General features: G+C 46.7%; 4 protein-coding genes across 5 annotated transcripts; 2 read left to right on the top strand and 2 right to left on the bottom strand.

The window, feature by feature from the left end:
- Window positions 1–8,209: 8,209 nt before the first annotated feature.
- Window positions 8,210–9,082, bottom strand: LOC127578523 (beta-1,3-galactosyltransferase 5-like). Its single transcript, XM_052030662.1, has one exon. The coding sequence runs from the start codon at window positions 9,080–9,082 to the stop codon at window positions 8,210–8,212; it is 873 nt and encodes a 290-aa protein (XP_051886622.1).
- A 21,590-nt stretch (window positions 9,083–30,672) lies between these two features.
- On the bottom strand, window positions 30,673–56,672 carry LOC127578522 (NACHT, LRR and PYD domains-containing protein 3-like). Its single transcript, XM_052030661.1, has 10 exons — window positions 56,381–56,672; window positions 53,154–53,246; window positions 45,715–45,981; window positions 41,427–41,566; window positions 38,988–39,159; window positions 38,818–38,883; window positions 33,647–35,384; window positions 32,168–32,254; window positions 31,510–31,677; window positions 30,673–31,362 (listed from the first exon to the last, which is right to left on the bottom strand). The coding sequence occupies exons 1-10, from the start codon at window positions 56,670–56,672 to the stop codon at window positions 31,275–31,277; spliced, it is 3,111 nt and encodes a 1,036-aa protein (XP_051886621.1). The 3' UTR covers window positions 30,673–31,274.
- A 3,153-nt stretch (window positions 56,673–59,825) lies between these two features.
- LOC127578520 (uncharacterized) lies at window positions 59,826–82,234 on the top strand. Its single transcript, XM_052030660.1, has 6 exons — window positions 59,826–60,094; window positions 74,574–74,792; window positions 78,515–78,838; window positions 79,637–79,803; window positions 80,207–80,378; window positions 82,197–82,234. Exons 2-6 carry the CDS (start codon window positions 74,591–74,593, stop codon window positions 82,232–82,234), a joined length of 903 nt encoding a protein of 300 aa, XP_051886620.1. The 5' UTR covers window positions 59,826–60,094; window positions 74,574–74,590.
- LOC127578352 (NACHT, LRR and PYD domains-containing protein 3-like) lies at window positions 80,211–92,494 on the top strand. 2 transcript variants are annotated; one of them, XM_052030286.1, is made up of 7 exons: window positions 80,211–80,378; window positions 80,478–80,543; window positions 85,308–87,043; window positions 89,969–90,055; window positions 90,208–90,378; window positions 90,538–90,705; window positions 90,819–92,494. In XM_052030286.1, the coding sequence occupies exons 3-7, from the start codon at window positions 85,659–85,661 to the stop codon at window positions 90,910–90,912; spliced, it is 1,905 nt and encodes a 634-aa protein (XP_051886246.1). In that variant the 5' UTR covers window positions 80,211–80,378; window positions 80,478–80,543; window positions 85,308–85,658; the 3' UTR covers window positions 90,913–92,494. The 2 variants fall into 2 exon arrangements, with proteins under 2 accessions (XP_051886246.1, XP_051886247.1); XM_052030287.1 differs by lacking the exon at window positions 90,538–90,705.
- The last annotated feature ends 51,685 nt before the right edge of the window (window positions 92,495–144,179 follow it).

Genomic DNA, 144,179 nt, shown 5'->3' with positions numbered 1-144,179 from the left:
GGAGCTGGCTGAGTCCAATTTACTGACATTCCAGTTGCGCAGTCGCTTAGCGGAAGAAGGTGTACACCAAACGCAACGTAGGAACGTTTTAACAAGTGCGCTTGGATTGTATTTTATTGTTTGTAACCATGTCAATGTTAGTTCACTTTTCCCAGGTAACCTGGTGGCAATCGTCATAATCTGCCGAGGAAACTGCAGACTCTCTAAATATATCACTGGATATCCGGCGGTGATGGCTGCGGCAGATCTGATGGTGGTGATTATCGAAGTCCTGTTCTACCAAACAGGTGAAACTTTCGTACCGTACAGACTCCTGAGCAACTTTCCGTTCTGCCTTGTCCACTATGTCGTGTGCCACGCAGCTTTAGGTTGTTCTGTGTGGCTTACGGTCGCATTCACGTTCGATCGCTCTGTGGCGGTTTGTTGGGCTAAGTTTAAAACAAAATACTGCCCCCGAAAACTGGCGTGTTTAGTTATTGGCACTATATGTGTCGGATTCTGTTCAAAGAACATCCCTCATTATTTCCTGTAGACGGAGGCAACAGCTCATGTATTGTACAGCCATTGGATGTGTACCGCGAGACCCGCTCTTCTATGTCCGGAAGGTTTGAGGGTTTTACTGGGTGGACCGTCTGTTGAACCCGCTGCTTCCTTCCTTCTTCATTTTGACTCAGTGCTCTGACGCTCCGATCCCGGCGGCGAGCAGAGTCCGCAGGGGTCTAAGGGGACAGAGAACATGCGGGAAACAGGGAGATACGGAGATGGAGAGCTGGAGACAATCCATCCTTCCGCTTTTCTCCCTGTCGGCGTGTTTCTATCTTGGTTTACAGAGTGACCCAGACCAAATTCCGACAGCAGATGAAGATTGCGGTGTTCCCTCCCGTTCATCTGCTTGTGAAAATGTGCAACGCAGGTAAAAGGTCCCAATAATTTTCCAGGTTTTGAAAAGAGAGGAAATGCCCTGCTCCTTCACTGAACACCACCGCGATCCACCTTTCATTCCAATCTCAGATTAAACCACTTCGAGATAACAGTCTGCGTCATCCCTGTTGCTTCATTGTCTTCATCTGAATGTAAAGATTAATTTCAGGTTGGGGGTAATTTTCAAGTAAATGTCTTTTTGCATGAATAATATATTATCGAGCAACATTATGGGTCTTGTGCATAGTTATCGATATCGTCACACACCCACTGATTCTAATCTGCTCGATGCCTGTGAAACACTGACAATTATTAATGACCTATTCATTGACACGTTTCATGAAATAGCAAGGCAGCGCTTGAAGTCTGTTGAGTATGAAATATAGATACTAATGATTACAATATAATCACTCTCAATATTCTACCCCAGAAATTCTCAAGCGTGCCTTGACTGCCTGAGCAAAAAAAGTTTAACGCCCAATCAATTGTACGAATTTACACGTGAAGCACGTTCAGAACTGATTCGGCGCCTGCCCTGCAGACATAATGATAAATTCTGCTCCTTAACATCTTTGTTGTCTCAGTGAACTCCGTATTCATCACCAACATTTTACGCTTCCTTCTTTAAGCGAAGGAGTCTCCTTTCCCTGATACAGATTAAATGCGCATTTACACTTCTTGTGTCACGTTGAATTGTCTGGCAATCCCGGCATTCTCTGCCCACTCCGCATTTCCCGAACAGAAGAGGCAATTACAGGTCACTACATCGGTGGGGGTGGGTGTAGGTAGGATAAAGGCAACACCGATAAAGGATGACAGTGATCCTCTAGTAAAGGACATGTGGAATCCAGATATGATCCAATAATATGTGACTCCAATGACTGACACCTTTACAAATAAATCAGGATTATTTAAATACTTGCACGTAAATTCCTAGCTGCGCCAGCGGGATTCCAACTCGTAGCTCTGCATCAAAATCCCGGAACTCTTGCTGTTTATCCAGTAAAATGGACCTGCACTCCCGTATCGAGTAATTGCATTTTTGACATGAGCGAACACGGTGCACATTATCGTCATGTATGGCAAGTACAGGGCACACAATTCTCAACATGCATGCGTGGCCATTCCTGAATTTGTTTTCATTTTTTTTCATCATGAATTTATGTGAACGAAATGACGATGCATGATAGGTATGGGTATATTGTTTGGAAGCACGATAGGGATATCCGGGTATTTAAATCAGTTGCATGGATGAAAAGCGTACCACAGACGATAGCTGTAATTTTTCCATCCAAACCACGGAAGCTCCACCCAATCATCTGGTGGCTGTGACGCGAGCCAACGACCCCGCCCCCCCCCCTCCGCTGTATTCTGTTAACTACAAGTTTTCTTCCGATCACTCTCCCTCTCTCTCTGTGTCTCACGCTCACTTTCTCTCTGCGCCACTCCTCCTCTCTCTCCCACCATTTGTGCTTGACATCCGTCCACCTTCACCCCCACTCTCTCTTTCTCCTGGTGTAGATCAAAAGGAACTTACGTGTTCCCAAACCTCGCGCGCCTTTCAGAATTCACAAGTATTCACATTCAGTAAGTTTGTTTCGAGAAACAAATTATGAGTCGTTCTCAAGGGTTGAAAAGTCAGGACAGTGGCAAACAGAATCACATACAATTCAAGGAGACTTTCGATCTTTAACCCTTTAGAATAACGGAACGCTGGCAGTTATTAAAGCAAGCACAGATCCTGAAACAGGCCCTCTTCACCTCAGACGCCAGCATCCTCCGGGCTTTCTTCCTCTCTTATCTCTACTTCCTGGTTCTCCTACAACCCGCGCATTGTGTGCAGTTGTACCAGAATTAAAACCTATAGCAGACAACCCCATCGTGATTTTCAGTTTTAGTACCAAAACTCTCAAGCGATCATTGGCGCCGGGTGTGACATGGGTAAAAGCATGGCGTAAGGGCAGTCCGCAGTGAAGGCTGTGTATTCTTAAGTAACTCGTTTTGAAAGGCAAGTTACTTTCCCGCTTTACAGAAAAGTCACTGGGGTATCCTGCATCATCTCATAAATTCAGTATAATCTGTTTCCGAACTCCCGAGGAACATCGGGGAACATTTGTTAGTTTGATGCCACTTTTCTCCGTCTACACCACCTGTCCCCAACAATCTTCTCCAATCATCCAATCGTCTTTTACATTGAATGTAATCAAAGACGATGCCTCTCGATCCTGGGAATACTGAGGACAAAACAATAGTGAAAGGCCTACGGACCTTGGAGGGCACATTAACCAAAAGAAAGGCGGCGAGGTTAAGTGGAGCGGCCATTAGGAGAGTGGGCCAGTGTAAGAGTGGGCAGTTGAGGCTTTGGCACAAGATGCTTCGCCGAGGAGGCACAGGTAAGATTTTTATGTTGCTGTTCTTCCTTAGAACTCGGTAGTACAGGCGGGATGGCAGTTAGACCAATGGAATATTCCTCCTACAAGATGGGGAAGTCAAGGAACCTCACGGTCTCCCTGATTACATCTGTGGTAAGTGCATCCAGCTGCAGCTCCTGAGAAACCGGGTTCAGGAACGGGACGTGGAGTTGGATGTACTCATCGGGGATGCTGACAATGGAGATTGAACTTTTATTGAGGTGGTCACACCCAAGATGCAGGCTTCGGATAAATGTGTGACCACCAGAAAATGTAAGGCGAGTAGGCAGACACTGCAGGGTTCTCCTGTGGCCATTCCCCTCACAAACAGGGACACATCTTTAGTTGCTGTTGACGTGGATGATCCTTCAGGGGGCTAACAGCAGTTGTCAGATCTCTGGCACTGTGACTGGCTCTGAGGACCAGAGGGATAGGGTTCATTCAAATAGGATGATAGTGAAAGGAGAATCGACTGTGAGGTGGCCAGACAAGAGATTCTATGGCCACATAAGAGACGCCAGGATAGTGTGTTGCCTCCCGAGTACCTGGGTCAAGAGTGTCTCTGAGCGGTTGCAGAACATTCTCGAGGTGGAGGGCGAACAGCCAGAGATTGTTGTACATGTTGGTACAGACGACATATGTAGAACAGGGGATGAGATCCTGCTGAGTGAGTATAGGAAGTTAGGTAAGAAATTGAGAAACAGGACCTCGAGTGTCGTGATCTCCGGGTCATTCACTGTGTCACATGCTAGTAAGGTCAGAAAAAGAAGGATCTGCCAGATGAATTCGTGGCTGAGGAGATGGTGCTGGGGGCAGGAATTCAGTTTGTTGGGTCATTGGGATCTTTTCTGGGGTAGGGGTGACCTGTTCAAGAGGGATGGTTTGTATTTGAACCGGAGAGGGACCGATACCCTTGCAGGGAAATGTGCTTATACTGCACGGATGGCTTTCAACTAGATTGCCGGAGCGGGGGAGGGGGGTGGGGTGGGGTGGTGCGGCGGGGTGGGTCGGGGGGGGGGGTACTCTGCAGGAGAAATCACGGGATAAAGCAGTAGCCAGAAACAGCAACTTTAGAATTCAGGATAGCTAGGGCAGGGAAAAGACTGGGAAAAGAATACTCAGTTACACTGCATTTATTACAATGCACGAGGTTTAAAAGGGAAGGCGAACGAACTCAGAGCGTGGATTGGCTCAGAGTATTGGAATGCTATCCCCATAACAGATACATGGCTGAGAAGAGGGCAGGACAAGCATCTCAATATTTCAGGAGACTGGTGCTACAGGCGTGACAGAGGTACCGGTAAGCGAGAAAGGGGAGATTTTTTTGATAGGGGAGGACTCAACGGCGGTACTCAGAGATGACATTCTTGGGGGATCGTCCAATGAAACCATATGGGTGTAACTTCGAAACAAGGGGAGGTCACTCTCGTAGGTCTGTATTATAGATTGTTCAGTAAGCTTGAGAATGACACGAAATTAGGAGGTGTTGTTGATAGTGAGAAAAGATTATTGTTGATTACAGGAGGGTCTCCGTCAGCCAGGAAAGTGGACGAGGAGTGGCAAATGGATTTCAAAACTGTTAAGTGTGAAGTGGTGTATTTTGGAAAGTCAAACCAGAGCAGGACTTGTACTATGAATGGTAGGGCACTGGGGAGTGCAATGGAACAGAGGGACCGAGCAGTACAAGTGCATAGTTCGTTGAAAGCGGTGTCACAGGCAGAGAGGGTGGTGAAAAAAGGCGTTCAGTTTGCTGGGCTTCATCAGTCAGGGCACTGAGTGTAGGAGTTGGGACATTTTGTTGCATTTGTACAAATCGTTGGTGAGGCCGCACTTGGAGGACTGTGTGCGCTTTTGGTCACCCTGTTATTGGAAGGGCGTGGTTAAGCTGAAGAGAGTGCAGAGAAGATTTACGAGAATGTTGCCAGGACCAGCGGGCCTGAGTTACAGGGCCGGCTAGGTTGGCCAGGCTAGGTCTTTATTTCCTGGGACGTAGGAGAATGGAGGACGAACTTATAGAAATGTTTAAAATTATAATACGCATGAATAAGGGGCACGGTAAGTTTTTTCTGCACGATAGGGGAGACCAAAACGAGGGGCATAGATTAGGGTAAGAGGGGAAATATCTAAAAGGAACCAGAGGCAATGTTTTTACACAGAGTGGTGAGTACATGGAACGGGCTGTCAGGAGAAGTGGTTGAGGCAGGTACAATAGTATAATGTAAGAAGCGCTTGAATAGGGCTTAGTGGGATTTGGGCCGAACGCAGGAAATTGCAACTAACTGGGTGGACGCCGTATTCGGCATGAACTAGTTGGGCCGAAGTTCTGCATTTCCTCGGCACTGTCCTTCCCTCTGACTGTCCGAGAAATTGGTGGCCTCTGCATGACACTCCCTAGTCACTGCCCGGCCAAGAGTCCATCCTTTCCTCAGCAGGGCTTCTCCCGCGTGGGCGCGGATGTTTCAGATCTCTACCTGTTTCAATGTGCTGCTCTTGTCCGATAAAACGTTGATTGATGTGGTCGGGACAATAGGGAATAAACCGACAGTGGGGGTATTCTTTGAATCTCTACGCAATGGCCATGTCTCAGTCGCCGCCAGGTACTGAAATGACCGGAATGAAGTGATGAACAAACAAGGGGGAGAGAGAGAGAGAGAGAGAGAGAGGAACGCATAAATTATCAAATTAATAATTTATTTAGTTATCTGACAACCCCCCCCCCCCCCCCCATGGTTTGAATCTCAACAAGACCCTTAAACGTATAAGACAGTAACAATCTCGGCTCTAAAGGTTCTGGATTCGCCTCCAAAAGTCCTTGGAGATGCTGAGGGTCAGATAAAGCCCATTAATCAGCACTTCACTAATCCAGAACTCTTTCAATCAAGGCACAATATTGTAACAACGTTCAGTTAGTTAACAGAATGACATTCCCTCGATATTAATAGGCTGATTAGCTCAGAAAATTAAGGCAAGAAAAGGAAATAAAACTCTTCAATCAAAGAAAGTGGAGCGTAGGGTTGGGTGAAATGGACCAATTTTCTAAATTTCCCGCTGAAACGTCACTCCGCTGTAATTCTCTGACATATTGAAATTGTGTGTTCGGTTATCTCAAGATGCCAGACAACAAAGGGAGTGATCGTTGAGACTAAATCTCTGCAAGCTTTGAGCAAGAGAAGGAGACAGGCAGTACATTCCTTAGTGATAAATCAATGAGACACTGAAAATGTTTAGTAGGAATGGGGGTGACTTCAAAGTAACGAGAGCACTGCAGTCGCGAAGGGTGACTTGGTCGGTCAGTCACCAGGATGATACCTCATTAGATTGTCAGTGTAATGACACCTTCGAAAAGGCCCCGAGTGCACGGGTTTCAGCCGGTAACACAGATGGTAGAGAGATTTGGGGATGGTTCCTAACGTCAACCGGAACATAAACATCACTGTAACCTTTCAACACACAACACAAGGAATTCTAGACTGTTGCCAGTTACTATTGTCCTATCGTACCGTATCCAACCGACGATAGTGTAATCCTGACCAAGCTTGTGGCGGTGTGGAACTCATATAAAACACCTCCCTTGCCCCATCCGTCTCTCTCTCCTCCATACCAACACACTTTCTCTCTCCCCTGTGTTTCCTCAAATTCTCTCCACCAATTTCTCCCTTTCTCCCGTTACTTCCTCTTCCCCTTCCGTTTTCTAGTCTCTCCCTCTCTGCGTCTGCAAACATACTGTGACCTACCTTTTTCCCAGCCTAGACCATTCTCTCACTGCTTTTTTCCTCGCTCAAAGCTTTCCCACATTTCTAACCATGTTCTCCACCTTCCCCTTCCTTATCTCTCCCTCCCACCTCTCCTTTTCTGCCGTCCCTCTCTCCTCTACTTCTATCTCCACAAACCACCTCTCTCCTCTCCACACTACAGACCCCCTCAATCTCGCTCTTCCTCCACTATAGATATCTCTCTTTATCCGTTTCTTCTCCCCGACCCATTCTCTTTGCCTCTCTGTCTTCTCTCCTGACAGCCTGTCCCCCATCCTGAAAGCCTTCTCCCACTTTCTGTTATCACTACCTTTCCTTTGTCCTCTGTTTTCACACACTCCCCCTCCTCCGTTCCGCCACCACTCATTCATCTCTTTCACTCTCACTAACTCTCTCTCCACTCTGCATCTCCACCACCAGCCCTCTCCTTGCTCTTTCTCTGCGCGCAACTTCACCCACAGTCTACCCCTTCCACTGCTTTCCTCTCCCCTTTCGGGCACTTGCTCCCTTCCGCCGCCGACTCCCCTTTACCTTCGCCCACTGCTGCCTTGTCTCCAGTCTCACTTCCTGTGCCTGTCACTCCGTCTCTCGCTGCCTCTTCTCTCTTGCCTAACCTCACTGTTTCGCCTCTCCTCCGCTCTCACTGTTACTCCACTCTCTCCCTAGCTTCCAACCCTTCCTCCACACTTTACTAATCTACTTCTCTCCCAAATTCTCTCTTCTCCCAACCTATGTTCCAGATCCCCCCATCACCATTCCTGACACGTTTCTCTCCTGTCCATTGTTTCCCCGTCCCTCTCCGTCCTTCTTTGTCTCGCTTCACCCATCTCTCTCTCTTTAACTCACTCTCTCGCTCTCTTTCCCTTCCCTCTCCATCTCTCCAATTTCCTCCCAGTGCAGTCCAGCCATCCGCTTATCCCCGCGCCCACACCCTGTTCTGTCTATCGGCCTTTCTCGTTTGCCTTTCCAGCATTGTCATCCCTGTCGCACCGCTGAACCACACCATGCACCTCCCCCTTTCTCATCGCCCTCTCCCCTCACCAGCTCCCTCCCGTCACCCGCTCTCCTGCGCTGAAGAAAGTTCGCCCTCCCTCTGGTGGGGTGAAATATGTAAATCAAACTCCGTCACGCGTCTTCCGGGCATGGGTCTTCGGCCGAGTCCTGCAGCCCTCTCCAGTAGAGCAGCTGCTCGGAGGGTCTGATGTGGTGCGAGGTGACGAGCTGCCGGTAGGAGCAGATGGAAAACGATACCCTGTGGCCGTAGAAGATGGGCCGGGAGTGGATTTTTGCCAGTTCGACCTTCAGCTCCGCCAGGCAAAGCCCGACGTAAACATCCTCGAATCTTAACATGGGCACCTTCGCGGAGATGTTCCACACACGGCAGGCCACGTCAGTGGAGAGAACGTACCCGATGCCGGAACAGTAATTTGGGTACATTGCCGCAGGGTACTCCTCCTTGCTGAAGTACCATTTGCTGGATTTATAGCGGTCGGGTCTAGGGTTTTTCACAATTAAGCCAGTGGCAAGGTTCTTGCGGGGGACCCGGGACAGTAGCTTTATCAGATAGTCGGTGTTGATGAACATGTCGGAGTCGGTCTTCATCACGAAGAAGGCGGAGGGACAGGAGAGGCAGAGCCACTTCAGACCCAGCAGCACCTTAAGGGTCAGGTTGTTGTACGTGTCCTCGAAATCTCCCTGAATAATGTCGCGGTGCAGAGCGCCCTCTTGCAGGATCCAGTCCTGCTGCTCCCGCCCGTGTCCCAACATGAAATAGGTGACCGACCTGGCTCCGCCGACCTGTCGTTCGCTCCCCCAGGTCTGGCGGATGGCCGAGCGAGCCTCGAACTGATCGGGGGAGCTGGTGACCAGCAGGACGAGGAATGGAGCGCTGCCGTCGCATCGGCAAGGGGGCCGTATCAGGAAGGAGGTGTCGTTTAAATGCCAGGGAGTGCGGGGCCCGACGGGGCTGCGCCTCCAATCTTTGCTCCGTGGAAACATCCGGATCAGGCAAAGAATGAAAAGCAGGAGGATCCCACCCTTGAGGAACCGGTTTCCACATTGTGGTCTGAGGAACATCCACTGGCAAAGGCTTTGAAATGCTGTAAAATAAAGAAAGTGAATAAAACAACACTAGCATTCCAAACAAGGAGAATGTTCTCCCCAACACTGCCTTGGGAGATATGTGATGTGGACTGAAGGTAGGCTGTGTTCATCCGGAGATGGAGCCTGGGAGAACAGGGAGAACCCACATCAAAGCACCTTCCACAGTGTGGCAATGCCCGTCGCACAGTGCGGTGCTCCCTCGCATATTTTGCACTCCTGCGTTTCCTCCGTACTGTCCCTCCCACTGGTTCCCTCAGAATTCGGCGGCCTCTCAGTACTACATTGGCCCTTCGCGGCACTCCCTTGGCATAACCCCTCCAAAAGTTCAGCGATTCCTCAGCACGCTAATTCTGCATTTACTCGGTACTTACCCGTCCCACAGTACGCTGCTATCTTGACACTGCGCTCATGAATCTAGTCATGAATGCTAGTGGACATTAACAGGGTTACCGGAAGGAGAGACTCCGAGAGCCTCCCAATCCTCAAAATGTTGGGCTCAGATTGCAAATATTAAACGCAGTTCAGAAATATGCCCCACACTTTTAGCCTGAAGTGTGGAGTGTCATGGATATAAGTGGGAAGGGACTGAACCAAGGGGGTCGAAGTGGAGTCGAGATTTATCAAAATTATTATTGTAAAATATTTTTTTAATATTATCAAAATGGATACGAGTTCAGTAGAGCAGGAGCAGGCAGAAACAATGGGTAGAAATGGGCAGTGCGGGGTTCAAGAACAATGAGCTTGGAGGCTGTGGAGGGGAGATCTCCGGAGGTGATGAGGTCGGTGATGGTGCGGGATGCTTTTCAGTAGGGTCCTGGTTCAGGGGTAATAAGAGGTGTCCGAGTGCTGCCGTCTGGCCCCAGCAAAGTAGAGGTAAGTCCGCCAGACTACAACAGCACCGCCCTTGCCTGCGGGTTTGATGGTGAGGTTGGGAATAATGCGGAGAGTGGAGAGCAGTCGGTTCAGAGGGGGTGAGTTTGGAGTAAGTGAGGGGAGTAGTGAAATCGAGATGGTTAATATCCCGTCGGAAATTAGAAGTGAAACGATCCAGAGCGGGCAGAAGGCCAGAGGGGGAGGTGAGTTCCCAAGAGGAGGAGGAAGACTTGCAGCGGGAGAAGGGGTCATCAGCGGGGAGCGGGAAATCCTTGCCGAAGAAGTAGGCGCGGAGGCGGAGACAACGGAAGGAAATTTCGGCATCATGGTGGGTGCAGAATTTGTTGAGGTGTAGGCGCAGGAGGACGAAGGTAAGGCCCCCGTGAGGACCGAACGCCTCAGAGCGGGGGAGGCCGGAGGGTATAGTGAAGACACGACAGAGCTTGGCACTGGAATCAGGGGAGTGTAGAGATTTGGAGAGATCAGATGAGGATAGATGGTTGGAGGGGTCAGGAGAGGGTCGAGGGTTGGAAGGATCATGGAAAGTGGGGTGGGAAAGAGGAGGGCTCAGAGGAGTGAAGGGGATGAGGAGGCATGAGAGACCAGGGATGGGAATTGTGGTGGAACATAGGACACAGCGGCGGCGTGAGAGGTCTCGGTCTGGAGGCGGCCCGGGCCGGAGTGGGAACCTGAGGCTGCGGGGGCGCCGGCCTGGATTTGTCCGGGGCCGGAGAGCTCGTTTCGCTGCCTCATTTTACACACAACTGCTCTTGAAGCTTGTCAGTGGGGCAACTGGTGAATATGTAACAAGGAAATCCTCAGGGTAAATGGACAGTTTTCGACTGAGTGTGATCGCACTCTCGGTGAACGTCGCCGGAGCCCTGAGGAGCGCTCAGACAATGAAGAGATTTTTCAGCAAGCAAGTTGGTTGGAATGAAAGGCCAAAAATAAATATTGCATTTTCTTTACCTTAATTTCGTTGACAAGCTGTCCGTGTGTATATTTTCAGGTTACTTCCTTCTTTGTCCTTTGCGAATAATCAGGTGCACGATTATTGGTTGATTTGGGAGGTGCGGTTAATGGCGGGGACCGAGAGCTCAGTGGCTCTGTGAGAGCAGCTGTTCCACAGCCACACCTGGCGATCAACTGTGACCAACGTTGACCTAAAATTACATGCAACCCCTTCTTCTACAAGGAAGTGCACGAACACTGATAGGAAGTTTGAAACAATATGTCACAATTCCGTCTGCTACACTCCTTGCTGAAAGCCCCACCGTCTTTCTCTACACTGTTTTACCGAGGTTTTTCTTTCTCTGTGCAGATGGGCGATAGGACCCTGTTCGTGGATAATTTCAGACGACTCCCTTGGTCTGAGATACGCTGTCAACAGGGATACAGTTTGAGCGATCCCGAATGGCGTCGCTTCCCGATTTTATCCGATTTGGCGACAGTAACCAGTCCCTTCTCTCACTAACATCCTGATTTTTACCAGAAGTTGATTGTTGCTGAAATCACCCTGCTTCCACCGTGACCAGGCACAGCCTGTCTCTCTGCAGTCCTCTGACCTCACCACAAATATATGTGAAAGTAACTGCTGGTAACAGCGGGAGGAGAGGGTAGGGGTCTGAGAGCAATGTCCGTGATGGAACACTCCCCGCAACTGGAAGTGTTCGGCAAAGGGGTTGGACCGAACTTGCTCACAGTCTCAGTGGGTGTAAATAGTCGGTTTTCGGTTTGATTCCAGCAGAAAGGCGGCTCCCTGTCGTGGGACAGGCGATGAATGTTTGAGTTGAAACAGGACCTGCGCGGGGCAGCACCGTTCACACACAGGGCGGAGCTCAGAACCTCCCAGAACCGGGGTGGGGATCAAATTCACAGCTTGGGGCTAGCTGAATTCAACAGAGAACATCCGCCCCATTGGTTGGGATGGAAAAACAAGGGGAGAACTAGTGAGATCTACACGGGAATCCTGATAGAAGCTACTTGCGGTCGTGATGTAAGGTTAACGCAAGGTTAACTCTTGGTTCAGTCCCTTCCCACCTACATCCGTGACACTTCCGTGCTCTCAACGCTTCAACAATTTACACTTCCCGGCCCTGATCACCTTATTTTCACCATGGACGTCCAGTCCCTGTACACTTCCATCCTCAATCAGGAAGATCTCGAGGTTCCCAGCTTCTTTCTCGACAACAGACCCCTCCACCACCACCCTCCTCCGTCGGGCAGAACTGGTACTCACCCTCAACAACTTGTCTTTCGGCTCCTCCTACTTTCACCAGACTAAATGTGTGGCCATGAGCACTCGCATGGGCCCCAGCTATGCCTGCCTTTTTGTCGGCTCCGTGGAACAGTCCATGTTCCAAGCCTACACCGGTAAAGCCCCAACTCTTTCTCCACCGCATAAACGACTGCATTGGGGCTGCTTCTTGCACGGGTGCTGAGCTCGTCAATTTCATCAACTTAGCCCCCAACTTCCACCCTGGTGTCAGATTCACTTGGTCTATCTCCAACACCTCTCTCCCCTTTCTGGATCTCTCCATCTCCTGAGACAGATTAACTACTAACATCTTTTACAAACCTACTGACTCTCACAGTTTACCTTGACTGCACCTCTTCCCACCCGGTAATTTGGAGAGAAGCCATTCCCTTCTCGCAGTTCATCCCCCACGGCTGGATCTGTTCTCATGATGAAGCATGGCATTCCTGGACATCCGAGATATACTTTCTTTTCAGGAAACGGGTGTTCCCTACCACTACAATCAATGCAGCCCTCACCCACAACCCCTCCATTTCCCGCACGTCCTTCCTCACTCCACCGTCCCCACGCGCCCTCCTCCCAACAACATTACAGGGACAGGGTTCCCCTTCCCCTAACCTATCATCAGACGAGCTTCGGCATCCAACACACCCCTTCCTTCAACTTTCACCATCTCCAACAGGATGCCACCACCAGGCACATCTTTCCTTCCCATCCATCCACTTTCCTCAGGGATCATGCTCTCTGCCACTCCCTTGTCCGCTCGTCCCTCCCCACTGATCACGGGCCAGGCAACCGTGCGAAGTGTCACACTTGCCCGAACACCTCCTTCCTCACCTCCATTCAGGGCCCTAAACAGTCCTTCCAGGTGAGGCAACGCTTCATATGTGGATCTATCAGGGTCATTTATTGCATCCGGTGCGGCCTCCTCTACATCGGTGAGACCCGACGCAGATTTGGCAACTGCTTCGTCGAGCACCTTTGCTCCGTCCGCCGCGACAGCCGGGATCTCCCGGTGACCAGCAATTCTACGTTCCACACCCATATTGACGTTAGTCCACGGCCTCCTTTACTGCCAGGTTGAGGTTAGACGCAGGCTGGAGGAGCAACACTTCACGTTCCGTCTTGGTAGTCTCTAACCTGACGGCATCAACATTGATTTCTTTAGCTGCCGGTAACCCCTCCCTCTGTTTTCCTTCCCACCCTCCCCTTTGCTTTCCTTCATTCCTGTGGCTCCCTCACCCCTTCTCTTTCTCCTCCCCCACCCTCACGACCTGCCCATCACCTCCCTCTGGCTCCCCACCTCCTTCCCTTTATTCCATGGTCCACTGTCCTCTCCTGTCAGATTCATTTTTCTTCAACCTTTGCCTCTCCCACCTATCACCTCCCAGCTTCCTGCATCATTCCCACTTCCCCTCTCCCCCACCACCTACCTGCCTCCCTCCGCCTCACCTGGACTCACCTATCACCCGCCAGCTTGTGTCCCTCCCACTCCGCCTCCCCCGACCTTTTTAATCTGGTTTTTGTCCTTTTCCTTTCCAGTCCTGATGAAGAGTCTCGGCCCGAAATGTCAACTGTTCATTTCCCTCCATAGATGCTGCCTGGCCTGCTGAGTTCCTCCAGCATTTTGTGCGTGCTGCCTTCCCCCAGTCGCACTGTGCTCTTTCCCCCGAGAACCTGTCCATTCCCCCTCTGAAGGCACTGATCGAGATTCTTCTCACATTCGCACAGACCCAGATCAAAGGCACTCCTCTCACCCTTGTAGGGTTTGCCCAGAACTTTAACCTGTGCCCCTGGCCCGTGAACTGTCCGTAAGTGAGAATTGTTTTCCCTATGCAAATATGTCACAATATCTGTGAAACCTTCCCCACCTTTCCCTACTCCAATACTTCCGGCTTCCTCAGTCCGGACCTATGGCTGAAACGTCATGTCCCCGCAAGATGTGTCCGCACTTTGTCTATGGCATCTTGTCCCTCCTTCAGCAGAGACCCGCACTGGGCACATCCCGCCTGGACTCTGTGTGACTGTGGACCTGCCGCAGGTTGCCGGGGTGTGAATGGGACGGTGCTAGAAACAAAATCTGGGGAGGAAGGGAGGGAGGGAAGGAGGCAGTTCCCGGACCTGGGACACCCAATGACGCCCTCCCGTTACTTCAGCACCCAGAACACGGTGGTGGGTGTGGATGTTCCTGCTGGGATGGGTGAGTGTGTGGAGCTGCCGATGTCATGAGTCGGACTGTTTCAGGGGCAGTGGAGAGTAGTCATCTGCAGAATGACACCGGTCCCAGCGCAGGGCGACAGTCAGGGACGGGGCAGGGAACGGTGAGCCGCCGAGAGTCCCGCTCCAGTCTGGGTACAGCCTGACCCCGGCACAGAGGTGGCTCAGCCCAGTATCCTGTCGTCAGTGGTGCCAACGGCACGACTCAATGTTACCGTGTGGGTGGTGGAGAGGAGAGGGAGAGAGAGCGATAGATGAAGAAAGAGTGTGTGAGGGAGGAGAGAAGTGGAGAGAGAGGGAACGGAGAGCGAGGAGAAGTGAGAGATACTGGTGATAGGCAGACAGATGGATGGAGGGAGAGAGAGAATGAGAGAAAGGAAGAGAAGTAGAGAGGTGTGCAGAGAAAGAGAGAGACAGAGACAGATTGAGAGGGAGGGAGGATGATAAGGAGATCGGGGGTGGGGGGGGGGGGGGAGGCCGAGGGACCCGGGTGCGGTGTCAGGAGACTGGAAAACTGGAGGGGGAGACGGAGAGAATTTCAGGAGTCCGCAGAGATCTGGTTCAATCGGCATAGGGTTAGTGCAGAAGTCCCCCCCCCCCCCCCCCGCTGTCCTTGGTCTCCCTCACTCCCTCCCTCCCTCCACCTTCCCCCGCCCTGCTCCCCCGGCCGCCCCCCACTCCCTCCGCCTCCGAATCCCGCCCCGGGTCTCCTCTGCCTTTCCTCCCCATCCGCCCTCCCTCAGTCTCTCTCCCTCCCTCCACCCCGGGTCTGTCTCCACCCCGTGTCTCCCTCCCTCCCTCCACTCGGGTCTCCCTCCTTCCCTCCATTCACCCCGTGTCTGTCTCCCTCCCTCCACCCCGGGTCTTGTCTCCACCCCGGATCTCGTTCCCTCCCTCCCTCCCTCCAGCCAGCCCCGTCAGACGCCCTCTCCACCCGCTCCCTCTTCCTTTGGCCTTAAATCCTCCTAGTCGGCGCCCCCGCCCGAGGAGGTCCCGGACCCACCGCCTTCCTTCGGAGAAAGGAGAGAATCCCCCTTCCCACCTCTCTCTCCAATCCATAGGGATCCAATGCGGGGATCCCTCCCCCGGGGGACGGCATGGAGCCGATGGGCCGAGCGGGCGCCTCCTACCTCTCATCAATAAATCAGTCAGCTCAGCGGCTCCGGCCGCAGGAAGCTGCTTCACTCATCGGTGGGGAAACCGGTTCACAAACGCCCCCAACTTCCCCCCGAGGGAAATGGGAATAAATAAAAAAGCGGCACATTTGCTCTGAGGTTTGTTCGGGTTTCACCGGGAGTTTGGGGAGCGAGCGGGAGGCGGGATGTGCGCGGGAGTGCGCCTGAGGGCGGCGAGGGGGCGCCCGCCTGATGATTCTTCCCGGTGCTGTGGCGGTGCAGCGTGTAGGCACACGGCGTGGGTTTAACATCTCAACGACAGGCTGGCTGCTTTCCTGCTCTTTTCAGCCACTTCCTGTTTCCCCATGTGACCCCTTGCATTGCCTGCTGGGAAATGTAGTTCTTTATTTTAACTACATAACAACACAACCTCGCCCTTTAATGAAAAAAAACAAAGACAATACTTTGTCATTATAAACCTGCCAAGAACCCTTGTCCAGCCAGCAGCTTTCAATCACTCTATGGTGGTTTTATGGTCCTGTTTGGTCTGGTACTTGTTTCCACAGGTGTGTTGGTTTCATTTGCTGGGTTGGTGTTTTTCCTGGGAACTCTGGTCCACATGTTCATTTTCTCCATATACTGGCCCCTTTGGTGTACTGACAGGAGACAGGTCACAGCCACGGGTTGGAGCTTGTGGTCGTAGATCCAGTGGTTCCTCCTCAGAGGTGTCCCTCGGTCCCTCTGGATCTGGTATGAATGTGGATTTACTTACTCTTGCACAACTCCTTGCATGGACCATGTGCCAGAATCATGATCTCGGATTTGCACTTGATTCCCCAGGTTTCAAGACTAGTAGACTTTTCGCTGTCTTGTCATGATTCCATTTCTGTTTTTCTTTCCCTTCATCTTTAGCCTGTTTGACCTTGTGTGCTCCTTCAAGTGTCAACAGGTTTTCACGTATTGAAAGGTTAGTGCATATCCATCAATCCATCAGCATTTGGGCTGGTGAAAGGCCATTCTGCAGTGGCGCACTTCTGTAGATTATTAGACATCTATGGAAATCCTCTCATCCATTTTGCGCTTTCTTCATGAGACCCTTCACCACCTTAACTGAACTCTCTACTGGGCCATTAGATTTTGGGTGATGTGGGCTTGAGGTTATATGTCAAAACCCCCAAACATTGGCAAAGGATTCAAATTCACTGCTCGAAAATTGTGGACCATTGTCTGATACGACATCTCATGGAACTCCATGCCTCACAAACACAGCTTTCAGGAACGTGATAACTGCTTTGCTGGACGTTGATTGCAGTGTTGCAAACTCTAGGTAATTGGAAAAGTAGTCTGTTACAACAATATGGCTCTTTCCATTACAGTCAAACAAATCCACTCCAACTTTGAAATACGGCCTGTCTGGTACAGGGTGTGGTCTAAGTGGTTCTGCTTGCTGCTTTGGCCTGTACCTAAGGCATATTTCACATGAAGCAGTAGTCGGGCTGATGTCTTGGTTCATTCTTGGCCAGTCCATTACTTCATGTGCTCTACGTTTACATTTTTCCTCCCCAAGATGCCCTTCGTGTATCTTCTGCAGCATCTCCTTGCGTAGTGACACTGGAATCACAAACCTGTTACCTTTGAACACCATATCTCTCACTACTGACAGTTCAGCTCTGTATGCCCAATAATCCCAAATACACATTGGACAGTGATCCTTTGCTGCTGGCCATCCTTTCCATATTGTATCTTTGAGTACTTTCATTGTTTCATCTACCTCTGCTGCTTTCCTAATCTGCTCTCTTCTACCTGGAGACACTGGATAGAGAGGTGATTATCATGTCAACATAGGCCTGTATATCTGCATTAACCTATTGGTCACTTCTTTCTGTTTTGTCGACTGCTTGAGCCAGAGCATCAGCAGCAAACATATTTTCCCGGTGTGTAGATCATCTTCACATCATATTTCTGCAGCCTCCTCAACATGCGCTGCATCCTCATGGCACAGTCATTCAGTGGTTTGGACATAATTGAAACCAATGGTTTATGGTCTGTCTCCAATTCAATAGCTTGCCCATAGATGTACTGATGGAACCTTTCACATGCATATGTAGTGGCGAGAAGCTCTTTCTCTATTTTTGCATAGTTGCTTCCGCACTTGTTGAAGCCCTTGATGCATAGGCCACAGGTTGCCATGTGCCATCATGTTGCTGCAGTAGTACTGATCCAAGGCCATGCCGGGACGCATCAGTTGATATCCTGATACACCTTTCCGGATCATAAAACTTCAGCATGGGCTCTTCAGTTAGGACCCTTTTCAACGTCTGGACACACTCTTCTTGCTCATGAGACCAAATCCATTCATTGCTGACACTGTTGACAGTCAAGGGATGAATTTAGCCAGGTAAGTCATCATCCCTAAGAAACGTCTCACCTCCTCTTTGTTTTGAGGCCTCTCCATGTCTTTAAATGGCTGACGTCTTTCTTGGGTCCCTCTTCAGATATGGCATCTCCTATGAAGGTCAGTGTCTTCACACCAAACTCACATCTTATTTTATTTCAAATTGACATTCCTTGTCACGTCAAGCACTTGTCTCAGTTGAGTATAGTGTTCCTCCTTGGTGGACCCCCAGACGATGATGTCATCCATCATGGTCTTGACACCAGGTATGCCCTTGAAAATCACGTGGATGGTTTTATGTTAGACTTCTGATGCGGACAGGATCCCATATGGCAGCCAAAGACAGCGATATCTTCCATATGGTGTGTTAAAAGTACACAGTCTCAAACTTGCCTCATCAAGCTTCATCTGCCAAAACCCAGATGATGCGTTGAGCTTGCTAAACCATTTGGCACCTGAAAACCGGGACATGATCTCCTCCCGTGTAGGCAACTTAATTACTCTCTCTTGATGGCTTTATTGAGATCTCTTGGGTCTAGACATATCAGCAATGCTCCATTTTTCTTTTGCACAATGACCAGTGAACTCACCCAATCTGTTGGTTTTTCAATTTTCTGTATGACATTCATTCGTTCCATGTGTGCTAGTTCTTGTCTGTTTATCTCTAAATTGAAACAGAACTTTCCTGCATGCATGGACAACAGGAGCCACTGCCTCATCTATGTCAATTTTGTGTACACCAGGTAAGCATCTGAGCCCCTCAAAGACATCTGCATACTCTTCCATGAGTGTTGTGTGGTCATCTGTGGTATGTGAAGCTACTATGGAAACTCTTTTCACTAGGTTGAGCTTTTCACATGCACTCAGACCTAATATTGGCTGTACTCTCTTTTCTACAATCAGTAGCTATAATTTTAAGTGCTGCCCCTTGTGCTCAAAGGTCACCATACAGCCCCCTTTTACTGGAACTTCCTCTCCAGCATAGCCTGTCACTTTTAACTTCACAGGGTAAATCTTGCTGTGAGAGTCTTATAATCATCCATGGATAACAGATTCACCTGAGTTCCAGTGTCAAGCTTGAATGGAATTACTGTCTCATTCACAGTTACTGGAACCATCCATTGTTTTACCAGCAGCCACAGTCTGTACAGAATCCACAAAGAATTCCTTCATTTTCTCATCAACTGTGTGCACCTTTCTCTTGTTAGCCCCAGCTTTGCTGCACCTTGCAAAGTGATTCTTCTTCCCAAAGCTATTGCAGGACTTCCCATAAGCTGGGCACATCTTTGGAATGTGTTTACCTCCACATCTGCTGCATTTGCTGTTTGAGCCTTCCTCTTTGATTTGCTGTTGCTTTTGGAAATGCCTTGGGAGCTGCTTCTCTGTTTTCACAGCATGTACTGTTGTGTCTGCTCTGTACAGCTCCTTAGCTTGTGCTCATGTGGTTTCTACTGACCTACACATATCCATTGTATTTTCCAGGGTCAAATCTTTTTCACATAACCGTCTTTCTCTGAGTCCATTATCTGGAATTCCACTAACTATTCTGTCTTTAACTAGTGAGTTTCTCAAATCTCCAAATTCACAAGACTTACTCAATGTGATAAGCTCAGCTAAATATTGTTCGAAGCTAACACCTTGTTTCTGGTCACAAGAAAAGAATGTATGTCTCTCAAATGTGATGTTTTTACTTGGGATAAAATACTCCTCAAATTTTTTCCATCAAGGTGCCCAACTCAAAAGCTGTCTCATCAATTTGAAAGCTGTTATAGATGTCCAAAACATCTTCGCCAATCACTTGCAGAAAAATAGGCGCTTTCAATTTTTCATCGTTCCTTCCCACTCCACTAACATCTAAATATATGTTGAATCGCTGTTTGAAGCGTTTCCAATTATTGGCTAGATTGCCAGGAAACTGCATTGGCTTGGGAGGACTTAGCTTATCCACAATGGGAAATCTCGGCCTCTCACCTGAACTTCAGGAACAATGTGCTCCCTCGCCATGCCGGCCGGATTTTTCTCCGTCTTTTCTCAATTGCACACAGTATTCATTTACTTTCCTTCTTCTGAGGAAGTGAAGGGTTAAGAATTGCAACCATACCTATAACTGGTAAACAAAATATATATCTATATCTATATATATATACATTTATATTTCTCTAGCAAGGAGTAGCAAGCTGCTGACCCACTAGTTAGGTTGTAACGTTAAGTATGTTAACTGCCTTTGTTTCAGGTAATGGACCATTCCGATATGTCAGACAGTGGCAATACTGGGTGTAACTAACATCGAGGTGAAGGCTTGGTCTGAACAATGAAGGGTGATACCTGCCTTTGAATGCCTTGATTATAACTCAATTATACTAAGACAAGAGGTGTGATAGCTGTCTCGAGATCTCTATAGCTTGACCGAAACTCGTGGTGCCATATGCATGGATTGTGCGTGACAATTCCTGTATAAATGTCTGTCTGCCCTTTGTATGGGGAGAACTCGGGAAGCGACTCTTAGTGAGTGCTGAAGAGAATTCTCCTAGCGGTGCACTGCTAATAAAGGTATTTGTTTGAATCGACCTCGTGGCACTGTGTTACTTACAGCAGACAGAAGGGGAAAATTAATTTCAAGATGACAATTTGGCGAGCCATCCAGGAGTCCAAGATAAGGTTTTGGAAGCGGCGTGAGTGACTGACAGGAATAATGGCCACCTGAGACGGAAGGGCCCACAAGGTACGATTCACCTTGATCCCTCTCAGGGAGTCGGACACCTGATCGATCCCTTCACTTATTGAAAATCCTCTGACGGACTCCTCGCGAACCTGTCCAAGTGCCACAGGTAAGGAGGGGTTCGAGTCCCCAGTTAAGTTAAGTTCTGTTCGGGGTTCAAGTCCCCAGTTAAGCTCTGTTCGGGGTTCGAGTCCCCAGTTAAGTTCTGTTCGGGGTTCGAGTCCGCAGTTTCGGGTTCGGGGTTTTAAGTTTGTGAATTTCAAGGTTTTGAGCTCTAAGTTCTGAGATCAGTTCTCTGGTACTACCACCCTGCCTTAGACCGTTTCCTAAGAGGGGAAATCCCCCACGGGAAGGTCAGGAACCTGAAGAGGGTGAAGGAAAGAGACAGATCTTATAGATAATTGCAGCAATTTGTATCGTCCGATCGGGAAGAATATAAAATAGGACAAACTCTCGATAAGTCTGGGTCCAATACCCCACTATATAAGTTATGTAAAGACAATCCGAAGAACGAGAGTAATTTCTGTAAATTATCAGCATGCCTCAATAAGAAATTGGGAAACGAAATATGGCCATTGGGGGGAACTTGGGATGTAGATAAATGCCTAAAGGCAGAAAAGGCAATTTGGGAGCGGAATACAGGGAAAAAATGGAAAATATTAATGTCCACGGAGAAAAACGGCCGAAGACCTAACAAATAAATCTAAGCAGGCTAGCTAGGAACATAATGCGCGCAGAAGGGGAATTAGTGTGTGTGATGAAAAGGGAAATCCTAAGAGTTGGGAAGTCCTGAAGTCTCAGTGCGGAGACCACAATGCTGAAAGGAGCAGAAGGGAGAGAGAAGAGGTAAATGATGTGTATAAGGAGAAACCCAGAAATAAAAATAAAAGAGGTAAGGATAAAGTGGAGGTACCTCCCGACATGTCTGGTGTGCCCCTGTTGTTCCAAAGTAATGATACAGACGAAGAGGAGGAGAATTGATTGGTCTGACCCACAGCCCCTACCTACCCCCCGCCCCCCGTTTCATTGCCGCCCCCATATAATGTGGCTAGCCTGCAAGCCGTCCCGCCCTTACCACCAGCGACTGCTAGCCAAGTCCCGCCCCCCGGGACAAGTCCATGGCCCTATTGCGTCCCGAACCAGGATGCAGCTTAGACAAAGGGAAAGCCCACAGATGGGTGGCTCTAAGGCCACAGACAAGTGATGAAACTTTTTGGCAGGGGAAAGTCCTTCAATAGATTCTCAGATGGACACTGACTCTGATTCTACCACTGATTATGGCGACCCTACAGATCCCAGCCCACCATCCATGTTGAACAGGGTTAAGGAGCCAAGGTTAAGAAACAATTCCCCAACGGGAGTGTTCCCAATCCCGATCCAGCCCAAGCCAGCCCTAATCCTATAATCCAAAGTTACACCCCTTGGAAGCCTCAGGAGATGTGCCTAATCATGAGTCAGGCATCCAACTGTAAAACCAACCCGGAGGATTTCATAGATTATGTGATCGGAACAATTCAGATGAACCAGGCCGCCCCCCAAGACCTTTTCAGTTTTTGTTGTGTGGCCCTTACAACTAATGAGGCAGAAAGGTGGAAAGAACACCTGGGGAACTATGCCGACTGGATAGCCTTTCAGGCGGCCGTCCGGCCTCAGGACCAGGTGGACATTACTAGAACTGCCCTTCGCAAAACCCTTCAACAGCCTATTGACATAACTAAGGTTTTAGAATACCGACCGAAACAGTGTGAGGACGGCCCAGACTTTTGAGACCGTTTCTGTTTACTTTATGGTACCTATGCAGGGGACAATGCCTACAACAGAGGCAATGCCTCCCCCCAGTTTAGCACCCTCCTATTACAATGTATTCCTGAGGGAGTGGCGTCAGCTAACCGCACTAACAACATGAACTGGCCTGACCACACACGAGAAGCCATGAAGAGGGCCCTAGTCCACTTCTGGTGTAATGGGCGCGATTCAAAAGCCACAAAGGTAAAACAGGAAATGGTCCAGAGACCCCCTCGGCCCCAACCTCCCTACTCTGACAATGCGGGCTATCAAATGGAGTGGCAATTTTGCGTTCCAGAAGGGGTTGACCGGTCCGGTAAAGGATACCCACTGTACCCCAACGACTTAAGAGCCCCAGTGTACTGGCCCCCTTGGGGGCCACCACCAGCACCCTCTCATAATTACCTAGGACCCAGGGGACCCCAACAACCCGCACCAGTGAGCGCCAGGCCGACAGGATGCTACCTTTGTGGGGCACCCGACCATTGATGGAGGGACTGCCCCCACTACCGTCATCGGCAGACGAGACCTCCCAGTAGACGACAACCTTTTTCAACCAACAACCCGTTTTCTGCCTGACTAGCCGTGGAGAGTAGCCTTTCAATGTACCCTGCCCTCACCGATAACCCAGACAATGAACCCATTGTCAATTTCTTAGTTGAAGGAAAGCCGATTCCCTTCATGATGGTCACGGGAGCAAATACTTCGACACTCGAAGCCCCTTGTATTGCCCAGCATGATTTTAAACTGTCCACTGCTTCAGTTCCATTGAGCGGGCTGGAGGGACAGGAAAGATCCTACCCCTTAATGGAACCCTTGCAAGTTAAATTTGAAGATCGGGAATGCCTGATCCAGTTTGCGGTAACCACAAACCTGGGGGTTACCCTAGCCGGGAGGGACCTGTTCTGCTCCCTCCGACTCAAAATGCAATGCCTGGATGAAGGTATTACCATTACTGGTCCTAAAACACATAGGATCCTCTGGATTCACCAGCCTCCTCAGTGGTGGACGGTGAACTTCACGAGCAGCGATTTTGACCCACCCTTGAAAACCACTGACCCGCACGTGACGCTAGCTTATGACCCCACCGGGGACTCAAGAGAGCTAGAAGGGTTGTATGCTCCTCTCCTGGGTGGCATGGTGACTGTCACTATTTTAGGGGAAGTAGTGGGAAAGGAGGGGGCAGCACTTCTGGTCCAAGTGCCTAATGAATTGTGGAATCAGTCAGGCTTGATGTCCCCTCACATAACCATGTCAGTTAATGAGGGACATAAACCGAAGGAACTGGCATTCCTAGCCCACCGGCTTGAGGTGCAGGCAGACAAAACCCTTTTCGGGGTTCCTCAGGCTCTGCCAGAGGGGACCCTGACTTATTACCTCGTCCCTTTCTCAGTGACGGGCTGTTTACACCATCAACAGCCCCATCGACTCCCTTCGGATGAGCCCACCCCCGATTCATGGGCTGCATAGAAGTCCGAGGTAGGGTACACCCCAGTGACCCCAGTCCAGATCCGTGTAAGACCGGGAACAGAACTGCCTTCCATCCCACAGTATCCCCTTCAGAGAGAGGCAGTCAACGGAATAACCCAGTTAACAGATTCGTTCTGCAAACAGGGCATCCTGGTTCCTTGCCAATCACCTTGTAACACCCCCATTTTACCCGTCCCCAAACCCGGATGGACAGAGTGGCGCCTTGTACAAGACCTCCGTAAGGTCAATGAGATAGTAGAGCTACTACATCCCGTGGTCCCGAATCCAGCTACGATTCTCAGCAGTATCCCTGCCGACTCTTGCGTTTTTACCATTGTGGATTTGCAGCATGCATTTTTCGCAATTCCTCTCTCTCCCAACTCGCAGTACCTGTTTGCTTTCACCTTCCAATGTCAGCAATATACTTGAGCGCACCTCCCGCAAGGTTTTATACACTCCCCGACTATTTTTTCCCAAGTTTTACATCAACAACTCCAAGGGTTGCACCTTTCTGATAAATCCACCGTTGTCCAGTATGTAGATGACCTTTTACTAGCAAGCCCCTCAGAGCCCGCCAACATCACAGACACGAATAGACTACTTAACGTGCTCCACTTTTGGGGATATGTAATACCTCCACAGAAAGTAAAATGAACCCAGCGTCAGGTGAAATTTCTGGGCACCCTCTTAAGTTCTACTGAGTGGCAGCTCACTCCCGAATGCATTGCACCCATCATTGCCACCCCACCGCTGCTACCCCAAAGGGTATGCGCGCCTTCTTAGGGTTAGTAAATTTCTGCAGACAGTGGCTACCTAACGTGGTGCTCCTTACTAAGCACCTCACACCCCTGGCCTCAAGCCAGTCTGTGGGACCCTTTGAACTTACCAAGGAACAAAGGGAGGCCTTTGATAGCCTCAAACAGGCCCTTGCCAGCTCCCCAGCTGTGGGACGCCCTTTGTATGATCGCCCATTTCAGATCTTCGCGAATGTCCTAGAGGACTGCGCTACAACCATCCTTACTCAAACCCATGGGGATAGGAAAAGACCGGTGGCATACTACTCCACTCGGCTGGAACCAGTTGCAAGGGGACTTCCACCATGCTCACAAATGCTTCCAGCCATTTATTCCCTAGTAACAGCAGCCTCCAATATAACCTTGCAACAGGCAGTGGTGGTTTATTCCACCCATACTGTAACGGCACTCCTAACCTCTCACCAGATGCAACACCTTACCCAGGCCCACTTAAACAGATACGAGGTAGCACTCCTGAATAACCTACTCCTCACTTTTGCTTACTGTACGACCATTAATCCTGCCACCTTCCTAGAGGCCCCACCTGAGGATCTTGCGGACCCACCTCATGACTGTCTAATGCGTAACCACTTTTTAACTGCACCCCGTCCGGACCTTTCAGATAAGGCCATCTAGTCAGCCGACTTAAACCTGTACGTCAACGGTAGTTCCTACATTTCTGAACAGGGCACCCGCCTTTGTGGCTATGCCGTGGTAAATGACTCCTAGAGTGTGGAATCTGCATCTCTGCAGCCCCCAGTCTCTGCCCAAAAAGCAGAACTCTTTGCCCTGACCCGAGCTTACATTTTAGCCACGGACAAAGTAGCTAACATCTTCACTGACTCCCGCTATGCTTTTGGAGCTGCCCATGATTTTGGCCAACTCTGGGCACATGGGGTATTTCTGACCTCTACAGGTAGCCCCATACAGAATGCGACTTATGTAAAGAACCTCCTCCAGGCCATCCTCCTCCCTAACAACTTGGCCATCACTAAATGCTCTGCTCACCTTTCAGATGCCTCCCCAGTAACAGGGCAGATACAGAAGCGAAATTGGCAGCACGCCAGGGGTCTAAAATCATTTCCACTGTGGAAAAACAAGCAGTTGTTTGCAAGCCAAAGATAGCAATGCCGGGCACCCCAGACATGGTCACTGTGTAGCACTTACAGGGGGACGCCCCTGACTCAGAAAAACAAATGTGGAAGGTGCAAGGGTGTATGCACTCTGCGTCACATGACCTCTGGGTTACTCCAGTTGGTCAAATACGTATACCTGATGCTTTGTTATCAATGCTTATTGACTGCCTACATTCTGACACCCACCTTGGCAAGGAGGGAATGCGTAACATCTTATTATGTACCTGGTGGCACCCCAGATTGGATGAAGCAGCACAAGGCAAAATACGGTCGTGTTTGATATGCCAACAAACCAACACTGGGAAAGGGGTGAAGTGCACCCCAGGCAAAACCCCCTCGCCAGGTGGTCCTTTTGAATGTATACAACTCGACTTTATTGAATTACCGCGTGTACATTGTTACAAGTACTGTCTCATTATTGTTGATGCATTTAGTAGATGGATTGAAGCTTTTTCAACCACCAACAATAAGGCCTCAACGGTGGTAAAGTTATTGCTTACAGAGGTTATACCAAGGTTTGGGGTACCCCGACGGATAAGTTCTGACAATGGCCCCCACTTCATAGGGAAAATAAATAAGGAATTGTGCGAGGCACTGCATATAGAACAGCAGTCAGTCAGCGGGTATAGTAGAACGACCTTACAGCACCCTGAAGAATAAACTAACCAAATTAGTGTCAGAGACAGGTCTAAACTGATTGAAGGTTCTCCCCTTAGCATTATACCATATGAGAATCACCCCCCACTCGGCCACCGGGGTATCGGCTGCCAAAATCGTCTATGGGCGTCCAGGAAGAACCCCATGGGACGCCGACACCCAACCCCCCACACAGGTTGACCTTAATATCATGGGGGATGAACTACAAAGGTATTTCAGACAACTTACATCCTCTTTAAAGTTTCTTCATTCACAGGTGGAGAGTGCCTTTAAACCACCTGAAGGGCAGAACACGGAATTGCCTGACCTGGAAATCGGAGACTCGGTACTGATACGAGATTGGGAGCACCCTAAACTGGGACCTTGGTGGAAAGGCCCCTTCCAGATGCTACTCCAAACACCGACAGCCATGAAGGTACAGGGCCAGGAATGCTGGATTCATCTGAGTGACTGTAAACAACGACCACCGGAGGAAAGATAATACTTCTTAAATTCGGACTCCTTACCATTACCAGTGCTCTTGTGTGGGCATTAGAGGATAATTTGTTTTACAAAATACATATGCAGCTACATGGGAATCGCACCGTTTGTTACCCCTTGGCAGAGTCAGTGGAAGACCTTTTTGTAGCCACACCAAGCTGGAGCCCCAGGGCCCTCTTAAAGTACGAATTTTCAAAAACAAAGTGTGTTGGGCAGACAAGAACTTACAGGAGGGGGCTGCCGGGTAAATGCTCGCAAGAAACAGGACCTGGTAGTACAACCCACCACCAGTCCTTCTCCCACTGCTTCACCGGCAACGGGTGGGGTTGTGGGCTAGCAATTGTACAGCATATGATAGCATGTGCCACCACTACCTGTACGGAGAGGAATTACAGGTTTAAGGGGGGATGGTTTAGCTGTGAGTGCGCTGCCACCAGGTGTGTTACGTTACTTGCAGGAGAGCAATGGGTTTGTGGGGAAGGGAACGGGACCCATGTGAGATTGTCTAATGTCTCTTTAGAATGGCTAACCAGGGAGAATTACCTGAGGGAGCATGGGAGAGATGTTGCTGGGATGTCTTGGTATTCTCAAATGCCCAGTCCATGGCAATCGGGTAATGTAACCTGCTACCAGGCTAAGGAAGGGCATGTTTTCCTCTTTAATGGCACTTACACCACAGCCACCCCCACTCTGCCATCCTGGTTTGCAATGGGAACGATCGGGCCGGTCACGGTCCCCTGTCCCCAGAAGGCTCATGTCCGATGAAGACTTGTGGTGCAGTCAGTTAGTGAGGAGTTCTGTGAGGATTGGAGGGATCCTATGTCATTGGGATCTCCCTTAGCATTGTTAGGCCATGGATTCCTGAGTACTCTCTCGCTGGGGGGTTCAGCAGGAACTATAGCCACAAAAAATCAGAACTACCTTTTTTGTGGACTGTCTGCACTGGGAAACAGTACTATGGAGGGCCTGAAGGCAGTGAACCGGGAACTGGCAGAGCTTCGACTTTATGCCCAGCAGACCCGGTATGCTGTGGACTACCAGTTGGCTCAGAAAGGAGGAGTATGTGCCATAGTTGGGGACAAATGTATCACCAATGTGAGAGACGAGTCCTACAACATCTCCCATGTCATTTAGGACATTCAGACGCAAGTAGATAGCTTTAGACAGGGATTTACAGGAGGGACAAGTTGGTTGGGGTGGCTACTAGGAGGGTCGTGGGCATCATACCTGCTGCATGGAGCTGTGGGACTAATCGTGATTATAATAGTACGCTGTGTGGTGCTGGCCTGTCTAAATACCTGTTGCAAGGTCCTTATCAATAAGCTCTCAGCCCCGTTCTCAACGCTGCTCTAGTTTATCATGAAATGATAAAAAGGAGGGAATGAGGAAATGAAGGGTTAAGAATTGCAACCATACCTATAACTGGTAAACAAAAAATATACATATAGGCATCTATATTTCTCTAGCAAGGACTAGCAAGCTGCTGACCCACTAGTTAAGATGTAATGTTAAGTATATCAGACGGTGGCAATACTGGGTGTAATTAACATCGAGGTGGAGGCTTGGTCTGAACAATGAAGGGTGATACCTGCCTTTGAATGCCTTGATTATAACTCAATTATACTAAGACAAGAGGTGTGATAGCTGTCTCGGGATCTCTATAGCTTGACCGAAACTCGTGGCGCCGTTTGCATGGGATGTGCGTGACAATTCCTGTATAAATGTCTGTCTGCTCTTTGTGCAGGGAGAACTCAGGAAGCAACTCTTAGTGAGTGCTGAAGAGAATTCTCCTAGCGGTGCACTGCTAATAAAGGTATTTGTTCGAATCGACCTCGTGGCACTGTGTTACCTACAGCGGACAGAAGGGGAAAATTAATTTCAAGACGACAGTTCAGAACTCACACCAACTTCTGACACCACGCTATGTTTGTTCTTCATCGCAAGACAAACTTGGCGTGGGTTTAACATCTGAACATTTATTAAAACAAAACAACAGGCTGCAACAGACAGGCTGGCTGCTTTTCCTGTTCTTTTCAGCCACTTCCTGTTAACCCCCATTTCACCCTTTGCATTGCCTGCTGGAAACTGTAGTTCTTTATTATAACTACATAATAACACATAACAACACAGATAGGATGTTTCCATCAGTGGGAAAGTCTCGGATCCGAGGGCACAGCCTCAGAATAAAGGGGCGTCCCTTTAAAACTGAGATGAGGAGGAACTTCTTCAGCCAGAGGGCGGTGAATCTGTGGAATTCATTGCCATAGAGGGCTGTGGAGGCCAAGTCATTGGTTGCATTGACAGCCAAGGTTGACAAGTTCTTGATTGGGGAGGGGGTTGGGGGTTACGGTGAGAAGGCAGGAGAATAGGGTCCAGACAGAAAATGAGCCATGATTGAATGGGGAAGCAGTCTTGATGGGCCAAATGGCCTAATTCAACTCTTCATTCCTCACTTCTGGTTCCAACTGTCACACATCAGCCTCATGTTGTAAACTGCCCCACACCTGATCCAACTGCCTTCCCCCCACCCCATGTTTCCTCCTACCAGCCGATTTCACCACTGCCCACTCCGATCCTGGCTCCATCTGCCCATCATCTCATTCCATCCCTCCATGGTCCACCCCACCCATCGCCCTCCACCACCCCCTCCATCTCGACATGCCAACCATCTTCCCTCCACACTCTCCGCCCTGATCAGGGGCTCGACCTCAAATGTCAACCCTCCCCTTCCTCTGCATGGATCCTGCTTGACCTGCTCAGTTCTTCCAGCAGTTGGTCTTGTGATTCAGACCCTTCATGTTACAGAGGGGCAGCAGGACATTCACTCCCAGACCACTCAGCTGTTCCTGCATGTCAGCCAATTCCATTTCCAACCCACGTCCACCATCCACACCCCACTGTCCCATTGCTACCTGTGGCCCCCAGCTCAGGGGTTGGAGCCCTGCCCTTGTGAATAAGCTCAAATGTCAATGGGGCTGCTCCCTGTGAGTTCCCTGGAACAAACCTCGATCACATTTCCCAACCGATGGAACTTTTGCTTCTTCTGACTGTTAAAATGCCTTGGAGGTCTGTGTACATTGATTCTGTAAAGGTCTTGGGCAGTTACAGAGGTCAAACGGCAAGGCTGAGGGACTACACTCCATGTCTCAGGGACTCTGCTTCAGCGATCCAAAGCCCTGGTCTGCCTATCCCAGAAGCACAGGGAGCAGTGCACAGCCCCACACCTGGGGAGGGAGAATCCAGCCTCAGTGACAGCAGTATGGATTGACCAGAATGATCCCGGGTTACATTATGTGCAGAGATTACCACCCTGGGATGTGGAAAGTTGAAAAGTGATCCAACGGAAGTTTCAGAATGTCAGAGGGATCAGGTGGAGGAGAGGGAGAGAAACTATTCCCCCAAGAAGTCTCGCACTCAGGGGCAGAGTCTGAGCATCAGAACTGGGAGCCACAGCCTAGATCTCCACAGCGTGAGGACAAGTCCATTGACGATGTTTGTCTCACTGTGTCCAGCATCCAGACCCAAACAAACTGCAGCAGTCAGTGCATTGTCACATCTTACCCTCAAATCATATGTCAAACAGCACATCCGGAACTGACAACCGTTTATTGGTTTCACCATGGTAATTGTAACCTAAATACAGAGCAAAATAACCTGTTCACAGTTCAGTTTCAATTTGTAAACAATGAGTGGCAGGTTAAATAATCCATTCATCACTGTCACTCTGCATCAGGGTCACCACTGACTACAAAATCACACCAGGGTAGTGTGCGAGATGACTGCAGACCAAGAACCAACTATTGAGATATCAGACAAATTAACACTATATCGACAGGCTGCAACAGGGACTGGAGTAAAAATCCCAGGTGCACCATCATGAGTAATGTGGCCAAAAGAGTTCTCACCCGGCATAACCCCACCCAGGTCACAGAATGCCATTACTGTTGTCCCAAACTGATCCCCACCTGGGCCCTTCCTGTCAGTGCAGCTCCCCAGGGCCAAGTGGACGGGGTCGCTGAGTCATGAGGCAGCAGAACCACCCCTGATACTACAGCCCTCTCAGCTCAAGCTCAGAACCAGTACAGCCGCTCGATGTTAAATCCACGGTGCAGCCGTTTAAAGGGGAGGGCAGGCTGTCGGCCAGAGGTGTTCCCATCCTGAGGGTGGTGATGTTCCTACAGTGAGATGTTTACAGGGACACACTCAGTCCTGGTCTGAGTCTCTGCAGTAACTTCAGTTGATTCTCTCCACTTGAACTGAACTGATTCTCCCACAGCCTGAAACAGGTTGAAGAATAAAGAGGAAATAAACAGATTGTACAACAGGGTCAGTAACAGGGGACTGGGGTTAACAGCAAAACTTGGGCACAAATATCACCAGAAAAGCCCGTGGGTCTGCTGATAATGGATTGCATTAATACTCACGTGATCAGCTCCAGATTCGGGAGGGTCAGTCCAAGGTGGCAGAGAGCAGGGACAGATCGGTCTGTGAAGGAGTTTTTCCCCAAGTCCAGCACTGTCAGTGAGCGGTTTGTACCGAGAGCGCAGGTGAGATCCTCAGTGCAAGAATCTGTGAGACCAAGATCCCTCAGCCTGGAGATCAAAGAGAGTGAGGGTGAAGGACAAAGAGACAGAAGTCAGTGCAAATCCCCAGTGTCCAGTGATACAATTACTGATCTCACAGGTTGAAACTCTCTAGTCTGGCACCCTTGGGACCTGACCGGTGCCGGACTACAGAAAATGTCAGACCACACAAACTGTGCCCTGGGCTTCCTGTGAGCAGGAGAGCTGCTTTATTTAAGTACAGGACACTGCACGGGTTAGTGAGGGTTGTTCCCAAGGACCGTCGGCAACCCAAAGTTTCAATAAATCAGAAACTGTCTGCTGAGACTGCAAAAGTAGGTTATTTAGGTACAGATGTCAGTTAAATTTAGATGGTAGTGGGAAAATCAGTTAGGCACAGATCTGTTCTGTATATCCAAAATGTGGCAGAATTCCTGTCCAATGTGTTTCAACATGTATAATGATCAGTGTCAGACACCCAGTGATTGTAAACACAATCTCTCACAGTCTGGTTACTTACCCCAGTTTCTGTATTTTACACTCCGGGTTTCTCAGAGCCACAGACACCAGTTTCACTCCTGAATCTCCCAGATCGTTTTTCTCCAGTCTAAACACAAACGGAACAAGAAACAAACTGATTCAAGCCCCTTGTCTGCGATACTTTCTCTCACTCAGGATTAAACCCTTCAGGAAATAAACGTCCAGATTTCTCCTCGCTGTCAAATACCCTCACTACCCAGCTCCCTGTTATTCATGGCATGTCAGGAGGCTATTTAGTGAGGAGCTGTTTGTGTGATGCCCAGAAACTCTGCTCACTCCCTGACAATTAGAAGTGAGGCCAAGAGCAGGGCAGAGCCACCCATGGGGAGGGGCGATGGGAACAGAACCACCCACTCTCAGAAAGGGGGGGGCCGCCAATAATACAAGTTGGGGGAGGGAGGGGGGCGATAGCCACACAGAGATGTTCCTGCTGCCTCTCCTGATGACATTGACAGTCCTGATCTGTTGCTTGCCCTACCTCCTCGGTAAGAGGGTGGGATGTGCTGAATGCTACTGTTAGTGTGTCTGGGTGCTGGAAACAGTGAGACAAAACGGTGCCAGTGGACAGCAGGAAATGTGACTAATTACAGTTAAATCAATGGCCATTTTTTACTGATCTGATAAAGTCTCCAACATCCCTTCCCAAGATGTGAATATCACCTGTCCTGGCCCAAACATGAAGACCCATGGTCAAGAAAGCTCACCAACGCCTCTACTTCCTTAGGAGGCTAAAGGAATTTCGCATGTCTCCGTCGACCCTACCTAATTTTTATTGATGCACCATAAAAAGCATCCTATCAGGATGCACCATGGCTTGGTATGGCAGCTGCTCTGCCCATGACCGCAACTACAGAGTTGTGAACACAGTTCAGTATATCACGGAAACCAGCCTCCCTTCCATGGACTCTTGTCTACACTTCTCACTGCCTCGGTAAAGCAACTAATATAACGAAAGACCCCACTCACCCCAGACATTCTCTCCTCTCTCAGCAGGCAGCAGATACAAAAGCACGTACCACCAGGCTCTAAGACCACTTCTATCCCACTGCTATGATACTGAATGGTTCACAAAGAAGATGGACTCTTGATCTCACAACCTACCTTTTTTAATCTTGCACCTTATTGTTTACCTGTACTTTCTCTGTTGCTGATACACTTTACTCTGCATCTGCTGTTTTTTTTTACCTTGCACTACTTCAATGCACTGTATAATGAATTAATCTGTATGAACAGTATGCAACACAAGCTTTTCATTGTACCTCAGTATATGTGACAGTAATAAACCAATTCCAATTCCTTCAGTCCATGGGGAATTGCTGACCAATCCTCTGGTTATTTGTCACAATTGGTCAGAATCTACTTCTCCAGAGTTTTATCCAAAATGCTTCTTTTCCTTCATAATGGAACAACAAAGTGGGGCAATTTTACAATTGAGAATAACAGACAAATGAACAGTTACCGCAAAACTTGGCACTTGTGCAGCCCAGGTCCCAGCTGCTGGAGTCCTTCACACTGAATGTGGCAGCCCCACAGATCAAGGTGTTTTATTGTATCACATAGCCCAATGACACGAGACAGGACTGCGCAGTCAATCGGGGTCAGTCGCAATCCAGTAAATGAAAGCATTTGCACAGATCCCAGTGTGGCCTCAGCCACTCCACAATTCTGAGACTCAAACAGGTAATGCAATGTGTTCAGGAGGCTCCTTTTACCCGTTTGACTCCATGCATTTCCAATCTGGCATTTAACCTCCTCTTTCACCCAATCAATCACTTGGCAGGTTGTTTGATGAGGAAATGGACCCAGAAACTCCTCCAGGTCCTGAGCTGACCCCGGGGATGAGAGACCAGCAACAAAACGGAGAAATACCTCAAATCGACCATCTGTTGTACTGTGGGCTTCACTGAGGAGTTTCAGGATATCCCTGGGATCTGGAGTCAGGAATTGTGCGAGTGCAGCTACAAACTCTTGGATGGTGAGGTGTGGGAATGTGTACACCACGCTCCGAGCAGAATCCTCTCTCTCCAAAAGTTCCATCAGGAACCCGGACAGGAACTGGGAAGGCTGCAGACTGTACTTGATCAAATCTCCATCTGTAAACACAATTTTCTTCTCGGACACTCCTGTAAAGGCCATCTGACCAATCCTCAGTAACACATCACAGGGGCTTTCAATCTCACAGCTGTGATTTTTCAGCATGTTGTAAATATAGTAGGAATACAATTGGGTGATGGTCTTGGGAACTCGCAGTGGGTCCCTGTCTCTTTGTGTGAAGAAGGGGCCCAGTGCCAGAGCAAGGATCCAACAGTAGGAGGGGTTGTAGCTCATGGTGTACAGGATCTCGTTCTCCTCCACGTGTTTGAAAACAGCTGCTGCCACCATCTGATCTTCAAAAAACCTACTGAAATATTCCTTCCGTTCCTCACCAACAAATCCCAGGATTTCAGCCCAGACACTGATCTCCGCCTTTTCCAATAAATGTAACGTAGTGGGGCGGGTGGTCACCAGCACTGAACACCCTGGGAGTAGTTTGCGCTGGATTAAACTGTACACAATGTCAGACACTTCGCACCACCACTCGGGATCTGGGCACACATGCTGCGGTTCTGCATCTCTGCAACTGTCAGCAAAATTGATTCTGTCCTTGAATTCATCCAAACCATCAAATATAAACAACAATCCCTCTGGGTTCTTCCAGACCTCTCCCAGGATATTCCCAAAGTAAGGATACTGACCCAGAATCAGTTCCCTCAGGTTTATTCTGTCTGTAATGGAGTTTAAATTTCGGAATTTGAAACTGAAGACAAACTGAAAGTGTCGGAATATTTTCCCCGTGGCCCAGTCATAAACAATCTTTTGCACCATTGTTGTCTTCCCGATCCCAGCCACTCCAGCCACTGCTGCCGAACTCCCAGCTGTGGATTTACTCTGAGAGAAGTTGCTCTGGAACAATTGATCAGTCTGGATATTTTCCAGCTCTCCCTGGAGTTGTTTCTGTCTGCACTGCTCATGGTTTTGTCCCCTTGCCAGCAGCTCGTGTTCCACAAGTCTCTGATGTCGAACAGTAGAAATGACTGTGAGCTCAGCGTATCGATCAACCAATGGGTAAACCTTAACCTTCTCCCTCATCAGGATTGTGTTCACTCTCAGTGTTTCAGTTTGTGCCCGGAGAGTTTCCTTGTGTTTCTTCTGAGCATCTTCCATGAAAATTGATAGGAAATGCCACATTAGAAGTCTCAACTCAATATACAGTATACGAGTTTACAGGAATAAATACAGTGCTTCATGAATATTCGTACAGAAAGCAAAAGTGACTTGACATTGAACAGTGGCCAAGGAAGTATCTGATCCTCACATTCTGACATTAATAGAGCTGTGAAGGTGAACATTCCCCAAAGATCCCCACCATCCAGGCCATGCCACCCTTCTTGCAGCTACAGGACATACAGAAGGCTGACGTCCCACACCTTCAGGTTCAAGAACAGCTACTTCCCTTCAACCAGTTGGTTCTTGAACCAACTGGCACAATCCTAATCACAACAGCTTAGCAACACCATGACCATTTTTGAACACTTTGCAGTAAAATGGACTCTTTTGTTCCAATTGTGTTCTTTCTTGTAAAATTTATGTTTAATTTATTTCCCTTGTGAATGCTGCTTTTATGATTCTATGTGCCTGTGATGCTGCTGCAAGTAAGTTTTCCATTGCACCTGTGCATATTACAAGACACTCAACTCTGCCTTTGACTTTAATGTCCTCTCACCCCTTTAGTAGAAACCTTCCACTACAACAACAGCTATCATTTTCCTTGTAGACCAATCTTTATGAAGCCTTGTGGACCTGGTGCGAAAAGATGGGGAGCAGAGCATTGGGTTTCCTGGTGAAGGGATGGATTCACCACTGTTACATCAAAGCAATGTGCAAGAAATACTCAGCAGGTCAGGCAGCAATGGTGGAGAGAGAAACAGGGTTGATGTTTCAGACTGATGACCTTTGATTAGAATCAGAAATAGGAAAAACATAATGTCCCCAGGGAGGGATGGAGAGAGGGACAGAAACATCTGCGATGGGGGTTGGGGAGTGACCAAGAGAGTCTCGATGATGCATTCTATGCTAGCGAAGGCCAGAAGAGGGTGCTGAAGGCTTGGTAATTCCTACTGATCTGTCTGGTTTGGGGCTGGGGGGTGGTGGGGAAGGGTTCTACAATAGGCGAGGCAAGAACAAACAACGTTGGAATGGTGAAGAAAGCCAATGGGTCAGGCAGCATCTGTGGATAAAGGGGAAAGTAACCAACCTCTCAGCAGACAGTCTGGAGAGGCTGTTATCTGGCAGTGGTGTGTTCAACATTGAGCCCCAGAGTGCTGTCACATGCCCTGTCAGGAGATGACATGTTGTTCCTTGAAGCTCACTCTGGACTTTGCTGGAACAACACAGGAGATCCAGTCAGAGAGGGGTATTTAAAGAGAACAACAGTCATAGTGTGGGGCATTGGTGCAAGATATTGAAGGAAAATGCCAATTTATATCAAGGGTAACAGGCATTCAGTGTGTCAGGACCCTGCCAGGTGTGTGTGGGGTTTCCATAGCGTGTCAGGACTCTGTCGGGGGTACGTAGGGTTTCCAGTGTGTCAGGGACCTGCCAGGAGTGTGTGGGGTTTCAAAGCGTGTCAGGGCCCTACCAGGCGCATGTGGGATTTTTCTGTGTAGAAGGACCTTGCTAGGGCTGGGGGCCTGGATCAAACTCACAGCTGGATTTGCCAAAACACTACATTGAGTTGTTTGCACAGTGTCAGAAATTGTATGAATTTTAACTTAAACTCAGACTGATCGTGAATTCCAAGTCCTCTAACATCTGAACTCCCAGATTCTGCCTGCCTGTGAACAGCTGCAGTTGAACATCAATAGCGTCAGAGAGCACAGAAACAGGCCCTTCAGTCCATGCCTGGTCCCATCTACCTGCACCCGTACCATATCACTCCAAACCCTTTCCATCCACGTACCTATCTGAACCTCTCAAATGTTACAATTGGACCCGTATCTACCACTTCCGCTGGCAGCTCGTTCCACACTTGCACCACACTCTAAGTGAAAAAGTTCCCCTCAGATTCCCCTTAAATATTTCACCTTTCACCCTAAACATATGCCCTCTAGTTCTAGTGTCACCCAACTTTAGGGGAAAAACTCTGCATGCATTCACCCTATCTATACCCCTCATAATTTTATATACCTCTGCAAGATCTCCCCTTAATTCTCCTGCACTCCAGGGAATAAGTCCTAACCTATTCAACCTTTCCCTGTACCTCAGGTCCTTAAGTGCTGGCAATATCCTTGTAAATTTTCTCTGCACTCTTTCAAGCTTATTGATATCTTTCCTGGAGATAGGTGACCAGAACTGCACACAATACTCTAAATTCAGCCTCAACAACATCTTGTACAACTTCAAAATGACATCCCAACTCCTGTACTCAATGCCCCAAATTATGAAGGCCAAAGTGCCAAAAGCTCTGTTTACGACCCTATCTACCTGTAACGCTACTTTCAAGGAACTACGGATCTGTATTCCCAAGTCCCTTTGTTCTACCACACACCTCAGAGCCCTACCATTCACTGTGCAAGTCTTACACTGGTTCGTCCTCCCAAAGTGCAACACCTCACACTTGTCTGCATTAAATTCCACCTGCCGTTTTTCAGCCCATTTTCCCAGCTGGTCCAGATCATGCCGCAAGCTTTGATGCCTTCCTCGCTGTCCACTATGCTCCCAATCCTGGCGTCATCCGCAAATTTGCCGATCCAGTATACTAGGTTATCATCTAAATCATTAATATAGATGATAAACAACAATGGACCTAGCACAGCACACCACTAGTCTCCAGTCAGAGACAACCACCTACTACCACCCTTTGGCTTCTCCCGCTAAGCCAATGTTGAATTCAATCGGCTACTTCATCCTAAATGCCAAGTGACTTAACCTTCTGGACCAGCCTCCGATGCAGGACTTTGTCAAAGCCTTGCTAATGTCCATGTAGCACGTAGACAACATCCACTACCTTTCATCGACCTTCTTGGTAACCTCCTCGAAGAACTATAAGATTGGTTGGACATGACCTACCACTCACAAAGCAATGTGGACTATCCCTAATCAGGCCCAGTCGACCCAAATACTTCTATACCCTGTCTATAGAATGCCTTCTAATAATTTACCCACAATGGACCTCTGGCTCACCAGCCTATACTTTCCTGGCTTATCCTTAGAGACTTTCTTGAGCAACATTAGCCATCCTCCAGTCCCTCACCCGTGGCCAAGGATGTTTTGGGTATCTCTCCCAGGGCCCCTGCAATTTCTGCACTAGCCTCCCACAAGGTCCGAGGGGACACCTTGTCTGGCCTTGGGGATTTATCCACCTTCATTCACCTCAAGACAGCCAGCACCTCCTTTTCCATAATCTGGATGCAGTTCCTGACCTCACTCCTCAATCAAGAGCAGTGAGGTCCTGGACTGTATCCAGATATGGTAAATTATTGGAATGTATTCCACATGACAGGATATATCAGTATTTGGACAAACAGGGCCTGATTCAGGAGAGGCAATCCTGTCAAGTAATTGGTTTGAACTGTATACTTCATCTCTCACCTTTCAGTTGTGGGGATAAATCACATAAACCTCGGCCAATGGTCATGTATTCGTGCGGATCAGGACCTGTTTGAAATTAACAAGGTTTCACAAAATCAGACCTCACTAACATTGTTAAGTCTGCAGTGTTTCAATGCATTTTTTATGTTCAGTGTGTTGTTTTACTGTACCGAGCTCCAGAACTTCTTTCAACACTTTGTCCAACTTTGCCAACTCATTCCGCATTTTCACAAAGGATTCCCACACCACTGTCTGGGACTGGGAGCCTTTCTCCATTGCCAGACAGAGGAAGAGTGGGGAACTCTCTATCCAGTTTTCCTTTTCTGTGATTTCTGTGACTTTCTGTGAAGAAAGACAATGAGTTTGAGTAGTGATGGAGAGACAGAGAATGGAGAAGAAAATATCTGCTTAGTGATGGGACATCCCAGTGGTTTTAAGAACAGGAACAGTCACTGGGCAGCCCCTTCACCCGCTCTCTAAATCTCTGGATTCAGTCACTAGCAGCAAAACACGAACTGTAGAAATTACAAATCAGAGTATTATTGTGGCAGAGTTTGGAATCACTGACACAGATTTAACACGATTATGTCCTTCCATCTCCAACATTCCATCAGATTAACTCACTTGGACAAAATGTAACTCACTTGTATAAAAGCACAAAATTGCAGGTGATGGAAATCCAAAATAAAAATGCTGGAAATACTCAGCAGGTCAACCGCCATCAGTGGACAGAGAATCGGGGTTTACCTTTCATCTGAAAGGGACCCAGTGTTCCCCATGTTAAGAATACAGTTTACTGGCATGTGATGATTCATTTCATACTGAGCAACAAGTGAAATCTTCACAAGCTTACAAGCGAAGTATTTTACTTGGTGGAGATAGCTGGAAAACAGCTCCAACCTCTGCTGGTTCAATCAGAGGCACCAACCAATAAAGAATGAAATATCCAATCACTTCAGTAGTCCTAGACTGTTTCCATTGACACATCCACTGCTGATACAAAGCCGTAGCAACCTGGACCATGCATCCAGCAAGTGGATTTCTGCAGGGAGGATTTCCATCAACATCAAATACAATCCAGATAAAAACACTTACAGAGCAGGAATGGACCCAAGAGAAACGGAGTAAATCCGCAGATGCCATTAAAGATGATGAGGAGGAGGGACGGTAAGTGAAGGGAGAGGTTCAGGGAATGAGTGTCACAGCATGTGGGGTAAAACAACCAAATAACCAGTGCTGTGTGTACACAGAACAGGCCAGGTTCAGAGCAACAAGCATTTCCAGCAGCCAGGTCAGTGGTGGCAGTGGGCATGGAGACGGATGGAAAATGCTCTGTTTACTCATTCTGGGATGTGGACGTCACTGCCAAGACCAACAGTTACTGGCCACCCTGAACCATCCCGGGAGAAGGTGGTGACTGACCACATTCGTGACTTGCTGCAAATCCTGGTGAAGAAGCACCCACAAACCTGTTGGAGGGGAGTTCCCAGATGAAGATCCAGCGCAGGAGAAGGAACGGTGGGAAGTTTCCTGGTGTGGATGGAGCGAGACTTGGAGGGGAACCTGCAGGTGGTAGTGACTCTCTATGCCCATGACCCTTGCCCTCCTAGGTGGGAGACGTTGCATGTTTGATAGGTGCTGTCAGAGGAGGCTGGGCGAGTAACTGCAGTGGGTTCTGTAGGTGGGACACACCACAGCCACTGTGCACCGATGGCAGAGAGAATGTTCCCAGCGATGAGTGAGGGGTTTGATCATGAATAGTGTTCTGTTCCTTGTAGTCTTTGCAGCAGTGCTCCAAAAAGCACAAGGAGAATATTCTGTCAGCTCCTGACATGCTGGAGGACAGCAGAGAATATTCCGTCAGCTCCTGACATGCCGGAGGCAGTGGGAAGGCTGTGTGGCATCGGCAGGTCATGTCACAGTGTACCTGGCAGTTGGAAGTAGATCAGATTATATTGGCTATCACTTGGCCAGTCTCTGGGACAGCTCTGCAGATTCTGGTTTATCACCTTCACTGTTTTAGGGGACCCTGCAGGGTGACCTGGGCCGATGTACCGACTTTATGTGGATCTGTTGAGTGAGTTAAGTTTCCCCTCATTATTACATTCTTTTGAAGCTATTTAGTATCAGTGAATGGATTCCAAGGCCATGAGGCATCAGTGGAAAGTCAGTCAGTTGACTCTGTGTGGGAGTCATGTGACCAGACAGGTGTGGGTGGCAGGGTTCCTTCCCCAGATGAGAGCAGTGATCCCAGTGGGTTCAGATGCCAATCTGACAGCTGCAAGTTCCTTGTGGTTTAGTGAACAGAACTGAATGTGACCAAGTGCTTTGAAGGTCCTGATGCTGGATCACGGTCCCCATCTCACTGCGTAAAGCACGGTGTGATTGGGAGCAGCAGGTGATCCTGAGTCTATAGTTCTCAGCTCCACACCTCACAGGTTTCACTTCCGGTGCCAGATCTGTCAGAGGCACATTATTCACAGATCCACGTCACCACTGCAGTGAACAGGAATGGGAGAAGGCGAGTGAGTGTGGCCCTCTTCTCCATCCCCTTCTGATGCTGGCAGTTCTGTGACAATAAACTGACCTGCCATTGGTCTCCCACTCACCTGATGTTCTTGTCCATGGAAGTGTCCCTCCCATTCTAACATGCAGCTGAGCCTTTGAACTCCCTCTTCAATCACCTGCGTCAGTCTCTCCTGATAACCATCCCACTGTGGCAGGAACTGGGAGATTGTAGACTTTGGATCTGTGAACAGAAATTGTAGTGTTTAACTTCAACATCACAACACAACCCCCACCCCACAATGCTCCCTTGCCACTAGCCCCACCCTCAACGGGACCTGGACAATGAAACTTTCTCCTTCAGTTCACCAATATTGTCACTGCCACCGAGGTCAGTAGGAAGTGGGTGAAAAATATTCTACCTTCTACACATCACTCAGTGAACCCCTCCCACATTTACAATATTCACTAGTAACAAATTCCAGTAGGAATTACATTATTCCCATCTTTCTTGTGGAGCTATGCACTCAGGTTCTTCATTAACAGCTTCCTGCAACATCTGTTCCTTTAATATGCTCATTCTCAGGATGTGAACATCCCCCAGAGGGCTGTCAGTTATTGTGCACCACATTCCAGAGGGAGGGAATCCCTCCACTTTACAGGGCAGCTGGGAATGGGCTGCATTAGGTCTGGGGTCACATGTACTCCAGGGGTAACAATGCCAGGTTCCCACCCCCGAATGGGATTCTGACTCAGTTTGGTTCTGAAGATAATTCAGCCATTGCATGCTCACCAAAACAGGCACTGGCCTTTCACCACAGATTTATTTTATCTCTTCACATTATTCCAGACACTGGTGGGATTCAAACCCACTTGTGCATAACCCAATAAATGCCACCATATCCACGATTTAAATGTCTCCACATCCCTCTTCTTTAAGTTGCCATTTTATCCCTATGACCAAGGTATCAGTCCCCATTCCTAACAAGCCCAGATATCACCATGTTTGGCAAAGTCCTGGCGAAACTTCTGCAGAATATTTTGTGTCTGCCTTCACAGACAACACATAAGCTTTCTTATTAATAGTGGATGAGAAGCTTGAAGGAAATAACATTAATCAAAAGACCAGCATCGATGACATAACTCCCTGGGACCTGACGGCCTGCATCCTGAGGTTCTGAAGGTGTTGGTGAAGGAGACAGTGGAGGAAGTGGTGGCCATCTTCCGAGATCCCAGAGATTCTACAACAGTTTCCACCGGTTCGGTTGGAGGACAGTGAATGTAATCCCACAGTTTATGAAAGGAAGCAGAGGGAAAATATCAGAACTCGGTAAAATGCTGGAATCTATGATTGAGGAAGTGGGACTTCAAAAACAACAAGGATTGGACAAAGTGAACATGGATTTATGAAACATAAATCATGAGCCACACAGCACAGAAACAGGCCTTTTGGCCCAACTCATCCACGTTGACTGTGTTGCCCAATGAGCTAGTCCCATCTGAGCACATTTGGCCCATAGCCCTCTAAACCTCTCCTATCCATGAACTTATTTAGATTGCTTTTAAATGTTGCTTATGTGCCTGTCCCAACCGATATTTCGGACAACTCATTCCAAATACGTACCACCTTTTGAGTGAAGCAGCTGCCCTGATGCCAGTTTTAAATCTCTCACCCTGCATCTTAAACCTATGCCCTCTTGTTTTTAGTGCCTCCTCCCTGGGAAGAAGACTACGTGCTTTCACCCTGTCTACGTCCCTCATGATTTTACATACCTCTATCACCCCTCAATCTCCTACATTACTAGCCTATCCAACCTCACCTTGTAACTCAGGCCCCCAACTACAGGTAACATCCTGGTAAATCTTTTCTGCACTATTTCTAGTTTAATAACATACTTGCTATAACCGGGGGACCAAAATTGTTCGCAATACTTCAAGTGCGGCATCACCAACATCTTATATAACTGCAACATCACTTTCCAACCCCAGCTGTACACAGTGTGTGTGACCAACGGGAAGAGGGGATCAAGTGTCTCATAGCCAAGCTCAATAATACTACAAAACAGTGTTGGCGCGAGGAGGAATCGGGGAGATACACATGTTAATTCAATGAGCAATGACAGTACAGATGGACCATTGTGTCAGGTCATCCTGCTGGTTCAAAACCGTTGAAAGTGGAGCGTTTGGTAAATCACTTTGTTGCATTCGCTCCCAAGGCCGCGGTCTCTCTGCTGAGGGGCAGTGAGAGTGATAAAAATGTGTAACACTCCTTGCAGCTGAAGGAATCAGTCCCTCAGGCAATGGAGGAAGTCATTCACCTAAAGTAACTGAACACAAAATAACAAACTGAACGTCACATCCTCCCAGCTTCATTATCAAAAGATGAACCCTGTACATTCAGACACATTTTTGAAGCATGAGGCAGCGATCCCAATAATTGCTTTTATACCACCTCTCAGATCTCTCTGTGCACTCAGTAAATCCACTGCCAGCTCCAACATTTCAGAACACTGAGCAGTGCCACATCCACAGAAGCAGGTCAATAAAACAGCTGCAAATATGCCGTGTCAAAAATACATTAGAACCCAATTAAAATTAAACAACACTGAATTCTGTGGGGAAACCCTCGAAGCTCGCTTCTTTGTCCAGCTGAATCATTGTTTTAAAAACTATTGGGATAAGGAGACCTTTGAAAAAACAAAATAGGCCAAAGTTGGCCCAGCCAAATCTACCCTGTAAAATCTTCCCCACAAACACTTGGGGACATGCTCACCAACTGGGATAAACCCCACACAGCCCATTCCAGGAGTCTGCACCATCAAGTCTGGACCAGGAGAACATTCAAGCTCGGTGTGAGTCACCATCCACCCTTAATATTCAGTGGCATTGCTGTTATATCGACCACTATCAACATCCTGGGCAGTCACGACTGACCAGAACCCAAACTGAACCAGACATGTCATGACTGTTGTTACACCAGAAGGCCACAGGATGGAACCCTGCAGTGAGTGACTCATCTTCTGACACCCTAAAGTTTCCCCACCATCTACAAGGCCCACGACAGGAATGGATGCAGCTCCCACACCACACAGGACAACGCAGGCTGCTCGACTAACAGCCAGTCAATCACTGGGGTAAATGGGCCACCTTTAGATTAACCATCAGTAACTGGTCTCCTGCTGGGCCTCGACTATCTACAACATTGGATGAGGGGACCAAGTGTAACGCAGCCAAATCTGGTGATGACACAAGTCTTGGTGAGTTCACAAACTGTGAGGGAATCACAGAGCATCTGTGGAGGGAGAGAGATGGGTTCATTGAGGGGGAAGTTGGCAGGTGGGAGTGTAATGTGGGAAAGGGCAAGGTTCTCCAATTTGGAAAGAGCAATGAGAAAGCAAACTTAGTAAAATGATGTTGGACCAAACTGTGTTTCAGCACAAAGGTACCTTGGAGGGTGACACAGTGAGACTCCGGAGCTGCCTGTATGGAGTTTGCACCTTCTCCTGGTGATCACCTAGGTTTGCTCTGGTTCCCTCCCACATCCCAAATATCTAGGTTGGCATGTTAATTGGCCATCGTAGATTGCCCCAAGTGCAGAGGTGAGTGATAGAATCCCCGGGGAGTTGATGAGGATGTGGGAGAATAAAATGGGTGTGGGTACAATTAATGTCAACATACTTCTGAGGGGAACTGACAATGCAGATCCTGAGAGAAGATTTCCCCCACTGGCTGTCTCCCACCCCAAGAGGCAGAGTTTCGGAATAAGCTGTCCCTGATTTAAAATGGGAAAGGAGGAAATTTTGTCTTTGAGGGCAGCAACTATTTGAAATTCTCTGCCCAGATAGTTGTGAAGGTGGATGCACAAAATATATTCTGGGAAGGTATTGCCAGATATTAGGACTAGAAAGGAGTCAAAGGGTTTGGGGGAGGAGCAGGAAAGTGGTGGTGAGGACGCAGCTGCAGCAAACAAGCCAGCAGGTTGAGGGTGCGATGTGCTATTCCTTCTTCTGCTGTCCACCTTTAACATGCGTTCGCTCCACCAGTGACACACTGTGGTGACACTGGCTACCAGCTGTAAAATGACCTGGAATTACCTGCCTCATCCATTCTGACACCTAAACCAACCAGAGCCTACACCAAGGGAAGCGGGTACAGGGGACACCACCATCTGCAGCTACACTTCCTCCAACACACACCTTGGAAATACACACAGCAGGTACCACGTTCCCATCTCCCACCAATCCCCCATATACACACCCACCCACCACCCCTCCTCTCCTGCCCCACAACACACCCCTTTGCTCCCACCCACCCTATTTTCTCCCTCACCTGCTGCTCATCCCACAAGACCTCCTGTTTCCCCCCCACCTCTGCTGCCCCCGCCCACCTCACCTGTTCCTGGGTCGACACTTGACGTTCCCTTGCTTAATGAGCCTGTGACGAGAGGAGTTGCCTCACTTGGGCCAGTTCCAGTGTCTCTCATGTCACTCTCTTCAGTCTGACTTTGTTCCCTTTCCCTTGTGGCTGGATCCTCAGCGACACTGCCCTCAGTCCGACCATGCTTTGGTGTTGAGGTTCCCAAGTCCCGATCATCATCCCTTGATGAATCAACTGGCAAAGATCGCTTGGAAACTCTCTGTATCAGAGTTAATTTCCCACCTGAAACATCATGAATTGGAATTGGTTTATTATTGTCACATGTACTGAGGTACAGTGAAATACTTGCCTTGTATACCATCCATACAGATCGATTCATTACACAGTGCATTGAGATAGTACAAGGGAAAACAATAACAGAATGCAGAATAAAGTGTCACAGCTACAGAGAAAGCGCAGTGCAGGCAGACAATAAGGTGCAAGTGCATAGTTCATTGTAAGCGACATCACAGGTAGATGGGATGATGAAAAATGCATTAAGCATGCTGGCCTCCATCAGTCAGGGCACCGAGTACAGGAGTTGGGACATTTTGTTGCAGTTGTATAGGTTGTTGGTGAGGCTGTACATGGAGAACTGTGTTCAGTTTTGGTCACCCTGTTTTCGGAAAGACGTGGTTAAACGAGAAAGAATACAGAACAGACTTACGAAGATGTTGCCAGGTGATAGGGAGAAGTTGGCCAGGTTAGGTCTTTATTCCTCGGAGTGTAGGAGAACGAAGGTGACCTTATAGAGGTTTATAAAATCATTAGGGGCATAGATAAGTTGGATGGTAGCAGTATTTTCCCCAGGGTAGTAGAATCCAAAACTAGGGGGCATAGATTTAGGGTGAGAGGGGAAAGATTTAAAAAAGGACCCGAGGGGCAACCTTTTCACACAGAGGGTGGGGAATATATGGAACAAGCTGCCAGAGGAGGTAGTTGAGGTAGGTACAACGGCATCATTTAAGCAGCACCTGGTAGGTACATCTGGGGTTGGGGCTTAGAGGGATATAGGCAAACACAGGAAATTGGGACTAGCTGGCTGGGCACCATGGTCAGCATGGACTGGTTGGGCTGAAGGGCCTGTATCAGTGCTGTATTGCTCTCTGACTCTCCATTACACCCTGTGTGCAGTAAACCCATTCCCACTCTCCTGGATCATCTCCTGTATCACTCAATGTTCACTAATTCCACATGGAATTACCCAGTCCAGCAAAGTGCCATAGAAGACAGCGACCACTGATCTCTGGTTACAGTGGCCTCTGTCGCCACTGCTTGGAATTTAAATTCAGGTAATTAATCAAATGACTAAATAATCTGGAATAAAATATCATTACCCACAGTGGCTAGTATGCTGCTACTACAGACTTCTCCTACAGACACCCACATCCTGTGAATCCTCCCAACTTTAACACATCTTTTGGTGACTTCACTTCCACTGCACCATCATGTGGGTATGAAACATTGACTCCAATCTCCTTTTAGTTTACAAGACCAGTGTGCATCATAGGTGGGGCTGGAGACTTTTATATAATCACATTGTAAAATTGTCTACAGTTCCTTATTTGGGCACACACTCTCCCTTCACTTGCCGACACACTTACTGCAACCATCCACAAACTAACCAAGATGTAATGTACCAGTACTTCATCGAGTCCTTCCCTCCCCCCTCATCTCCACTGAATTACAGTCCAAGAAGCACCAAGCTTCTCCCCTCCTCTCCTCAAGATAAGGACATACAAACGTGAACCTAGGGCAAGGCAATTGTTTAATTCAGAAGGAGGCAATTTCTGGCGCAACTGCTCAGTTGAGTTTCACTCCCAATATGACTGGAGAAAGTATACAGTTAATGGTAGGCCCCTTAATAGCATTGAAGTACAGAGTGATCTTGGGGTCCAAGTCCATAGTTAACTGAAAGTGTTTACACAAGTGGATAAAGTGGTAAAGAAGGTGGCATGCTTGCCTTCATTGGTAGGGATGTTGAGTACAAAAGTAAGGAAGTCAACCTACCAATATATAAAACTTTGGAGTATTGTGTGCAGTTCTGTTGCCCCATTGTAGGAAGGATGTGGAGACTATGCACAGGATGCAGAAGAAGTTTACCAGGACACTACCTGGATTCGAGGGTATGTGCAATGAGGAAAGTTGGGAAATCGGAATTGGTTTATTGTCACATGTGCTTAGGTTTAGTGAAAAACTTGTCTGGCATACCATTCATACAGATCAATTCATTAACAGTGCATTGAGGTAGTACGAGGCAAAACGATAAAAGAATGCAGAGTAAAGTGTCACAGCAACAGAAAAAGTGCAGTGCAGGGAGACAAGATACAAGGTCATAATGAGGTAGATTGTGAGGTCAAGAGTCCAACTTATCGTACTCGGGAACCGTTCAATAGTCTTATAACAGCGAGATAGAAGCTATACTTGAGCCTGGTAGTACGTGCTTTCAAGCTTTTGTATCTTCTCCCCGATGGGAGGGGGAAGAAGAGAGGATGTCTGGTGTGGGAGGGGCCTTTGATTCTGCTGGCTGCTTTACCAAGGCTCTCCCAAGAGCATCAGATGCTGAGGGGAGATCTGATAGGGGGTTTTCGAATTATGAGAGGCATGGATAGAGTAGACAGTCAGAATCTTTTCCCTAGGCTGGTAATGTCAAATACCAGAGAACATGTTTTTAATGTTAGAGAGAGGAAGTTGAAAGGCAACATGAGGGGCAAGTTTTGTTTTAAATGCAGACAGTGGCAGGTATCTGGAATGGGTTACCAGGGGCAGTAGTGGGAAGCAGGCAGTTTGGTGGATTTTAAGAGGCTTTCAGATGAAGGGAATGGAGGGGTATGGACTGGTTTGCAGCAAGAGGACATTTAGAATAAATTGGCATCATGGCCGGAATGGCCTGCCCAGTGCAGTACTGTTCTTAGTTTACTGACATTAGCCTTTCAAAATTAGGTGCCAAAGTTATTTTAATTACTTGACCGAGTATTCCAACAGGCCTGGCTGGATTGAACATGTATTTAGGGATTGTTATTTAACTTGTTGGGCAGAGCAGTGGTAGATCAAATGTAATCCTGATGATACATTGTGGGGGTGATCAGTTGAGGGCAGGACATGCACCATGAATGCTCGAGGTCTAGGGAGTACTGAGGAACACAGAAACCTTGGTGTACGAATCCAAAGTTCCCCGATGTTGGCAGTGCAGATAGATGGTGGGGTGAAGGAAGCAGACAGGATGTGAGCCTTCATTAGGTGGGGCAGAAAATACAGGTGCAGGACATCTTGGTACAACTTTACAAAATGTTGATGAGGCTACATTTGGAACAGCGCGCACAGTTCTGGTTACCACACAATAGGAAGGACGTGAATGCACTGGGGCAGAGGACATGCTCCAGTCCTGAGGAAGGGCTTTCAAACTGAAACATTTCATTTTCAAACTGAAACTGAACTCTTTCACTTCCAACAAATGTGTTCTGACCTGCTGAATATTTCCAGCATTTCCTGTGTTTTACATTTCTAGCATCTACAATGGCTTTGATTTTTCACCAGGATATTGCTTGGGAATAAATGCTTCAGTTATGAGATGGGTTGGGCTTGTCCTTGGAGCAGAGGAGACATGATAGAAGTGCACAAAATTATGGTAGGCATAGACAGGGAGAAACTTAACTAGTCATAAGAGTCAGAGTCATACAGCATGGAAATGGGCCCTTTGGCGCATGCTGACTAAGATTCTCTTCTAAGCTGGTCCCATTTGTCTGCATTTGGCTCATATCCCTCTTAACCTTTTCTATCCATGTACCTGTTCAAGTACCTTTTAAATGTTAATGCACTCAACCACTTCCCTTGGCAGCTCATTCCATATACTGACCACCCTCTGGTGAAAAAGTTGCCCCTCAGATTCCTATTAAATCACTCCCCTCTTATCTTCAACCCACACCCTCTAGTTCTTGATTCCCCACCACTGGGAAAATAACTGTGCACATTAACCCTATCTATCCCCCTCATAGAACATTACAGCACAGTACAGGCCCTTCAGCCCACAATGTTGTGCCAACATTTTATCCTGGTCTAATATCTATCTAACCCTTCCCTCCCACATAGCCCTCCATTTCTCTATCATTTTATACATGATTTATATCTATACATGATTTTATAAACCTCCATAAGATCGCCCCTCATTCTCCTACACTCCAATGAAATCTCCCTCCATAACTCAGTCCCGAGATCACATTTCTGTAAAGATCCTCATCACTCTTTCCAGCTTAACATCTTTCCTATAGCAGGGTGACCAAAACTGAACACGACATTCCAAATGTGGCATCACCAATGTCTTGTACTGCATCATAACGTCCCAACTTCTATACGCAATGCCCTGACTGATGAAGGCCAGCACGCCAAAAGCTTTCTTCTCCACCCTGCCTACCTGCAATGCCACTTTCAGGGAACCATGTACTTGCACTCCTTGGTCCCTCTGTTCTACAGCACCTCTCAGGGCCCTACCGGTGACTGTGAATGTCCTACCCTGACTAGCCTTCCCAAAATGCAACACCTCGCACATCCAAATTGGAGCTAATTCTGATAAGTGCCATTCCTCAGCCACTTCCCCAGCTGATCATTCTGTAAATCCTGAGAACCATCTTCACTGATAATGACACCACCTATTTTAGTGTCATCTGCAAACTTACTGACCGTTTTATACATTCTCTTCCAAACTATTGATATAGATAACAACTAGCAATGGGCCCAGCACCAACCACTTGGGAACACCACTAGTCACGGGCCTCCAGTCAGAAAAGCAACCTTCCACCAACACCCTCTGTTTCCTACCATCAAGCCAACCGTGCATCCAATTTGCCCGCTCTCCCTGGATCCCATGTGAACTTTCCATAGCAGCCTACTACATGGAACCCTATCAAAGGCTTTACTGAAGTCCATGCAGACTACGTACCGAGGAAAGAGGTGTCTAAGACTGGAGGACATAGATTTAAACAAAGGCATGAGAGGTTTAGAGAGATCTGAGGAAAAGCTTTATCACTCAGAGGGTGGTTGAAATCTGGAACATGCTGCCTGAAGTGGTGGTGGAGGCAGGTACTTTCACCACATTTAATAAGTGGATGAGCATTGAAATTGCAAGCTACAGTCAGCTATTAACCAAGTGCTGATAAATGGGACCAGTACAGACAGTGAGTCGATGGTCAATATAGGCACAGCGGGCCAAAGGACTTTTTCCGTGCTGTATGATCTCTGACTCTGGATGTGCTAAACGAAAGATGGTCATACCGCAAACTATTTGTTTCAAAACTCCACACCCCTCTCCAACTTGAAATAAACCGGACTGTACCCCTTTGTCCCCATTGCTTGTAACTGTTTCTGTCCAGGTATCATACAGAGTTTGGCAGCTTCTGCTAAACAACTGGCAATGGGTGAAGCTCCTGTGCCTTTTTCCATCGATGTTGTTTTCTTTTTGCAAAATGTCAGAACCAGTGATTAAATCTGGCCCTCTACACTGTGTTCACATCCAAAAGCATTGCAACTTGAACTATGTCACTAAGAGTCTGATGCAGACCCAACCCCTGCACTCTGCACATGAGATCACATCTCTCCTGCTTCTGATATTTAAAATACCCGAGGAATAGTTTTTAGATTCAGATTGAAGGTTATGGTAGACCTCACAAACCATGACTACCCACAGCTGGTTCCACCTGTTGATGCTTTCCTCTTCCCTCCTTCTCCAGGGAGGCTGTATCTCTACACAAACTGCTCGCCTGAGAAGTTTGCTTATACCTGTGACACAGGAAACCCCATCACTGTCACTCTCCTGTTACTGTGTCTGACCTGCTCACCCCCGGGTATCCTCCTGCTTCCCGCTCACTATTCCTCAGCAAGCTGCTCTCCTCACTCACTGTCTTTGAGCAGATCACAAAAACCCAACAAAGATGATTTATTGGACAGTTCCTGTATCCCTCCATCAGTACCGTGCTTCTCCTGGAGATGTTAACCCTCTCTCCTCAGCCCCTTCCCTGTTCCCTTTTCCTTTGTGAACTCCGGGTATTCGCACCAGCTCCAAAAGGATACTAAGTAGAGTTTTTTTAAATATATAAGGAGCAAAAGAGAGACATGGGTTGATACAGGACCAATCGATAACAGTGCAGGAGAGATTATAATGGATGATAAAGAGATGGCAGAAGAACTAAATGAGTATTTTGCATCAGTCTTCACTGTGGAGGACATCAGCAATATACCAGTTAGTCAGGGATCTCACGGAATGGAACTGAGTTCAGTTAAGATTACTAGAGAGAAGGTGCTGGGAAAACTAAATGGGCTAAAGACTGACAAGTCTCCTGGACCAGATGAGGTGCATCCCCGGGTTCTGTAGGAGGTGGCTTTAGAGATAGCGGAGGGATTGGTGACAATTTTCCAGGAATCGATACACTCCGGCATGGTTCCAGAGGACTGGAGGGTTGCAAAAGTAGTTCCGCTGTATAAGAAAGGTGGGAGGCAGCATAAAGCAAATTACAGACCGATTAGTCTGACGTCGGTGGTGGGAAAGTTATTAGAATTGATCCTCAAGGATGAAGTTATGGAATACCTAGAGGTGCAAGGCAAGATAGGTCCTAGCCAACATGGTTTCGTGAAGGGAAGATCCTGCCTGACCAATTTATTGGAGTTTTTTGAAGAAATCACAGGTAGGGTGGATAAGGGAGAGGCGGTAGATGTTGTGTATATAGACTTTCAAAAGGCCTTCGACAAGGTGCCGCACAAGAGGCTGATTAATAAGATGCGAGCTCATGGAATTACAGGTGAGGCCTCATTTGGAATACTGTGCCAGTTTTGGGCCCCACATCTTAGGAAAGATGTGCTGATGTTGGAGAGGATTCAGAGGAGATTTACAAAGATGATTCCCGGAACAAAAGGGCTTACATATGATGAGCGTTTATCGGCTCTTGGACTGTACTCACTGGAGTACAGAAGAATGAGAGGGGACCTCACAGAAACATTTAGAATGTTGAAAGGACTGGACAGAGTAGATGTGGCCAAGCTGTTTCCCTTGGTGGGTGAATCCAGGACTAGAGGGCACAATCTTAGAATTAGAGGGTACAGGTTTAAAACAGAGATGAGAAGAAATTTCTTTAGCCAGAGGGTGGTGAAGTTGTGGAATTTCTTGCCATGTACAGCCAGATCATTGGAGGCGTTTAAGGAAGAGATAGATATCTAATTAGTTGGGGTATCAAGGGATATGGGGAAAAGGCCAGAAATTGGGGGTTAGAAAATTCCGCTCCCCACCCCTCGCCCCCCAATTTCTCATTTCTTTCTTCCCTTTTCTTTGGAGCAGACTCGATGGGTCAAATGGCCTACTTCTGCTCCCTTGTCTTGTGATCTTGTGAAAACTGTCAGAACATTTATATCTCACAGAAGGCTGTACAAACCCGTGTCCTTCTCTGATGCAGAGGTCACTGAACCCCGTTCCCCATCTGCACTTTCCGCCATGCTAATGACAGGTACTCCCAAATTCTGCTGCTCTGCATTAAACAGAATGTCAACAGGAGGGTTAGACAATAACTAAGATGCAAAAGATAAGATTGCTTTTAGAAATGAGACAAACTGTCTGGTCCAATGGATCAGATCCTCCCTTGTTTACAGAATTTAGTTCTATCTCGCACCCACCCTTCCCATGTCATGCACCGCACCGTCCCATCCTCCGGGACCCACTCTCTCCATTTCACACACAGTCCGCTTTATCCGCCTTAATCAGGCCCTCACGACCCTCTGCACACACGTAGGCACCGCACCTCCCCCACCCTCTGCGCCCACGTACGTGTTGCTCCACCCCCCACCATCTCAATCCACGTTAACGCCACTCCAACCATTCCACTACTCCCACCCACACCTAACGCCACCCACCTTCTGCGCCCACACAGGCACCGCTCCCTCCCCCCTCCTCTCCTCTCCCTCCCCCTCCACCCTCTACTGCCCCTCCCACTCCACTGCCCACCCCCCTGCCCTCTCTCCCACTCCCCCTCCACCCCGCCCTCTCTCCGACCCCACCTCCACCACCTGCAACCTCACCCCCTGCCTCCTCTCCCACCCCCCGCACCACCGCTCCACCCCTGCCCCCTCTCCCACCCCCCCGCACCCTGCCCCCTTTCCCAACCCACCCGCACCCCCCTCCACCCCCTGCCCCCTCTCCCCCTCACTCCCCCATCCACTCTGCCCCCTCTCAAGCCCCGCTCCACCCCCTGCCCCCTCTACCCCCTCACTCCCCCTCCACCCCCTGCCCTCTCCCCCAACACTCCCGCCTCCCCTGCCCTGTCCCCCCTCCACACACTGCCCCCCTTCCCCATCCACCCCCTGCCCTCTCCCCGTCACTCCCCCCTCCACCCCCTTCCCCCTCCCCCTCACTGCTCCCTCCACTCCGCCCCTCTCCCCCCTCTGCCCCATCAGTCCCCCATCCACCTCCTGCCCTCGCTCCCCACTCTACTCCCTGCCCTCTCTCCCACCCCCGGCAATCCCCCCTGCACCCACTGCCCCCTCACTACCCCCTCCACCCCCTTCCTCCTCTCCCCCCCACTCCCCCCACCACCCGCAGCCCCCTTCTCCCCCCTCCATTCCCTGCCCCCTCCCACCCTCTACACCCCACTCCCCCTAGCCCCTCTCCCTCCTCACTCCCCCTCCAACCCCTGCCCCCTCTCCGACCCCCACTCCCACCTCCACCCCTTGCCCCCTCACCCACACTACCCCTCCACTCCCTGCCCTCTCTCCCCCTTACTCCCCCCACCAGCCCCTGCCCCTTTCTCTCCCTCACTCCCCCTCCACTCCCTGCCCCGTTCCCCCACACTCCCCCCTCCATTCCCTACCCCCTCTCCCACCCGTTCCCTCCTCCACACCCTGCCCCCTCCCCCTCACTCCCCCATCCACCCCCTGCCCTCTCCCACACCCCTGCACTCCCCCTCCACCCGATGCCCCCTCTACTCACTCACTCCCCACTCCACCCCCTGCCCTCCTCCCCGTCACCCCCCCTCCTCCTCGGCACTCCCCCTCCACCCGTGCCCCCCGTCACTCCCCCCCAAACCCCTGCCCCCTCCCCCCTCACTTCCCCTCAGCCCCCTCCACCCCGGCCCCCTCTTACTGCTTGCTGCCCCCTCACTCCCCCTGCCCCCTCTCCCCCCTCCCCCCTCCCCCACCTGGCCCCTCACCCCCGCCACTCGACCCTCCACCCCCTGCCCCCTCACCCCCCCCACTCGACCCTCCACCCCCTGCCCCCTCACCCCCCCCACTCGACCCTCCACCCCCTGCCCCCTCACCCCCCCACTCGACCCTCCACCCTCTGCCCCCTCTCACCCCCCCCACTCGACCGTCCACCCCCTGCCCCCTCACCCCCCCCTCGACCCTCCACCCCCTGCCCCCTCAACCCCCCACTCGACCCTCCACCCTCTGCCCCCTCTCACCCCCCCACTCGACCGTCCACCCCCTGCCCCCTCACCCCCCCCACTCGACCCTCCATCCCCGCCCCCTCACCCCCCACTCGACCCTCCACCCCCTGCCCCCTCACCCCCCCACTCGACCCCACCCCCTGCCCCCTCACCCCCCCCACTCGACCCCACCCCCTGCCCCCTCTCACCCCCCCCCACTGGACCGTCCACCCCCTGCCCCCTCTCCCCCCGACTCCCCCTCCACCCCGCTCCCTCTCCCCCCACTCTCCCCTCCACCCCCTGCCCCCTCTCCCCCCACTCCCTCTCCACCCCCTGCCCCCTCTCCCCCCACTCCCCCCTCCACCCCCTGCCCCCTCTCCCCCCACTCCCCCCTCCACCCCCTGCCCCCTCTCTCCCCACTCCCCCCTCTCCCCCCTCCACCTCCTCTCCCCCTCCCTCCCCCCTCCACCTCCTCTCCCCCTCCCTCCCCCCCCTCCACTCCCCCCTCCACCCCTCTCCCCCACTACCTCCTCTCCCCCTCACTCCCCCTGCCCCCTCTCCCCCCTCCACCCCCTGCCCCCTCTCCCCCCACTCCCCCCTCCACCCCCTGCCCCCTCTCCCCCACCATCCCCCCTCTCCCCCCTCCACCTCCTCTCCCCCTCACTCCCCCCTCCACCTCCTCTCCCCCTCACTCCCCCTCCCTCCTCTCCCCCTCACTCCCCCCTCCCTCCTCTCCCCCTCACTCCCCCCTCCCTCCTCTCCCCCTCACTCCCCCCTCCACCTCCTCTCCCCTCCACCCCTGCCCACCCCACCCCTGCCCCCTCACCCCCCTCCACCCCCTCTCCCCCTGCCCCCTCTCCCCCTCACTCCCCCCTCCACTCTCCCCTCCACCTCTGCCCCTCGCCCCCCTCCACCCCCTCTCCCCCACTCCCTCTCCCCCTCACTCCCCCTGCCCCTTTCCCCCTCCACTCCCCCCTCCACCCCGCCCCCTCTCCCCTCCCCCTCCACCCCTGCCCCATCTCCCCCTCCACTCCCGCTCCCACCCCTGCCCCCTCCACTCCCGCTCCCACCCCTGCCCCCTCTCCCCCTCCACCCTCTCCCCCCTCCAATTCCCTGTCTCCTCACTTCTCCACCCCCTGCCCTCTCTCCCACCCCCCCCGCACTCCCCCCCCACCCCCTATCACTCCCCCCCCACCCCCTATCACTCCCCCCCACCCCCCGCAGCCAGGGGAACCACAACTCACTGATCCCACTCGGGTCCTGACTCATAACTAAAATCGGGCTGCGGGTCACCGGAGGGCCCGGCGGTTCCAGCCCTGCCCAGAGAAGCTCGGTGCCGCTCCCCGAGCACCAGCGCAGCCCTTCCCCACTCCAACCCGCCCCCAATTCACACAAACCCGAATCGAGGCCCCGCCTCACCGCCGCCCGAACAGGCCAGCCGCCGGCATCGGCACCGCGCCTGCGCCCCCTCGGTGGCTGGAGGACCGAAGGGACAGCGGGTCTGGCCGTTCGGCCCCTTCGCTGGGACACCCACATCCTCTGCCTCAAACCACCCAACTGACTCCAGGAGAACTGCAATGACCAGAAAACATTATTTCCTCAGCAATCGTCTGTTTAACTGATTCAGCCACAACTGCCCATCAGAGGAAGGGATGTTCATGGTCCACTTTGTCAGGTGTTTACTAATTCACTGAGGGTAGACACCTTTGGTATTTATCATTTACATCATGGAGCCGTTTCAATCACACAGTACTGAATTCAGTGTTACTTTCCTTCTTCGTTCAACCATATCAGTAAACCCATGTTTACCCAAACAATAAGCAACGAGACCCTGCACTGACCAAAGCCGCCCCAGACCAGACCGTCCTGGGAAGTCCTCCCCAGAAACATCTGGGGTTCTGTGCCCCAGCCCGAGACAAACACTGCCCAGTCCACCAACCACACGGCACAGCTGGGTACACAGCAGTTCCTCAGGGGGACTTTAATTCAGTGGTGAAACCCGTGTCCAACTGAAATTACTGAAAACGTTGATTAAAATGTTTTTGAAACGAAGGGCTGCCCACCTACATCTGACGTCACACAGGCTGCCCAACCACTTCTGACGTCACACACGGACCGCCCGGCTCGCGCTGAGACGGTTCAACGGCCGAGCGCGCCCACCAACCGCCACCTGACCCTCCAACTGTCAAGAGAGAAGGATGGAGCAACTTTGTTTCCATTGGTTAAAGGAGATGCCAATCACTGGTTACAACCATTAGCGAAGGTGGACCCACCGAGGGGGCGTCGCCCCCGCAGATCCCGCCTCCCGCTCTCTCCCCAAACTCCCGGTGAAACCCGAACAAACCTCAGAGCAAATGTGCCGCTTTTTTATTTATTCCCATTTCCCTCGGGGGGAAGTTGGGGGCGTTTGTGAACCGGTTTCCTGCGGCCGGAGCCGCTGTGCTGACTGATTTATTGATGAGAGGTAGGAGGCAGCCGCTCGGCCCTTCGGCTCCATGCCGTCCCCCGGGGGAGGGATCCCCGCAGAAGAACGAGGGGAGGGGGGATATCATTGAAAGGAAGAAGGTGGTGAGGGGGGCGGACAGGACGGCGGCTGAGAGGAGGTGTGTCCCACTGGGAGATCCAGGAGCCGGGGCACCGGTTGAGGACAGGAGGCTGCCCATTGACGGTGGGGAGGGGGTAGGAGCGGCTGATTCTGTCTGAGGGGCTCATCTGTGGGAAGCTCTGCCCCCACGGTGGTGGGGAGCAGAGGGGGTCGATATACTGGGGGCAGATACCGGCAGACTGTTGACCTGCAAGTGGGGCCGATGTTCTGGGGAAGTGGGGGGGGGGGGGGGAGTGGTGTTGGGGGCATGGTTGGACCGGCCGGGATCTTACTAAATGGTAGGGCGGGCTGGAGGGGCCGAGTGGCCTGCCCCTGTCTCTGGTGTCTGTGTGTTTACAGAGAAGGAATAAACAGCCCCTCCTTGGGTGGGCCGGCTGTACCAGTGGGTGTTGTAGGGACCGGTGCTGGGATCACAGTTACTCCCAGTCGGTGTCAACAGTTTCACTGAGGGACCAAATGTAACGTTTCCAAGTCTGTTATTGACACAAAAAGTACATTTATTTCTTGTTAATGACACAGAATTGTATAATTTCTGTTCTCTGTGTTGTCTGAATCCAACTGCCTGTGATGCTGCTGCAAGGTTTTCATTGGACCCGTGCCTCCCTGTACTTGTGCACCTGGCAATAAACTCGGCTGGACTTGACAAAACTCGGTAAGATTTAAGTGGTGATGATCATGTCAAGAGGGTTCAGGATTATGTAGGCAAGCTGAGTGAGCGGGAACAACAGGTCAGCTGGAGTCTAATGTGTAAAATGTGAGGTTACCCACTTCTGGAGAAGGGACAGAAATGCTGAGTGTGTTTAAATGGTGAGGGACTGAGATGCAGTGGGTAGTGAGGGAGGTGAGGGCTATATTGTACTTATTGCAAGAGTTACTGGATATGAGTGAAAATAACCTCGCACTATTATTTTGGGCTTTGATGAGATTGCACCTGGAAAATTGTGTAAAATGTTGCTCTCCTTGTCTAAGAAGGGTTATATAGTGCAAAAATCAAACTGTTGGATAAGCACAGCGAGTCAGACAGTATCAGTGCAGGGAAATGGACAGTTCACGTTTGGGATCGAGATCCTTCATCTGGACTGAAAGTAGAGTGGAGATAGTCAGTATAAAAAGTTGAGGGAAGGTGTGTGGCAAGAGCTGGGAGGCGATAGATGGATCCAGGTGAAGAAGGGTGGTGGGCAGATGGAGGAGGGGGTGGATATAATGACAAGAGGCTGGGAGGTGATAGGTGCGGGCAACCGCGGGTTGCAGAAGATGGAAATTAATTGCATGGTAATATAGCAAAAACATTTGAGTATTTATTATAGAGAGTGCAGTGAAGATTCACCATGCTGATCCCTGAAGTGGTGGGTTCGTCATATGATGAACAATCAAATGCGATAACCCTTTCATTTCGTGTTTAGAAGACCGAGGGGTGAACTCATTGAAATGCACAACATCATTAACGGATTCGACAGGTTGAACCAGGGGTCACAGGCTCAGAAAAACGGGTGAACTCTTTGGGACTGAGATGAGGGGAAATGTCTTCACTCTGAGGGTGGTGAATCTTTGGAAATCCCCATCACAGAGGGCTGTGAAATCTCGGAATCAAAAAATAGAGATCGGTAGATCTGTGGAGACTGAAGGAATGGAGGAAATGAGGATCGGGCAGAAATATGTGGCTGAGATGGGAGAGCAGCTGCGATCTTCTTGGTGGTTCGAGGGGCTGAATGGCCAACTTCTGCTGTTTCTCACTTTATGATGTTTCGGTGTTCTTGTTCAGTGAGGCAAACAGGAATGCAAACAGAAATTAGGGTTCATAAATATCGAAGTGATTAGAATTAAATCAGCATATTTCCACTGTGGGTGTGAAGTGTGTGTCGGGCTGGGATAGGGATCGAGCCTGTGACTCTGCAACTGGGGGGTGGGGGGACGGTGACGGGGCAGATTCGGATCACAAAAGGCGGCAGTCGGGCAGTGTGGGTGGGGCGAGGAGTAGAGTCACCGGCTCAGGTCAGAGACCTTCCGCAGGTCACGTGGCCTGTTTCGCCCTTCCCATTTTACCGCCGATTTCCAGCATCTGCGGGTTTGTTTTCGAGGCCGCGTCCTTGAATTGATGTTGCAGCGAACACAGTGCGCATGCTCACAGTCTCCGGATGGGCGCAGTTTCTTTCCCGATGCAAGAGATTCTTTCCCGATCTGTGTTGAAGCGGCTTTGCGGGGCTGGGAATGGAAGAAGGCCTACGGGCGGGCAAGTTCTGATGTTCGGCGGTGACTCCGGTTAAATTTTCCGAAGAGGCGGCCTGGCCTCCCGCCACCTACGCAGAACCTGCTGGGGTCGGGCCTGGGTGGTGGGGCCTTCACAGGGAGCCGGGTGAGATCAGCCGTCGCTAGACCCCTAGTGTTCCGGTCATGGGAGCGCGGTGAGGGTGGTAACGCCAGGATAACACTCATTCATCCGGTTGTATTTGGGGGCAGTTGTATCTAGGATGCAGGAAGCGGCCATTCGGCCCATTGTGTCCATGAAGAAAGAGAAGGTTAAACCGAGTAATCGCACTTCTGGGCACAGCTCCACGTGTATGACTGTCTTCCTCCTTCGCCCTTTCAGGCAAGGCGGTGAGATTCAGATCTGTCCCATCCTCTCGTTATGGATGCGGGGGCCGGCAGTTCAGTTTTTGATCTCCTCTCCGCTCCTACCAACTGCCGAAGTACAACCTATGATTCCTAGTATAGGACCCGATTACGACGAGAAATTGGCCTTTCCGTTTGTCTGGGCACTACAAAAAATTGTACACTTCAATTGTCTCCCTTCAGAGGTTACAAAGCAAGCAACCCAGGCTGTCTAATCTTTCCACATAATTATTTTTATCATTTGTTCTAGCCTTGTTTTGGGAGCTTTTTACATCGTAGTTATGTACTAATAATTCAGCATGTGTGTATTGCTGCAAGGCTGTCAGTGATTCTCCCTGAGCTGGTTTTGTGAACTGCCAATTCCAATCATGTGGTAATGATGCTGTTTAAGGAGGGAGTTCAAAACTTTGACCCCAAAATGCAGAAGGAACAGCAATAGGGCTGGATGGTGTGCAACCTGGAGAGAAATTGCGGGTTGTGACGCCCGTGGACTTGCTGCCATTGTCATCCCTGTAAAGTAGTATCAAAACTTTTCTACTTTCATACTCCACATCCTTGTGACAGTGGTGAATGTTATATGAACCTTCCTAATTACTTGTTGAATATACATACTAGCTTTGTCTTTTAGTCACAAGGAACCTGGGTGTCTTTACACTACAACACTGTACTCTCACAGCATGTAGAGACTTTCTCTTCCAAAGTGGATAACCTCACATTTTTCCCACAGTATATTCCAAGTGTCGATGTCTTGACCTCTCTATTATGCCTTGCAGATTCTTTGTGTCCTCCTCACGAATTGCTAAACCACCTTTTTTTTGTGTCAGCAAATTTGTCCACAGTACTTTCATCCCTTCATCCAAATGATTAACATAGATTGTAAGTAGCTGAGGTCTAGCACTGATCCCTGTGGCACTCAACTAGTTACTGATAGCTAATCCAAACATGACCCGTTTATCCCATTGGCTGATGGGCTGCCTTGTCCTCGGTATGTGTTGAACTTGGAAGTTGCACTCATCCAGGCAAGTGGAGTGTCTTACATCAGGTTCCTGGCTTGTGTTCTTGTGGACGATGGGAAAGTGTTGGTGTGTTAGGAGGTGAGTTCTTCACTGCAGGATGCTCAGCCCTCTACCTGTTCTTGTAATCACAACAATGGGTCTGGTTCAGTTTTTCTTCAGTACTGACCCCTGGCTGTTGATGGTGGGTGCTTTGTGATGGCAAGTGTTGGTAGTTTGACTCTTGCTGGAGATCATTATCTGAAACTTGTTTGAATGTTACTCACAAATGCCTGTGCCTAAATGTTACCTTGATTTGTCCTCATTACTAAGAACTCTCATTATTTCTCTCTCGTACCTGTCTACCACTGTGCTACCACCACTGGTGGGTTTGTGGCTCAAACCCCCTGATGTCTGAAGGGAAGATTTTAAAGGGTTGAAGACGAGAGAGACTGCAGAAGCTGGAATCTGCAGAAAAAAAAAGCACTGGAAAAATCCAGCAGGTCAAGGAGCATCTGTGGAGGCAAAAGGTGTAAGTTGATGAGTTAGGTCGTGGCCCTGCATCAGAACTGAGAGGAAAGTTTACCAGCACAGAGCAGTATGAGGGTGTGGTATGGAAGCTGGTAGGTGACAGCTGGAGCCCAATGGGGAAGGGATGATGTGCAGATGGAACCAGGAAGGGGAGGGAATGAAAAAGGAAATATTGATATTTCCAGTTTCTGGTAACCCTCACCCCGGTGTTCTCTTCCCACACTTGGTCACCTGTTTACCTAGTTTGCTTTTACCTTTTATTTACCTTTCCCAACGCCTCTTTCCCACCTCCCCCCCCCCCCCCCCCCCCCCACCTGGTTCCATCTGCCCAATCCCTGCTCATCTGGTTCCACCGATCATTTTCCAGCCTCTGTGCCACCACCCCACTGCTATATATTGGCGATCTTTCTTCTTCCCTTCATCCCGATATAGGGTTTGACCTGAAATGTTGTCTTTCACCTCCACAGATGCTTCTTGACTCACTGAGTTCTTTCAGAAATCTGTTTTTTGTTACAGGACTGTGCTGGAGCTAATTAGGCCAATTTTAGTTCTTTGTTTTAAGAATATTTTAATAGCATTTTTATGAGTTAGTTGGACAAAGAAGGAAACTTCCTGGATTTCATAATTGAATTCATTATGTGATTTTATTTTTTAATATCCCCGCAATGAATGTTTGGAGCAGACAAGTCATTTCGAGCAATGTGTTTTGATTTTAGATCTGCGTCTGTAGATTTTGCATTGCTGAATGTTCTGTAAAGCTGGAACTACTTGTGCCTTTATTGAATGCACAAAGAGGCAGGATAAAAACAACCATTGGAATCTTAGTTGCACTGTTACAAAATGGCTGAATGTTCAATGTTAATCTTTGTCATAAAGAAACTCAGAGCATGTGATTTTGTTGTTTTCGTTTTCAGTTTTTTGCCTTGGTTGAGTTGTTGAGCAAACATTTTTGCTCTGGGCTCAGATATTTGGGTCTGGAGTTCTTTTGGAAGCCATCAGTGCTACTCTGGGGAGAGAATGAGTTCCCATTCAGTCCTTCATTGGAAGATGCTGTGAATAAATGAGCTGTTTGGTGTTTGCAGCATTAATTATATACCTGGGGTTCAGTATTTGAACCATGTTTGGAAATTCCCCCTCACTGTCACCCATCTGTCAGCCAGTGGAAATCAAAGGGAAACTAAAGATGTGGATATCTGAAGTGAAAACCAGAAATGTTTGAAGCTATTTTCTTCACCTACTGAGTGTCTCTTGCATTTGTAGATTTTACTTCATTACCTTGGAATGCTTTAAGTCTCCTGGGAAATGGACTTGTGTAGAAGCGCTCATTTTGTGACAGGTACTGAGGCAGTAAAGAAACGACAGCTTTTCCCACTAAATTATCCTGCCACCAAATTGCATGTTATTCCTGGATATGTAGGCATTATCGTTGTTGCTTAGAAGGTTCACAAGAATGATCCCAGGAATGAAAGGCTTAATGTATGAAGAGCATTTGATGGCTCTGGACCTGTACTTGATGGAGTTCAGATGAATTGTGGGGGGGAAATCTTATTTAAACCTACCAAATACTGGAAACCCTGGATAGTTTCTGTGGAGAAGATGGTTCATGAAGAGAATCTTGGATCCAAGGGCATAGCCTCAGAATAAAGGAACTCCCCTTTAAAGCTGAGATGAGGAGGAATTTCTCAAGCAAAGGGTGGTCAGTCTATGGAATTCATTGCCACAGAGGGTAGTGGAGGCCACATCATTAGGTGTATTTATGGCAGAGATTGATAGGTTCTTGATTGGTAAGGAACTTAAGGGTTGCAGGGAGCAGGTGTGTGAATGGGGTTGAACAAAAATCAGCAGTGATTGAATGGCGAAGCAGACTTGATAGGCCAAATGGCCTAATTCTGCTCCTATGTCTTATTGTGAACGGAACAGTGACTCTTTCATATCCCATGTAAGCTGTTTTGAAATGAGAAGGACAATTTTGTATTTGTTCACTGAGATCACATTATGTTTGCAGTCAACATTTAAATTTCAGTGAGTTTTGTGTTTAGGGACGTAATTGAGAAATGTTTTCTCCTTTGTATTGTTAACCTGCTTCAATATCTGTCCTGTTAAAATTAGACCTGTGATGAAGGACTGATTGGGGGAAGAAAGGCCACAGCTGGAAGTAAACAATGACAAAAGACTCAGGAACAGCAACAAGTGAACCAGACCCAGTACTGAGAGCACCAACTGGAGGGAACTTTTTTTGACTCAGTTTCCATTGATTCAGTTGGGAGAAAATGTGGTGAGTCTCATTTACTCAGACACGGGTCCTTTTAAATGTTACATATCTGTACAAAGGAAGGCAGAAATAGTTGGTGAGACTGAATGTGCTCAGAAGAGTCAAGTTATGCCTTTGGCAGATCCATTTTCAATCTCTCCAGGTGTGGTAATGTGCTGTCAGCAGCCCACCCCTAAAAACACCCTCATTCCCTCATTTCAATGCGTTGCATCTTTTGAAGTAGTTTTGGTCAGTTGTTCTGGTATTTCCTGTATTATATCACAGCCATCTCAGATTGCTTTGAAAATTCTCCCCACTTTAAGATGCCACAAGTGCAGTCATACTGTCCTAATTACAAAAATAAGGAATTACCATGAATTGCAACAACTTGTCATTGATTCCTCTGGCTACTGCAAGCTGCAAGTATATGTTATTTTAATGTTTGTCATTAGCTGTGGCAGTTTGCAATATATTCCACAGGAAGTACCTCCTCATACAGAATCATACATCCTTTCAACAGGAGCTCACTAATGTGGGACTGAGCTGTATTTGTCTGAGTGGTTGGAAATAACCTGCACATGGAAGTGGAAGCTGGTGGAGTCTTTTGGTCACTTTACTTTCCCAAGTTGTCTGTTGCAGGCAGGTTGTACTCTTGCTGCTGACCATGATGTTTTTGGGCCTTTCAGTGAGGGGGTGAGGAATAACTGAGGGGGGAGAAGCCCTTCCTGAGGTACAAACACAGGGTGTAAATGATTTGTTGCAAGCCCATCTGTACAGGTGGATAAGAAGGATCCCAATGCTTTAGTGGAGGAAGACCTGGGGACTAAACCTTGTCTGTTCACATTGTTCCATTTTTCTTCGAGTTCTCAATGTTAGTGCTCATCTCGTATGGATATTTTCTTGCCCAATCTTACAAACCTGTTGAAGAACACTGAACGGTGGAGCACATATGATGGGTGCAAGTTAATGGTTCACAGATAAAATTTGGGCGGCTGGCTCAGAAACACTGTCTGTGGGTAATGGACAATGCCATACGAAGAGTGTTCACAATCTCCAGTGTGCACTGTCCACTGATCTCTCTTCCCACAGGCTGCCTGTATAGAATCACACAAGAAGTGTATCCCCAGTGTGCAGTGGCTGCTTGTCATCCCGAAATTAATTTTCCCCTTCTGTCCGCTGTAAGTAACACAGTGCCACAAGGTCGATTCGAACAAATACCTTTATTAGCAGTGCACCGCTAGGAGAATTCTCTTCAGCACTCACTAAGAGTCGCTTCCCAAGTTCTCCCCGCACAAAGGGCAGACAGACATTTATACAGGAATTGTCACGCACATCCCATGCAAACGGCGCCGCGAGTTTAGGTCAAGCTATAGAGATCCCGAGACAGCTATCACACCTCTTGTCTTAGTATAATTGAGTTATAATCAAGGCATTCAAAGGCAGGTATCACCCTTCATTGTTCAGACCAAGCTTTCACCTCGATGTTAATTACACCCAGTATCGCCACCGTCTGACATATTGGAATGGTCCGTTACCCGAAACAAAGGCAGTTAACATACTTAATGTTCCAACCTAACTAGTGGGTCAGCAGCTTGCTAGTCCTTGCTAGAGAGATAGATATATATATATTGTTTACCAGTTATAGGTATGGTTGCAATTCTTAACCCTTCAATTCCTCATGCTGACCTGTCTCCCCACAGACTGCCTGTGGTTACTCGACATAATACGATGGGGAAAGTGTCCCCAATCCCCAGTACGCACCATCTCCCCACAGACTACTGGTGGTTAATGGAGAGAATATCACAGGGAAAGTGCTCCCATCTGCAATGTGGTGTCTGTTGGACATTCTCTGCACAGGCAGATGACTGAGAGAAGCTGACTCTATACTAACTGTAACATTGAATTCTGGCATCTTTGGACATTGATACTGAACAGAAGACTGAAGGAATGTGGTGTTGCGATGTTTGCTCCAGATGGGTTTGTTTGCAGCAGAGGCTTCCAAGGAGATGTATTTCAGAGAATAAGGTCTTCATTTAGGCTGATGGAGCATCCACAGCTTTTTACAGATAATGGAACATTGAAATGTGGTCACTGTTGTCATGTGGAAGCAAAGCAGCTCAGTTGTGCTCAGCAGGATCCCATAGAGCAGGGTGGTAATATCTGGATAATCAGTTTCTAAGTGGTTGTTTAATTTTCTGCCTTCATTGTCACTGCCATGTCCTTGTGATGTGAGTAACCTACTGCTTTCAGCACCTGCAGTGCTTCTGCTAAAGCTACTCTTACAGAGCTGCTGGGAAGGGAGTTCCAGAAGTTGGACCAAGTGATGATGAAAGAATAGAAAAGTACTTCCACATGACATGTGAATTGGAGGGGAACCTGCAGCTGGTATTATTGATATGCACCTGTTGTCTTTGTTGGTCTTGGTGCTGGAGGTCAGATGTTTGGTCGAAGTTGTCTGAATAACTGCAGTGCATTTAACAGATGAGATATCCTGCATCCACACTGTGCTGATGGTGGATAGATTGACGTTATGGCTTGGGATGGGGTGCCGATCAGAGCTGTACATCCAGGGACGTGGAAATTTTTTGATCACAGTCCTGACTGTGACTTGTAGATTGTCATGAATATTTGTGGTGCTAGGAAGAGAGTCTCTCGCCATAGAATACCCAATCTCTGATCTTCCCTTGTAACTTACATTTTATGTTGCTGTTCCATTTGTGTTCTTTGTCAGTGGTGACCCCTGGAGTATTGATGGTGTGTAATTTGGTGATAGTACCATTGAATGTCGAACTTAAACATTTCTTATTTCGAGATGGTTATTGCATGGCACTATTGTTGCAGAATGTTACTTGCATCTTAGCCCATGTATGTAAGCTATCTGGGCCTTTCTGTAGGCATTGAATGCCTTCTTTATTGTGTTCTCAATGGAATTGAACCTTTTTCATCTCCAAAACCTTCTGCTCCCCTTCTGTCCCTCCATATGCCACATTTTCTCTTTCATTCTGTCAATCTCACTTCTGTTTTCTCATTGAATGACTCTTTTAAATGCAAAAATGATGACTACCCTCCATGGCAGCATCAGTTTTCTGAACGAGAATCTCGTGTATTTGTTCTTGGACGATGTTCACTGATAGTGTTTCCCATGGCATCACGACAATGAGAGGTTGATGTGGGAACGTGCCTTCCTTACGTTCCTACTTCTGCTTAATTGCAGGTTCATAGGTTCTGACAATATAATTAGTGGAAAAGTACTTAATGAGGCCAGGTGTATGCAAGTAAAACTTATTAGTTGGCTCAACGGTAAACCAATTAATGTTTAATTAACAATATTTTCATCCAGCTTTGGAAATAAAGTTTGCCAGGGCTGGGGTGGGGATCTAACCAGTAACTATGGGACATGGGCCCCTCCCTAAGCTGATCCCTCTATGGGGAGAGGGCGATAGATGCAAAATAGTCTCCAGCTGATAGAACTGCCTGCCCCCATTCCCTGTCTCTCGCCAACCAGCACGTGGCCCAGCCCACCACTGCCCACATGCACACTCTCTTATCTTGATTCACACAGGCACTGCTCGACTTGTGCTGAGGCGGGCTAATGACCTTCTGTGTGCTTATCAGCAGTCTCATGACCCACCATACAGCAACAAAGGATGTGTGAACTGCTGAGCTGCTATTGGTGCCAGCAGATGTCAGTCTCCTGGTGAAGCCTTTTCCCTGCTCACCTCCACTCAGCCCCATTTGCAGCCACCAGTTAGTATCTGTAGTTTGTTTATTATTGTCACATGTACCAAGGTAGAGTGAAAAGTATTTTTGTTTCATGCCATGTAGACTGATCATGCCATACATAAGAGGTAGTAAAAGAAAACAGAACGTTGAATATAGTGTTGCAGTTATGAGATAGTTCAGTGCAAAATACCTGGGCGGGTCGTGGGTAAAATTTCGCCACCACCCATCAGCATCTCCCCAGGGGTCACATGCTGGTGCAGAGAGCAGCCCCAGTGGATTTATGGCGCCCCAGTCCTCGAGCCTCTCATTTTCAGTGGCTGTTTCCACACATTCTCCTTCAGTCGCTGTTGTCCAGAATGGGAGAAGTGCTGGAGGGGAAAAGAGAAGGGCTGTGGGGAAAGGTGGTGGGGATGCAGTTATTGGGCTTGCTGTTGGAGGTGCCGATACTAATTCATTGAGAAGAACAGCTTCAACTATGCCTTAAGAAGTCTGTGACAAATTCAATGCAAACAACATCTATAGAGACACAAAAAAATTCTGCGGATACTGGAATCTGGAACAATGCACAAAGTGCTGGAAGAACTTAGCGGGTCAGGCAGTATCTATGGAGGGAAATAAACAGTCGACATTTTGGGTCGAGATCTTTTGTCAGGACTCATCAGAGAGAGATGTGGAATCTGTTCAGTGGAGATGAGAAATATTGAGCATGGGGCTGGGATGTTGGCCCCTTACAAGAGCTGCACTGTGGGACATGGTTCAACTTTTTAAACTTGGCTTGTTGGAAATGTCTTGGTGAATCATGGACAATTTTAATTACCTTAAAGATTTGACAAATTAAATTGGCAATGGTAGACATGGAGAAGTTCACTGAATGTATTAAGCATGGTTTCTTTGAGCAAAATGTTGTAGAACAAACAAAGCAGCAGTGATTTTTTGCATCTCAGATGTGTAACAAGACAGCATTAATTTCTGATCTCTTAATAAAGGATCCCTGGGAAATTCAGGCTAAGCCCAAGAAACTTTGGTCTGATACTTGTGCCCTAAATTGGAAGGAAGACATTTGCAATGGTATGGGGCAGAGTTGACCACAGTGAACTGGGGATATAGATTAAAGGTTAAGTTGGTAGATCAGTAGTGGTGGACATTTAAGTAAACTGTTCATATATCTCAGCAAAGAAATATTTTGGTGAAAAAGAAAAGCTGCATTAGAAGGATTCAGCTTATGTGGTTAATTAAAGAAGTTATCCAATTGGAAGGAAAGGTGTTAAGTTGTGAAGATCAGTGGAAGGCCAGAGATTTGGGAAAAACTTCATTACGCAGCAAAGGATGACAAAAATGGAAAGAAGGAGCTGATAGTGTACGAGAGTAAACTGCAAAATGATATTAAAATTGTCAGTGAGTATCCAAAGGAAGAGAATAGCTAAAGTAGACTTTGGCCTCTTAAGGAATGAGACTGGTTAATTAGTGCTGTTAAAGAGAGAATTGGCCAAGATATTTGTTCTGAAATGATGGTCTTGGTAGTAGACACTAAAATATCTTTATACTAATTGATAGTCAAGCTCCAAGAGAACTCACACAAATGTTGATGTCTTTTACAATTAATATGGAGCCTTGGTGAGAGAGTATTGTGCAGACTTTTGGTCTGCTCCCCTTAAATTGATGCTTGCAACATGGAGTGGATGAAGTTCCAGTAGAGAAACAATTCAACAGCCTAATCCAATCCTCCAGTCACAGCTTTTTTTTACACATCTAGCTGTATGTCCATGTGTCTCTGCAGCTCTTTGAGTGGTGAATTAGAAGCTGTACCACCCTTCAGATGGAAAAATAAGATTCCTCATCTTCTGTTTAATCCTTCCACTAATTCTTTAAACCTGTGTCTGCTGTTTGACCCTACTACTAAGTGAAGTATGCCCCTCCTATTTACTGTCTGGTAATGTCAGAATTCATATAGTTCCATCAAGTCTCCCCTGCATTTCCAAAGAAAACACCCCAGTTTACTTAACTTCTTATAGTTAAAATGTTTATCCTTTGAACAATATCAGAACATATATGCCTTGGATCTTTTTAACCTTGTATCTGGGAGTTTGTACAGTATGTAGGAATGTTTAGAGATGTGTGTGTCACCAGTAAGGGTGGCATTTATTCTGCGAGCAGGTATTGTAAGCTGCCAACTCAGAGTCATCGAGTGATACAGCACGGGAAACAGGCCCTTAGGCCCAACGTCTGACCTGGATTCCACACAAATGTATCCCCTTTGGTCTTTGAGGGGCCCTATTCTCCCTCCAGTTACTCTTTTTCCCCTTACTATAAAATCTCTTCAGATTTTCCTTAATCTTCTCTGCCAAAGCTATCTCATGTGACATTTTGCCCTCCTGATTTCCTCCTTGAGTACACTTTTGCATCCCCTCTCCTCCTCCAGGGATTCACTTGATCCCAGCTGCCTGTACCCGACTCATGCCTCCTTTTTACTGGCTGGAGCCACAACATCCCTCGTCATCAGGGTTCCATACTCCTGCTAGTCTTGCCCTTCACGCGAACATGCAGATCTTGAGCTCTCACTGTCACACCTTTAACAGCCTCCCACATGCTTGTGGTCCTATTGCCTGCAAACAACCTGCTCCAATCAACCTTTGCAAGCTCCTGTCTCATACCGTCAAAATTCACCTTGCCCCAATTTAGAACTTGAACCTGTGGACCAATTCTGTCCCTTTTCATAACTATCTTAAAAACTAGTGGAACTATGGTCACTGGTCCCACAATGCTTCCCCACTGTCACCTCAGTCAGTTGCCCCGCCCTATTACCCAATTGTAGGTCGGGCTTTGCCCTCTCCTTAGTAGGGTCCTTTACATATTGCTCGAGGAAACTTGCTGAACGCACTTCACACATTCCACCTCATCCAAGCCATTGACAGTATGGCAGTCCCAGTCTCTGTCAAAAAGTTAAAATCCCCAATTATGACTACCCTATTATTCTTACAACTTTGCACAATCTCCAATCAGTATAAACCACGTGAGAAAGATACTGTTTGAGAAGGTGGTTCAGGATTTGGACCTGGCGATGTGGAAGGTAAGGCGAAATATTTAAGTGGTGTTTGATCCAGAGGTGCTTCCATGCACTCCTTGGTGGCAGAGGTTGTGGGTTTTAGAGATGCTGTTTTAATCGAGCTAACAAATAAATGCAGTGTATTTTGTAGCTGCCAAAGACCACAGCCACATTGTGCCTTTGGTGGGGTATGAATATTTAGGGTGAACGTAAACAGGAATCGGAGTATGACAGCTGGCCCCTTGAATCTGTTCTGCCATTTAATAAAATCACAATTGATAAATCTTGGCCTCACCAGTACTTTCTTGCTCTCTTCCCTTGATTCCTCCATACTTCCAGCATCTCGCAATCTCTGCCTTGAATGTATTCAGAGTCTTCGTGTCCACAGCTCTCTAGGGGAGAGAATTCCAAAGAGTCACAATCCTCGGAAGAAATTCATCCTCATCTGTTTTAAATGGGGAAACACTTTATTCTGGAACTGTGTTCCTTTACTTTAGATACTCCCATGGGAGAAATATCCTCTTAGCATCCGCATTCAGTCTGCCTCAATATATTTTGGACCAATTATTTAAGAACAGATACACTGGCATTGGAAGCAGTCCAAAAGAGATTCACTAGGCTCATTTCAGGGATGAGATCTTTGTCCTATAATGAGTAGCTAAAGAAAAAAGATCTATATCTTTTGGAGTTTTGAGAAATGAGGGATAATTTCTTTGAAACATAACATCCTAAGGGAGCATGACAGAGTGTAGAATGGTGCACAACACAGGAACAGGTCCTTCAGCCCACGATGTGTCCAAATACTTTAATGCATAAATAAAGTAATCCACAGTGTCCATACCTCACCATTTGCTGCACATTCATGTGCCTCTCTTAAGAGTCTCTTAAACACCACTATCGTATTTGCCTCCCCTCTCACACCTGGCAGTGCATTCCAGAGACCCACCACTGTGTGTGTGTGTGTGTGTGTGTGTGTGTGTGTGTGTGTGTGAAATAATTAAATTTTGACCCACGTATATTGTTTGAACTTAACCCCTCACTTTAAATGCATGGCCTCTAGAGTGAGACATTTTGACCCTGGGGAAAAGATACTTGTTATCTACTTTATCTATACCTATTAAAATCTTATAAACTTCTATCAGGTCTCCCCTCAGCCTCTGCCAGTTCAGAGAAAACAACCCAGGTTTGTCCAGACTCTCCTTGGAGCAGTTGTGCTCTAATCCAGGCAGCATCCTGGTAAACTTCTTCTGCACCCCCTCCAAAGCCTCCACATCCTACCAAAGATAGGGTGACCAGAACTGAATGCAGCACTCCAAATGTGGTGTAACTAGAGTTTTATATCTTCCTGACTCTCGAACTTAGTGCCTTGACTAATAAAGTCAAGCATGCCATATGCTTTTTTTTACCAACCTGTGCAGCCACTTTCAGCAAGCTATGGACTTGAACCCAAGATCCCTCTGTACATCAACACTGTTGCATTACTGTGTCTTCCATCAGCTGTGTACTGTCCCTTTACTTTTGGTCTCCCAAAGTGCAACACCTTACACTTGGTTGGATTAAACTCCATCTGCCATTTCTCAGCCCATATCTGCAACTGGTCTATATTCCACTGTATCCTCTGGCACTCTTCTCCACTGTCCACAAAGCCACCAATCTTTGTTTCGTCTCTGAACTTACTAACCCACCCATCCACGTTTTCTTCAAAGTAATTTATATATATCACAGACAGCAGAGGTCCCAGTATGGATTCTTTTGGAACACCACTAGTCACGGACCCCCTACCAAAATAAGTCCCATTGACCACTACCCTTTGTCTTCTAAGGGCAAGCCAATTCCGAATCCAAACAACCAAGTCACTGTGGATCCCATGCATTCTAATCTTCTGGATGAGCCTACTTTGAGGGACCTTGTCAAATGTCTTGCTAATGGCTCGCTCCACATTGGTCTTGCTATCTTCCACATCCTTCTCCTTGGTAAATACTGACACAACTACACACTTTGGACCTCATCCACACCCTCTTCCTCCAAGCACATGTTTCCTCCTTTATCCTTGAATTGTCCTATTGTGTGTGTGTGTGTGTGTGTGTGTGTGTGTGTGTGTGTGTGTGTGTGTGTGTGTGTGTGGAATGCCCTGGGATTATATTTATCCTGACTTGCTAAGGACTATTATAGCCCCTCCTGGCTTTCCTAATCCCCTTCTAGAGTTCTTGTCGAGGTTCTTTATAATCTTTAAGAGATCTGTTGATTTTTTTGCTTCCGAAACCTTGCATATGCTGTTTTTCTTGTCTAAATTCAGCACCTCTCTCATCATGCAAGGTTCTCTTACCTGGTCATCCTTGCCCTTCCTTCTTCCGGAGGGTGAGACAGGGGCCTGGAACGTGCCTGGCCTGTTCTCTGTGCAGTTAGTCTATAAACACCCTCCACATGTCACATATGTACTTGCCCAAAAATAGCTGTCCCCAATTAACTCCCTTGTTCCTGCCAAATACTCTCATAGTTTGCCCTGCCCCAGTTTAATACTCTCCCTCAAGGTCCACACTTAACCTTATTCATATCTATATTAAAACATAAGGAGTTGTGATCGTTGTCCCCTGAATATCCTCCCACTGAAAGGTCAGTCACATGGCCTGCCTCATCTCCCAATACCATGTATAGTATGGCCCCTCTTCTAGCTGGACTGTCTACGTACTGATTTAAGAAACCCTCTTGGATGCACCTGACATATTCTGCCGCCCCTAAACCTCTTGCACTAAGGTACCAGTCTATATTGGGGGAAATTGAAGTCACTCATGACAACAACCCTGCTGTTTTTGCTTCTTTCCCTAATCTGTCTGCATAACTGTTCCTCTATGTCCCAGTAGCTGTTGGGGTCTGTTGTATCATCTCATCAGAGTGATTGCACCTTCCTTATTTTTGAGTTCTACCCATATGGACTCCATTATGTCCCCTCTGAGTGCAGCTGTGATATTGTCCCTGGTTAACAGTGCAACTCCCCTCCCCTTTTGCCTTCCTCTCTATAGTTTCTAAAAGATTGAAACTCTGGAACGTTACGCATCCAGTCTTGTCCCTCTCACTACCAAGTCTCTGTAGTGACCACAAAATAATAGTTTCATGTACTGATCCATGCTCTAAGTTCATCACTCTTGCTCTTAATACTGCATTAACATAAACACACTAATCCGTCCGTCCTGTCATATCTATTATCTTGCTTCTGCCCATCCTTCCTTACAACCTTACTGGTCATGACATCGACCTACCTTTAAATCCCTCCACTTTCTAACCTGGTGCTTTATTCCCGTCCCCCTACCAAACTAGTTTAAATCTTCCCAAATAGCACTAGCGGGAGTAAGATGTCAAGATCATTTCAATCACATTACAGGGCAGTATGCTTTATGTTGCAAAGAAACTGAGGGATCAGGTTAATAGTTCATGGACTAAATAAATTACTGTATTAAACAAAATACAGTATTAAGGATAACGGGGGAACAAAAAAAGCATGTTGTCCTGTAACTTGTGCTTGAAATGATAGGCACATCAGATATTCAAATCACCATCAGTTTATACGGTCCTGTTAGGGAGTTGGTTCACGTCATGTCATGCTTTAGCTGTGACAGTGGTTGACACTGAATTTTTTTCTCTCTGCTTCACTGTTCTTCTTTTAACTTGAATTGGCATTTTGCAGGTAGCAAAAGAAGTGAAATGGGGGGAAACTCCACTAAACCTCAGTCTGAAAGCTCATCAGATGGGGAAATTGATCATGTCACAGAATCCAGTGACAGTGAACAAAGACATTTTCTGGGCCCTCTTCCATGGGAAGGATATCCTTACGCAGGAGCCATTCCTTATAGGCTTCCTTCTGACACAGATGTTTTGGAATTCGGAAGCTTTGAACATGAAGCAGGTTAGTAGATCGAAAGGAGTTTCAAATTAAACACTATCAAGTACCTTGTCAAATGTTATATCAAAACTCTGCCCAATCACGTACTTAGTGAAATGATACCATACTGTGTGAGCATGTTTATTAAAAGGCAGTCATGTTTGAGTAATCTGCTGGAGTTTTGTTTTGAAGATGTTGCCCATGAATAGATAAGGGGATGCCAGTGGTCGTGCAGTACAGTATATGAGTTTTTGAGGAAGCTTTCTTTGAAGCTCCTCACAAGATATTGGTGGGAGGTGTTAGAATACAAACAATTGGGAGTTATATGAATATGGATTGAGAGCTGGGGATCAGAATATGAAGAATAGGTACAAGTGGATTCTTCTCAGGCTGTGAAAAGTGGCATCCAACAGGGATTTGTGCTTGGAACCCAGCTCTTCACAGTTGAGGTAAGTGAAAGGTTGTATTTCCACATTTGCAGATGACAAAAGACTGAGTATGAATGTGAACGGTGATAATGAACCTTATAAAACTCTGTGCTTCTGGAATTAGGATCTAAGTTAAATCATATACCTCGTTGGTTCATAATATAGTATCCCAAGTGTAAGTAAATCTGATGTCAGTGTCCCACTTCATATGTTGCCCAATTATACAGTTATTTTGCTGCTGCTTTGCTGTAGCTTCCTGCTCTAATTTAGGTACTAACCCTCCTATCCCTCTGCAAAATAGCAGTGGGAGAGTACATGGAGTCATAGAGGCCTACAGCATGAAACAGGCCCTTTTGCCCAACTGGTTCATGCCGACAGGATTCCCATCTAAGCTTGTCCCTTTTGCTCACATTTGGTCCATGTCCCTTTTGCCCACATTTGGTCCATATCCCTTTGAACCTTTCCTAATGATGTACCTGTAAAAATGTTGTTAATGTACCTGCCTCACCACTTCCTCTGTCAGCTCAGTCCGTATACCAACCACTCTCTGGTTGAAAAATTTGACCCTTGGGCTCCTATTAAATCTCTCCCTGCTCACCATAACCTTTTGCCCTCTAATCCTTGATTCACCAATCCTGGGAAAAAGACTGCGCATTCACACTATCTATGACCCTCATAATTTTATACACCTATATAAGATGACAACTTTATTCTTCTATGCAATGAAAAAAGTCCAAACCTGCTCAATCTCTCCGTAACTTAGTCCCTCAAGTCCTGGCAACATCCTTATAAATCTCTTCTGCACTCTTTCCACCTTAATGGTATATTTCCTATAGCAGGGCAACCAAAACTGAACTCAATATTCCAAATGCTCCCTCACTAACATCTTGGACAACTGCAGCGTAACATCCCAACTTCTATATCCAATGCAATGACTGAAGAGCTACATGCCGAAAGCTGCCTTAACCACCCTGCCAACCCACAACACCACTTTCAGGAAACCATGTACTAGTATTCGTTGGTCTTTCTGTTCTACAACATTCCTCTGTGCCCTACCATTGACTATGAATGTCCTACCCTCATTCATCTTTCCAAAATCTTGCAGTTAACCGAACTAAACTCTATTTGCCATTCTTTGGCCCACTGACCCAGCTGATCAAGATCCCTTGGTGAATCCTGATAACCATTTTCACTGTCAACAACACCACCTATTTTAGTGTCCTCTGCAAAGTTACCAACCATGCCTTGCACATTCTCGTCCAAATCATTAATATAGATGACAAGTAGCAATGGGCCTAGCACTGAGCCCTGGGGAACACCGCTAGTCACGGGCCTCCAGTCCGAGAAACAGTCTTGCACCATCACCCTTTGCTTCCTACCATCAAGCCAATTCTGTAGTCAAAGAGCCAGCTCTCCCTGGGTTCCTTGTGGTCCAAGTTTCTAGAGCAGCTTACCATGTGGAACCTTATCAAAGGTCTTACTGAAATCCATATAGATCACATCTACTGCCCTACCCTCATCGACCCTCTTGGTGACTTCAAATAAACTCAATCAAATTTGTGAGATATGATCTCCTATGCACAAAGCCATGCTGACTATCCCTACTCAATTTTCCAAATGCTTGTATATCTCATCGCTTAGAATCCTCTCCAGTAACTCACCCATCAGTTTCCAGGATTTTTCTTGTTGATAGCTCAACATTAGCCAACCTCCAGTCTTCCTACTCTTCACCTGTTGCTAGCGATAATGCAAATATCTCAGACAGGGCTCTTGCAATTTTTTCTCTTGCTTCTCACAGTGCTCTTGGATATACCCAATCAGCCCTGGCGATTTACCTATTGTCATACATTTTAAGACATCCAATACCTCCTCTGCTGTAATTCAGACTATCTCCAAGAGCTTCCTATTCACTATTGCAATGTCCAAAGTCATCATGTCCCTCTCCATGGTTAAAAACAGAAATCCTCATTGAAGATCTCCCTCATCTCCTGTGGCCCCACACTAAGTTGCCCACTTTGGTCTTTGAGGGACCCTATTCTCACTCTAGTTACTCTTTTTCCCTTGATATAAAATCTCTTTGAATCCTCCTTAATCTTCTCTGCCAAAGGTTTCTCATGTCCCCTTTTTGCCCTTCTGATTTCCTCCTTGTATACTGCAGCCAGTATACACCTCCCAGGATTTACTTGATCACAGGTACCTGTATCTGTCCATGCCTCCTCCTTTTTCCTGATCAGAACCTCAATATCCTTTGTCATCCAGGGTTCCCTGCTCCTGCCAGCTTTGCCCTTCATTCTAAGAGGCACATGCAGATCTTGAACTCTGTATCTCGCTTTTAAAAGCCTCCCACTTGCCTGTGGTCCATCTGCCCACAAACAACCTACTCCAATCAACTTTTGCAAGTTCCTGTCTAACACTGTCAAAATTTGCCACCTCAATTTAGAACTTTAACTTGTGGACCAGATCTGTTCTTTTCCATAACTAATTTGAAGCTAAAACATCTATGGTCCCAAAGTGCTCCCCCACTGACACCTCAGTCAATTGTCCTGCCCCATTTCCCAAGAGTTGGTGAAGCTTTTGCTACCTTTTGGTAGGGCCCTCAATATATTGTGAGGAAACTTCCCTGAGCATACTTAACAAATTCCATCTCGTCTAAGCCCTTAGCACTTTGGCAGTCCCAGTCTATATTAGGAAAGTTAAAATGCTCTACTATGATAACCCTATTATTCCTACAACTTTCTGCAGTCTTCCTGCATACTTATTCCTCTAATTCCCATTGGTTGTTAGGAGGCCTATAGTACAATCCCAACAAGCTGATTATCTCCTTCTTATTTCACAGCTCCACCAATAGAACCTCGCTGGACAATCTGTCAGTAATTTCATGTGACGTTCTCCTTAATCAGCAACGCAACTCCCCCCTTCTCTCTTTCCTCCGCCTGTATCCCACCTAAAGCTTGTACCCTGGAACATTTAGCTGCCAGTCCTGTCCCTCCCTTAACCTTGTTTCTGTAATGGCTACAATAATAAAACCTGATTCTATTATCACTGTCTGTATATATCATAAAATTTGTTGTTTTTGTGGCAGCAGTACAATGCAAAGATAAAATTACTATAAATTACAAATTAAATAGTGCAAAAAAAAATGAGGTAGTGTTCATGGGTTAATGGACTGTTCAGAATGTAGCTTTCCATGCCGAGTTCATTCGCCTTGCCTGTCAGCCCTCATGAATTGAAATAAATACAATTTAATCCAACAGTATTTCCTTGCTCCCTGCCTGTCTCGTCTATTGACCTTTCATTGAATCCTGTCTCAACTTTTAGCTTCACATCTGCCTCACTACTGCTTTGGATCCCACTCCCCTGCCAATCTCGGGGCATTTCAGAAAGTTTTCAAGCAACCCTTTTCAGTTGGCTTATCGAAGGATGATGATCAAGTTCCAAGTACATCAAAACCAAAGGAAGATTGGTTTGAGGGCTATAGCCCTATGGAATGTGAATTGGCTGCAGGTGGCAGCAAACAAAATCAGCCCGGATGGATTGGGCCATTATTTGGGTTTCCGGCCTCTGGACCTGGTCCCAGTGAAGATACTCCTCACGTCAGAGGCTCGTTAAACAAGGAAATCTCAAGTCTCATGCAAGGAAAAGGTGGGTGAAATGGGAGGGAAGTGGAGGCAATTGACTGGGGAAGAGGTTGAGGCAGGAAAGAGGGAAAGCATGAGGCCTTGCGAATGGGCAGCAGCAGAGAACGAAAATGGGATGAGTGGCATCAGAGAAATATAGTATGTGTGGTGTAGAGTGAAGGGACAGTGTTTGTGTGCTGTGTGGGGGATGTGTACCTGTGTACCTGCTCTATATAGGAACAAGGGGAGAGTGGTAGGGGTGGTGTGCCTGCGCTATATAGAGTTTCCACGTGGTCTTTGATTATGTTGGTCCAAGGCTTCATCTTTTTGGCTTTAGAGGAATTGTTACTGGGCAGATGGAGAGAGTATTCACCAAATGTGTATTAGAAGAAATGTATCTGCCTAGATTGAGAGAGTACTTCCAGAATGTGAGTGTCAATATTTATCATTCATCCTTCTTTACCCTTGGGTGTTCAGTCCTTGTAGTGAAGGCATTCTCACAACGTATTGGATAGGTTTTAAGTCCAGTGACTATGAACGAATGATGACCTGTTTCAGGATGGCACTGTTACCTGCAGATGGTGGTGCTTTCCCCATGCACCTGTTGCTCGTCCTAAGCGGGACAGTTTATGGACTTGAGGGGAGGTGCAAGAGTTTGGACAGGGTACAGCAGGAGTGAGTGTAAGGGCTTGGATTGGGGAGGATTGAAATCCGGGGTGTGTGTTTTGTGGGGAGGGGCAAGACGGCCAGGACAGGGTTTGGTTTTCCCGGAACAAAGGGTTACATTTGGGCTGGTGTTATGGTTCTCTCTTTCTATTAACAGATCTAAAGTCTATAATCTTAGAGCTCCTGACACAGTGGGACGATTACCAGCTGTTCCAGCTGACAAAGTTCTACCGGGAGAGACTGAAACAGGCGATTGAAGAAGGGGTTGAGAGACTCAGCTGGATGTTAAGACAGGAGGGGATATTTCAGTGGACCAGACATGAGGTGAGTGGGAGGAACATGGTGGGAATTGTTTATTGTCACAGAACTGACAGCATCAGAAGGAAGAGAGGCCAAGGTCGTCTCACTCGCCTTCTCTCATTCTGGGGCTGAATGCTACAATGGAGCGATGAGTTTGTCTTCCATAGGTCTGGGCATGGGGTCTAAAACCTATGAGGTGGGGAGCACTGGTGCCTGTAAATTGAGTAACCTGTTCCTCACAGACAAGCAATTGCTTTAACACAGTGTATGGGAGCAGTAATCTGGTGAACCAGTGTCAGAACTGATAATCCAGTGACTATACCTGTGCTCACAACAAATAGGTCAGCCGATCACTGAGCAGATACTTTCCTCCTCAAAATCATTGTTTCAGTCCATTCCTCGATATATTCATTGTTGTTCTTTATAGAAAGTCGCCGAGCTTGCGGGGCAAGGAAAATGGACAGACAGTTCCACACTGTTTCTCAGTCTGGTGATGGGGAAAGGCTCCCAGGCCCGGAGGGTGATGTGGGAGTCTTTTGTGAAAATGCAGCATGAGTTACCAAAGTTACACAAAATACTGAAGGAAATCCAGGAGTTCGGTACGGTAAAACAACACATTGAACTCAGTCGCATTGAAACATTCTAGATTATCAGTATTATTCAAGTCTGGTTTCATGAAAGCTCATTGATTTAAACAGGTCCTGATCCACACAAATACATGAACATTGCCCGAGGTTTATGCGAATTACCCACTCATCTGAAAGGTAAGCAATGAAACGCAGATTTCAAATTATTTACTTGTCAAAGGCAAAGTTTGAATATAGCTGTTTTGTTCAGAGGTTGGCAGAATCTGAAAGTCAGAAAGCTGGGCAATGGGATGAACTGACCTTGGAAATCACAGCCACTCTGGATTCAGCTTATGTTTACTAACACTTTACAAGTTCAGCAAATACTACAGTGGGATATTGCTACAAATCCAGCATTTACTTGCATTGAGGCCTTCACACCAGCATAGCCCTGATACACTGTGAACCCTGAAGAAACCTCCAAGAATATGATACACTGAAACCCTGTACAGTCTTGGCAGGATCCTGATATGCTACGAAATCCCATACACCCCTGACAAGGTCCTGTTACCCAATGGCAAGGTCCAGGTGCACTGTGAAACCACTTACATTCTAGGCAGGGTTCTGATACAACGAAACTCCATTCACTTGAAATTATACTGTTCCTTAAGTTTTTATGTCAAATGTAGATTTATGAGAAACTTTGCCAGCTCTCAAGGGCCTGAGTTATAGGGAGAGGTTGGGTAGAAGGGACAATGGAGCAGAGGAGACTATGGGTGATCTTATATAAGTATATAAAATCAAGATGGGCATAGATAAGGTGAATGCCCACAGTCTTTCCCAGCAAAAGTGAATCAAGGATGAGAGGACGTAGGTTGAAGATGAAAGTGGAAAGATTTTAAAAGGTATCTGAAGGGCAATGTCTTCACAGAGGGGAGTGAGCATGTGGAAAAAGCTGCCAGAGGAAGTGGTTGAGGCAGGAACAATGATAGCATTTAGTAGACACTTGGATGGGTACATGGATAGGAAATGTTTAGAGGGATATCAGCCAAACACAGGCAAATTGGACTAGCTTAGATGGGCATCTTGGTCGGCATTGGCGAGTTGGGCCGGAAGGCCTATTTCCATGCTATATTACTGACTCTAATATTCCAGGATTCGGTGTTCCTTGTTAAATGATGTTATAAATACCATGCTGTTAATTTGTCTTTGGAGGACCAGGCTGTGTACTGAATCTTATTACAAGATTCCTGTTCATTGCACAGAGGATCTGGTTCCACAGCTTTGTTCTCCAAACAATACTTTTCATTGTGTGTTATTTCAGATGCAAAATAATACAAAATAGATCCATATCACTAGTGTGCTGGGATGTTATTTCTCTTTGAAAGAGGTAAGGATTCCAGGAATGAGATTATATCAATGATAAAGCTGTTAAAACAGCATTTGCAATCTCAGAACTAGTATAGCTGGGGGATGTAGAGGCTGTCTGGAGAAGATCATGTAAGAGGTGAAGCCACCTACCTCTAGCTAGCTTTCCCAGTGCCCATGGAGATATGTTCACTTTTCCCTTGATATGTTTTATTGCATCCATTCAAGGAATAGACATGGTGATAAATCCCTGTTCAATTAACTGACAGGGAAGGAAGAAAATTCTATTTTTATTTTTTCCTCTTGCTTCTGGGATTTAAATGTATTGCTTAGTTTAGAAATTGTGAGCCATGTTCTACTAATATTGGGAATTCCATTTTTAATGTTCTAATACATTTCAATGGGTTGCCAACTTCTTGGCCAAACAAAATGTATTAAAACCATACCCTTCCCTCACAAACCTTTTCTGATCTCCCATTGTAGCTTCAGTTGGGCAGGAACCATTGCCTGAGATCCAGTGACCGTAGTGTTGCATGAAATAATACCTGACAATTATCTGTCTTGATTGAGAAACTTAAACGGTGTCTTTTTGCATCCTCTGCATACAGTATCCCAGATAACCAGGCCATGTTCTGGATATGGAATCTGAGGTGGGAAGGTTTAGGGAGGGAATATGAGTTTTGATCCTCAGAAACTGCAAGGCACAAATGCCAGTGGAGGTCTGGAAATTTGGGAGGAGTGGAATGGCAGGATTGAAAGGTACAGGGGCCATGAGAGGCGTCGGCTAGAGCAGGCTACAGAGACAGGTTGTGAGGATGTGGTGATTTATGAATAGGAATTAGAATTGTAAGTTTCAAGATTAAGCTGGAGAAATCCCAGTGCAGATAGATGAGTGTGGAGTTGTTGGGTGAATGGTGCTTGTTGAGAGTTAGGGGACGAGCATCATTTTCAGACAAGCTCAAGCTGTCAAAGGTTGCGGGAAGGAGACTGACCAGAAGGCCAGAGCAGTCTGTCAGGAAGAAATAAAAAGAATGCTTAAATCTCAAGAACAGAAACAATAGCACGGAGATGGAAGTGGATGAGCTCACAATGGGGAAGATACAATAGCAGGAGCTCAGCTCAGATTTGTGGAACATCCAGTGGAAACAATCTGTAATTGTTTTTTTTCCCCTCCCTGTGCACCAAAGACCCATGTAAACAAACCATACACTAATACAGTCCCAGTGGAAACCCTGTCCATTTACAGACTGGCCCTCTCCCAATGCCGAGAGTGCTCCAAAGGTTCAAGCAACAGACACCACCAGATGCCTGATTCCAGCACCAGACACATTTCCCTTCCCTTTTTTCACCATTCTGTCATGAGCTGTTCCTTGGTTAATTCCCAGATTCTCTCTCCAACCTCCAACAGCATCTCACTTCCTCACAGCACGTCTGCTGTTCTTTTACCTCTTCCCTTCTGATCATCAAAAGACCTTTCTGGTGAAGTAATGATTCACCACTTCCAGTTCGATGCATTGCATTAGGCATTCATGATGTTGCCTCCTCTAAATTAGGGAAACCAAACAGAATAGTGAAAGCTTTGTAACAATACACCTCCTCTCAGCCCTGGTTCAGCCGTCAAGAGTGACTTTGAGCTTCCAGTTGCCTTCAGTCTAATTCTGCTCCCTCTGTCTTGGCCTCCCACACCATTCCATGGAGCTCAAGGAGCACCGCATTGTTTTACATCAAGGCATGTGACAGGCCTCTGAGTTCAGTCTTGAATACAATACGTCCAGAAAACTAGACTTGTCAGTCTGTGTCTGATGAAAGGTCATCAACGTGTAGTATCATCTTGGTTATTTTCCCCGTTCTGCACAGATGCTGCCTGATCTGTTGGCTTTTTTCACAACACAAACATTGAGGCTAAAGAAATTGGGCATGTCACCTTTGACTCTCACCAATTAATAGATGCACCATAGAAAGCATCCTATCCAGATACATCACAGCTTGGCATGGCAACTGCTCTGCCTGGGCCTGCAAGAAATTGCAGAGAGTTGTGGATACAGCTCACCATGTCATGCAAACTAGCCTCCCCTCCATGAACTGTGTCTACACTTCTCGCTGCCTCAGTAAAGCAACCAATGTAATCAGAGACTCCTCCCACCCTGGACATTCTCTCTCCTCCCCCCACCCATGAGGTAGATACAAAAGCCTGAAAGCATGTACCACTAGGCTCAAATACAGCTTCTATCCCACTGTTATAAGTATATTCAACGGTCCCCTATAATGCAATAAGATGGACTCTTGACCTCACAATCTACCTTGCACCTTATTGTCTGCCTGCACTGAATTCTGTTATCGTTTTCCCTTGTACTACCTCAAAGCACTGATGTGATAAAATGATCTGTATAGATGGCATGCAAAGCAATGTTTTCACTGTACTTGATGAATGTGACAATAATAAGCCAATTTAATTTATCATCGACTATAATACAAACACCCCACGCCCCTGCCACCAGACCGATCAGTGGCAATCGTCAAGACTTCACCACCTTCTCCCATTGTACACCAGCACGATATACATCATTGAGACTCACGTGGTCTCCCCACTTTCACGGATGTTCCCTTCCATTTTTCCACCCCCCTCCTTCACTGCAACAAAAATTGGTATGATTTCTAACTTGTAATTCTGATAGGTCATCAATCTGAAACTTAATCATTATTCTCTCCAAGGATGCTGTCTGACCTGCTGAGTATTTCTCGCATCTTATCTTGACGCAACAGCAGTGGAACACCTGTGAATCTCCAATGTGCATCTTTGCCAAAATATCCAATGCTCTGCTCCCCATTTTGCACACCAGATCAACACTGATTCTTAAACATTGGTTGACAAGAAAAAAAAAAATGATAATATGTAGTTGCAATGGAAGTTGTCTACAAAAAACGCAGACAGGGTTGCAACAGGGTATCGGGAATGTTCACCTTCACAGCTCAGTTAGTATCAGAATATGGAGATCAGATATTTTCTGGGGCATTCATTGCTGTGAAGTCAAGTGTCGGAATTGAATTTTACTTCCTGTACTAATATTCATGGAAGCATTGAATTTATTAATGTAATCTTAAACAGTGAATAGTGAGTTGCAGTTATCATCACCCTGTCTACTGTAATCTTCTGCCCCTTTGCAGAGTTCTACAATTGGTCTATGTGCTCCGACATTAGACGATGGGAAATTCTTCTGTTCTACTGTTGGTTCATGGAGCCCACTTTAAAGGTGTATCTTTCCAGGGATTACAGAATCAGAAAGCTTAGCAATATTGAAAGGAGTAAGGCACTTTGGTGAAGGGTTACTCATTTATCAACAGACAAATTATTGGAGGTTGATTCTGTAAGAAGGATCACAGTGCAATTTTTGCTCTCTTGCACTTGCCATTTTATTCGACTGTGACATTTGCAAAACATGTAACCAACCAACATTACAACCCTCATTACTCATTCTGCAACAATCTAACCTCAATTGTATAATATAGTGCTTGTTTTTTTTTAGCATATTAGAATTCTTTACCTCTTTCTCTGAGACATTTAACATTTTGACCATTTTCTCTGCACGCTTAAAGATATTCAACGCAAACACAAGGAGATTCTCCGGGCACAAACTGAAACACTGAGAGTGAACACAATCCTGATGAGGGAGAAGGTTAAGGTTTTCCCTCTGATTGATCAATATGCTGAGCTCACGGTCATTTCCACTGTTCGACATCGGAGACTTGTGGAACACGAGCTGCTGGCAAGAGGCCGAGACCATGAGGAGTGGAGAGAGAAACATCTCCGGGGAGAGCTGGAAAAAATCCAGACTGATCAATTGTTCCAGAGCAGCTTTTCCTGGAGTAAATCCAAATCTGGGAGTTCGGCAGTAGTGGTCGGAGTCCCAGGTATTGGAAAAACAACAATGGTGCAAAAGATTGTTTATGACTGGACCACAGGGAAAATATTCCAACACTTTCAATTTGTCTTCAGTTTCAATTTCGGAATTAAACTCCATTAAAGACAGAATAAACCTGAGGGAACTGATTCTGGATCAGTATCCTTACTTGGGAAATAACTTGAGAGAAGTCTGGAAGAAGCCAGAGGGATTGCTGTTTATATTTGATAGTTTGGATGAATTCAAGGACAGAATCGATTTTGATGACAGTTGGAGAGACACAGAACCTCAGCACGTGTGCCCGGATCCTGAGTGGTGGTGCGAAGTGTCTGACATTGTGTACAGTTTAATCCAGCACAAACTACTCCCAGGGTGTTCAGTGCTAGTGACCACCCGCCCTACTGCGTTACATTTATTGGAAAAGGCAGAGATCAGTGTCTGGGCTGAAATCCTGGGATTTGTTGGTGAGGAACGGAAGGAATATTTCAGTAGGTTTTTTGAAGATCAGGCAGTAGCAGCAGCTGTTTTAAAACACTTGGAGGAGAACGAGATTCTGTACACCATGAGCTACAACCCCTCCTACTGCTGGATCCTCGGTCTGGCACTGGGCCCCTTCTTCACACAAAGAGACAGGGACCCACTGCGAGTTCCCAAGACCATCACCCAATTGTATTCCTACTATATTTACAACATCCTGAAAAACCACGGCCGTGAGACTGAAAGCCCCCGTGATGTGTTACTGATGATTGGTCAGATGGCCTTCACAGGAGTGTCCGAGAAGAAGATTGTGTTTACAGATGGAGATTTGATCAAGTACGGTCTGCAGCCTTCCCAGTTCCTGTCCGGGTTCCTGATGGAACTTTTGGAGAGAGAAGATACTGCCCGGAGCGTGGTGTACACATTCCCACACCTCACTGTCCAAGAGTTTGTAGCTGCACTCGCACAATTCCTGACCCCAGATCGCAGGGATATCCTAAAACTCCTCACTGAAGCCCACAGCATGAAGGATGGTCGATTTGAGGTATTTCTCCGTTTTGTTGCTGGTCTCTCCTTCCCTGGGTCAGCTCGGGGCCTGGAAGAGTTTCTGGGTCCATTTTCTCATCAAACAACCTGCCGAGTGATTGACTGGGTGAAAGAGGAGGTGAAATGGCAGATTAGAAACACAAGGAATGAAGCTGGTAAAAGGAGGCTCCTGAACACATTGCACTACCTGTATGAGTCTCAGAATTGTGGATTGGTTCAGGCCACACTGGGATCTGTGGAAACACTTTCATTAAGTGGATTGCAACTGACTCCAGTCGACTGCGTTGTCCTATCTCATGCCATTGGGTTCTGTGATACAATAAAGCACCTCGATCTAAATTGCTGCCACATTCAATGCGAAGGACTGCAGCGGCTGGGACCCAGTCTGCACAAGTGCCAGAAATTGGGGTAACTATTAATTTGTATTCAACTCTTCATTGTAAAATTGTCTCGATTTGTGATGTCTTGCAATGAAGGAAAAGAAACTGGGTAAAACTGCGGAAAACCACATTTAAGAAAATGGTGATAAATAACCAGGGGATTGATGAGGAAAAGAAACAGTTTGTCCAAAAGCAGAATCTGAGCATTTGTTCCAAATAACCAGTCAGTAATTCCCTATGGACTAGAGGGACTAAAATCACATTGTGAAGGGTTACTGAAGACTCTCAGATTAGCAAAAGTAACAGCCATTGATTTAGTTGTAAAAAGTCACATTTGTTCCTGTGGTTTTACTGTCTGTGACATGTCCATTGATGGGTGGAGTTGATGGCAACGTGCAGAAAGTTAGAGTTTCATGGCTGGTGCAGAGTTGGTGGGTGAAGGGCCTGTTTCTGTGTTGTAACTAAGACCTGTCCCAGGATCCCTAAATTCACATTGCTGATAGATAAGGATACATGTTTCAGAAGCTCTGGTACAAAATACAAGAGCAGATTACTGGTCATTTCTGGTCACCACTGTATGAAAAATGTGATTACACTGGAGATGGTGCTGAGTTGATGTCCCTTGACGTTGCCTGGGGAGGAACATTTCAGATAAGAGGAAAGACCGGATAGACCAGGGCTGTTTTCTTCGGAGCAGAGGTGGCTGAGGTGACTTCATGGATGTATACAAGTTTTAGGGCCATAGATAGAGGAGACAGGGGAAATAAAACTTACCCATAACCCTCTGTGATTATAGAGGATAAATTTAAGGAGTGGGATCCTCAGCTGAGATTAGGGAATTCCCTTTTGCCAGAGGGCAGTAGAGATGTACCGTGTGTCAACTAAGGGGTTTGGGTGGTGGCAGGTCATCCCACAGGATGAAATGGAATTTTGATGGCAATTAAGCAGAAGACTACATGCTGACTGCTGGAAAATTCGGTTAGTATAGATAGGTGGGTGATGGTCAAAACACTAAATATTTTAATTTAGAGATTGGACACTCTTGTGGCTGGAGAAGTTGGGATATGGGAAGAAGCTTGAACATGGGGACTGAACTTGGATGATCAGCTGTGATCAAATTGAATGGCAGAGCGGGCTCGAGGGGTCTTGGAAGGTTAAACACATAACAGACCCTTTGGCTCACTGTGACCATGAAACCAATCCAAACTGATCCCATCTGCCTGCAAATGGTCCATACCCCTGCATCTCCTGCTTGTTCATGTGCCTGCCAAAATGTCTTTTAAACATTACTATCGTATGTGCTTCCACCACTAATCTTGACAGTGCATTCTAGACACTTATCACTCTGTGGGGGTGGGGGGGGTGGGGAACATCCCCCCACCCACATAAATCTCCTTTAAACTTTTCCCCCTCTCACAATAAGGCTCTGCCCTCTAGTATTTGACTTTTCTACTCGGGGAAAAGGACTCCGACTGTCTACATTATCTATACCCCTCATAATTTTACCTCTCCGTAATCCAATATTCTAGAGAAAACAATCCAAGTTTGCTAAACCTCACTTTAATGCTAATACTCTTTAATCCAGACAACATCATGGTGAATCTCTTCTTCACCCTCTCCATAGCCTCCACTTCTTTCCTGTAATGTGGCAACCAGAACTGCACACAATACTTAAAAGAAACCCTTGACTTTTATACTCAATGCCCCAACTAATGGAAGGCAAACATGGCATGTGCCTTCTTTACCATCCTAAACATTGCGTTGCCACTTTCAGCAAACTATGGAGTTGCACCCCAAGGTCCTTCTGTGCTTCAATGCTCCTAAAGGTCCTGTCATTTACTGTATTTTTTCACCGTACATCTACCCTCCCAAAGTGCAACACCTTGAATTGTTTACTCCCTATTCTATTTTCTGTATTTCTTTTGAATAGGCTGTATGAATAGTATGGGCCGAAATGTCTGTTTGCGTGCTGCATGGATATCTGATCTTTGATTTCTCCCTCAGTGTTTGACTTCCCCCATCACTTTGACATGCCTCTCTCTTGCACTCGCTCTCTTGCGCTCTCAGTACATGTGGCCATTCGATATCTGCCTGTGATAGCCCCTGTGTGTGATTCCCTACTCCCAGGTGCGTAAGACCCTACCATCTCTGGTTGTGTGTGACTCTATTCTTTCCCTGTGTGATTCTGCTCTTGTTTCTGTGTTACACTTGTTCACCATTTTTTTCGGTCTCTTTTTTTGTTCTGTGTCTGTCTCTCTCCCTCTCCATCTTCTACTCTCTTTCTTTCTCCCTTTAGGTATATCTTGATCTTTCTCCTTTTCCTTGTGTTTTGTCTCTCCCCGTCTGTCTCTCCATCCCTTCTGTCGCTGTGACTCTGATACCTGTAATGCGTGTTGAGCCAGACTCCCCCAAACAAAGATGGCACAGGGAAAGTGAGAGCTTGTGGAGGCCAGAATAGACTGCTCCATTAATTCATGTACATTTCACCCATTTCAGAATGTGATTCATCCGACACAATAATTATGAGGGTCAAAGTTACGTGCAGAATGTGAAGAACATGGAAGTATGTCAGAATCATCCAACCCTGGAAAATTGTCCCATTCCTGTAAAAATCTGGCTTATTCAGGAGCAACAGAAAGGACACAATTTTGCCCAACCATGAAGTGTGGTTATTGAGCGCCAGGGGGACAATTCAAATCAGTAAAGAATGAGAGTCCAAATGAGGAGTGTTGAAACACTTCACACGGACAGCACTTTATTTAATTGTTTATTTAACATTATTTGTGTTTGTGTTTCATGAATAGCTGGGTCCTGAACAATCAGCACCATTGTCAGTGACGGGAAAATCTGGTTATTAATTTCCCGAAGGGTTTGGTTTCCTCAAATATTTGAGTGGGAGAAATGATCTCAGAAGCGGGGATTGATTAAGCTTGCTTATGACTTTCATGTTTAGGCTGGCGAATAATAATCTGGGGGATTCAGGCGTGAAACTGGTGACGGCGGCTCTGAGGAATCCAGGCTGTAAAATTCAGATACTTGGGTAAGAACCAGACTGTGAGAGATGGTGTTTACAGTCACTGTGCCTGTGACACTGTCAGTGTGGACAATAATTGTGTTGCTAATAAACACCACAGATTTGCCCCGCGTCCTGTCTCTGTGTGTCCTTCACCCTCGCTCTCTCTGATCTTCCAGGCTGTGGGCTGTCGGTCTTACAGATTCTTCTGCCAACGACCTCACCTCCAGTCTCAGTACAAACCGCTCACTGATGGAGCTGGACCTTGGTGGTAATGACCTGGGAGATTCAGGGGTGAAACTGATGTCTGAGGCTCTGAGGAACCCGGACTGTAAAATACAGAAACTGGGGTAAGTACCAGTCAGTGAGATATTGTGTATGCAGCATTGAGAGTCTGACACTGAACATTAATATGGCTAGTAATTATGATTGGCACCATGTCAAGCCATCCCCAACATCTCCCTCGCTCTCACTCTCGCTCTCTCTCTCTCTCTCTCTCTGATGTCCAGGGTGGGGATGAACAGCCTCACAGATTCTTGCACCGAGGATCTTGCCTCTGCTCTTAGTACAAACCGTTCACTGATTGTGCTGGACCTGAGATCAAACTCCTTCACAGACAAATCTATCCCAGCTCTCTGTCGCCTCATACTGACCCTCCAGAGTTTAAAGTGCATCTGGTATGTGAATATGAATGTTTAGCCTTAAAATATCATTCAATTCATGGGCTTCTCTGATATTTGTCTGTAACTCTTGACAAAATATTAACTCTTTATTCTTCAATCTGTTTCAGGCTGGAGGGGAATTGTTTCAGTCCAGAGAGGGAGAAGGAGATGCAGTGTCTGCAGTCCATATCCGGACTAAGAGTGATCCTGCCAACATCTTAGTGCATAAACATCATCACCCTTGGTTGGAATATTTTTGGCCAATTTCCCACATTCTCCTTTAAAGGGCTGCTCTCTGGTTCAAACTCCAAAGGTTCGTTGTGACATCAGAGGTGACCCTGCAGTCATGTGACTCAGCTGCTTATCCATGGCACTGTTTCTGTTGGATTTCTGAGGCTGGATGACACCATCCCGCCACCACCACCCCCCCCCCAAGTGGAGACCTGTGGAATTACACAGACAGGAAGAGCCAGAGTTGGGACACAGTGTTCTGGGGTGGGATTATCTGGAGAAAATTGGAGTTACCTGAGGATGAGTCAACTGTATATGTGTAGCCAGGCAGTTGGGGGGAGGTGGGGTGGAGGGGGCTGAATCTGGATTTTTCAGAAGCTTACAGTAAGGTTTTGCATGGAAGTTTCATGAATAATAGAACACTTTGGACGTAATGCTCAGGCATGAATTGAGAACAGATTAACAAAGGAAGGCAAGAAGTAAGAATACATGGGTGTCCCTGAATTTGGCAGGTTGTGCTCATTTGGTACTGCAGGAATCAATGCTTTGGTCCAACTATTCACCATCTACATAAAACAAATCTCAGAGGGACTACATATCCTATGTGGAAATTCATAGACAATCCAAACCTAGAGGTGAATTTAACTGGCAAAGAGGATTTGGACAAATTAAAAGGGATATGGATAAGCTAAGTGAGTGGTTGAGAACATGACAAGTGGGATATTCCTTGGGAAAATTTGAAATCCTATCCTTATGTGCACAAGACATAAGTGAATGGGAAATGTTCTGAAAGAGCCACATGCCTGTGTACACAGGTGAACTGAAAACCAATGCATAATCCAGCAAATGTGTGCAGTTTTGGGCCCCTTATCTTAAAAAGGATACACTGATGTTGGAGATGGTTCAGAGAAGATTTATGAGAATGATTCCTGGAATGCAAGGGCTTACATATGAGGAGCATTTGTCGGCTCTTGGACTGTACTCATTGGAGTATAGAAGAATGAGAGGGGACCTCATGGAAACATTTCAAATGTTGAAAGGGTTGGACAGAGTAGATGTGTTTAAGTTGTTTCCCTTGGTGGGTGAGTCCAGGACAAGAGGACACAGTTTTAGAATTAGAGGGTACCCATTTAAAACAGATGAGAAATTTCTTTAACCAGAGGATCATGAATTTATGGAATTCTTTGCCACATTACAGCTGTGGAGGCCCGATCATTGGGGGTGTTTAAGGAAGAGATTGATAGGTATCGAATTAATCAGAGTATCAAGGGATATGGGGAAAAGGCCAGGAATTGGGCTCGATGGGAGAATAGTTTAGCTCATGGTGAAGTGGCGGAGCAAACTCGATGGGCCAAATGGCCTACTTCTGCTCCTTTGTCTTGTGATCAAATAATTAAGCGGATGAATGGAATGTCCTTTAGTGCAGAAAGATTTTCAATAAAAGAGTGAAGAGAAATTACTGCAATCTCATTGAGCAGTATGAAACGGTATGTGGAGAATCTCGGGTATTTTTGTGCATAAACAATAGACACATGCAATAATAATATGTGTATGTATGCATACATATATAGCAATAAAGGCAATGCAAGATGATTTATCAAGCCTTCCCGGAACACAAGTAAAACTGGAGACACTGGAATCTGAAACAGCAACATAAATTCTGGAAGAACTCGGGCAGTCTAGCATCTGTGGAAAGATATAGCTATTAACATTTTGGGTAGAAGGCCTCTATTCAGAATTGAGAAAGAGAGAAAATAAGTGGTCTAAGTCATGGAGGAAGGTGGCAATGGGTAGAACAAAAATAATGTCTCATAGTGTGAAATGATATAGCTATTGAATGGACAGTGACACTCCTTTATGCAACGTGTTACTAATCTTGGGATGTCTGGGTGATGTTGTACAGTCTTGTAGCAGCAGGAGAATTTCAAAGAGTGCCATTAGTACACCAGACCAGCTGAGTGGGGGGAGGAGAGATTTTTTAGCAGCTATATTGGCAAATTGGGAGACGAAGCAGACAATAAAAGACAGGATATTGTGGACCAGCCATTGTGCAATGGGCCAATGTGAGAGTGGAGAGGCTTTGGCATGAAGATGCTGAGTAAGTGGCCCAGGTAAAATTGGGTATGGTCTTTAACCTCCCTTTTCTCCCTTGCTTAGTAATCCTGTAAATGTAATTTAAGCAAAATTAAATAGATAACAAATATTTAGATTTAAAAAAAATAAGAAATTAAGTTAGCTAGAAATGCAAGGCAAGTAGATGTGTTGCAGCTGCATGATGTGGGACTAGGTAGACCCCACTGTGTTCCTGCTGACCACATCTGTAGCAAATAGTGGTTCTTGAGAAAATCCAGTTCAAAGTTGATGAGCTGGAATCTGAATGTCAAGCACTGTGACACATCAGGGAGGGGGAGAATTACCTGGACACTATTTCAGAAGGCAGTCGCATCCCTTGGATCAACTGCATCCAGTTTGGTAGTGGTTTGAGACAGGAGGGTGTAACTGTGAGTGAGGCAAGTAGAGGAATCCAGGCGGTAGTGCTGAAGGTGCCTCAGCTCCTGAACTTATCTAAAAGGTTTGAGATTCTCATTTCCTGTGTGGATAGAGTGGGGGCTGTAAGAAGGATGAACAACCAACCATAGCATTGTGGTTCAGGGTGCCATTCAAGAGAGGATACAGAAGAGAAATATAGTTGTAATTGGAAATTGTAGTCAGGGGAATAGACACTGTCGCCAGGATTGAGAGTCATGATGGATGTGCAGCCTGCCTGCTGTCTGCAGAGGAATTTGGAGTGTGGGTGGGGGAAAGATCCAGTTGTCGTGGTCCATGTAGGTACCAGTGGAAAAGGTAGCCCACGGTAATAGGTTCTGCTGAAGGTATATGAGCAGCTAGGGATTAGATTAAAAAGTAGAACCAAAAAGGTAATGATCTTTGATTACAACCAGAGCTTCATGCTAATTAGCACAGAGTAAACATGACAAGTGGAATATTGGGGGGGTGGGGGGGTGGGTTGGGGGTGGTGAGCAAAGGCTTTTGCAAAACCACCATTGACTGAAGAGAAAATGTAGAGAGAAATTACGAAATCCACATGTTTCACGATGGAACCCATACAACGCCTCAATCTCCAATGATCTCCATTGCTTTGTTCCGAAGTATCTGCCACACTGAAAGGCATTTGAGATGTGGCTGCCCACAGAAATACCTGTTTCCCACTATAGGTTAAGGCAAAGTGGACTCCACTTGTTTGCTCCAAAAATCCATACATGGATTGTATGTGACTGACACAGCTATTGTTCCTCATCCATCGATACAGAGACCAGCAGTTAGTCTCTGTCTGTCTGTCCCTCTGTCTCTCCCTCCCTCTGTCTGTCTCTCTGAGCAAAACTGTCAGCATGTTGTTATAATCTTGCTGTCTTGACACCACACACACACACACACACACTAATACCCTACTGTCCAGGTGCCTTAAAGGGATCTTCTCCAAATAGCAACCTGGCTTGTAACAGTGGGAAGCCTTTGAAAGCTAACAGAGAACGAGAGAAGCTATAAGGGAGGAGAGATGAAGTACGAGGGTAAACTGGCCAAGAATATAAAAGAAGATTCCAGAAATTTTTGTTTAAGATACATAAAGAGAGAGGCAAGAGTGGGCATTGTGCCACTTGAAGATAATGCTGGAGAAACAGTAAGAGTCAGGGACAGAGGTGACTACAGTGGTCGTTACTAAGGATAAGGTGCTGGGGCAGTTGAAAGACCTGAAGGTGGCTAAATTCCCTGGGCCAGAATTTTGAAAGAGCTGAAGAGATTGTGGAGGTATTAGTAGTGATCTTTCAAGAATCGAGTCAGGGAAGGTCCCAGACGACAGGAAAATTGCAAATGTGACAGCCCTGTTTTAGAAGAGAGAGAGGGGCAAATGACAGGAAATCATGGGCTGTTTACCTTGACTTCACTGGTTGATAAGAGTCCATTATTCAGGATGAAATTTAGGAGTACTTGGAAATACATAAAATAGGGCGGTCAGCGTGGTTTCATTCAGGGGAGATCTGGCCTGACAAATCTGTTAGAACTCTTTGAGGAGATAACAAGCAGATTAGACAAAGGAGAGATGGTGGATGTTATTTACTTAGATTTTCAGAAAGTCTTTGACAAGGTCCAGTGCACAGTGCTGCTGAACAAGATCGGAGCCCATGGTGTTAGAGGCGAGGTATGAGCATGTGTAAAAGATTGGCTTACTGGCAGAAGTCAGAGAGTGGGGATGAAGGGGTCCTTCTCAGGATGGCTGCTGGTGATTAGTGGAGTCCCATGGGGGTCAGTGTTGGGACTGCAACTTTATATGTTAATGATGTAGATGAAGGATGGCACTGTTGCCAAGTTTGCAGACAATACCAAGATAGGTGGAGGGACTGGTAGCATCGCAGATGCAGGGAGTCTGCAGAAGGAATTGGACGGCTCGGGAGTGTGGGCAACGAAGTAGCAGATGGAATGCAGCGTGGGGAACTGTAGGGTTATGCACTTTGGTAGGAAGAATAAAAGTATACATTATTTTCTAAATGGAGAGAAAATTCATAAATTAGAGGTGCAAATGGACTTGGGAGTCCTATTTGAGGATTCCTTTAAGGTTAACTTGCAGATAGTAAAGAACGCAAGTGCAATGCAAACGTTCATTTCGCGATGACTGGAATATAAAATCAAACATGTACCGCTGAGGCTTCACAAGGCGTTGGTCAGACCGTATTTGAAATATTGTGAGCAATGTTGGGCCCCGTGTCTAAGGAAGGATATGATGGTCCCGCTGGTTCACAGAAGGTGGTCCCGGGAATGAAAGACTTAACGTGAGGAGCGCTTGATGTCTCTGTGCCTGCACTCGATGTTTCGAAGGATGAGGGGATTTTATTGAAATATACCGGATACTGAAAGGATTGGAGAGAGTGGACGTGTCGAAGATGTTTCCATTGATAGGAGAGTGTGGGATCCGAGAGCAGATCCTCAGAATAAAGAGACGTCCCCTAAAAAAATGAGATGAGGAGGAATTTATTCAGCCAGAAGGTGGCGAATCTGTGGAATTCATTGCCACCGAGGGCTGTGGAGGCCAAGTCATTAAGTGTATTTCAGGCAGAAATTAATAGGTTCTTGGTCGATGAGGGGGTTAAGGATTACATGGAGAAGGCGGGAGCATGGGGTTAAAAAAATCAAGCATAATGGAATGGGGAGCAGACCCTATGGGCCGAATGGCCTAATTCTGTTCCGATGTCTTATGGTCTTAAATCAGACAATTGCTCAGTTAAGAAATGTCAACCTTGATGTGCCTCGATTTGTACATTGAATGCAGTTATATCTCGGATTATAATGTTCCTCCCTTTGGTTCACAAATGATTGCGCGTGCACCCATAGCACCAACTTAAGGTTTTGAATATGGTTACAGGAGTGACTTGCATAAATACTGTCTCAGGAAAGAACCAGCCTCAGCGCCCTGAATGGAAATGAGAGTCAGGGACAGACAAACCGCGGGAGTACAGGGACAACCAAGGGCTCAACTTGTGCCCTGGGGAGACAGGGCGCAGCTGCTTACACTCAATATTACCGCATCGGGGTGGAAAGACCTTTCTTCGTCCTATATGTGAGAAACCTGGTTGTTTAAACGCGTGACCTCACAGGATGGGAACACGCATCCTCTCGCCTCCCCATTGTAGGACTAGCTCTGTGTGACTAGACTGAGCTCGTTGAGCTACAGTTGTGCAACGACAGAGACGGTCCGCACTTCTGTGTTACAGGACGGAGCAGATGATCGATCTGTTTCTCCATCGCAAACGATGTGGGGTGCTTAATGGGTCAATGGTCTCACTGCGGAACAGCACAAAGGAACTGTGCTGTTGGTCAATGTTCCAGGAGCGAGAGGTTGAGCGGGCCGCTCTTGTTCCGACACAAGAAGCTGGGTAGTTAATTCTCTGCCTGTGAAGAGGCTAGTGTGTAGGGGCTCAGCAGCCCGATCCTGTCAATGTGTGACAGCTAAAGTTGCTGAATAACCGAAGTCGTTTTTCCTTTTGCATCACTGAAGCACAGTTCCAACCATCAACATTCGATTAGGTCCAGGGAGGAGTCTTCCTCCGCCTTAACGTTTGATTCCTATGCCTGCCCGGGACGTTATCAGCATCCATGCACATGGACCCTAATCTCTCCCAGACCCTCGCTCCATCCACTTCTTCGCCACTGCCCAAGTCCTGTCCAGTTTCGTGCGGGGAAAGCAAAATAGAACAGTCCCTAAACAGAGACATTTGAATTTATAGTTACTGGCTCAAAAGACTGAGCTGACTGGATATAGAGCTGTGTTGTGTTTGCTGAGATTACATGAACGAAATGATCCTGAAACTTTTGCTTTGAGGTATGTGTCACATTTTCGAATTCTTGAGTCGTAAATTGTCAGAGAAAACTTCACTGAGAATTGCTCCCAGCTCTAGTTCAGATTCTGCTCATGAGTCCCAAATTCCTGGTCAAAGGAGAATAATTTTCTTCCATCTCCCTATCTCTCGTCACTCTGGTGAAAAGAAAATCTCCGCCAGTACAAATAAGGCCATTGGATTCCACCCCAGTGGAATGGAATGGAGCAGCGGTGCGGGTACCTCTGATGGGGGAGGTTGGGGAGAAGAATGGGTCAGCTTGTTCGTGGGGATGGGGGTCACTCTATTGGGGGGGAAAGGAATAGAATGGAGCAGCTTGTCAGCGGGGGAGGGAATCACACTGACGAGGTGGTTGGGGAGTAGAATGGAGCAGCGTGTCAGTGGGCTGAAGATCCCTCTGATGGGGAAGGGAGGGAAATAGAATGCAGCAGCTCGTTACTGAGGATGACTCGGATTGGCCAACAAGCTCCGGGGATAAGCTGACCACTTCCCAGGTAACAGACTAAAAGGGGAGCGTCTTCATTCTGTCCCATGTCAAGGGTGATCAGAGGGAGAAGGATCAGAGAGAGTGGGAGAGGAGAGATAGGAAGGGGGCGTAGAGATGGACAGTAAAGGAGAGGGAGACAAAAAGTGAGAGACAGAGAGAGAAGGGAGAGAATGGGTAGAAAGAGATAAGGTGAGACAAGAATGGATAGAAGGTGAGAGGGAGTGAGGGGAGGATAAGGCCAGGAAGTGGGTGGGTGGGTGGAGTCTGAACAACGCGTGAGGCGGCGGGGGAAAATGAAAGGATAGGGATGAAATGGAAAGAATCAGAGGGGCCGGCGGCTAACAGGTTGAAGCTGCTCCGCCACTGACAGGAACAAGGGCGAGCTGATTCCCCCAACGCCACCCTCCCTCCTTCCACCCTTTACATCACATTCCACTTCACCCGTCATCCTCTACCTCCAGTACACCCCCACCTCCGGTCACCCTGCAAAGCCGTCACACTCCACAGTAATGTTCACTATCAGACGCTCATTGATTGGTAAACGCGATCTTTCTCAGTTTGTTACGTTCCATAGTTTCTGTAGTTTACAATCCGGTGTCCTCGGAGCGGGGCACAGCAGTTTCACTCCCGAATCTGCAAGGTCATTACCAGTCAGGTCCAGCTCCGTCAGTGAGCTATTTCTGCTGAGCAGAGACGAGATACTCGGTACAAGCAGATGCGAGACTGTTTTTACGTACGTTGGACAATAAATAGAATGAGTGTGAAAGACAGAGAGAAAGGATACAATGCAAATCCCCAGTGTTTATCAGTATCGGTCTGCTACTTACCGCAGTTTATGTATTTTACTGTCCGGGTTTCTCAGTGCCGCAGCCAGCAGTTTCGCTCTGGAATCTCCCAGCTGGTCAAGTCCCAGCTTGAGCACAAAGCGAGAAAGAAACTGATTCACGCACGTGATTGGATATATTTTGTCTGATCACATACTTCAAGAATCAGGAAAAATATCAGATTAAGGACCAGAGCTTCCGTAACTGATAATGACCCTTTGCTCTCCAGTTCCTTGCTATTCGGAACATACTAATTCTTTATGTGTTAACTGAAGTGTGAAACCATTAAACTTTCTTCAGTCGGTCGCATTCACTGTTGATCAGAATTTTCCTTGTTTACATGGCATTCAGCAAGGCCTTTGACAAGGTCTCAGATGGGAGAGGATGATGTCTCAGGGTTGCCTTAGGGATTGGATGGTTGTTACTGGTGGTGTGCAACCGGAATGGGATCTGCAATCTTTGTTGGTTGTAATTTATGAGCATGATTCAGATGCAGATGCCGGAATCATGATCAGTAAACTCATAGATGACACGAAGCTTGGAGCAATGGCGGGTAGTGTGGAGGGTAGTCAGTTTACCGAGTGATATCCATTGTTGGTGAAATGCGCTGATAAATGGCAGATGGGGTTCAGTCCAGATAAACATGAGCTAATGAACTTTAGGAGTACAAATGAAGCCAGGACAAATATCAGAATGACAATGTCCCAGCGAGCAGAGATGAACAGAGGGATCTTGTAAAACAGGCCCAGAGATTTTTGAATAAAAAAGCAGGTTGGTTACACTCCAATTTTAAAAACGTACTTTGTTCAGGCCTCAAATCTCGTAATGCGCACAGTTCTTGACACCATACTGCAGGAAGGACGTGGTTGCACTGGAGAGGGTGCAGAAATTACCAGGATGTTGGTTGAGACGCAGCGTCTCGGTTGGGCGGATCGACTGGAAAGGCGAAGTCTTTGCCCATAGAGGAGAAGAGGTTGGGAGGGGGGCAGGATTGAGGTTTATAAAATTATGACGGGTACGGATCAGGTAGACTGCAGGAATCTTTTCCCCGTTTCAGTGGCAGGTAATGCAAGCGGACAGAGGATTAGGGGAACGAGAAAGAGATTTGAGCAGAAATGAGGGGAAGCTCTATTACCCAGAGAGCGGTGAATATGTGGAATGCCCTGCCCGAGAGAGTGGTTGAAATTGGGTCGATGTCAACATCTGAATGTCCAGACGAGCACTTCAATCATGTCGGGATGGAATGGCGCGGGCTGAGTGCTGTAAAATGGGATTAATGCGAATGGATGCTTACTGGTTGGCGTGAAACTGGTGGGCCGAATTGCCTTTTTCCATCTCTATGACTCACTACATGGGAATAAAGTGGAGCAACAGAGGACCACCATCCTGGTTCAGGGAGAAAGTGCAAACTCCAAGCGTAGATCACCGGGAATCAGAGTGGAACCAAGGATTCTGGAACAATGATGCAGCGGATAAAAGAGTAGCACCACTGTGCCCTCGCTGTTCCTCAATGCTTTAGGGGAACACGATATTCCTTGTGCACGTCCAAACCTTGTTAGTCCCAGCAAAATTCAAGATCTCGCATGCTTCATGTTGAATTCCATCTATAACTGTTGGGGCAGTTTGCAGGATTTTCAGAAGGGCACTCCCGAGGAGCGTCTCACACAAAATGGGCGAGATTAAAGGGGATTTCCGGCTTCACTTTTATTATTTACCCGGGAGAGAACCCGTTTGATCACTTTGCTGTGTACGGTGCAGCTGGAAGTCTTACTCCAGCTCATTCAGTATCCTGGCGATATAATGATGTTAAGTTGTCAAATACCTCTGTACTTGACCCAGGATCTGCAGCGAGCTCGGACACTGTCATGAAGGGTGATGTTTATCATCAGCGGTCCACCTGATGCAAAATGACGGTGGTAAACGAGGGTGACTATTCAACCTGTTACATTGTCGGGGGTCAGTTAATTGTGAGTGATTGGAACTGAACAGTGGTCAGTTTATTTTGCCGAAATATTGGAAAGTTACTCTGTGTTCATGTTACAATCATGATCGTGAACTTAATAAACGATTATCAATTCGTGACTTTGTGGCTTGAAAATCTTGTAAGAAAACGTGACCTCGTTCGCTGAGCCTGTGGCGATCTGGGCTGGGGCTCCCAGCTCTGATATTCAGACTCTATCCCGTGAGTGCCAGACTCCCTGTCGGAACAGTTCCTCTCCATCTGCTGCGACCCATCCCCCGATACCCCTGAACCCGAATCAGATCACTCCTCAACTTTCCACATGCCAGGAGGTGCAGCCCATGTCTTAGTAACAATAGGAATAATGTTTAATTTGGTTCAGGTCTTCATCTTGATATGACAAGCTGGTTAAATACGTGAGGTATTTTCCATTTATAAACCTGGAACAGCATGTATCAGCAGGCAGATGATGCTAGAACTGTATACACTGGCTAGATGACAGTTTGTCAGCGCACAGATATTTCCACTATATTGCAGGAAAGAGGCGATTCCACAGGGTGGAGGGTGGGTGTGGAGGAGGGGTGGTGTACAGAGGAGATGTAATCCAACGGATAGAATAGAGGAATTCTCCAACGACGTTACCATGACTACAATTTGAGCCAGACGGATTTCTGGATTATCAAGGTAGTTTTCTCTGCAACGGAGGAGGCTGAGCGGAGACGCCGCTCAGTCAGTAGAATGATGAGGGACCGAGGGAGAGCAAGTGAAACGTCAACATAATGGGGCAAACAGGCATATGGGGAACATTAAAGTAATAGGGGGCAATTTTATGGGACAGAGGTGCATTTAACTGCCACCCAGAGGTGGGGGTCCAGAACTATCTCCATCAAATGCTAAACGTCGCAGAAGCAGTCATCAATTTTCAGAAGGATTTGAAGGGCCATGACTGCAGGACTACGGACGGTGTATGGAATGCGGGGAAAGCTCTTTGCCCATCGACGTGGACGTGATGGGCGGAATGTCAAGTGGCCTCAGTTGCCTAGGTTTCTCCAATCCGCTATGTATGTCCAGGAAGGACTCCTAACACAGTATGTGGACAAGCCGACAAAAGCAGAGGCCATACTCTATTCTGAACTAGGCAACTAGTTGATAGACCTCTCGGTGGGTGATCATTTCGGAGAGAGTGACCACCACCCCCTGACCTTCACCATAGCCGTGGACAAGTATAGGAGCAGACGATATGGTAAAGTCTTTAACTGGGGGAGGACAAATTACAATGGTATTAGTCAGGAACTTGGGAGTGTAAATTGGGAACAGATGTTCTCAGGGAAATTCACAGCAGAAACGTGGAGGATGTCTGGGGACCATTTACATGGGGTTCTGGACAGACCTGTCCCACTGAGACAGGGAAAGGATGGTCGGGTGGTTGACAAGAGAAGTGGAACATTCAGTCAAAGAGGAAGAAGAAAGCAGACTTAAGGTTCAGGAAGCAAAAATCAGACAGGGCTGTTGAGAATTATAAAGTAGCCGGGAAGAAGCTTTAGAAGAGATTTAGGATAGCTAAAAGGGGACACGAGGTCTTGGCAAGTACGATAAACGAAACTCCCAAGGTGTTCTACACTTACGTGAAGAACAGGAAGATGGGCAGGTTGAGGGTAGGACCGCTCAGGGATAAAGGGAGAACTTGTGCCTGGAGGTGGAGGAGGTAGGGGAAGTCCTCAGTGAATACTTTGCTTCAGTGTTCGCCAGGGAGAGGGACTTTGACGAATGTAAATTCAGCGTGGAACAGGTTAATGAGGTTAAGAAGGTGTTAGTGTTGGAACTTCCAAAAACATAAGTACCCGGGACCGGACGTAGTATACCCCAGTTTACTACGGGAAGCCAGGGAAGAGATTGTTGGGGCATTGACGATGATCTTTGCGTCCTCCCTGTCCACAGCAGTGGTACCAGAGGATTGGAGGATGGAAAATGTTGTTCCCTTGTTCAAGAAAGGTAATAGGGATAATCCTGGGAATCATCGGCCTGCGAGTCTTAAGTCAATGGTAAGTAAACTATTAGAGAGGATTCTTAGGGACGGTATTTATGAGCATTTGGTGAAGCATAGTCTTATTAGGGATAGTCAGCATGGCTTTGTGAGGGGCAGGTCGTGCCTCACGAACCTAACTGAGTTTTCGGAGAAGTGACAAAACAAATTGATGAAGGTAGAGCGGTGGATGTAGTGCATATCGATTTTAGTAAGGCGTTTGACAAGCTCCCCGTGGTAGGCTTGTGGATAAAGTCATGAGGCAAGGGATCTATGGAGACTTGACTGCTTGGATTCGAAATTAGCTTGCCCACAGAACGCAGAAGGTGGAAGAGATGGAGTATATTCTGCTTCGAGGTCGTTGACGAGTGGTGTTTCGCTGGGATCTGTTCTGGGACTCTTGACCTTTGTGATTTTTTAAATGTCATGGATGAGGAAGTGGAAGGGTGGGTTAGTAAGTTTGCAGATGATACGAAGTTTGGGGGTGTTGTAGATAGTGTGGAAGGTTGTCATAGGTTACAATGGGATATAGACAGGATGCAGAGTTGGGCGGAGAAGTGACAGGTGGAGTTCAATAGGGAAAAGTGTGAAGTGATACACTTTGGAAGATCGAAATTGAAGGCTGAGTACAAGGTTAATGGCGGAATTCTTAGCATAGTGGAGGAACAGAGGAATCTTGGGGTCCAAATCCATAGATCCCTCAAAGTTGCCATGTTTTGTTAGGTTGGTTAAGAAGACATATGGTATGATGGCCTTCATTAATCAGGAGATTGAGTTCAAAAGCCGCAACGTAATCTTGCAGCTCTTACAACAGGACCACAATTAAGAGTCCTGTGTTCAGTTCTGGTCGCCTCATTATAGGAAGGATGTGGAAGCTTTAGAGATGGTGCAGAGGAGATTTACCAGGATTAGAGAACCTGGATTAGAGAACATGCTTTATGAGGAAAGGATGAGCGACCTAGGGCTTTTCTCTTTAGGCGACGGAGGATGCCAGGCGACTTGATGGAGGTGTATACATTTATGACAGACATGGAGTGGATGGCCAGCTCATTTTTTCCAGGGCGGCAATGACCAATACCAGAGGACATCCGTTTAAGGTGAGTGGAGAAACGTTTAGCGGAGATTTCAGAGCGTGGCGGGTGTCTGGAACGCATTGCCAGGTGTGGTGGTAGTGGCTGATGCAATCTGAGAATTTAAAAGATTCTTATCAGGCACGGGCATGAAAGAAAAATGGAGAGTTATGGGCTGTGTAGGAGGGAAGCGTTAGGTTAATCGTTGAGTAGTTTTATATAGGTCGGCATATCATCGTGGGACCAAGGGCCCGCACTGTACAGTACTGTTCTATGTGTGAAGGATTTCCGCTGTCGGGTCAGACGCGAGAACCTGAGGTTGTTCGCATCGGAGCAAAGAAGGTGGGGCGAGATTTTATTTTCTTTTAGGTATCGCGGTCAGAGATTCTATTCTCACTGCAGTTGGTAAAGAACAATGGGTGAGAGAATAACATGTTGGCAATTGGGATGTGAGAGGAAAAAAACATTTTACTTTTCGTCTGGATCTCTGTGATTTAGGGCGGTGCAAACAGTGTTAAACTTCAACGCTCAGCGGGTAATTCGACAGGCACTTGGAGGAAACAAATTGCAGGTCCACGGGGAGAGAGATCGGTTGGAGGGAGCAGCTGGAAAGGTGGGTACTGGGACTGGCGGACCATTCCACTCGATGTGGCTGCAAACTCTTTGACCGAAATGCCTGGTTCTGTACCTTGTGAGACACTGATTTTGCATGTCGCTCCTGTGCAGATGTATGAGGCATTTTCTCACGTTGACCACGCTGTCTTTGATCAACCGAACATTTTTGTCAGTTGATTCTTGTCTTCGGAACAGTATGTTTCCATTGAGCTTTGGGAAATGGCGATTTCCCAAAGACGATGCAGAAATACACCGAAGAGAATGTGTGTAAAGTTCAAGCTATCTTTCCATAGGCTGGTGCTGACTGAAAGCAGTGGGTCGTTTGATGACCTGGTTCGAGTCTCCCGGCGGAACTTCTGCAGGGATGTCCTGGGAATTGGTTAATTGATCTCCGAAAAACAGACCGATCTTCCCCTGTCTGAGGTAGGACTCCAGTGGAGTAGTTTTATATAGGTCGGCATATCATCGTGGGACCAAGGGCCCGCACTGTACAGTACTGTTCTATATGTGAGGGATTTCCGCTGACGGATCAGACTCGAGAACCAATGGAGCATTTTCCATTTGATTCCCATTACCTGCAGTTATACTAAGACACTTTGATGGAGCAGCCAGTCCAATGCCGCCTTGACGTCAAGGGCACTCAGTCTCACGTTACACCTGGAATTCAGCTCTTTGGTCCATGTAAGGACTGAGGCTGTGAGTAGTTCTGGAGCCGTGTGTTCCTGGCGAAACTCAGTTTTCATTAGTTAGTTCGTTAGTTATGTGAGTAAGTGCAAGGTCATGGCATTTTCGGTGACCCATCTCACCATTTTGCTGATGAGTACGGGCCGACTGGGCGGTAATTCGCCACATCGGATCTCTCCGTTCTTTTGTGAACCGCCCACTTGGCAATTCTCCACAGTGCCCAGCAGGTGACAGTGGTACAGATCTACTGGGGCAGCTTGGCCAGAGGGTAAATCCGCTGTACTACTTCGGACGTGCTGTTTGCAATCACCGGCTGAGAGGTCAGAAACCCTCAGAAGCTGAAATAACAGCTGGATGAACGCGCGGAGACTGTCGGAGAGTCTCAGAGTTCCGCTGTTATTTACATTCCCATACCCGCCTCCAACACCATCACCCATGTTGGTGCCCCCTCCTTCCTGCCTCCGTCCGCTTATTGTCCACACATTTCACCCAGTGGATTCGCCTCTCTCCACCATCTGGGTCCACCTGCCATCCCTCGCTAAATGGTCCCCATCACCACCTTAACCTCTTACCAGATTCCAGCACTGGTAGCCTTTGTGTCCCGGATCTTCACCCTCAGCCTGTTGAACATCGTCTCTGTGTGTCCATCCTCACCGTCCCACTCCCCCACCTTGCTCCATTTCCAGTTTATCATGCTTGCTTCGATTTATTCCACCTGTCACTAACCTGTCTCTTTCATTCCCACCCCCTGGAACTGGATCATCTGACCATCATTCCTCACGACTCCTCGATTCAGCAATCAACTGGCAGCCTCCTGGCTGAGGCCTCCATTCTCCTCTATACGCTGGTTATCTTTTGTACTTCTAGCCTGATGAAGGTCCCGACAACGAAATGTCGACAATTGTACACTGATACGGATACAATTAACGACATTTAAAAAAGGTATTTGGACAGTTACTTGGATAGGAAAAGTGTGGAGATATATAGGCCAAACGCGAGCAAACTCAGTCAGACAGACTCGGTCGCTACTGTTTCCGTCATGGATAGCTCTGTGACTTCAAGATTCCACTTCCTACCCTCCACAGTTGCTGCTCGACGGCTGATTTCCTCCAGCTGTTTGTACGTTCTTTGTTCCAAATTCTGGCATCTGCAGTTTCTCGTGTCTGCACTTGAATGGACTGCAGTTATCTTCTTTGAAGCAGAGACGTATGAGGTGTGAAAATAGTGGTTAGAAACAGGGTGGACATAGATGCATTAGATAGGACAGATCCCTTCCTGTTTGTTGGGAGTCAAACACCAAGGAGATTAGATTCAAGGTTAACAGTAGTGGGAGTAGAGAGGAAGGAGGAAAATATACTCCCCGGAGAATGTTGGGAGTCTGGAACTCATTGCACTAGAAGGTGGAAGAGGCAGAGATCGCAGCGCATGTCAAACATACTTGGATGTGCAGCCAAGGTAACAGGTGGAAAGTGTTCCTTCTCTTTACCGTGAAGACCCAATTGAGCATCATTGTGCCGGTTCTCCCCTTTCGTCATCAGTATGCACAGGATTATCTCGTCACGGTGATGCAGTGACCAAATTAGTTGTGATGGCATGTCCACATGGAAGCTATTTTCAGCCTTGTCTACGTCGGTGGGGAATGCATCGTTCCTGATGGGCACCTTCTAGAAGCGCAACTTTGGTGAATAGGTTCCAAATGCGCAGGACGGGACTGTATTGTGAAGAGTCATGGCTCTCACGTGACACCACTGATCATCTGGTCGAAAGTAACATCACTGTCAATCAAGGTCTGACTCCACCCACCCATTAGTCCACACTTGACCATTGGCCTCTGTAAACACCTGTGGACGTGGCCTTGGGCCATTGGCCTGTTTGAACTACCAGGGCTGGACCACCCAGCCCTCCAGCACAGTAAAGAGTGCCACATGTGCGTGGTTCACTCTCTTTGGACTGCTCCAGGAATCGTGAAACAACGCTCAAGAGACCATTGGTAAGAGTGTGCACTACATAAGGGTTAGGAGCGTCCTAATTAGATTCCCGGTAGCATAGAACCGTGCCTGCACTGAGTCGAGGGGTGGAAGGCATCGTATTGTTTCTTCCTTGATCGTTTGCGCCCGGTTTGTTGTGTGTGCGTGTGTGCATCTCACCCTTGTTGCGATTCCCCCACGTTGGCGATAACAAGTGTGCCCGTACGTATATGTGCGTTTCCTTCCGTTTATCCTGTCCCACGTTTGTTTTTTTTTATTAAATAAATCATTTTGACTCCAAAGACTGTATCCCGAGTCCCTGTCCCTCGAGACCCTCGAACTTGTCTTAAAACAGGGATTAAACATCCTCACACAACTATCATGAGGCAGTACGGTTTGTGTTCACCATTTACTAATTCGAAGTATATTTTCAGTCTGAAAGTAAAGAGAAATAAAACATACAATGTGGGGACACTCAGCAGGTCTGACAGTTGTGGAAATTAAAACGGAGTTGTCGTTTCAGATAGATGACTGTGCGCCCAACAAATTATTTCTCTCTCCACCGATGTGGGTTGTACTGCGGAGGCACTTCCAACATTTTTATTCTTTTGTTTGAAATTTGAGAGTTCCACTGTTTGCAGTGTTTGACTTGTTCCAGTGACCATTCCGTTAACCAAGTAGGCTATAACTGACCTGTTACCTTGGCGTCACTTTCCTGCACGAACCCATTTTCCTTGGCTGTCATGTCCGCGAAAACTCTTTCTCAGACTTGCGGCTGAATCTCCGCGCCGCTCGGTGACGGGGAATCCCAGAGATTCCCCGCCTTCTCAGTGAAGGTTTCCCTTCGCATTTCAGTCCTGAATAGCTGTCATATTATTCTGACACGTGACCACAGGTTCCAGAAGTCCCAACAAGGGAAATATTCAACTCTTGCATCTACGTCATGAAGGCAGCACGAATTTTGCGTGTTTCGTTCACCTCTTCTTCAAACCTCAGCAGAGCACAAACCCAATGGGCTTTATTACACTTCACATAGTGATCATCCTCTCACGAGTCAAACCGACGATCTCTCGTTGCACTCGCTCTATGTGGGTCCATCTCAGCTCGGGAGACTAGTATTCTGCAAAACTTTCCAGGTGTGGTATCAACAGGACCAGACATAACCTCAGTAAGATCGCGTTCCGGAACTACCATCGGGGCAAAGAACCAAGACCGCTGCCTGTCATTTCATCACAGCCATCAGTCGGTTGAATGTGATTTAGATGTTGCTGGATGATTCTTGAATGACGGCGACCCGCAGAGCTACGGATCAAGTGACGGAAGACGGGATGAGGTCAGGAGCTGGTTTTCCACTGACAGGCACGATGGTCGGATGAACGCCTGTGACGTCACCATTCAGTGATTATGTCTCAAAGTTTCCACAATGAGATGTCATTGACGAGAATCCACACACAACATAATCGGCGACTATGCACCGATTCTTTCAATGCAACGCATTGCGGTCTCCTCCAATCCAGCGGATCCATCCGGGTTGCGGGTTCAAGGTGGGAACAGAGTTCACAGGGATTATATTTTTCCAGAAAGCCTTTCAGGCATTAAATAAAAAATTAGAAGCCAACTGTAACGGAATCAGCTAAAGACAGTATGGTCTGAACAGTGGTCACTGGAATAGCGATACCATAGAACTCTATGTTTTGGCGCTCCAGATGTAATACCAGTGGAGGGACATCGCTGGGACTGTCGGTGCCGAGCAAGCGGTGGTAACCTGGCGTAGGGAAGGAATAAGACATGTTGAAACCCGGGGAATCACGAAACGCATCAGAGGAGGTGCATGGCCGACATTTTCAGGTTAGGATGGAGGGTCCTGCGCTGCTGTTGGTGCTGTGTCCCCCCAGTGAAGTTCGTGATGGTTTGCGAGCAGTGATGTTACATTCGAGCTTGCTGCAGACTTCCAATATAAATCCCCATCTCTCCCCCACAGCGATCCATCCGCCTGTCGTCTCATGTGCTGTTATACCGAGGCCAACTTAAACTTGAGCAACAACAAATCACCTTCCGCCGGGTCACGTTGCAGCCTTCTGGACATCACATCCATTTCTGCAACTTCAGGTAACTTGCTTTCTCTCTCTGTCAGCACTACTGATGTTGACCGAATTAGTTTGATGTAAGAGAAATCCAAGGGGGAGGTAAATTTATATTCGGCGGACAAACACAGGCCAGAATAGTTCCGGTACTACTGTAAACTCGCCACCAGTAATGGCAGATTACGACCAAATCGTCACTGTCAGACTGAAGACGCCTCACTGATGTGAGAGTAGAATGGTCATCGCTCGATGTGAACAGAAGGCCATTATATCATAGGAATGGAACTCCCTTGTCACCACCAGTCAGACATTCGTCGGTTGTTCTTTCTGCGTCACCACGCGAAAGGTGTGAATTTTATCCTAAAACAGTGCCCGCTCGGGTAGAGCAGGTCACCAGCACGTCGACACAGCGGCGTCTTCACCAGGCATGGCAGAGTCGAATCAGCACTTGCAACCATGACGGGCAACGACATATCAGGGTCCCCACATTTACAGTGAGGTTGAGTGTAGATTACTGCCCGCGATGTTATTATCAGGTCAGAGCAGAATATTCACAGTGCCCAATTTACATATAAAATGTTGCTCACGCATTTCAGGAGGTCGAGGAGGGTATGTTCTTCCGGATTGTCAATAATCTCGGCGCGTTAATCAGCATCAATATTAAGGTCAGAACAGAAGAATGTCTCCCGTGGTGTCCCAGTGCACTGAAGCGAACATTTGCTGCTTGTTTGTTAAGAGACTAGAACTAACATCATCTGTTGTGCAATCTCCTTTGTTACTCTATATGAATTGGACAAAGTTCATATAGAGTCACACACCGGTCGGGTGCATCGAGTTGAAGAGAGACGTTTACTGACATCCACTGTTGTGTAGATTGTGTAAGGGGAACATTTATGGATATTGTTAATCACTAGTCGGGAGCATAGATCAGGAAAGAAACATTTCCTTACATCGAGTACTGTGATAAAACGTTGATTTTCGATTTGGTTTTATCTTGTCTGACCGCGAATGCAATTCTTCTATACAGCTCGTGCATTTAATATAAATCTCCGACGCACTCTCGACAGCGGTGTAAAGGTGGAAGACAATTACGCGCTCTCGTAGGAAATGGGACGTGCCCTGATTAACAAGATAAAAGACGTTTACTATCCCATTCTGGCAGCATTTTGCATTCCCGGTAAGTTATGGTACGGATTTGTGTATATATTACAGATCCTTTCTTTGTTAGCCACAGAGTAACACGTTGGTTAAAACGTTCTCGCAGCAGAGTTGCCTGTCTCCCGGTTGTTTCACGGGAGTGTGGGGCGATTCCGTGAGGCGGTGAACATGGAGGTCGGTAACATCATTGCGAACTGAGTGCAAGCGCGGATGAGTTACACTCCTCCCTTCCTACCACACCAACACCAACACCAACCACCAACGTCCACCTCACAGCAACAGCATATGGGTCACTGAGAAATGTTACCACAGCAAGATCGTAAACGCTCGAATCTATCACAAAAGTTGGAGCGATATTAAGCTTCTATTAATGGATTGAGGAGCACAATTGAACAATCTGACATAAGTCAGTTGGGTGACGATCTCGTTCTCTCTTGTGTGGTCTTTACAGCTCTGCCTAACGGCTCACCCGTCAGGATGGTCAAGGAGTTTATTCATCCGTACATCTCCGTATTTTTTTCACTTTTTCATGGCTACATTTTTGCCCCGGGCTGCCTGTTTATTATTTTTATTCTGTTGGAGCAAGGGGGACTCCCAGATTAATCACCGTCCCAGCTCCACCAGCAGATACCATGATGGGAACTTATGCTGCAAAGTTATAAAACTCTGCTTAGGCCAACTGTGTGCAGTTCTGGTCACCATGCAATTGGACGGAGCTGGTTGTGTACTGGAGATTCACTACCTCGTTGCCTGGACTGGAGGACTTAGTTATGGGGAGCGATGTAATTGTCAGGACTTGTTTTCTCTGGAAACGGAGACTGAAAGGGGACCTGACAGAAGTAGATAAGATCATGAGACGAATAGATCCGGTGGAGACTAAGAACCTTTTTGTCGTGGGAGACGTACTAAAAACAAGAGAGTATATTTCAGGTGAGACGAAGGTGTTTTGTTGACGATTGGAGGAGTAAGTGTTTTTACACGGAGAGTAGTTGATATCTGGAACGCACTGTCAGAGGAGGTGGTTGTGTATAATGCAGTTCAACAGAGAGTTAAATAGACAAGATACATATAAGCAATACGGGGAAATTGGATTAGTGTAAATGGGCAAAAGGATCGGCATGATGGTGGTGGACCGAAAGACAAGTTTCTGTCCTGTACGACTCTGACTCCGTGACTCTATGGCATTCCCCGGCTTGGATACCTCTTCAGAAAATATGTCGTCTCGCCGAGACATTTGAGTTCCGTGTATCGCTTCTCTTACAGAATCATCTTTACCTTTGCCAACATTTGTTCTGCATAGATCCGTTTTCTGATATCTCTCTCTTCAGGCGATATCATTTTACAGCAAATGTCTTTCCGTGCTTTCCAGAGTTATGATGGCGGGGTCTTAAAGAAGTGCAACGTGGTGTTTCTGAGTGTATTCCAATGCACCTCGGTTATTATTAACACTGGTACAATGAACAAAGATCCTCTTCAATATCTCAATGGTTACAATATTCTTCATTGCAATATTCGTTCCCTTCCCTGTTGAATTCCGATGGGAAATTCCTCGGTATTCAAGGCTTTGAACGCACGTGGAGAAACGATAACCACCCTCGTAGCTCTTCCTCTTGGCCGGGATGCAAATGCCGTCACCGTTTCACCACCTTCCGCTCTGTTAACGTGCATAATCCGAAGGAATACCCGAATCGGGATAAGCAAATCAGCAGTTCGAGTTCAGTTCCCTGTTTTGCCTCAGTCCAATGTTTATTCGAAATTTCCCACATAGTATTTGCAAGTTACAAGGGTAACTGATAATGTTTAGTTGCATATTGTGGATGATTCGTTGCTTGGCCCCCTTACATGCATTCGATTCCATTGTCTTCATTTGATCACTTAATTATTGAAAAAAAGGGTTTTCAGTGAGGCAATGTATCTGAACCTGCCCACTGTTCTTTCCTGTTCCAGCCATTCCTAATTTTTAACGGTCTCTCTTCCAGCAAACATCCTCACCATCGTGATTCTCTACAGGGGAAACTGCGGCCTTTCAAATTGTATCTCTGTCTATATGGTGGCCATGGCAACAGCAGATCTACTGGTAGTGGTCTGCAATGTAATGTTATATCAGATATTCATGCAAAGTTTTCGCATTCCATTTTTGTCCTACACTTCTGTTCGTATAGTCATTCTGTACGTTAGCAGTGTCAGTGTCGGACTGTCGGTGTATTATACAGTTTTCTTCACGTTTGACCGATTTGTAGCTATAAGTGGTCTGAAGTTTAAAACGAAGTACTGCACAGTGCGGATTGCGAACACTCTAATAACAATTGTTTCCATTCTGGTTTTCCTGTGGTTCATTCCAAATTTGTTTGCATATGAACCTCGAGAAATAATCAATAATGTATCCTTTGGTACACGCCCCAGACTGGAGTTCTATTCGTCCCCGATTGGTGCGGTGTATGCAAAAGCGACTCCCATTTTAGTCCCATGGTTTAGCGTTGCCGCAATATTGCTGATTAACTGTATGACAGTAAAACGTATCATAGTGGCCAATAAGTCGCGGAGGGCTCTGCGGTGTAAGGATGCTGCGAATCAGAGCGATCCAGAGATTAAAAGCAGGATGAAATCCATAACTCTACTCTTCACTGTATCGGGCAGCTATGTAATACTGTGGATGGGCGTTGCTGTATTCGGCAGTATGACCGTGTACCGGCGAGCAGATTACAACTCTCGGGAAGTTATCGCCGCTGAAACTGGATACATGCTCATGTATCTGAGTTCCTGCAATAACACGTGCATTTACGTAGCGACCCAATCTAAGTTCAGGGAGCAGCTGAAAACCGTGCTGAAAACTCTTTTGAATTTTATTCCGGTGTTAGTTAAACAAATATAAATGTCGAACCATTCTGCTCCGGGCTAACTCCCTTATACCCTGTATTGCATTTCTCAATATGGATTCTGTCTGAATAAAATTGTTAAATGAAAGAAGAAAGAGAAAAATCTGTCAGTGTGAGCACAACCTGCACTTTGGCAACCCCCGCCCTCCCCCCCTCCCCACCCGCCCGCCCTGCATTCAGACCAAAGCCGCACAGATTGCGCAGCAGCTTTATCCCTGCTGACATCTATGAGACGACTCATGACCTAAGCCGTCAGGGTCGCGAGGGGCAGCCGTGTCACACAACGCAACCCGAAGCAATGTCCATTGACTGTCCCGAGCGCCTTGTGACAGTTGTTGTGCATGGGGTAACCTTTTATTCCGTGCAAGTGTCCTTGATGATCATGGACTGTGACGAGCTGTTCGCATTTTAACAAAATGGTTACGGCACCGGCGACTGTTTGGTCCATTAGGTCTGTACCAAGAGAATTCCACAACAATCGATCTTGACCCACACGTTTTGCCTTTCCTTGTAGACTTGCACGTTTATGTTTTCTTCAAGCTTCCTGTTGAACTACCATTAAACGCTGTTGTTGAACTGCTTCCACTACTCTCCCTGCAGCCAGTTCCAGACCCTCGCTGATTACTTGTGCAAAACATATTTTCCCTCATTAGCTTCCGGGTTTTGTGAAACCCTTTCATTCTGTTCCTCTGGTTTGCAGCCCTTTCGATAATGGGTGCAGTTTTCCTTTATATATTGTCTCCGTAACCCTCAAGGATTAAAATACGGCCAGTACATCACCACGCAGCCTTCAGTCTTCCAGAGCGAAGAATAACAACGTATCCCGTCTGTCCACATAACTTAACGCCGTCCTCCTTGGCACCATTTCAGTAAATCTCACCTTCACTCGAGAAAGACTATTAAAATAACATTAAACATTAAAATATTCAAAATGAGTAACTTCACTGAAAACAAAGTTACCTTACTTTAATTACTTAATACTTTCATATTAAAATAATGTCAAATACGAAAACTTATTTTATTCATATTTGAAATTCGACGGCCAGCTTCAGGACTGATCAGGGTAACGCACATTCCGCTGTATAATGGCATTATTATTTGTCTCACCCTGCTGGTTCCGTGTGCTTTAATGCTGGAAATAACAGACCGGACGATTTCTGCGGTGAGAAAAGAATAAAGAACTATGTCTGTAACGCTCGACCTTCCTTTTGAATCTTTTATACCACAGAAGACAAAAATCTTCAGATCCGGTCTTGACCCAGTTATAGACAGATTATAGTGGCAGCATTTTTATCGAATACAATTGGCATCCATGAATCGTGTCCACGAATTATCAACCTGTGACAGCTAGAAATTGGGATTGGATCAAAGTTTAAAACTATAATAAAACCCTTTAAATCATGCAAAGGCGACAACAAAAACACAAGGTTGTGTGCAGTCCATCATAGATCATCTGAGGCTATGGGCTGCCGTTATCCGGTCGGACTGAACTCGGACAGGCAGTAATTCTCGTGACTTTTCACTCTCCCCAGGAATGAACCAGCAGTTTACTATGTTCAGGATAATAAGTCCTGACAAGGCAAGCAGTCCCTCACCAGTGGATAGAAGACGTATTAAATCAAAGAACAAGAAACCGGAAATGTAATTGCAGTAATGCGAGGAATGCTTGACAACTGGGAGTTCCTGCCGTTTTATCCACCCTCAGTTGCAGATATGGCATCAGACCAGCACTGGGAATATGATACTCATCTTATTCCGAATTTGTTTAAAGTGCTTTAACCGACACAAGAATCCAAAACAAACATGCATTATCATCAAATGGCTAGAAACGGGTAAGAAATTCATGCATTGAGGAAGCAAATTATCTTCACAGGTTCCTGAGAGTCACGGTGCTGTGCTGTAGAGAGAAAAAGGCAAGGCCTAGAAGAATATTGCGATTAGCTGCACCGTACAATCAATATATTCGCACAGTTTCTCATACAGAATTATGGATTTAATAACTAAAATACTAACCGTGATAAATCCAACCATTTCAACCGCAATCACTCCACGATAACTCATTAACATCATGAGCAAACCTTCACTTTGCCGCCGGTACTTCACAATAATAGTGCACTTCCATCCTGTACACTGCCGCTCACCTCGTGCAAATACCCGTTACTCTCCGTCTTTAGCACTGTGCATGTATCCAGATCCTCTGGTCCCGTGGTAAAGAATTCCAAAGAGTCACGGCACCCGAGAGATGAAATACCTCCTCATCTTGTCTTTAGCGTGTGACTCAACGTAGATAACCGCAGTGACTAATTCGATGTTCCTTTCCTCGAGGAAACATGCACGTAGCATCCACCCTGTTAACCCCCTCCTGAACCTGATGGATCCAGCAATGAAACTTGGAGACAATAAGAAATCGTAAGAGGAAATGAGGGAGGTCGTTGGGCCCTCGCCGATTCTCCATCTCTCAAAATGTTCATGGCTGACTTTTTACCTCGGCGTATAAAACCTCGCAACCGTTTATACCCAATGATCTACATTCCTGAATGTGCTCGGCTTCATCAAATTCAAACCCTCAACCCACCCCCAAATCTAGCAGAGGATTTTCTCCCCATCTGAATACTAATGACCGATGACATATTTTAAAATACCGACTGCTGGATCGGGACGTCCCAGAAAAGGGGAACGTCATCAAGAACGCCTCTCAGTCTTTCAAAGAACAGCGGGAACACAGATGGAATCATCTCTAAACTAAGCTTCAATTGGGACCATTTGCCCCTGGACACTGATCTAATCGTCCAGCCATATGGTAACCCACAATTTTGTTTTCTGGTCACTTTTAATTACAATCGGCTCTATTAGCTGCAAAGCAATATAATAGACCTTTCCATGTGGTCTACACGGATTTGGTAAAGGCCGTCAGGAAGTGCCACGTGGCATACTTTTTCAAAAAAAATTAGATCCCTTGAGATCAAGGGCAAGCTGGATCCACCATTGAAGAAGGCAGAAAGTGGTGGTGGACGATTGCTTTTGTGATTGGATGTCTGTGACCAGTGGTGTTACAGGTATCGGTGCTTGGACCCAGGATATTTCAAATCGCATGAACTATTTGGATATGAATTTTGGAGGTATGATTCGTAAGTTTGCAGTCAACATGAAAACTGGTCGTGTTGTTGACAGTGAGGAAGATAGCTGTAGGCTGCTGGCTGATGTTGATCAGTCGGTAGTTTGGATCGATCGATGGGAAATAGAATTTAATACTGATAAATACGAGGTAATACGTTTTGGGAGAAGTCGGGTAGGGCATGCACGATAAATAATAGGATTTTTCGGAGCACTGAAGAATAGAAGGGAATGTTCAGATCCATGAATCCCTAAAGTTGGCAACACATGTAGATAAGGTAGTAAAGAAGTTACTGCCACTAATATAATCTGTGAGCACTGGCGTTCTGCGACAACATAACTAAACATCGTTACGTCACAGCTGCAGTACTGGCTTCAGGTTTTGTCGGCACAACGTGGAGAGAGTTACAAGAAGATTCACCACAATGTTGGCTGAGATAGTGTTTCAGTTATGAGGCGAGTCTGAATAGATTGTGTTTGTTTCCCTTGGAGAGGAGTAGGATGAGTCAATGGGTCTCTCAGAGGTATAAGAAATCTTGAGGTGCATGTGTAGGGCAGATATTAGGAAACTTTTCCCCACAGCAGAGTTATGTAAATCTAGACGTCCTATGTGTATGTTATGGGTAAGATATTTGGAGGTGAACGCACTGCCTGAAAGGATGGTGGAGGCAAATAATCTCACTATGTTTTAGTACTTAGATAAGGACTTCAATCACCAAGGCAGAAAAGGTAACGGACCTGTGCTGGTAAATGGGCTCAACAGAGAGAGATACTTGCTTTTTGCGGAGACGTGATGGGTTGAATCGCCTGTTTCTGTTCTGTGTGACTCCCTGACCCGGCCCCCTCAAACTGTTGTTGTGGCCATTTGAAGATATAATGTGCAGGGTTACGTGATTCGCCAAAAGGAACAAACATTTTGTTTCCCCAGTGGATTCTGCACTCGAGTTGTGAAACGGTCGAGATACAGAATAGCAAATGCTCGACTGGGAAATTAGGTGGCTATACTTTTTTTGACGAAGTTCATTTTGGGTAAAGGATTAAGCCATGATTTCTACGAAAATGTCATGAATGAGTTCCTCACGAAAGGAACGGCCGGTTTCTCCTGAATGGAAACGTGTTTCCATAAATACACATCCCCGCTTCTCTTTCCCACAAAGACCCACCCCTTGCTAATTAGCCAACCCGACTTTCTGCCATGAATTAATCGTTAGAAACCAGTAAGAGAAAAGTTATACTTCCTTAGATGCTGAAATGGACCTCATGTTGAAGGAGGCCGATTTCCAAGGTGCTGCACTGTGAATGGTCATTCATAATTTGGATCGTATTATTCGTCCACAGCGCCGAAAAATCACAGTGGTCTGAAATACTAACGCTTCAATTGGTCAGTTCTGTAAAAATGTATCAGGCACGAGACAGTTTCAGACAGAGTTAACGATAAAACCATAGAACCATAGAACCATACAGCACAAAACAGGCCCTTCGGCCCACCATGTTGTGCCGTCCATCAGACCACCCTCATACTACCTAATCCCTTCCTCCCGCATATCCCTCTACCTCAAATTCTTCCATATGCCTATCCAACAAGCTCTTGAACCTGTTCAATGTATCTGCCTCCACCACCACCCCAGGCAGTGCATTCCATGCACCAACCACTCTCTGGGTGATAAACCTCCCTATGACATCTCCCCTGAACCTCCCACCCATAACCTTAAAGCCATGACCTCTCGTCTTGAGCATTGGTGCCCTGGGAAGGATGCGTTGACTGTCTACTCTATCTATTCCTCTTAATATTTTATATACCTCTATCATGTCTCCTCTCATCCTCCTCCTTTCCAGTGAATAAAGCCCTAGCACCTTAAGCCTCTCCGCATATTCAATACTCTCCAATCCAGGCAGCATCCTGGTAAATCTCCTCTGCACCCTCTCCAATGCCTCCACATCCTTCCAATAATGAGGCGACCAGAACTGAACACAGTACTCTAAGTGTGGCCTAACTAGAGTTTTGTAAAGCTGCATCATCACCTCGCGGCTCTTAAACTCAATACCGCACTTATGAAAGCCAACATCCCATTGGCCTTCTTAACTGCTCTTTCCACCTGTGAGGCAACTTTCAATGAACTGTGAATATGAACCCCCAGATCCCTCTGCTCCTCCACACTGCCAAGTACCTTGCCATTCACCCAGTACTCTGCCCTGGAGTTTGTCCTTCCAAAGTGTACCACCTCACACTTCTCCGGATTGAACTCCATCTGCCACTTGTCAGCCCAGCTCTGCATCCTATCAATATCCCTCTTTAAGCTCCGACAGCCCTCCACACTATCCACAACACCGCCTATCTTAACGTCGTCTGCAAACTTACTAACCCAGCCCTCCACCCCCTCATTTAAGTCATCTATAAATATCACAAAAAGTAGAGGTCCCAGAACCGATCCCTGCGGGACACCACTAGTCACTGCCTTCCAATCCGAGGGCACTCCTTCCACTACAACCCTCTGCTTTCTACATGCAAGCCAATTCCTAATCCACACAGCCAAGCTTCCTTGGATCCCTTGGCCTCTGACCTTCTGAAGAAGCCTACCATGAGGAACCTTATCAAATGCCTTACTAAAATCCATGTAAACCACATCCACCACACTGCCCTCATCAATCTTCCTGGTCACCTCCTCAAAGACCTCTATCAGGCTTGTGAGGCAAGATCTTCCCTTCACAAAGCCATGCTGGCTGTCCGTAATCAGTCCATGATTCTCAAGGTGTTCATAAATCCTATCCCTTAGAATCCTTTCTAACAGCTTACCCACCACGGACGTGAGACTCACCGGTCTATAATTCCCTGGCCTATCCCTATTACCTTTTTTGAACAAGGGGACAACATTCGCAACCCTCCAATCCTCCGGCACCATCCCCGTAGACAACGAGGACTCAAAGACCTTTACCAGCGGTTCAACAATCTCCTCCTTAGCCTCTCGAAGCAGCCTGGGGAAAATCCGGTCAGGCCCCGGAGATTTATCTGTCTTAATATTATTTAACAACTTCAACACATCCTCCCTCTTGATATCAACAACCTCGAGAACATTACCCCTACCAGCACTCCCTTCCGCATCATCAAGACCCCTCTCCCTGGTGAATACCGAAGAGAAGGACTCATTGAGAACTGTTCCCACTTCCGCCGCCTCCAGGCAAATTCTCCCACCTTTGTCCATAATCGGACCTACCTTCACCCTAGCCATCCTCCTACCCTTCATGTACTTGAAAAAGGCCTTGGGATTTTCCTTAACCCTACTAGCCAAAGCCTTTTCATGTCCCCTTCTAGCTCTCTTCAGCCCTTTCTTAAGTTCCTTCCTTGCTACCCTATATTCCTCACGGGCCCTGTCTGAACCTTGCTGCTTATACCTCACGTATGCTACCTTCTTCTCCCTAACAAGTCGTTCCACCTCTCTCGTCACCCACGGTTCCTTCACCCTGCCATTCCTTCTCTGCCTCACCGGGACATATTTATCCCTAACATCCTGCATAAGATCCCTGAACATTGACCACATCTCCATGGTTCATTTTCCTTCAAAAAGACATCCCAATTTACACTCCCAAGTTCTCTCCTTATAGCCTCGTAGTTAGCCCTTACCCAATTGAAAAACCTCTTGTCCTCTCTGCACCTGTCCCTGTCCATGACAATTTTAAAGGTTATGGAGCAATGGTCACTGTCCCCCAAATGCTCACCCACCAATAGATCCTTCACCTTTCCCGGTTCATTTCCTAAAACTAGATCTAACATGCCATTCTCTCTAGTCGGCCTGTCAACATACTGCATCAGGAATCCCTCCTGGACACACGTAACAAATTCCGTCCCATCTAAACCTTTGGCACTAAGCAGGTTCCAGTCTATATTTGGGAAGTTGAAGTTGTCCCATTATAACAACCCTGTTATTTCTGCTTCTCTCCAAACACCGCCTGCCAATCTGCTCCTCTATATCTCTACTGCTACCCAAGAGCCTATCGAATACTCCCAGTAGAGTAACTGCTCCTTTCTTGTTCCTTAATTCCACCCATACGGACTCTAGAGATGATCCTTCTACAACATCCATCTTTTCCACAGCCATTGGTTCCAACCGATTCTGCCGAAGCTGCATATTGTAATTTATGCAGAATCAAAGAGGAACACAGCACGGAAATGGGCCTTCTGCCCAACGAGTCTATGCCGACTAAGTATTTCATCTAAGTGAGTCAAATTTACCTGCGTTTGAATCAGAACCCTCTAAACTATTCCTCTCCATGTACCTGTCGAAGTACGTTTCAAATATTGTTAAGGTACCTGCACCAACCATTTCCCCTAACAGTTCCTTCTATGTATTGGGTGAAAATGTTGCCCCTCAGTTTCTTGTTGAATCTCTCCTCTCTCAACTTTAACCCGTGCCCTTTAGTTCTTGTTCACCCAATCCTGGGAAGAAGAATGTGCACAGTCACCATGTCTATGCTGCTCATAATATTATACACCTCTATAAGATCACCCCTCATTCTCCTAAAAAACCCAACCTGCGCGACCTCTAGCCGTACCTCAGTCCCTCAAGTCCCACTCAGTCCCTCGAGTCCCAGCAACATCCTCGTGATTCTGCGTTGCATTCTTTCTTGGTTAATGATATCTCTATTGCAGCAGGGTGACCAAAGCTGAACACAATTTTCCAAATACAGCCTCACCAAAGTCTAGTGAAAATGCAACATAACATGAATACTCAGTCGTGACGGGTATCGGGCACATCTGGTCCAGACCAGGGTACAATCTCAGTCATCGCCGCCGACATTCCCACGCAAAATACGATCACCTTAAAGCAATCTGAGCTTCCAAGAGAGAAGCATAGTCCGAAATCGAGCCCTATACTAGCCATCAGCAGGGCTAATATGCTATAACAGGCGACAATACTAAGTCGGACATCATCATCGACAACATCACATCTCTTACGGATGAGCTGAACGCATCCTATGCGCGTTTTGAACAGAAGGGGATTGGAATGTCAGCGCCCGCCCCGACAGCCTCCAATGTACATAAACCCACAGTCACTGTTGCAGATGTAAGATCAAGTCTTCCGGAGAGTGAACCCGCGGGAAGCACCTGGCCCAGCTTATATCCCTTGCCTTGTCCTTTGATCATCCGCAAATCAGATGGCGGGATTATTTAACTTCTCCCTGCTCCAGTCTGGGGTTCCCACTTGCTTTAAGAAGACCACTATCATCCCAGTACCAAAGAAAAATACGGTAACGTGCCCGGTGGTTCTGGCGTCCACCACCATGAAGTGTTTCGAAGGGCTGGTCGCAGCACACATCCATTCCAGCCTTCCAGACAACCTCGACCAACTGCAATTCACATCCTGCCGAAACAGGTCCATGGCGGATGCCATCTCTCTGGCCCAACACATCTCTGGAGCATCAGGACGGCAAAGATGCGGACGTCAGACTACTAGTTATTGACTACAGCTCCACCATCAATATGATAATTCCAAGGAAACTCATCTCCGAACTCCAAAATCTGAAGATCAACAGCTCACTTTGCAATTGCATCCTTGACTTCCTGACCAATAGACTGCAATGCGATAGAGAAGGGACGTGCTCAGACCGACGGTTTTAGATGTGTCTATTTTAAGGCAGGTAGTATTGGGAACAAGGCGGATGAGCTTACAGCTTGGATAAATACTTGGAGCTATGCTGTGGTGGCCATTACAGAGATTTGGATGGCCCAGGGACAGGAACGGTTACTTCAAGTGCCGGGTTTTAGATGTAGAAAGGACAGGGAGGGAGGCAAAATAGGTGGGGGATTGACACTGTTGATCAGAGATAGTGTCAGGGCTGCAGAAAATGTGGACGTCATGGAGGTACTGTCTACGGAGTCTCTGTGGCGGGAGGTTAGGAACAGGAAGGGTTCAATAACTTAACTGGGTGTTTTTTATAGGCTGCCCAATAGTAACGGGAATAACGATGAGCAGATAGGGAAACAGATCCTAGAAAGGAATGATAATAACAGAACTGTTGTGATGGGAGATTTTAATTTCCCAATTATCGATTGGCATCTCCATACAGCAAGGACTTTAGATGGGGAGGAGTTTGTTAAGTGTGCTCAGGAAGGTTTCTTGACACAATATGTAGATAAGCCTACAAGAGGAGAGGGAGTGCTTGATTTGGTATTGGGAAACGAAACTGGTCACGTTCAGTAGGAGAGCATTTTGGAGACAGTGATCATAATTCTAACTCATTTAAGAGAGATAGGAACAGACAGATTAGAAAGGCGTTTAGTTGGAGTAAAGGGAATTATGAGGCTCTCAGGCATGAAATTGGAAGCTTAAATTGGGAACATATGTTCTCAGGGAAAAGTACAGAAGAAATGTGGCAAATATTCAGGGAATATTTGTGTGGAGGTCTGCATAGGCATGTTCCAATGAGGTTATGGTAGGATAAGCGAACCGTGGTGTACAAAGGCTGCAATCACAAAGAGTAAGGGTCCCAGACAAGATCCCTGAGGTACACCACTGGTCACTGACATCCACACAGAATACGACCCGTCAACAACCACTCTTTGCCTTCTGTGGGCCAGCCAGTTCTGGATCCACAAAGCAATGTCCCCTTGGATCCCATGCCTCCTTACTTTCTCAATAAGCCTTGCATGGGGTACCTTATTAAATGTTTTGCTGAAATCCATATACACTACATCGACTGCTCTTCCTTCATCAATGTGTTTTGTCACCTCCTCAAAAAATTCAATCAGGCTCGTAAGGCAGGACCTGCCCTTGACAAAGCCATGCTGACTATTTCTAATCATATTATACCTCTCCAAATGTTCATAAATCCTGTCTCTCAGGATCTTCTCCATCGACTTACCAACTACTGAAGTAAGACTCACTGATCTATAATTTCCTGGGTTATCTGTACTCCCTTTCTTGAATAAGGGAACAACATCCGCAACCCTCCAATCCTCAGGAACCTCTCCCGTCTCTATTGATGATGCAAAGATCATCACCAGAGGCTCCGCAAGGGAACCGTGGTGTACAAAGGCTGCAATAAATCTAGTCAAAAGGAAAAGAAAAGCTTACAAAAAGTTCAGAGAGAAGGGTAATGTTAGAGATCTGCAAGAGTATAGGGCGAACAGGAAGGAGCTTAAGAAGGAGATTAGGAGAGCCAGAAGGGGGCATGAGAAGGCCTTGGCGGGCAGGATTAAAGAAAGCCCCAAAAATTCTATAAGTATGTGAAGAGCAAGAGGATAAGATACGAAAGAACAGGACCTATCAAGTGTAGCAGTGGGAAAGTGTGTATGGATCCGGAAGAAATAGCAGAGGTACTTAATGAATACTTTACCTCAGTATTCATTATGCAAAAAGATCTTGATGATTGTAATGAGGACTAGCAGCAGGCTGAAAAGCTTGAGCATATAGCTATTAAGAAAGAGGAGGTGCTGGAGCTTTTGGAAAACATCGTTGGATAATCGCCGGGACCAGATGCGATGTACCCGGTGGTACTGTGGGAAGCGAGGGAGGAAATTGCGGAGCCTCTGGTGATGATCTTTGCATCATCAATAGCGACGGGAGAGGTTCTTGAGGATTGGAGGGTTGCGGATGTTGTTCCCTTATTCAAGAAAGGGAGTACAGATAACCCAGGAAATTATAGATCAGTGAGTCTTACTTCAGTGGTTGGTAAGTCGATGGAGAAGATCCTGAGAGGCAGGACTTACGAACATTTGGAGAGGTATAATATGATTAGAAATAGTCAGCATGGCTTTGTCAAGGGCAGGTCCTGCCTTACGAGCCTGATTGAATTTTTTGAGGAGGTGACAAAACACATTGATGAAGGAAGAGTAGTAGATGTAGTGTATATGGATTTCAGCAAAACAATTAATAAGTTACCCCATGCAAGGCTTATTGAAAAGGTAAGCAGGCATGGGATCCAAGGGGACATTGCTTTGTGGATCCAGAACTGGCTGGCCCACAGAAGGCAAAGAGTGGTTGTTGACGGGTCATATTCCGTGTGGATGTCGGTGACCAGTGGTGTACCTCAGGGATCTTGTCTGGGACCCTTACTCTTTGTGATTTTTATAAACGACCTGGATGAGGAAGTGGAGGGATGGGTTAGTAAATGACACAAAGGTTGGAGGTGTTGTTGATAGTGTGGAGGGCTGTCAGAGGTTACAGTGGGACATAGATAGCATGCAAAATTGAGCTGAGAAGTGGCAGATGGAGGTCAACCCAGATAAGTGTAATGTTGTTCAATTTGGTAGGTCAAATATGATGGCAGAATATAGTATTAATGGTAAGAGACTTGTTAGTGTAGAGGATCAGAGGGATCTTGGGGTCCGAGTCAATAGGACGCTCAAAGCAGCTGCACAGGTTGACTCTGTGGTTAAGAAGGCATGTGGTGTATTGTCCTTCATCAATTGTGGAATTGAATTTAGGAGCTGAGAGGTAATATTGCAGCTATATAGGACCCTGGTCAGACCGACTTGGAGAACTGTGCTCAGTTCTGGTCGCCTCACTACAGGAAGGATGTAGAAGCCATAGAAAGGGTGCCGAGGAGATATACAGGGATGATGCCTGGAATGCGGAGCATGCCTTACGAAAACAGGTTGAGTGAACTCGGCCTTTTCTCCTTGTAGCGACAGAGATTGCGGGGGGGGGGGGGGGGGGGGGGGGGGGGGGGGGGGGGGGAGGGGGGTGCTATAAGATAGAGGTATATAAGATGATGAGAGGAATTGATCGTGTGGATTGTCAGAGGCTTTTTTCCCAGGGCTCAAATGGTTGCCACAAGAGGACACAGGTTTAAGGTGCTGGGGAGTAGGTACGGAGGAGATGTCAGGGGCAAGTTTTTTACTCAGTGGTGAGTGCGTGGAATGGGCTGCCGGGAACGGTGGTGGAGGCGGATACGATAGGGTCTTTTACGAGACTTCCGGATAGGTACATAGAGCTTAGAAAAATAGAGGACTATGGGTAAGCTTAGTAATTTCTCAGGTTGGGACATGTTTGGCACAGCTTTATAGGCCAAAGGGCCTGAACTCTGCTGTAGGTTTTCTATGTTTCTATGTTTCTAATCAGTATGGACTAGCAGCAATACCTACGCCACGATTATTCTCAGTACTGGTGCCCCACAAAGCTAAGTCCTCAGCTCCTTACTTTACTCCCTACACATCAAGACTGCGTGGCCAGATTCTTCTCTAACTCCATCTATAAGTTTGCAGATGACACCACCGTAGTGAGCCGTACTTCAAATAAGGATGAGACGGAAGGAAATAGAGAGCGTAGTCACAAGGTGCCATGACAACAGCCTTTCCCCCAATGCCAGCAAACCTAAACAGTTGGTCATTAAATTCAGGAAGGGGACAGTGTATCTCCTGTTTACGTCAACGTTGCTGAGGTCCAGAGGGTCGAGAGCGTCATGTTCCTAAGAGTGAACATGTCCTTGTCCAAACACGTGGAAGCCATGGCCTAGAATGCGCACCATCGCCTCTACTTCCTCAGGAGACTAAAGAAATATAGCATGCCCCGGTTGACCCTCTTTAATTTTGATAAATGCACCATAGAAATCATCCCATCCGGCTGCATCACAGTTTGATATGGCAACTGCTCTGTCCGTGACAGGAAGAAACTGCAGAGGGGTGTGCACACAGATCAGCACATCACGAAAACCAGCTTCCCCTCTACGGCCTCTGTCTACAATTCTTGCTGCCTCAGTAAATCAGCCAACATAATCAGAGACCCTACCCAACCCGGACATTCTCTCTTCTCCCCACTCCCATCGGGCAGAAGATACAAAAGCCTGAAAGCACGTACCGCCGGGCTCAAGGACAGCTTCTATCCCGCAGTTATAAGACAACTGAATGATCCCCTTGTGCGATAAAATGAACTCATGACCACACAATGTCCCTCGTCATGGCCTTGCACCTTATTGTCTGCCTGCACTGCACTTTCTCTGTAACTGTATTCTGCATTCCGTTATTGTTTTTCCTTTGTACTACCCCAATGTACTGATGTAGTGACATAATTTGTATGGATGGCATGCAAAGCACAGTTTTTCGCTGTACCTCGGTACATGTCGCAATAATAAATCAATTTACCAATTTCACTAATTTGCCGCTTTTCCTGCTTGTTCGAAGTTTGAGCAACTATTAACATTAAATTCTTTGTATGATTCGTTTCTGGCACTGACTGTTGAGGTGTATTCAATAAGGTAAACATACCTGTCGCATTTTTCCACAAAAGAAGGTGTCATTCTTCGTTTTCCCGTGTCATTGCCATACATATATGTCGATACCAGACGGCAATATGAAGGCACGATTTCTGGATTGTATCGTGTGCCAATTTCGTCCCAATAACATAATGAGCCGTATTGCATTCAACAGAAAGTATTGATGTGATATATAAATTAAGAACAGTTCCACGGTTGTTAAGGTTCGGATATCTTTCTACTACGAATGCTCTGATTGATCGTCAACCACTTCTAGATGTTTAAGGCTTTTTAAAAATCTGAAATGCTGCACTTACTGCCATGTTCATTTTCTCCCTTACTTCGAAGATGAAAGTTGAAACATCCATAACATTTAGTACCAAATGCAAGGCTCTTTGCTGGGTTTCCCTTTGCTTTAAGTCCAACAAACCTGCACTAATCTTTGCGCCTTTTGTTTTGTTTTACAGCCTGATAATTAATAGATTGTACAGTAAGCGATACAATCAAACCGAAGATGGAAAATTACATTGAACAGCAGTTCACGGGTACCCTTTGGAGGCATCAGACGCGCAGGTAATGAGGTTAAAGGGAAATGTAATCGTTGTTGCCAGACTTTGAAACAATTTCTCGAAATAACTGCAATGCTTTGAAACAATTCATAAAACCGAAAGATTAAAAAAAGTGGAAACACAAACAAGTGATTTGGCCGTTCGAGACTGCTCCGCTGTTTATAAAGATCATAGCTTATTTCCTGCATCCGTGTTAATTTGTAGTAACATTACCAGATCGCTCGAATCCCTGATTCAGAAGTATCTTTCCATCTATCTCTCTGTCTCTCTCCCTTCTCACACGCCCCGGTTGCTCGCTCGCTCGCTCGCTCGCTCGCGCTCTCTCTCTCTCTCTCTCTCTCTCTCTCTCTCTCTCTCTCTCACTCTCTCTCTCTCTCTCTCTCTCTCTCTCTCTCTCTATCTCTCCCTCCCTCCCTCCCTCCCTCCCTCCCTCCCTCCCTCCCTCCCTCCCTCCCGTGCGGTATCTCTTTCTCCATGTCTCTCTCTATCTCTCTCTTTCTGTCTCTCTGTCTATGTCTCGCTGTCTCTCTCTCTCCATCTCTCCCTCTCTCTCTGTCGGTCTGTCTATCTCTCTTCTCTCTGTCCCTCCCCTCTCTCTTTCTCTCTCTCACGTGCGCTATCTCTTTATCTCTCCATCTCTCTGTCTCTCTGTCTCGTTGTCGCTCTCTCTCTGTCCACTTCTGTTTGTCTGTCTGTCTGTCTCTCTGTCTCTCTCCCCCCACCTCCCAGCAGGGTGGAGACGAGTGTAAAGATGAGACTGAAGGTCGGGTTTAGTGCAGTAATGTGGAGCTCATCCTTACACACAATGCCATCATTTACCTTTAAAAAGCCATAATGCTGACATCGGCGCCCCGAAGCCACAATCGGGAGTTTTACCACAAGGTAAGAGCACGGAATATGTTGACTAATTTCAGCGTATTTTCGCAATCAAACTCTCACTTCAGGTTTGTTTTCTTTGGTGAAGTAGTTCAATAATATTAGGAAACAATTATACTAAAATGTTCCAGCAAGAAAACCTCCTTTAAGAGATTACCTATTGCTCAGTTTTATTGAAAGAACAAATCATTCAGATGTAATGTCGCATGCCAACACTATGTCTGCAACTGGAAATTGTATTTGAATATGCTTTGCTGCTTTTCTGGAGCAACTTATTGAGGAGCCCACCAGGAGATCGGCTGTTTTGGATTGGGTGCTGTGTAGTGAACCCGATGTGATTAGGGAACTAAAGGTAAAGGAACCACTGGGAACAAGTGATCACAATATGATTGAGTTTAGTTTCAAGTTTGAGAAGGAGAAGCTGATAACTGGTGTATCGATATTTCAGTGGAATAAGGGAAATTACAAAGGTATGAGAGATGAGTTGGCCCAAATTGATTGGAGGAGTAAGTTAGCTGGAGGGACGGCAGAGGAAAAATGGAAGAAATTTCTACAGGAAATAAGGACAGATATATTCCAAGAAAAAAGAAGGTTTTGAATGGAAAAAAGGCACAGATGTGGATAACGAGGGAGGTGAAGGATAAAATAAAAGCAAAAGGGGCGGCGTACAAAGTAGCAAAAATTAGTGGGAAAACAGAAGATTGGAACGATTTTAAAAATCTGCAGAGAGAAACTAAGAAGGTCATTAGGAAAGCAAAGATGAGTTACGAAAGGAAGCTGGCGGACAACATTCGGAAGGATTCTAAGAGTTTTTTTAAATACATAAGGAATAAAAGAGAGGACACGGGTTGACATAGGACCAATTGATAACGGTGCAGGAGGTATTATAATGGATGATAGTGAGATGGCAAGGGAATTGAATGAATATTTTGCATCGGTCTTCACCGTGGAGGACATAAGCAGTGTGCCCGTTAGTCAGGAGTCTCACGAATTGGAGCTGAGTTCAATTGAGATTAATAGGGAGAAGGTGCTTGGAAAACTAAAGGGGCTTAAGGCTGATAAGTCTCCCGGACCGGATGAGGTGCATCCCCGGGTTCTGAAGGAGGTGGCTGTGGAGATAGCGGAGGCGTTGGCGATTATTTTTCAGGAATCGATAGATTCTGGCATGGTTCCGGAGGACTGGAGGGTAGCGAATGTAGTTCCGTTGTATAAGAAAGGTGGGAGGCAGCACAAAGGCAATTACAGACCTATTAGTCTGACGTCAGTGGTGGGAAAATTATTGGAGTCTATCCTCAAGGAGGAGGTTACCGAATACCTAGAGGCGCAAGGCAAGATTGGACCTAGTCAACATGGTTTTGTGAAGGGGAGGTCCTGTCTGACCAACCTATTGGAGTTTTTTGAAGAAATCACAGGTAGGGTGGATAAGGGAGAGGCGGTAGATGTTGTGTATTTAGACTTTCAAAAGGCCTTCGATAAGGTGCCTCACAAGAGACTGATTAATAAGATGAGAGGTCATGGAATTATGGGCAGGGTAGCAAAATGGGTGGAGAATTGGCTGGTTGGCAGGAAGCAAAGGGCGGAAATAAAAGGATCTCGTTCTGGTTGGTTACCGGTTACTAGTGGTGTGCCGCAAGGGTCGACGTTGGGGCCTCTCCTTTTTACCTTGTACATCAATGATTTGGATGATGGAATAAATGGTTGTGTGGCTAAGTTTGCGGATGACACCAAGATAAGTGGAGGAGTAGGGAGCATAGAGGAAATAGAAAGAATGCAGAGGGACCTAGACAGTTTAGGAGAATGGGCAAGGAAATGGCAGATGAGATTCAATGTTGAGAAATGTGCAGTTGTACACTTTGGAAGTAGAAATAAGCGGGTAGATTATTATCTAGAAGGAGAGAAGATTGATAGTGCGGTAGTACAAAGGGACTTGGGGGTACTCATACAAGATACCTTAAAAGTTAACCACCAGGTTGGATCGGTGGTTAAGAAAGCGAATGCTATGTTGGCATTCATCTCGAGAGGTATAGTGTATAAAAGTAAGGAAGTGTTGATGAGGCTCTACGGGGCGCTAGTGAGGCCTCATTTGGAATACTGTGCGCAGTTTTGGGCCCCGCATCTTAGGAAGGATGTGCTGACGTTGGAGAGGGTTCAGAGGAGATTTACGAGAATGATTCCAGGAATGAAAGGGCTTAAGTATGATGAGCGTTTGTCGGCTCTTGGACTGTACTCGCTGGAGTACAGAAGGATGAGAGGGGACCTCGTAGCGACATTTAAAATGTGGACAGGTAAGGATAGAGTAGATGTGGCTAGGCTGTTTCCCTTGGTGGGCGTGTCCAGGACCAGAGGGCACAATCTTAGAATTAGAGGGTACAGTTTCCAGACAGAGATGAGGAGAAGTTTCTTTACCCAGAGGGTGGTGAAATTGTGGAACTCCTTGCCACGCACAGCAGTGGAGGCCAGATCAGTGGGGGTATTCAAGGAGGAGATAGACAGATATCTAAATAGTCAGGGTATCAAGGGATATGGGGATAAGGCTGGCAAATGGGATTAGAATAGTTTGTTTTTTTTTCCCACCCCATTTCTTTTTCCCTTTTCCTTGGAGCAGACGCGATGGGCCGAATGGCCTGCTTCTGCTCCCTTATCTTGTGATCTTGTGATCTTGTGAATACTGATCTTGCTTGCATCAGGGAAATCTGAAGGCATGTAATGCGTCAATTGGATTATGAAATGGGGCTATATGACAGGCTTCGCAGCACAGAGTATTCATTGCCCCTCTGTTGATTTTTCTGGGCTGCATCGTGCATCAATTTCACCCCAAGAATACAAAGTTCGGGACTACATTCAAAGGAAGGTATTGATGTAAGAACATTCAATAGGAGCAGCGGAAGGCCATTCGCTCCATCGAGTCAGATTTTGCATTTACGGGAACTCTCTCCCCTTGCCGATCAGGAATATACAGTCTCGATGACAAAAAAAAACATTCAAAGAGTGTTTCCACCGTCTTTGAAGAAGATATTTCCAGGAGCTCACTGACAGATAAACAATTTCGCTTCATTTTCGTAGTAAATATGTGATCGCATAATCGTGTTCCAAAAATTCAGATTTACATTTGATTTAATGTACGCCTTTTCTTCTATAAATGTTCTGACTAAGCGTCAATGCCCTTTGGATTTTTGCGGCACTCTCAATCTGAAATGCTGGATTTATAGTCATGTGCAAATAGTAGACTGTTCAGTTTCTTCATTAATTCAAAAATGAAACTTGAACAATCCTTATATTTTAACACAACGCGCAGTGCCCTTTGTTCGGTTGGGTCTAATAAACTTGCAGCAATCAGCAATCTTTGCCCTCGTTGCATCTTGGTTTTATGGACTGGTAATGACAAGTTGTATGATAGGAGAAAACACCAAACGGAGGATGGAAAACTGCATTCGACAGCAGTTCACGGATGCCCTTTGGAGTCATGATGCTGATATAATCTCGTTAGCAGGCAGAGAATTCTCTCTCGAATTCTCTCTCTCACACACACTCGCTTTTGAATGCACAATGATTGGTCAACCCACTATGATGCACAATGCCAAACAAAAATCCTTGTTTTCTTAGTAGAGAAACACAGACATTTAATTCGAATGCCTTTAAGGATCAGTCGTGCATCAGGGCGTAGAGCAGAAGTGTACCGAAGGTGGAATTTATTGCAGTGAGGTGGAACTGATCGTTACCCTTGGTGCGCTCTTTTACCTTCAAACGCCGCAACTCGGACACGCTCAGACATTCTGAAAACAACCTCGGGAACCTTCGCACCAGGTGAGGTAACTGAATATACTGCCTAACTTCAGAATATTTTGGGGAGCTATCGCTGCGCATTTTTCCTTTGGTGTGGAATAGTTCAATAATATTATCAATCTATTGTATCAAAATGTATGTATGAGTTAACAGTTTGAACGAACGTATCAAATGCTGCGTTTTATTGAGCGAACAATGTGTTCAGATGCAGTCTCACATGCTAACATTCTGTCTGCTGGCTGAAAACATAGTTTGAAACGTTTCTCAGTTATTACACGATTATGGATAGAGTTGGAACTCAATATATTTAATCAGAGATACAAGTTAACAATTACATTAGTGATTCCGAGGCATTTTTGAGGAGAGTGCAACATCATAGAATTATAGAAAACTCACGCCAGAGGCCATTCGAAAGAAGCAACCAGAATACCAGCTTTTATTGAATCATAGAACAGTACAGCACAATACAGGCCCTTCGGCCCACAATGTTTTGCCGACCTTTAAACCTCACCTAAGACCATCTAACCCCTTCTCCCCACATATCCCTCTATTTTACATTACTCCATATGCTTATCTAGCAATTTATTAAATTTGACCAATGTACCTACCTCCACCACCGTTCCAGGCAGCACATTCCATGCCCCAACCACTCTATGGGTAACAAAATCCTCCCTTTGATATCTCCCTTGAAATTTACACCCATTACTTTAAAGCCATGACCTCTTGCATTGAGCATTAGTGCCCTGGAAAAGAGGCGCTGGCTGTCTAATCTATCTATTCCTCTTAATATTTTGTACACCTGTATCCTGTCTCCTCTCATCCTCCTTCTCTCCAAAGAGTAAAGCCCTTAGTCTCTCTTCATAATGCATCTTCTCTAAACCAGCCAGCATCCCGGTAAATCTCGTCCGCACCCTTTGCAAATCTCCCACATACTTCCTATAATGAGGCAACCAGAACTGGACACAGTACTCCAAGTGTGGTTTAAACAGAGTTTTATAGAGCTGCATCATTACCTTGCAGCTCTTAAACTCGATCCCACGACTTATGAAAGCTAACATTCCATAAGCTTTCTTAACTACCCTATCAACCTCTGATGCAACTTTCAGGGATCTGTGGATATGTACCCCCAGATCCCTCTGCTCCTCCACACTACCCAGAATCCTGCCATTAACTTTGTACTCTGCCTTAGAGTTTGTCCTTCCAAAGTGTAACACCTCACACTTCTCCGTATTGAACTTCATCTGCCACTTCTCAGCCCAGCTCTGCATCCTATCAATGTCCCTCTGTAATTTTCGACAATCCTCTATACTATCCACAACACCACCGACCTTTGTGTCGTCTGCAAACTTGCCAACCCACCCTCTACACCCTCATCCAAGTCATTAATAAAAATCACGAAAAGCAGAGATCCCAGAACCTATCCTTGTGGGACACCTCTAGTCACAGCCCTCCAATATGAATGCACTCCCTCTACCACAATCCTCTGCTTTCTGAAGGCAAGCCAATTCTGAATCCACACGGCCAAACCTCCCTGGATCCCATGCCCTCTCACCTTCTGAAGAAACTTACCATGTGGAACCTTGTCAAATGCCTTACTAAAATCCATGCAGACCATATCTACTGCACTACCCTCATCAATCTGTGTGGTCACCTCCTCAAAGAACACTATCAGGCTAGTGAGACATGATCTGCCCTTCGCAAAGCCACGCTGGCTGTCCCTGATCAGACCATGATTTTCTAAATGCCCATAGATCCTATCTCTAAGCATCCTTTCCAACAGCTTTCCCACCACAGACGTAAGGCTGGCTGGTCTATAATTTCCTGGACTATCCCTACTACCTGTTTTGAATAAGGGGACAACATTTGCCACCCTCAAATACTCCCCTTCCATTCCCGTGGACAACGAGGACTCAAGGATCCTAGCTATCTGTGATTTTGTCCATACTCTCGAAATCCCTGGTCTTGATGGACTCATCTAAGTACAATGTAAATACAATGACTCTTTCTGCCTGTACCAGCTTTTCATGTTACAAACTCCTCGCGACATCCCCATCACCTGCCAATTTACATGAAATTCCCATCGAGCAAAGTCATTATATACTCGGAATCTCGGAAACGTGGAAAGAGGGCTGGGCTGCAGACGAGGCTGAAACAGCGTGGTTACAAGACCCCCCCTCCCCAGCATACTACTAGCTAATGTCAGTCCATTGAGAACAAAGTTGCTGAACTAAGGGCAAGACTGACCTACCAAAGAGAACTGAGGGACTGTTGTGGCTCACATCTGCCTCACTGAAACGTTGCTCACACCTGCCTCACCTGACTCTGTTATTCAACCTGACGGCTTCTCAATTCATTGAATGGACCGTACAGAGTTAGGCAAAATTAAAGGCGGAGGAGTCTGCTTCTTAATCAATAACTTGTGGTGCTCGGACGCGACGGTCCTGGTGAGCTCCTGCTCACCCAGCCTGGAATATCTAACGGTGAAGTGTCGACCATTCTATCCGCCAAGGGAGTTCAGTTCAGCTATCCTGATGGCAGTCTACATACCACCACAGACAGACATGAAGCCTGCAGTCAATGAGCTAAACTCCGTTGTCAACAAGCTTGAGACAGGATACCCTGAGGCCCTCTTCATCATCGCAGGGACTTCAATCAGGTCAACGGCAAGAGTGTGTTACCAAAATACTATCAGCACATCTCCTGCTCCACTAGGGGCGCCAACACCCTTGACCACTGCTATACAACCATCAAAGATGCCTTCCGAGCTACCCTTCGTCCTCACTTTGGGAAATCAGACCACCAGGCTGTGACCCTTCTCCCTGCATACAAACAGAAACAGAAACGGGAGGATACGGTACAGAAGAGTCGTGCAGTGCTGGTCTGAGGAAGCAGATGAGCTCCTACGTGACTGCTTTGAGACAGTGGACTAGTCCATGTTCAAAGACTCAGCTGCCAGCCTTGATGAGTATGTCGCCACCATCACGGACTTTATCAGCAAGTGTGTGGAGGACTGTGTACCCAAGAAGACAATACTGGTGTTCCCAAACAGGAAACCATGGATGAACTGGGAGATCCACTCCCTACTGAAGGAGAGGACTGCTGCACACAAATCTGGTGATCCTGATCTGTACACGAAATCGAGGTATGACATTTGAAAAGCTATCAGGGATGCCAAGAGGTAATACCGACCAGCCTCCAGTTATGGCAGGGCTTACATGCCATAACAAGCTACAAGACAAAGTCGGGCTGCATAGCTAACAACAGCGCATCCCTTCCTGATGAACTTAACGCATTCTATCTGAGTTTTAAACAAAAGGGAAGTGGATTGTCACCATCCACCCTGAGAGCCACCAACGCAGCTGAACCTGTGATCACAGTGGAGGATGTAAGATCAGTCTTCCGGAGAGTGAACACGAGGAAAGCACCCGGCCCAGATGGTGTCCCAGGCCGCGTGCTCAGATCTTGTGCTGATCAGCTGGCAGAAGTATTTGCGGACATATTCAACCTCTCCCTGCTTCAATCTCAGGTTCCCTCCTTTTTAAGAAGATCACTATCATCCCGGTACCAAAGAAAAGCAAGGTAACATGCCTCAATGACTACCGACCACTGGCTCTGACATCCACCAACATGAAGAGATTTGAAAGGTTGGTCATGGCACACATCAGCTCCAGCCTACCAGACAACCTGGATCTTTCTAACCAACAGACCGCAATCAGTGAGGATAGGCAGCAATACCTCCGGCACGATTATTCTCAACACTGGTGCCCCACAAGGCTGCGTCCACAGCCCTCTACTCTACTCCCTATACACTCACGGCTGTGTGGCCAGATTCTGCTCTAACTCCATCTACCAATTTGCAGATGATACCACCGTTGTAGGCCGTATCTCAAACAGCGATGAGTCAGAGTACAGGAAAGAGACAGAGAGCTTAGTGGAATGGTGTCATGATAACAACCTTTGCCTTAATGTCAACAAAACAAAAGAGACGATCATTTACTTCAGGAAAGGGGGCGTGTACATGCAACTGCCTACATCAATAGTGCTGAGATCGAGAGGGTAGAGAGCTTCAAGTTTCTTGGGTGTGAACATCACCAAAAGCCTGTCCTGGTCAAATCCCGTAGATGCCACTGCGTAGAAAGCTCACCAGTGCCTCTACTTCCTCATAAGGCTAACGAAATTTGTTTTGTCCCCTTTGACTCTCACCAACTTTTACCGCTGCACCATAGAAAGCATTCTATCTGGACGTATCACGGCTTGTTACGGCAACTGCTCTGCCCATGACCTCAAGAAACTGCAGAGAGTTGTGGACACAGCCCAGCGCATCACGGACACCAGCCTCCTCTCCTTGGACTCTGTCTTTACCTCTCGTTGTCATGGTGTAGCAGCCAGCATAATCAAAGACCCCACCCACCCGGGACATTCTCTCTTCTCTCCTCTTCCATCGGGTAGAAGATAGAGGTGCCTAAGGGCACGTACCACCAGACTTAAGGACAGCTTCTACTCCACTGTGATAAGACTATTGAACGGTTCCCTTATACAATGAGATGGACTATGACCTCACGATCTACCTTGTTGTGACTTTGCACCTTATTGAACTGCACTTTCCCTGTAGCTGTGACACTTTACTCTGTACTGTTACTGTTTTTACCTGTACTACATCAATGCACTTTGTAATAACTCAATGTAACTGCACTGTGTAATGAATTGGCCTGCACAATCGGTTTGTAAGACAAGCTTTTCACTTTACCTCGGTACAACTGACAATAATAAACCAATACCAATACATCCTGCTATATTTTCTGCCTCTCGTATTTTAAAGCCTCAAGTCTTACTTCAGCCTGCACTGTTCCAAACAAAAAGCCCAACTTCATCCAATATTATCTCATGCATAGAGGTTTCCAGTCGTACTTCATGAATTTCCTCTTACCCTCCCCTAGGAATTCCACATTTCTGCTGTAATGGGATGTCAAGGGCAGTTCCAGCACATACTTCCTGCTCTAATCTATTTTGCCTTGGTTAATAAGGACAACCTCCCTTGGACCTCTTTACTCACCTTATTTAACCGCCATCTTTAATTTTTGTGGTTATACCCTTCAAAGTCTCCGTTCTGCCACCCTAAATACGTTTTTGCAACTACCAAATGTTGTACTTCTTCCAATGGACCACGTCGATTGTTTTGGGTTCAATTGCATTTGCCCTTCTCTGCTCACCTGACCGGACCATCTACATCTCCCTGAAGTTTAAAGTTTTCCTTTTCACCGATGTTCTTGTTTTTCTTTCACAAGTTCAGTCGCCGTTGATAAAATTGGCATATATCCCCATACCAATAAATTGCAATGTTTTAGCAAGTTGCAGCTGTGTGCCAACTCGATATCGCATGTATTGCATTATGTGACGGTCTGTCTTGTTCTGCCGCCAACAAAACGTGTCAATGTGCACCTACCACCCTCTTCGGGCCATGTAAAACAATGTCACCCGTATGCTCCTCCGCGTTGTTTCTGTCTCAGTGTCAAGATTGTTTGCCAAAACGAATACTAAAGTAATTTAACAATTTAAGATATTTCCTGATCTGTCTCGTTGTGTTACTGTTGCCGATGTAATGAAACGTTCTGTAAAGATTGGTAATGTCAATATAAATACCGCAAAGAAAGTAGTAAAACGCTGTAAAGCCATGAAACAAAACGCAATGTTCAGTTCAGTAAACAAAAATTCCAACTGCAATAAATATGTTGGAAGATATTTATGTTTAAAATTGCGGAGGAGAATGCCGTTAGACTGTGGTGTTACGTTGGCAGCAGATGGAATCAGTACGTTAAATGTAAGAGAAGCAAACCAACGATGTCCAGGATTTGTAGCACTACAGTTGGATCAGAATTCTGATTGAGATATAGACCGAGGAAGGAGGGTTTGAAATTCAGTTGACCACTTCGTGACATAAGTGACAAGATTCGAGACAATTAGTGCTTGGGTTTCACTCAAGCAGTGTATCAGTCTGTGAGAAACTGCACAAGGATGAGAAGGAGTGGCTGAATCCGCGTAAGGAGCCACAGTGCTAGGAACAAATGGAGAATGAGATATGTTTTCGTTAATAACCCGGGGAAGGTCAGGAAATTGGTCGTCAGGACGTAAGTTCACAGTGAAAAATCGCATAAAATATGGTTAGGAAAGTGGGAGAAGACGGTGGAGATTATGCAGTCATCGGCAGAGAAGCCGGGTTACAGAAACCAGAGATGCATTCACTTCCATATACAGCGGGTGATGGGCCAATATTTAGGGAGCAAACTCTGCCTATCGTCTTCGTTAAATTTCCTTCTTTTATTGGACGCAGAATAAATCTTGAAAACAAGACAAAATATGTATTAGCTATTCCCATAAGCTTCATATCAGATTAAAGTAAACTTTCTGTGCTTTGGAGTATTTAGTACACTCTTCAGAAATGGAAAATGGCAAAAAAAAGAAACAATCGCAGAGAAAGCGGAAATGGGAATTAAAACAGAAAAGTTTAACAGGTCAGGCAGGGTCTGTGGAGCAAGTAAAAGAAAGTTAACTTTTCAGGTCGAGAACCCAAGGATTTAAAATGCAGAGAAGGGGTCCATCGAAAACGACGAAAGAATAATAGAGAACAGAACCTGGCCCCTCTGTCTTACATGCTAATGCGGCCCAACAAGTACGTATCCCATTTGCCAGCACTTGATCTGTAGCCTTTATGCTTCGCCGATTTATGTGCTCGGTGACATAGTTTGTAAATGTGATAATAACTGCGAGTACACACTCAGTCATTGCGTTACACATTCCTACTACTCCTTGGGTGGATATGTCGAGACGGTTGTGAGTTTCAAGTTCCCAGGAGCGAACATCACCAATAACCTGTTCTGGTCCAATCACACAGACACAGCAGGCATTGAAGCTCATCAAATTTCTCAGGAGGCTGACAGAATTTGGCATGTTCGCGTTGACCCTCACCAATTGTTATCGATGCACCATAGAAAGCATCCCATCTAGATGCATCTTGGCTTGGTTTGGCAACTGCTCTGCTCGTGACTGCAAGAAACTGCAGAGAATTGCGGACAAGTTCAGCACATTACAGAAACCAGCCTCCCGTCCATGGACTCTGTCTATACTTCTCGCTGCCTCGGCAAAGCAGCCAGCATAATCAAAAGTCCCCCACCCACCCCGGACATTCTTCCCAACCCCCCCCCCGCCCCCCATCGGACAGGAGATACAAGAACTTGAAAGCACGTAATATCAGGCTCAAGGACAGCTTCTATCCCACTGTTATAAGACTATTGAATGGTCTCCTAGTACTATAAGATGATTTCTTGACCTCACAATCTACCTCGTTGTAGCCTTGCAACCTTATTGTCTGCCTGCAGTTCACTTTCTCTGTAGCCGTTAAACTTATTCTACACTCTGCTGTTGTGCTACCTCAATGCACTGTGTAATGAATTGATCTGTACGAACCGCATCCAGGACAGGTATTTCCACTGTTTACGGTACATGTGATAATAATACACCGATTCAAATTCCAATTCAAAACTTCCTACCCCTTGGCCTGAATCCAAAATTCTTTTTTAGATATTTCTGCAACAGGGAACGATTTCTGCCATCCACTTAATCTATGGCTCTAGTAAGTTTGTTCAACTTTCAGTTCCTCCTCTCAATGGAAAACAATCTGTGTATACCCAGTCTCTCCTCTTGAGGCTTGCGATAGGATGCAGTGCGGGAAAAGTTAAATGACGAAATGAGTGATAACTCAGGGTAGGATAAGGTGAAAAATAAATTTAGAATCCGTAGTGGTCAAACGAAACCGATCTGAAATTGGTTGTGGAGATGAAAGAGACTTCTGTTTTCTGTCACGGACTGGCCGGATGTAGCCTGATCTTCTCAGCTCCATGTCTAAACTAAAGTGCATTGGTAATCGAAGAGGGATTTGATATCATACCTGTTTCTTCCTTTCTTCGTAATGTTCACATTTATACATTATTTTACACAGAGCATCAGAATCTCGATCCGTTGCCAAATGGTAGTTGAAGTTGCAAACTGTGGGAAGAACCAGCAATTACTGAAGCACAAATGGAGACAGGTACTTTGTACACTTCTACATAAAGTTATAAGACCCATGATGTAAGCTTCAAATATCTTCGAAGAATCTGCATCTCACACAAGAACGGGCAATGGAAGTGAAACATTAGATAGAAGAAAGGGGACGGATGGCCCAGGGGACCACCGTTTGAGTGAACAGTAAGATTCCCTGCAGTTGTCTGGTATTGGAGACAGTGAAGTAAACAGAGTCGATCAGGGTGCTCGTCACGAGCAAAAGCACGGACTGCGGAGTAGGAGGCCAGCCACAGTGGAACGAGGAGATCGCGCAAAAGAACAGGAGCAACCTCAAGTTCAAGTTCATTGTCATGGGCATACATACACAGTGAATAGATGCCATGAGAATGAGCTTCTTGGACGTAGCTGCACAGTGCATTACAAACATTAAAAATATCAGTTAATATAAATTTGATCGAACACAAATTATACACAACACACTTCAAAATAAACACAACGACACCCCTGTAAGTAGAGAGAAAAATATACAGTTCGAGGCAGTGTTATGGGTTTAAAAATCGGTTCAAGAACCTGTTGGCAGTGGGGAAGAAGCTGTTGATTAACCTTAAGGTGTTGATCTTCGGGCTCCTCTACCTCATGCCTTATGCCAGCATCAAGAAGAGGGAACTGCCTGGATGGTGTTGGTCCCTGATGATGGAAGTCGCCTTCCTGAGACATCGCCTTTTGTTGATGTCCTCGATAGTGGGAGAGCTGGACCAGTGATGAAACTCACTGTAGCCTCTTGCGTTCCTGTGCATTGGGGTGACCGCAGAAGGTCCTGATGCAACCAGTCAGAATGCTTTCCACTGTACATCAGCAACGGTTTTGTCAGAGTCTTCGGAGACATGCTGAATCTGCTTAAACTTCCAAGCATGAAGAGTCGACGGCGCGCCGTGTTCATGGTTGCATCTATGTGCCGCGCCCAGGATATATCTTCCGAGATTTTGACACCTAGGGACTTGAAGCAGTAACTTTCACCCTCCACCGCCGTCATAGAAGTCATGCAGTCACAGAAATCTGCAGGGTAAATGTTCTCTCCAGATGAAGAGACACAAATATGAGGAACAAGTTTTGAAAAGCTGGAAATAGTCCTGACTGGTTCAAGAAGGGACTTTTCACCGGACGTTTTACCATTGAGGTGCCAAATAATAGTCTTTTGACAGTAACCAACTGAATGTTGTTCACTGTGTAAATTTTTTGTGAGCTGAAGAATCAATGGGGGCAGTACATTGTATTTGAATTTCAGGCTGTGCAGAGAGAGAGGTTCTTGAGACCGATTCCTCGTATAAAGGCGGTTTATTGAAGGACAAGTCAAGTCGAGCTTACTGTCATGTTCGCAACTTCGGTGAGTGTAGGTTCAATGAAAAACTTGCTTGCAACAACATCACAGGCACCGAAATGCTGCAGGAAGATAGAGCATCCTCGATGTTCAGAATTACGTGTTGTACCTGAGACGTATAAGTTTTTGCTGGCTTGACAAGGTAGAGACAAACATGTTGCCTTCCTGATGGAAGAATAGAGAACTCAGCTGACAGAAAAGTCATCACCCATGCAGGAGGAACTTTTCCTTCGGAGGATCGTAAATCTTCAGAAGGCAGCGATAGAGGAAGAGTCGTTCAATATGTTTGATAACGGCATGCAAAATGTTTGGACGATAGGGGAGCTTAGTGTCACAGGGAGCACGCAGTAAAATGAATTTGTAGCCGATTTCAGATCAGTAATGGACTCACTGAATGCTGGACAGGGATTTTTTGTCGAAGGAATGTGGAACAGATTCACCATTTTAAAAATGACTAAGCGACGAGAGCATTTTATATAACTCCCTGAAGAGTCTCGAACTGCTGGTTTGCCTCCGTTGTGCCAGAATGCAGGAAAGAATGCAGAGCAGCTGGTAGTTGGATGGATTGAATTAACTGATTTCTTGTTGTATTATTTGTGTGAATCAACAAGACAAGTGCAGACATAACTGGGGAAACTGTGGTATACAAGGTGTCCTGTGTCTACAGTAATGGGGTTAATCATTACTAGGCCCGTCAAAGATGTTCATAGTGTCAAGAGTAAAAGAACAGAGACCCGTCGTGGACATCAGTGTTAGTAACGCGTTCTGGCAGCTGGAACAAAGACAACGAAAATCTGGAACAGGTACAGTCTCCTTCAGGCAGTAAAACATGACAGTATGCAATCTTATTAGTCATGGTCTTTTAGAAGGCTTACGCGAAGATAGCAAAAATCATTAAACCGTGGTAAAATATTAGGTTTCAAGGTACGTCTTCAAAAAGAGTGTGCTGAAGGACATCTGGGATTCGCAGTTATGTCGGGGAGGGTCGGGGGGGCAATGTTGAGCTAAAACCCATATTTTCAAGCTTAAGAAATAGGACAGAAGTAGGATCTTCCATTTGGGTTTTGCTGGAGACTGGGAAGTGGAGCTGGGACGGAAAGATGAAGCAGTAACTTTAGAGAGACATTGAGTTTCGTCTCTTCTGAAAAGAGGATAGATCGAAGTGCAGATCAAGGCACAGCTGAAGAAGATGCCTGGACTTTGATCGAGATTATAACAGGGAAGCATTTCCTGGAAAAGACACTGGACCTGGAGATATCGCAGCTAATACTGCTCAAAGGAATAACGGAGGCAGAAGAAACAGTTTATAAGGAATTCATCAATTCAAAATTAATATCAGGTGATTAAAAAGCGTCAGAACAAAGTCTTTCCCAAAGAAGACATAGATCATCATCTAGTTACAGCATCTGTTATCTCCTTCAATTTGGGCAGGTCATAGGTCCCCAGGTCAACACATGGATTTTGACCGTAACACAAGGGATAAGGGAAAGGGAAACTGATTAACCTTGGCTGCAAATTAAATTTCTGTTCTTTTTTCAATGGATTGAGTAAAGTAACAGCTCGGGTAGAAAGTTGATAATGTATTCCGTATCCTTCCCAATTTTGTTTGCAGACCCAAAGTCCACAGTCACTGATCTCTTGACAAAGTGGGACGATGATCAACTATTTGAATTGACAAATTATTTTCGCGAACGACTCGAGGAAGTGACCTTGGACGTGGCGGACAAAATCAGTTTCGTGTTGACGTGCGAAAGGTGCTTTAGTGGGCATGAATACAAGGTGGGTTCGATTACTTGGATAACTTGAGCTAAACATCACGAACGGTAAATAAACCGTACGTACACTCTAGTTATGAAGCAAGACGGAGTGTAAACAGAGGAAGTAACGTGGGAATGGACAGACCGAACCTATGTTGATTCTGAAAAACAATGGTACAGGAATGTGAGACATTCAGGCCGATCTTCATGGTTCCATTCGAAGCGCCTGCAGAAAATTTAGGATTATAACTCAGGGTGGACGGGAATCGAATGTTAACATTCTGATGGGAAAAAACGGGAGACCACTGAGGGGAGTTCTAGGGAATAGACGGAAAAGTGGCTCCGAGAACAGGATGAAACCATCCATTGGTTAATGCGGGTGAACGAAGCACGAGTGTGAGGACAATTCCTGTTCCTATTCCACATTCTCCTAAAACGTTGCTACCAAGGATAAAGTGTTTCCTCCTCCTTAGACTACATCGCGAAGTAAGTGCTAATATTCCACAGCAATCCCTTCAGTCAGTATGACGAAATGATATCAGTTTTGATATCAACACAAAAATATATACTGCAAAGACGCAGCAGTTTAGGCAGCAGCTATGGAGAGAGAACCCTGTCGGGGGACCGTTCATCAGAACAGGTAAGGGGAGAAAACAGGTGAGATTTGATGATATGACGGGAGAGGAATGGGTAGAACAAAGGAATACCTCCGATAGGATAACAGATAAATAAATATAGCAGTTAAATCGCAGTTGGGATCAGATCAAGTGTCCTTTAAGGTGTAATATATTGTTAATTTTGAAGCTATTGGGCATGCCCAGCAAGGAAGTCTATGCAAATATAAAATAGAAGAAAGGAGACAAAATATTGCAAGGATAGGCAGAAACGGTCGATTTTGATGCATTCAGAAATAATGAGTAAGGTACCTTAGATTGGGAAGTTCGATATTGATCTCTAAAGATTACAAAGAGTACAGGCAGAAAACGAAACGCTGTTCCTCAAGCGTGCATTGGACTTGATTGTAACAGTGCAGAGGGCCACAGATGTCAAGTGGTCACTTTGAGAGTTGTTTTTATTCGCGAAACTGACCAATAATGCATAAAAAGGAATGTGATTTGAAGAGCAAATTTATGCTGGTAGTCCCATGCACTTGCTGTCATTGTTCATGAGGTCACTTAGTTCGGCACTGTTGTCAATACAAACATGAACTCGTGAGATATGCTTCTAAATTCGGAGAGGCCTAGCACAGTCCACGGGAATTTGTGAAGTCGTGCTGGGAAAAAATTAGGAGAGCAAAATAAAAGTCCATCAGATTGTCAGTGTCCGAAAGCTCCAATTACCCAGTAGCTTTACGGGCGAGAAACAAATGTATTTCTTGTATTAGGCACTAGGCTATAC

The sequence above is a fragment of the Pristis pectinata genome, chromosome 15, assembly GCF_009764475.1.
Source record: "Pristis pectinata isolate sPriPec2 chromosome 15, sPriPec2.1.pri, whole genome shotgun sequence".
NCBI lineage: Eukaryota > Metazoa > Chordata > Chondrichthyes > Rhinopristiformes > Pristidae > Pristis > Pristis pectinata.
Note: the sequence above shows the minus strand (reverse complement) of the source record. Positions and strands in the feature narration are given on the sequence as shown.

Bases quoted from the DNA above. Each gene is read 5' to 3' on its own strand.
- LOC127578520 (XM_052030660.1), top strand. From the start codon at position 74,591: ATGGGGGGAAACTCCACTAAACCTCAGTCTGAAAGCTCATCAGATGGG. The intron at 74,793-78,514 runs GTTAGTAGATCG...CTCAACTTTTAG, and splicing joins AAGCTTTGAACATGAAGCAG to CTTCACATCTGCCTCACTAC. The intron at 80,379-82,196 runs GTACGGTAAAAC...CTCCCATTGTAG, and splicing joins GAAGGAAATCCAGGAGTTCG to CTTCAGTTGGGCAGGAACCA.
- LOC127578522 (XM_052030661.1), bottom strand. From the start codon at position 56,672: ATGTGGGTGTCCCAGCGAAGGGGCCGAACGGCCAGACCCGCTGTCCCT. The intron at 39,160-41,426 runs GTGAGTGGGAGA...CTTTCTTCACAG, and splicing joins TCCATGGACAAGAACATCAG to AAAGTCACAGAAATCACAGA. The intron at 35,385-38,817 runs GTGAGAGATGAA...TTTTCATGGAAG, and splicing joins TTTATCCCCACAACTGAAAG to ATGCTCAGAAGAAACACAAG.
- LOC127578523 (XM_052030662.1), bottom strand. From the start codon at position 9,082: ATGTTTCCACGGAGCAAAGATTGGAGGCGCAGCCCCGTCGGGCCCCGC.
- LOC127578352 (XM_052030286.1), top strand. From the start codon at position 85,659: ATGACTGGACCACAGGGAAAATATTCCAACACTTTCAATTTGTCTTCA. The intron at 87,044-89,968 runs GTAACTATTAAT...TTTCATGTTTAG, and splicing joins CACAAGTGCCAGAAATTGGG to GCTGGCGAATAATAATCTGG. The intron at 90,056-90,207 runs GTAAGAACCAGA...CTGATCTTCCAG, and splicing joins TGTAAAATTCAGATACTTGG to GCTGTGGGCTGTCGGTCTTA.